This window comes from Cydia fagiglandana, chromosome 21 (genome assembly GCF_963556715.1).
Source record: "Cydia fagiglandana chromosome 21, ilCydFagi1.1, whole genome shotgun sequence".
Lineage (NCBI taxonomy): Eukaryota > Metazoa > Arthropoda > Insecta > Lepidoptera > Tortricidae > Cydia > Cydia fagiglandana.
Genome location: NC_085952.1, coordinates 2,971,646 through 3,083,043, shown reverse-complemented (window position 1 = coordinate 3,083,043; position 111,398 = coordinate 2,971,646). Strand labels below are relative to the sequence as shown.

General features: G+C 39.1%; 4 protein-coding genes across 5 annotated transcripts; 2 read left to right on the top strand and 2 right to left on the bottom strand.

Annotated features, from left to right (window-relative positions):
- The first annotated feature begins 6,931 nt into the window (after nucleotides 1–6,931).
- LOC134675011 (facilitated trehalose transporter Tret1) lies at nucleotides 6,932–68,979 on the top strand. The gene is made up of 11 exons (XM_063533160.1): nucleotides 6,932–6,996; nucleotides 33,523–33,672; nucleotides 56,489–56,650; nucleotides 58,098–58,300; nucleotides 60,702–60,888; nucleotides 61,747–61,868; nucleotides 63,153–63,329; nucleotides 64,020–64,112; nucleotides 64,614–64,840; nucleotides 65,368–65,520; nucleotides 68,041–68,979. The coding sequence occupies exons 2-11, from the start codon at nucleotides 33,564–33,566 to the stop codon at nucleotides 68,060–68,062; spliced, it is 1,455 nt and encodes a 484-aa protein (XP_063389230.1). The 5' UTR covers nucleotides 6,932–6,996; nucleotides 33,523–33,563; the 3' UTR covers nucleotides 68,063–68,979.
- Nucleotides 68,980–69,434: 455 nt separating this feature from the next.
- On the bottom strand, nucleotides 69,435–93,400 carry LOC134675098 (erythroid differentiation-related factor 1). Of its 2 annotated transcripts, XM_063533258.1 has the most exons (16): nucleotides 93,205–93,400; nucleotides 92,181–92,365; nucleotides 91,556–91,664; nucleotides 89,483–89,620; nucleotides 88,473–88,590; nucleotides 87,326–88,018; nucleotides 85,199–85,548; nucleotides 84,025–84,153; nucleotides 82,821–83,469; nucleotides 82,178–82,336; nucleotides 75,461–75,644; nucleotides 75,008–75,040; nucleotides 74,044–74,215; nucleotides 72,728–72,867; nucleotides 71,281–71,438; nucleotides 69,435–69,871 (listed from the first exon to the last, which is right to left on the bottom strand). In XM_063533258.1, exons 1-16 carry the CDS (start codon nucleotides 93,241–93,243, stop codon nucleotides 69,489–69,491), a joined length of 3,639 nt encoding a protein of 1,212 aa, XP_063389328.1. In that variant the 5' UTR covers nucleotides 93,244–93,400; the 3' UTR covers nucleotides 69,435–69,488. The 2 variants fall into 2 exon arrangements, with proteins under 2 accessions (XP_063389328.1, XP_063389327.1); XM_063533257.1 differs by lacking the exon at nucleotides 75,008–75,040 and having other exon boundaries at nucleotides 75,428–75,644.
- Nucleotides 93,401–94,383: 983 nt separating this feature from the next.
- LOC134675126 (uncharacterized) lies at nucleotides 94,384–100,795 on the top strand. Its single transcript, XM_063533285.1, has 2 exons — nucleotides 94,384–95,676; nucleotides 99,401–100,795. The coding sequence occupies exons 1-2, from the start codon at nucleotides 94,486–94,488 to the stop codon at nucleotides 100,619–100,621; spliced, it is 2,412 nt and encodes an 803-aa protein (XP_063389355.1). The 5' UTR covers nucleotides 94,384–94,485; the 3' UTR covers nucleotides 100,622–100,795.
- A 4,959-nt stretch (nucleotides 100,796–105,754) lies between these two features.
- On the bottom strand, nucleotides 105,755–110,777 carry LOC134675197 (retinol dehydrogenase 14). Its single transcript, XM_063533406.1, has 4 exons — nucleotides 110,667–110,777; nucleotides 108,886–109,000; nucleotides 108,164–108,342; nucleotides 105,755–107,298 (listed from the first exon to the last, which is right to left on the bottom strand). The coding sequence occupies exons 1-4, from the start codon at nucleotides 110,737–110,739 to the stop codon at nucleotides 106,553–106,555; spliced, it is 1,113 nt and encodes a 370-aa protein (XP_063389476.1). The 5' UTR covers nucleotides 110,740–110,777; the 3' UTR covers nucleotides 105,755–106,552.
- Nucleotides 110,778–111,398: the final 621 nt, after the last annotated feature.

Here is a 111,398-nt window from a genome sequence, read left to right as displayed (position 1 = left end):
CAGATATTTGTGTGCGATTTGGCCGCTCTGATATATCTGATGGCGACTGTATGTTGATGATTAGTTAAATTAAGAATCACATTATCACGTAGAATATTAGCACTATACTATGCAGACAGCAAAATCTTATTCATGAGTCAAAAATGAAACATTTCGAAATGTGCACTTATTGTTAGAATAGATTAGTTGTTATTTAAAATGTTTATGTAAGTTAGGGCATACGATCAAAAGATTATTTGTGACGTTCCACAGAAAAAGGTACCTTATGGCGGCCGGCGCTTACGTCGCATAGCGCCGCAATAATATTGGAGCGGTGTTAATAATAGCGTAAGCGCCAACCGCCTTAAGGTACCTTTACCTGTGGGACGTCACATTTATAGTCTTACCTAGTAGTATATGAATTTTCATCTATCATTTCACTAATCGTTGTACTACCAACCACATTTTGAGTAGACTAATGTAATATTGAAGGAAATATAAAAAGATACATTGCTTCGAGCGGGATTTGAAGTAGTGACTTTTAGAACACCGAAATAAATTCCCCGTCCGCTGCGAAACAATTTAAAAGATAAGAAGAAGAATGAGTGTAGATTCTAATTGTTGATTGTATTTACTTGTAACGCCACTAGCATTTCTACCAAAACCCTATTTCATAGTTGAGTTTATCATCTGACACTGGTAACTCAGTATTAATTTCTGTATCGATAAGAGACTCTAGTCCAGTCAGCATGAAATAGATATTAACATTGAGTGGAAAACATATTCCATAAACTTTGCCACCATAAAAAAAGTGTGTCGAGGGAAATGAATTCATATACCTCTTGAACGTGAGCTGCCGCTCCGTTGAGCGTTTGAAAAACAACACGTATTTGTTTGTGCCAATAAGGTGCTATGTTCACATAGCGTCAGTTTGAAACCAACCATATCGACAACCGACAATGTGGTACCTTTTGGTTGAAATCGTCACATATTTGGACACTTTGGCTGTCACTATCTTTTTGATGCTGAATAGGATAGTCATTATTTTTTCAGTTGTTTTTGTGGAAAAATAAAAATACCTACTGCTTTCTCAGTGGCAAATTACACTTAGGTCCACTTGCACCATCCCACTAACCCGGGGTTAAGCGGTTAAACCGTTAACCTAGTGTCATATTGTACTGGTAACCATGACAACTCCAGGTTTAACCGGTTAACCCCGGGTTAGTGGAATGGTGCAAGTGGGCCTTAGAGTTAGACCAAAAAAAGTCTGCAACGATTTTAATAGTCATAATTTGCACTTGCACTGCGTGTGCTGTCAAAATCGTTGCAGACTTATCTTGCTCTAATTCTACCTAGGTGAAATAGGGGACAAACCACCTTTTAGTATATATACGAGTATTTATGTCGGCGGCCGATCGTAAGATCAGGCATATCGCGAAATTCCTAAGCATATCGTGACACGTGAAACTCTTTGACTCGTTCCCTGAGTCGACGGAGCCCCGCTACGCAGGGCTCCTATTTCTGGGCAGTTTGCCCTTCGGGCATCTGAAGCAACCTAACGAACCTATCCTACCTATATATTGGTTTAATGTGACTATCCTCAAAACAATACACAGGAACATTACGATCTGCCTGATCTTACGATCGGCCGCCGACATTTAGACGTGTTGTGATACTCAGATTACGGATGAATGAGGGTAGTTAGAAGACTGTAAGATTTTATATTGTTGAGTAATTGCATGATTAGGCTTAGGTTAGGTCAGCACAATGAACAACGCCTAAAAGGTTATATTCCGATTAAGACTGCAACAGCAATACAGCTGAAGTGTTAGGCAACTTTTCATTACTGCAGAAAATCGCTGGCCCAATATTACAGGGTTCTATGTTACATTTTTAAGATAGTTGAAATTCGACTTAATGTCACTTTGATAATAATTAATTAATTATTTAAATTTCAGTTCGATAAAAGTGAAGCATATAATATTGGACCAGCGATATGTCAAAATCAATATGATGCTTGGAATATTGACACTTCTTGTAGCAATGCTGCACACTAAAATTGCCGCAGTGTAAAACCGGTACAGTTGAAATTGGAATGGAACCTTTACATTTTACGTATGAAACAAGATCAATTTTATTATATGACCCAATGTACTTATTTTAGTAATTTATGATGTGCCAAATGTGTTGAGCTTTAGTTAGTTTTATATAAGTGTGTGTATAATGTGTAAAATAATAATGTAATTAACTTGATGTTAATTTTGTTAATAATACGTAATAAATTGCAATTTTATATTCAAACATGTTTTATTTTACCACACTTTAACAATTTACACAAAAAACAGGTGAGAAATAATTTGATAAATTTAAAAACCGCTTTTCTGATCCTGTCAAATTAATAAATTCTTAAAATTTAAATTCTGCATCACAATTATCCGATGTACAGTCAACTGTAAAAATATGGGTGTACGAGTACAAATCATCTCAAAAATATGTCCTATAATCCATAACTGTGTCGCTTAACTTCAAACTCGGGTAAATCCATTGGACCCTCTCAGCAAATATCTACCCTATTACGTTTTCTTAATACCAAAATCGCATAATCTGACAGATGGATTTACCCGAGTTTGAAGTTAAGCGACTCAACTGTGAATGATGATGATGATGTGATGTGTGTGTGAAATATAGGACATATTTTTGAGTAAGTTGTCTACGCCCATATTTTTACAGTTGTACCTAACGCAGAACAAAATAACTGATGCTTAGAATTGCTGCATAAACGATGTCGCAGGACTTTCCCTATGGCTTGATCTCATCTCAATATCATCTACCCTCGTCGCCAGCTCCGAAATCTGCCTTTCTATGGTTTTAACGTCAGCTCTAAAACCCGTGACAGTTGCGTCCAGATCTGTCAAAAAGGAAATCTTATTACACAGTTCAGCGTATTTCTGCGTTATGTAGTCCCTCGCGTTCTGAGAATCGGTAAGCTCCTTCTGTATCTTCTGTATTATGTCGGCTTTTAGCTCGTCTAGTTTGGTTTCTATGTTAGATCCTAAGATTCGGGAGCCTTTGAAAGTTAGTTCATCTCTTGAATTTGGTGAATAGATTTTCACGTTGGATGTCATGGTTAGTTCTTGTTTTGCCACACACGAAATAATTTTAAACTTTCGAAACTTATGTGCATTGTTGAGTTGTGATGACTGATAAAAATAATTAAAATTTAGCAGTTTGTCATGACATAAAAAAAGTGAAATCAAGTCAGTGTGACGTGACGTTTGAAATAGTTTTTACAGTGAAGAAAAATTGTTAAGAGAACAAAAAGTTTTTATTATCAAATTTATACCAAATTAGGGAAAATAGGGGGCGCCACTACCACTATTCATCACAATCCGGGGGTCAACCGTGAAACAAAAAAAACCGGGCAAGTGCGAGTCGGACTCGCGCACGAAGGGTTCCGTACCATAATGAAAAAAAAAACGGAAAAAAATGCAAAAAAAAACGGTCACCCATCCAAGGACTGACCACGCCCGACGTTGCTTAACTTTGGTCAAAAATCACGTTTGTTGTATGAGAGCCCCATTTAAATCTTTATTTTATTCTGTTTTTAGTATTTTGTTGTTATAGCGGCAACAGAAATACATCATCTGTGAAAATTTCAACTGTCTAGCTATCACGGTTCGTGAGATACAGCCTGGTGACAGACAGACGGACGAACGGACGGACGGACGGACGGACGGACGGACGGACAGCGAAGTCTTAGTAATAGGGTCCCGTTTTACCTTTTGGGTACGGAACCCTAAAAATCGACCTTTCGCTATCTAACCTCTCTATCACTCTTGCATATTCGAGCGATGAAGAGGCAATTAACTAAATTTCTTTTCGCGTTTCCCGGTAGGCCCTTGATTGTTAACGTACCGCCTTGATGCATCAATGCTTTGAGTATTTAAATTTTCTGCTTGCCGGGAATGAATTCCTGGGAAACATCTAATTTGACTGGCCTAGATTTGATTAAAATTTGCACACAAGTCATACCGGTATGATATGGAAATTCGTGCAGTGTCTACTCTAGGTAATAGACCTATCGGAGCGCCCAAGGTACTCACAAATATCTGAACACGCCTCTATTGTCATGGCGTTAGAGTGCGTACCTACCTAGAGTGCTTTTTTGTACCTACATAGGTACAATCACCATCAGATATATCGGAGCGGTAAAGGTGTTCACAATATCTGAACAAGCACTCTAACGCCTTGACAATAGAGGCGTGCTCAGATATTTGTGAACACCTTGGCCGCTCCGATATATATGATGGCGACTGTACATCATTTTATGGTTTCATAAATATAAATTTTACTTTTTGTTTTCAAAAACATCATTCGATAGGTTTAAGGGCTATAATCGAATGATAAACACATTTTTAAGACAATGTTGGCACCGTACAGTGTCTTTTGCTATTAATAAAATACGCGTCAACGAAATCAGTAAATAATCTTTATAGTGCGAATCCGTAGAAAGTTGGTGTATCGCTATATCAGCAAGTTTACTGGTAAGATTAAAATAATAAGTTACGAAAGCCACTCAACTATGTTCCAAAACTAACTCAAAATTCATCAAATTAGATGGGTGCGCTGACATAAAGTCATATCAATACAATTTTGCGAGATTGCGTTTTTAGGTTATAACATATAAAACTATATGTAGATGACGCCTGTCACCCTACCTATCGATTTAAAAAAATACAGTGCATAATTGTTTTCCATCGTATTTTCTCGGAAGCGTTCGTATTTGTCATGCTACTTCAGTCAACCGTCCAAATCTTGCAAGCAGTAGATATTCCATGTGGTTTTTACGTGACTTTATTTTTGTGGTATTTTTTACGTTTGTTGGTTTTTAACTTGCTTGTGCAATAAAGAGATATACAGATGTAGAGTGCATGTTTTCCTTCGTATTTTCACGGAAACGTACGAACGTGTCTTGCAACGTCAGTCAGTACAAAAAGTACTGACGTTGACTGAAGTAGCATGACAAATACCAAACAAATACGAACGTTTCCGTGAAAATACGAAGGAAATCAATTATGCACTACATCTGTAAGTACAATTAAATACACACATACTTCGAGTCGACAAATACAGGGGATTGCTAAGTTTTATTAAAAAGGTGCGTACCTAAGTATTCATGAATAATTGGCGCCGGGTTATTCCCACTAGTTACCATCAAGTTCTTACCAGTGGTAACTACTGGGAATTCTTTTCTCACCTTTTACCACTAGGAATTTTTTTTCCCAGTAGTTACCACTGGTAAAAATGGGAATTTTTATTCCCAGTAGTTACCACCAACATATTGAGTTGGTGGTAAGTAGTGGGATTTTTTTCCCAGTAGTTACCAGTGGTAAAAGGTGGGGAAAAAATTCCCAGTAGTTACCACTGGTAAGAACTTGGTGGTAGCTAGTGGGAATAACCCTTGGTGCCTCATATTATTAAGTCGATTAGGTCTAGGCTAGATAAAGATCCCCAGTAGTGTAAGTGAAGTTTACAATTTTATCTATACTACTCATAAATAACTTTCTCAAGTATTCTCCAAAAGAGTAAGTAGTGTGTTTACGCACAGTTATAAGGAAATTGACAGATAGGTAGGTAGATAAATCATTATTCATTATGAATAGGTACCTAAAGTTCGTTCGTTTTAAGAATGCAGTGTACTTACGATACAAGTGCGAAAAATAGGAAATTCATAACGAGTGACGATAGGTAATTTGAAACACAACCGAAGGGAGTGTTTTAAATCGACACGAGTTGCGAATTATCTAAGTGGATAGATGGGCCACCACCAAATAATATTTACTCGTAAATGGAATATTGGGCGCTTTAGGATAAAGTAACCGGCAAGCGTCCGTAAGCTGGTTGGGTTAAGTAGTTAGTTTTGCTAGGCATTTTTCGCAAATAGACATCCATTGTGTCTGTTTTGCGTAAAACGAGGTAGCCCTACTCTAACCACCCAGCAGCTCCCCCACGAAACCTAGCAAGGTCTTCAGCTTGCTAACTCCTTCAGTGTGCACGGAACCCTCATGTATACTTCTACCTGTTTACAATCTAGAATATATTTGTTTCCTCTTCTTAAATGCCATGCACGCTCTGCACATGCAACCTGGTTGGGTGACGACATTCTACCTCGACTTAGAAAATAGAAAGACCACATACTAGCGTCTATTTAGCGCTATGGAAAATGGTGTCGATGTGCAGTTACGTCGAGCATCCATAGAGTTCGTCGACGCTCGGGCACAGAATAAATAATAGTACTCGGTACAGAAGACTCACTCTCTAACAAAACGCGTCTGTTACGATCAGCACAGATATGGCCGCTAGGTGGCGACAGCGCCACGCGCGGCTTATGGGGTCGAACGGATGTACTTTTAGCTACCTGTAGCAAAGCGACGAAATCGCGGAGTGAGCCACGCCTGGCTCGGATGACGCTGGTGTGGCTTTTCGGAGGCCGTGGTGGAACGTCATCGATCCTACGAACGGCAAAGATGGTGAAACGCCGGAGTGGGTTTAGTGGGTAGGGCCAAATTCTCCCCCTCTTGCCAGGAGAGGGGAGCGGCGAGTCCCACACACCGTGCGTAAACGCATTCCCACTCCGTCAGAAAAAATAGTGTCTCTTTTCCAATAGTGAAAGAACAGTGGTGGAATGGAGTATGGCTTGTGAAAAAAAATGATGATGATATCTTTATTATAATATCACATTACAAATCAATTTTAACTGGAAAATGTGTAACCACTCAAACGTTTCCACTCACCTAAGTTAACAAGAAACTTCAACTATCTGTACAAGTACATCCCTACTTTTTGACCGTCAATGGACTTTAATACCATAGATATAAGGCCTATGATTAGTCGGTGAACAACGGTACACCACTCAAGGGTGCACAGGGTAGATAAGGAGCTAGTTGAAATAATGTTAATTCTATGTTGAACGGTAGTCGAGCTATCGAGCTGTGAGCAGGTACATGGCTGACTAAGGTAGGACACTTTAGTTTCTTAATACCTGCGCTTAAAAATAATTGAAGGGATGTTTACAAAAACAACATAACTGACTACACTGGTTGACACCTGAAACGATTAACAATGTTCTTAAAAATGTGTCAACCGCTCTAAGCAGTTATGTTGTTTTTGTAAACATCCCTTCAATTGTGTAAGACTGAAGAGAAGGATTTTTGCCCTTTAATTTAAGACCAGTGTTGTTCTTGTCTACATGACAGCGTGATAAAACGGCGTCCGTCACTTTTTATCCCGCGGTGTTAAAAAGTAACAGTTTTTATCACGTAGATAAAACCATTCATAATACGCCTGAAAAAGTTGCTTAAGTGTTTGAAAATTAGTTTTGTGTGTGAAAATTAAGTAAAAAGTATTATTTAAACCCTAAACACAACATCTATCAAAACAGCGCCAGAAAATCTGCTTTTGAAAAAACCGCAACCAAATCAGTTTACCCCGTTTAAGAGCTATGTATTAGTTTTTCAGAGACTTTTTTCATTGTTATCCTGTTTTTAGTATTTGTTGTTATAGTGGCAACAGAAATACATCATCTGCGAAAACTATCACGGTTCATGAGATACAGCCTGGTGACAAACAGACGGACAGTGGAGTCAGAGAGTAATAGTTTTTTTTAACCTTTGGGTCGGAACCCTAAAAAATGCACTGACAACCCTAGAATCATTACAAAATCTATTACCGTAATAAAAATCACAACCTAAAAGACATGTATTATATTAATAACTAATTAATCTATAGCTAACTGCCGATTAGATTCTGTATTATATCTATAATACAGTGGAACCCCGCTAACTCGAACCTCGATGAGACGAAATCTCACGAAACACGAAATAAAATGCTATTCCTTTCCCTTCTACGCTCAAAACCTCCATGGCTCGAAATATTTAATCTCATTAAGACAAAATAAAGAAACGCTACCTATCCAGTATAAATTTAACCTCCATAACTCGAAAACTGAAATTTACCATATAAAATAGACGTATTATTATTATCACCTCTATATCTAGAAATTATTTATCAACAAACCTTTATAACTCAAAGAAAATAGTAAGACCATACTTTACGCGTATATGCCTTAATATGAATTTTTCATTAATTTATCTCTGTAACTCGAAACCTCTAAGACGAATAAAACCTATAGTCCACACCCTCTGTAAGACAAAAACTCGTTAACACGAACTTTTTGGCGTTTCCCTTCAGATTCGTGCTATCGAGGTTCCACTGTAATGCTACATATATACACATATATGTATAGATATAAACGTAGTGTGAGTTTATCGCTTATCCGCTATTCTGACTATATATCAGACCCACCGCCCACGCGTTTCTGTTTCTCTGTGAGTATTTTATGTTTATTTTATAAAATTAGGTATGTGTTTTAGGTTTAGATATATTAATTTCATAATTTTTTTTATTGTAATGTTAAATTGCAATACAAATAATTTTAAGCTTATATGAACTTTTATCATGATCGTCACCTATTTATATATACAAATTAAACTACTGTATTAAACAAAGAAAAATTATCATCGAAAATCAATAAGTAAATACATCCAATATTTTTTTACAATGTCAAATAATAGCACAATTATGTACATTAATTATGGAAAAACCGGTCAAGTGCGAGGCTGACTCGCGTTCCAAGGGTTCCGTACATTACCCAATTTTTAACAATGTATTTTTTGTGTGGAACCTGCATGAAATGTCTTAAAAAAACCGTAGGAGTCGGATCGAAAACTAAGTAAATAGGTAATGAAATATTTTATGTATATATTTCAAAATTGTAGACCCAGTAATTTCAGAGATAAAGGGGGGGGGGGGGGGCTATAAGGGTTCTGTGTATTCGTTTTGAGGTACGGAACCCTAGACATGTAAAATTGGATATTTATTTTTACCTAGTTATCTCGTATTAGCTGATTTATTAGATATTAGTTTGACACTTCAACTATCTTTTCATGTAACATATGTATTTTTTTATTGAATTACACATTTAAAATTATATATGTATATATATATATATATATATATATATATATATATAAATACCTACACATTAGTTAATCATGTTTTTTTCGTGACAGACTTACTTTTTCTTTAAACTTCAAGAAACTTTTACACTACACACTAACACAAACTACTAACTACAGTTGTTATAAATATATATAAATGTACGAAACTTTAAGATACTTACATAAACTTTAAATTAATAACATTGTCTTCTCGATTGACTCGATTCTACGTACGAGTATTAGTATTATTTGAACAGTAGGTACCTATATATTATTTTCCTGTTGTTCGTCGATTTAAATTGTGGAAAAAAATCACAAAAATAAAAATTAAGGAAAACATAAGCGTAAGCGGTGATGGCCGAGTGAATATGACGTCCGACTTTCAATCCGGAGGTCGCGGGTTCATATCTTGGCTCGTACCAATGAGTTTTTCGGAACTTATGTACGAAATATCATTTGATATTTACCACTAGCTTTTCGGACATAGTGAGGAAACCTGCATACATCTGCGAAGAAATTCAAAGGTGTATGCGAAGTCTCCAATCCGCATTGGGCTAGCGTAGGGACTATAGCCCAAGCCTTCCCGCACATGAAAAAGGCCTGTGCCCAGCAGTGGGACGTATATAGGCTGGAATTATAATATAAGGAACAAATAGAATATTATTATACAATTTACATAAAAATAAAATCAAAATACTACAAGTAAAATCAAATGAAATAATCTAAGATTCGCTGTAAACTATCTGTGTGCCCATTTTAAAGTTAAACCAGGAATTTCACCTAGGTACAGTTAGTCAAACTATTAGCTTAGCACCCTTGTATACTATATAAATGTCTAAAGAGGTATACAAAGCTAACAGTTTTGCGGATTGTACCTAATATTTGATACGACACTGAGTTGTTAAAAAGTTTAATAATGAGCGCCTTTAGCTCACTAAACTGTATTAATTTATTGATATTACTGTCTAGGATGAAAATGTACACTAGATTAAGTAATTACCTTATGTTAACAAAAATGTATGAACCCGATATACCGATTTTCAATGTCAATCAAACATAAAAATCTGTTATTAATACTGATTTTATTGATAATCAGATTGAATTTAACGCACCACCTAATGATAACATAGTGATAATTACAATCACTGCGTTTTTTTTGCCTAATCATAGCAAATTTTTGACACTTATTAATCACTGTGTTTTTTACGCGAAGTTATAGTCCGACATGATATTGTAGAATATTATTGAGGGCGCCACTTTCGACGCAACAGTCACATTTTTGACGTGAATTGCTTAAAAAAACATGGCAACAATTTAGTATGGAAATATTTTAGTTCTATTTTATTTTATTTCTACTATTTCATGTCGCACTATATACTCTCATTTTATAACGACATTGTGAAATAACATGAATTTTGACATGAATATTTAAGTAACATTATAATCTATATCCGGTTCTAGTTTTCATTATTTTATTTTATTTTCGGATAACACAGAAACATTCACACAAGAAAGAGTCATTGAACAAAACTTGTATAAATACAGGGGGCCGATTTTTGAATTTCGATCGCTCGATTTCGTCACTCGAAAATCGGTGGAAAACGGCGAAATGCCAATTTTTGAAATACGAGCGATCGAAATTTGGAATCTATTGGTATGGACCACTCGATTTCAATTCTATTATTAGAATTTAAATGTCTATTAGTGGAGATATTATTTAACGAAATACACAAAATCGAGTGGTCGAAATTCAAAAATCGACCCCCAGATGTGTCCTTGTATATATCTCACTAAGAACACATATTTAGTATATTCAGGTGTGCAATGCGATTTCTTTGCTAAATTTGTAAACAAAGCAAAAACCGTGCATTAAAAATACATCTTTAGTAGCTGAACTGTTGTATGATTAGGGAATTAAAATAAATAGAAAGATATTAGAACGGGTAGAAGTTTTAAATACAAAACTTCTAGAGTTATACCAAGAAAAGATTCCCTAATACTGACTAATAGCCCCCGTTTAGCCTATTCTGACATAATGGTAACTACGGAACCTTACGCTGAGCATGCCCCGACATGCTCTTGGTCAAGTATAAGCATTAACTACCTAATTCTATTTTATAATGACAAAATTATATCAACCTTTTAATTTAAGTATATGGGTAACTCTCGTCACACAACTGATTGAATGAAATAGTATATGAAATAAAATCCTCGACTAAAAAGATTGAATATTTTTACGGTTTACACTCACTTGTTACTACTTGTTGTTGTTGTTGTTGTTGTGTTGTTACTTGTTGTTGTTGTTGTTGTGGTGTGTTGTTGTTGTTGTGTGTTGTTGTTATGTGTTGTTTTTGTGTGTTGTTGTTGTTGTTGTTGTATGTCTCACAACAGTTTAAATTCAACTAAAAATATGTTTTTATGTACACCCTACATACATAGTTGTAAAAAAATTGATGAACTAGGCACGTGTAATGCAGAGACTATTCTTATGTTAATTATTTCGCAATTATTATTAACTGCTTTTGTATAAAATAAGATAAGGGGTTATCCATTAATTACGTCACACGAATTTCTAGGTTTTTTGACCCCTCCCCCCCTCCTTGTCACACTTGGTCACATTTGGCAAACCCCTCCCCCCTAGTGTGACGTCACATTTTTTCTACGAAATCGCCAAATCGAATTAAGTAAGTACCTAAGTTTTATTAATATTTTAAAATTACTAATATTTATATCGTTATTTTTGACGATATAAATATTAGTAATTTTATAACCCAAAACTGCTTAGGAAAGAAAATTAAACGAATAAAAACGATTATCGTTTTAAAATCTTGTTATTTAAATGTACAGCGAATAAAATAATTTAAATAAATTTTCGGTTACTGATGAAGTTAAAGTGACGTCACAAAGTTTGTGTCTCCCCCTACCCCATGTCACAATATGTCACATTTTCTTGACCCCCTCCCTCCCACTAAACGTGTGTTGTAATTAATGGATGACCCCTACTGAAAAACAACAAAAGACCATAAGTTATTATAGGAATTTTCTACAACTAATAGGTAAAGAAATGCGTAATTACACGTTTTGAATAGATAATATAATTAAATATGGACGGTTACTTACTATTTCAATGGCATATTCTTTGTTTCAGTATTTTTATTTATTGCCTAATTATGTAGGCAATGAGAAGTATTAATAAAAATGTCATCAACTCATATCTTTTGTTAAAAAAGGAGACCGATTCAGCTGTTAGTATTTGTTATGGTTTTGGTACGACTTTGACCATCGTCTTGATGATTGGCGCGCATCTCACCCACCTTTTTTTGTCACAAAGTGATTAGCAAAGTAAATTTTGGTTTTAATTAGTGAGTGGTGTTATAGTTTTGTATTGTACTTACTAATTCTTCAATTATGTATTGACTTAGATGGTTAATTTTAGTATCAATATTGAATCAATTAACTTATGACTAATCACTGCTTCTTATATAACTACGCTTAGGTCCACTTGCACCATCCCACTAACCGGGGTTAACCGGTTAAACCGTTAACACAGTGTCAAATTGTACTGGTAATCGTGGTAACTCAAGGTTTAACCGGTTAACCCGGGGTTAGTGGAATGGTGCAAGAGGCGCTTAGTTACGTAAATCTTTTTGCAATTCACTCATAATAAAGCTGATATTGTTACCCAGATGACTCATGAGTAACTATTAGTTTTCCATATCGACGTCCATGTCGCAATATCCATTATATATCGCAAACAAACATACAACAAGTATCGCATTCCTATTTGTTAGCAAATGTGTTTTTAATCTGTAATGAGTGTACGTATGTACATGTTATTATGTAAACAGTCAACGCTGCGTTATGCAAAAAGTTACATTATTTTCTTGAAGTACTTAATGGTGTTTATGTACTTAATGGTAAAGCCGTACAGTATATACATATATAGTACCTGCAATAATATGAATATGTGACACGCTCTTATGGCTCCACGAATAAGATCGTGTCAGATATTATTGCAGCCTTCGTTGTGTAACATATTATTGCAGGTGACTGTACCTACATATACCTAAATTAATACGTGGCAGTGTGTCCGGCCAAGTTCAAAGAGAAAGGAACTGGCAACGCAGCAAACGCGTGTAATATTACACAGGATTTGTCTTGGCTTATAGTTTTTACGTTTTTTACTAATACTAGCTGTATGTCACGTTATTTACTTTATATTTATTGTTTTTATTCATAAATATCTACGCGACTGACATATCTAATGACAGCTCTATCTAGATGTGGATTTTATTTAGACTAAGACCTGCTAGAACGTATTACGGTTGGGACTAAAACGTTCAAAATCCAAATTGTAACAAAATAATTAATAATTTTGAAAACGAGAGCTATTAAATTAATCAAATTAAATATTTATCAACATAAACTAAAATATTAAATTATAAACGTAAGTATTTTAAAAGTAAAACTCATTTATGCTACTTGGTCAGTCATCATCATAGGCCTTTCAGTCTATTGCAGACTATACAAACAGTGTCAGGCAGGGCGACAACGTTTTTCATGGCTGTATAAGCCAATACGGGAGCGGCAACCACGACCGCAAAACTGGCAGGTGTAGTGTGCCCGTAGCGAACACATGTCGGGCTGATGACTTGGTCAGTATAAATTAGTGAAATCCTTCAGTACCTACACTTGCACAATATATTTTTCGAGCAAGTGTGATGAAATAATGTATGCTAAATTGAAACCTGAAAACCGATTAAGTCCCGATTTTGTAAATAATAATGTGATATAATATAATACAACCAAACAAATACAAGTAACATAATAAACAAATAGTTTGTAATATGTAGGTAAACTGCATGAAAACATCTCCAATTATCACATTCATTTTATTTCATAGCTCTATTGATTACACATACAAATTCCATCATAACTTTAAAGCTTGATATGCCAATAATACTTACAACTAGAGATGCACCGGATATCCGGTTACTATCCGGTATTCGGCCTATTCGACCATTATCTTACTATCCGGCCGGATACCGGATAGTGACTTTCTGCGGCCGTGTACCGGATAGTGACCTATTATCCGGGCGGATACCGGATAGTAACATTGCTTGATTTCGGAGTAAACAAATTGGATTTAAGAAACAGACACGGTCAAAATCGTACTCGTTTATCATTTACAATTAAAACAATTTAATAAATCCACTGACATGCACGCGGACTTTCGAAACTAGAAATGAGTCCGCGCGAACGTTCACTTAGGAAACAGTACAAACCTGCAGAATGCGCACCTGAAAAACCGAAATGTAGGTATAGTTCCGCTGGCCGAATATTCGGCGGTCGGATACCGGATATCCGGGCGATGATCAGGCCGAATATCCGGTATGCGGTATCCGGCCAAACAACTATCCGTTGCATCTCTACTTACAACTTGGCTTCCTAACAATGTATAATGCAATAACATAAGAATTACTAATTATCTATTAATCATGCAACATCCAGCTCTTAATGTAAACACCATCATATCTATTTAACATAGGAAGAATCATATTAACCATAAAAAATTTACTTATAATAGTTATAACCTCCTTAGACTAAATGTACATTATAATGTACCTTCGAGCAACACCGGCTTCCGACACGTTGGAAGGGAGGGGCCCAAGCGATATCTCACCGTACAAATCTTTCTGCCATTTTTCGCGGGGGGAAGGTGCACACAGTCGCACTTCTCACACACTTACATACAAAATCCAATCAGAGGCCCTACCGCGAACCACGTTCGACGTGTTGCCTCTCTATGGCACTTGTAAATTCATACGTAAGTGTGACAGGGAGGCAACACGTCAAACGTGGTTCGCGGTAGGCCCTCTGTAATGACGACACAAATACATAGAAAATGACACACGTCAAAGACAAATCTTGCAAACCTCGTTCTCTTTTTGTGTACGGACGAGTGACTAGTGTCACAACACGCACACTAACACATTTTCGTTGAAGTATGTCATTGTATTCTGAGAGATGAGAAGTCGGATTTGTCGCTCGACCTATCCGCAATTTGTACTGAGCGAGCAAAATCGATAAATCCAACAAATACTTGAGACTAAAATATAATAATTGTATTTAAATGTAATTAAACGTATGATATGTAAAAAAAAAAATACATGTGGAATGTAACACTTTCTTTTTGTAAATTTGATGTCCCCGACCTCTTTTTATAGCAAAAAACCGAGCAAACAGGCATTTTTGTGCAGCAGTGTTCACGCGCGCGTCTGGACTCGGTCTAGTGAAAAATCCAAGTGCAACTAGTTTTATTACCCGCGGTAGATTAGATTGACGCGCTAATCTTGTACCTCGGCAGAGGGGAAATAGTGCGAATGCCGCCTCCCTTCCGTGTTGCTCGAAGTAATGTACATATTCGTGCAATCTAAATTGAACTTTTCATGAACCGAATAAAGTAGCATTTCTTTTGTTTCAATGCTTTTTAAAACAAACGAAATTCATCCAAAGTTTACGTAGGTATAGAATAGTGTTCAAAATAAAAATATGAAAACTTTATATGCTGGCTCTTACGAGGATAATACTGCGTAAGATAAGTAGGTACATTCTACATCGCTTTTGTGGTCCTAACGGTTATCATTTCAATTACTAATAATTATCATCAAAACTAAATATGTAATCATGGATTTGTGCTTGAGTAAAACTACTTAACTACTTACTTAAGAGCCAACAGGAGTGGTCATTTCTCCATACAAACGTATTCGACCGTTTCCTCCGTGGGTTTTGAAGCTAGATTAATATTGTCAATATCTGTGTGGGACCGTTTAGCTTTTTTTTGATATTTTTGTTTTTTAAGGCGATAAGGCCCATCAAAAATGGCCAAAATGGCCTAATTGACTATGCTGCAATGAGAGGCGTGGTATTCAAAACTGATATCAATGCCAAAAAGCAAAACGATCTGACACAGATAATTTCATAATCATTTAAATTTCCGAATTTGGTTACGATTGGTTAAATTTTGGAGGAGGGAACAGTCGAGTACGAAACCTCGATTTTTGAGATTTTTACGCAGGGTTTTTCGCCTTGTCCTTATCGCACTAGTTTTAGGAGCCGAGAGCGTATATTTACCTTAGCGAGACGGGTATATTTACCTAAAATATTTAAACCTCAGCTCCTGTTTCGTCTTAAATAATGAATAGAATCAGGCGTTACTTTGCGGATTTGGTATTAATTAATACCAAAATATTACTGTGCTAATCCGCGAAAAGATAACGATTAGCACTGATTGACTCGCACGTTATCTATTCGCGGATTAGTAAAGTAATATTTTGGTATTAATTAAACTAGTCAAGGCCAAAATAGCATAAAATGGAAACAACACACTCTTGTACAGTAGATATGTCATACCATCGATACTCTAAACAAGTGCCTATTCAGATATTCGAGTGAAATTCAGATAGTGCCACTCTCTACCAGAATGATAAATTGATTATGATATGTAAGTAATATTTTAACATATCTAATAATAATAAATAATAATAATAAATATTATAGGACATTTTTACACAGATTGACTAAGTCCCACAGTAAGCTCAAGAAGGCTTGTGTTGTGGGTACTCAGACAACGATATATATAATATACAAATACTTAAATACATAGAAAACACCCATGACTCAGGAACAAATATCTGTATCATCATACAAATAAATGCCCTTACTGGGATTCGAACCCAGGACCATCGGCTTCGCAGGCAGGGTCACTACCCACTAGGCCAGACCGGTCGTCAAAATAATATAATACTTACCTTTAAACAAGCAATTCTTGTTTATTCATATATATATTTCGGGGATCTTGGAAACGGCTCTAACGATTTCGATGAAATTTGCTATATGGGGGTTTTCGGGGGCTCTGGGAAAACGCGCATTTTTGATGTTTTCCGAGCAAAGCTTGGTCTCCCAAATATTTATATGTAGATATATTATTCTGGTTCTTGTAAGAATATTATTTACGTTAACAATACACATGTCTGTCTGTGACATCGTAGCTTTCAAACGGATGGACCGATTTCGATGAGGTTTTTTTACGTGAAAGCGAGTTTCTGAGGCGTTTCATCGCTATGTTCAATCAGCTCTTTTCCAAAATGATGTAACTTGTGGGGTATTTTTGGTTTTAAATGGTTTTTTCGGCATAATGCGTAGGAGGTTTTAAATTTTGTTAATTAGTAATAGTTATCGACGTTATAGTTTAGGTAACACGCTATATTGTTAATATTTTACATAGAAAGTAATTTTTTTACAACTAAAAAAACGATTATTTTCAAAGAATTAAATTATCATAGTGTTTATAAAACGTTGTTAATAATAACTAAACTATGATCGCTACCGATACTCCTGATGAAATTAAATAGCAAAAGTTTTTCACTCCATCATCTCACGCCATTGCCAACAGGAAAAGCGAAGGCGCTGCCATTATCTAAGTATACAATCGCGGAAGACTATTTCCAGCTTATGTTTTACTAAATTATCAATCATAAAATTACAAAAATGTTTTTCATTACTGTCCTTTTATGAGAATCAAAATTGATAATCATTCTTGTAACCTTGACACATTAAATAGTAAGCTGGTGATAGGTCTATTGATTGGTTTGTCCACTCGTGTTATCAGACATATCTGTATGTCAAATGAAGGTTGTTAATAAGGGACCCTACAGAGTATGTTGTTATTGTAAGTATGTAAATCATACACTACAAAGATAATGGCTCTCGACCACCATACTGAGTAGGTAATGTTGTTAGGTACGATATACATAAAATACATATGTAAACACAATCAAGTTCCCTGTGTACCTAGGAACCAGAAATTGAGTCCTCACGTGCAACGTGTTTTTTGTCAAAAGGTTCATAGCCCTAGCTCACACGTGTACGTTTTGGCAATACTTTAAGTTTATAATTATGGGGTCGTGCATCATTAGTGGTGCATGCACGTATCATATGTACCCTAAAATGCTACACATATGATGCATGCACAGGGAACGTGTTAACAACACATTTTAACACACTAAAAATTATACTTTTTTTTAGTTAATGCTCATTAATACTCCAAATAGCCTAAGGATTAATTACCGTGTGCGAATGCCAATTGCCAAGTTATTCTAGTTATTTAATAAATCCTTATTTTAATTGCGGTCACTGTAAATCAGGATATTAATAAATTAACTTAAGTAGTTATAATTATTAAATGGAACCTTGGTTTTACATTACATTTCAAAACTTTTTTGCAGTAAAATTGTGCGATGCGATATTAATTTATATATAAGTGCAGTAAGCTGCATAGAAGTTTTTTTTGGGGAGGGGGGGTTAGTTATCTCTGAAGCTTACTGTACATGACATATAATAAAAAATAATTATTACCTTCACTTGTTTCTAATCCAAAATTTGCGTTACCTGGTTCTACTTTCCTGTCATTAAGCTATCATTACTATATCACAATGAAATATTAATGCACCAACTATCTTGTCTATTGACTTCTGAGTGTTAAACAGTTCTATCGTTTTCCTTCCTCATGCAGGAAGAATATGATTAAGTACCTGTTTATTTTAAGGAAAACTGCCACAGGTTAACGTCCGTATAACATTTGCATGCCATGGTTGTGAATTGACAATCTTATCCCTACTAATATTGTGGCTAGACATTAATAAATTTGTTGCTATACAATTTTAAATTACAATCTCCTAACCATTGTTAAAATAAATAAATAAATAAATATTATAGGACATTCTTACACAGATTGACTAAGTCCCACAGTAAGCTCAAGAAGGCTTGTGTTGTGGGTACTCAGACAACGATATATATAATATACAAATACATAAATACATAGAAAACACCCATGACTCAGGAACAAATATCTGTATCATCATACAAATAAATGCCCTTACTGGGATTCGAACCCAGGACCATCGGCTTCGCAGGCAGGGTCACTACCCACTAGGCCAGACCGGTCGTCAAAAAACCTAATTTTATAATTATTATATAAATAAATACTTTCTAATACCTAGCATAATTTAGATTTAAGACTATTGCTGTATCTTACCAGGTTCCATGTAAAACTTACTATTACTATAGTTCGTTTTTTTTAGCATTAGAAAGAACTTCGCAGAAGTAAGCTTGTGGTTCCAAATCCGGCGCTTTTAGCGGTAATAAATTGAAGTAAATTATATGTATTGACCGTGCTACATTAGATAATTCAATAATTATTAAGAATTAAAGAGGCTGATAGAAACTGTACGCTTACTTCTGTGGAGTTCTTTCTAATGCTAAAAAAAACGAACCATATGTAACACCAATGTAACAACTGTGGTTGCAATAAATAAATAAATTATAAATTAAATTATAGACTGAACAATTTAAACAGGGGCCCATTTCTCGAACGGTATTAGACTAATAATATTAGTCAACGTACTGTCAAACTGTATCTATGGGTTACCATGGCAACACACTAATAAAATTTAGACTAATACCGTTCCAGAAATGGCGCAGCACGGTTCCGTTTTTATCGCCTGTCCTTGTTACATATACATATTCGTTAGAACGTGACAGACATGGGGACAAGCGATAAAAATGCGACCGACAGCCGTATTCGAACAATGAGATGCGTCAAATACTAGATATTGAAACGATATGGATTAGATATGTCAGTGTCAAACAAGTGTCAAAATTGACATTTCTTCAAACAAAAACGTCACTTTTGACACTTGTTTGACACTGACGTCTGACATATGTAATTATGTATTCCATATCGTTTCAATATCTAGTATTTGACGTACTTATCTCATTGTTCGAATACGGCTGCGAGCTACCGCCGCATAAGTAGGTTTAATTTCAGAGTAAGTGAGATAAATAGTAGATTGTTAAGTTACACCCTACTTTTAATTTCTAATACCAGAAAAGTAAAATGGCCTATTTCTTGGCTTTAAACCTCCTCTCAAGGGGTGAATCGAGGAAAACCGGGTACCTATAGGAAAACATACGCACCAATTTCGCATGTCAAGTCCGTAAATCAACACAATAGTTCTGGCTGAGCGCCATAGCGCCTTCCTTGCCGGAAGTATAGTTATTGAATGCTTAAAGATCTGTTAATCCGGGCAAAAGTGTTAATAAATCATTTTAGTTGTATTATGAGTAACACGAACCCAAAAAGCCGCTCCCGTACTCGAAATTACGCTCACATTTTAAAACGATATGCTTATTAGGTACATGATTTTTTTTTTACTCCCCTCCCTCTGGCTAGCAGAGATTTACGGGAGGAGCGAGTCCCACATACTACCCCCCAATGGGCCTCCCCAGCCCGGGGGTGAGATTCGCAAATGCATTTCCCCTGTGTCAAAAGAAAGTACATGAAACTTGGCCTAAACATTTATATAGCATTGTATCATTGCCACCTTGGTTAGGCCCCCTGGAATTCTTATTCTTCGTTAGTCTGAACGCTCGTTTACCAATAATAGCATGGTTAAAAACGCCTCTTTTCGCCGAAAGCATCACAGAAAATTATGGCATCTGTCTTCCTCCTAAGTCCCTGCGTACAATTTTTTGCACATATTCCAAAATTTATTTTGAACTTTTATCGTGTAACTAAAGGTGACAGTCCATTTCCAACGACAGCTGCATTACTGTTCATTTTACTATGGAAATTGACAATAACAGCGACGCGTTCAGTACTAGTAGTGCAGCTGCAGTCAGTAATGGAATGTTACCATTAGGGTTCCAATTTCAAAAACAAAACAATTGCTTCTGGGTCTCAGGAGGTTAAACTGCCACCAACATTAATATTTTATTTACAGAAACGTAATTCAGAAAAATACCTACACGTGACTAACTCTGTATAGATTTATCCCTGAAATTACTAGGTAATGAGACAGATTGCAATCAGATAATTTTCGTGCGCTAATGGAGGCTTCCGCGAAGGAAAACATTAGAAACGTGACTACAATGCGAAGATGCTTGTTTTTTTAGTTTAGATACATTTATATTCTATAGCATATAAATGTATCTGAACTAAAAACAAGCATTATCCATAATAATAGGTCGTAGTATCTTAGCTTTAGGTTGTAAATGACTTTTCCTGTTTCCTATCGTTAGGATTAAGCATTCAAATAGGTAACCAAAATGTTGAGGTATATATATACCGATTTGGTAAATCATTTTTTTTTCAGTAATTATATGTACGTATTTTTCAGATATATCATTTCACTAATAATATTAGACTAATACCGTTCGAGAAATAGGCCCCAGAGTTTAATTTCTGGGGGCCTCCGGCCTCCGTGAACGCCGAAGTTAGTAATTTGCGGGTCTTTCTCTGTCACTCTGAACAGATGAGATGGGCATTTGCAAATTTCGGTGTTCGCGGTAGGCCCTCTGCAACGCTTTATTAAGACGTCCGCGTCTTGTTTCGCATGACTGATGTTGAACTAATTTATCATTTAAATAGCAAAACAATAGGCCTGAACGCAGACAAAACATCCTCCAGACTTAGCATAGTCGCGCTACCCCCTCTGCCACGCATACGGTAATTTTACTCCATGTTCGAGTCGAAAGTGACTTTGTGTGACTTCCGTGTCTTTGAACGGACCAATCACGGCACGGGACTTCGCTCACCTCGTCCCGCGCACCCCCGCATTTTTGGCATCATCGGTTGCATGAAATAATTGCTCTAAACTCGGTCTAGAGGATTCCTAGTCTTTGGCCTGAATTACAATCATATTAACATAATAATAAAGAATGCCCGTACGTTGTTTTAACGTAAATAGATATTTACTTCAGCTGGTTTTAGCTTCGGTCTCATTTAGTTTAGTTTAGTTAAGAGTGTTAGATCAGGATCTCAATGAACAAGAACTACAAACGTAAAAACTATGTTGTGCTAAGATCCTTAATATTGTAAGGTGAGTACCTAATATTTTTACTTAAATTATTTTTGTATATTACTTATAAGTGGGTAATTAATATTGATATCCGATTCAAGCAAATAAAAAAAAATCTTAATCAAAATTGCGCATAGTGAATAGGGTCGATAGGAACCTGGGTAAATGTGCCTAGCACGCTGCTGGCGTTGCCTCTTTGAACAGCCAGCGAAGTATATTAGGGTTCCGTACCCAAAGGGTAAAACGGGACCCTATTACTAAGACTTCGCTGTCCGTCCGTCCGTCCGTCCGTCCGTCCGTCCGTCCGTCCGTCTGTCACCAGGCTGTATCTCACGAACCGTGATAGCTAGACAGTTGAAATTTTCACAGATTATGTATTTCTGTTGCCGCTATAACAACAAATACTAAAAACAGAATAAAATAAAGATTTAAATGGGGCTCCCATACAACAAACGTGATTTTTGACCAAAGTTATTTTTTTTTAATAAAAGTTACAAGACTATATGGTTGGATTTGGGGTTGAACAAAAGATATTAAAATTTTACATAAACGGTTTTTTTTCATCTCTCTAGCTCTAAAAATAAAGATTTTAGACCCGGGTCAAATTTTTATTTTTCATTTATTGATTTTTTTTTTGTCCAAATCGGTCCCAAAAAAGGTCTATGTATACGGAAATGCATTAATCGTTTAGTACTTTGTACTAACGGCAGCTCAAAACTGAAGTCCATTTTGCTTTATCTCTTACCGTTTTCGAGATATATCGTTCTGAAGGTACGAATTTACGAAAAAACTTTGCTATTAACTCCATCAGGCGCTGATGACTTTTTTGTATGGATATATTGAAATCCGACTCGCACTTGACCGTTTTACATAGATTAATTTTTTTTTTTGTAATTTCGGGTTAGTAAGTTCGGGTCATGATTTATATGGTAATCATCATCATCATCATCATCATCATCATCATCATCATTTTCGCTTTCAGTCGCCCACTGCTGAGTATAGGCCTCTCTTCGTGTACGCCACTTATATACATGCATTTATGTGTATGGTAATATTTAGTAAGTGACATGGCATAATGTATATTGACATAATCTGTCAAACTGTCAAATTTGTTTTTTTTTTGTCAAATTTAGTGTAAAGTATTATATTTTGTCATAGTTTAGTACTAAATGTCAATGTTGGGTAATTTTTTGTAGACTGCATTTCTCATCTTAAGGGCCGGCAACGCACTTGCAGCCCCAGTGATCGCTGTGCTTATGTATTTTTGGGCGAGTTTTTGGGTTTCGTATGGGAATATTTGGTACAAAGGGACATGTTACAGTGTCCCAGTGTATATTGACATGATCTGTCAAACTGTCAAATTTGACAGTTTTTATCAAATTTAGTGTAAGATCATATTTTGTCATGGTTAAGTACAAAATAAAATTACTTAAATATTATTATTGAATAGAATAGAATAGAATAGAATAGAATAGAATAGGTAATTATATGGTAATCATCATCATCATCATTTTCGCTTTCAGTCGCCCACTGCTGACCTATAGGCCTCTCTTCGTGTACGCCACTTATATACATGCATTTATGTGTATGGTAATATTTAGTACAAAGTGACATGGCATAATGTATATTGACATAATCTGTCAAACTGTCAAATTTGTTTTTTTTTGTCAAATTTAGTGTAGAGTATTATAATTTGTCATAGTTTAGTACTAAATGTCAATGTTGGGTAATTTTTTGTAGACTGCATTTCTCATCTTAAGGGCCGGCAACGCACTTGCAGCCCCAGTGATCGCTGTGCGTATGTATTTTAGGGCGAGTTTTTGGGTTTCGTATGGGAATATTTGGTACAAAGGGACATGTTACAGTGTCCCAGTGTATATTGACATGATCTGTCAAACTGTCAAATTTGACAGTTTTTGTCAAATTTAGTGTAAAATCATATTTTGTCATGGTTAAGTACAAAATAAAATTAATTAAATATTATTATTGAATAGAATAGAATAGGTAATTATATGGTAATCATCATCATCATCATTTTCGCTTTCAGTCGCCCACTGCTGACCTATAGGCCTCTCTTCGTGTACGCTACTTATATACATGCATTTATGTGTATGGTAATATTTAGTACAAAGTGACATGGCATAATGTATATTGACATAATCTGTCAAACTGTCAAATTTGTTCGTTTTTGTCAAATTTAGTGTAAAGTATTATATTTTGTCATAGTTTAGTACTAAATGTCAATGTTGGGTAATTTTTTGTAGACTGCATTTCTCATCTTAAGGGCCGGCAACGCACTTGCAGCCCCAGTGATCGCTGTGCTTATATATTTTTGGGCGACTTTTTGGGTTTCGTATGGGAATATTTGGTACAAAGTGACATGTTATAGTGTCCCAGTGTATATTGACATGATCTGTCAAACTGTCAAATTTGACAGTTTTTTTGTCAAATTTAGTGTAAGATCATATTTTGTCATGGTTAAGTACAAAATAAAATTACTTAAGTATTATTGTTGACAGATACTGTCAAATGGGATGTTGTTTGACAGAATCTGTAAGAATCTTGAAAGTTGAAAGTTTTTTAATAAATATGGATCTTGCTTACGCAGCGTCTTATGTAGGCGAACATCGCGCGATCCCGAAGCGAAACGGCGGGACGCGGCGCGAGGCGGCTCAATCAATCCTTTGATGCCCATAGAAGTGTCCTATGTAAGCGATCTCGTTGTGACCGCGGTGCGGCGCGATTTGATGAATGCTGATGGTCCTCGTTATTATGCTCAAGGCATTAGTCTTAAATAGTAGGTACTTAAGATAAGGTGTTGTATTAGGTCAGGAAATGAATGCTCAAAAAACGTTGTAGAGGGAAATGCTAGGAACACATTTTTTGACTCCGTAACTTTGTTTGGACTAGTTAGGAGGTGAACATATCAAAAGTCCCCGGCTGTAGCCCCGCTGCTGGGGGGTAGAGGGGGGTAAGAAGGTCGAATTTTTCGGTTTTTCATTGATATCTTGGAAACTTTGCGTCTTAGCGACATGACTACTAAGACAAACCGAAAGCTGATAAAATTAGTTACAAGTTTTATCCAGTCAAGTTTTTCGATATCATGAATAGTTTTTGAGATACCCGCTCTTGAAAGTTTATTTAGAGATTTTAATTTTATCTTGATATCTACGTCAGTGAAGCTGTTAGGCCACGTTTAGTATCATTTTCGTATAAATCGGGGGTGCTGAATTAATTTATGGTATCACATTGACACTATTCCGAAGTAAAACCAAAATTTAAAAAAAAAATATTTTTTTAAATCCCTCTTCACGCTTAAACTGCTGAACCAATTTAGTTGAAATTTGGTATAGAAATAGTTTCAGTCTCGACACAGAACATAGGATAGTTTTAATAACCAAAAGCATCTTCTGAGGGTGTGAAAAGTGGGGTGGAAGTTTGTATGGGGAGTCAATAACCGCTGAACCGGTTTAGATGAAATTTAGGACGGAATACATCTGTGATTTAGATGAAAATAATACCAAACATCACTTCAAACCTTACCTTGAGCAGTATTAACCTCAGGAATTCAGTTTCGTCGACGAAGTTGAATTCCCCCCATACTCCATTTCACAACTTTAAAGGATGATTATAGAGATAAAAATTATCTTATGTCCTGTCTTGGGACTCGAAATATCTGTATACCAAATTTCAATTAAATCGGTTGAGCGATTTAAGCGTGAAGAGGAATTAAAAACAAAAGGTATTTGTTTACAGTTTATATGTTTTTTCTTAGGAATGGTGTCAATGTGATACCAAAATTGAATTCAGCACCCCCGATTTACACGAAAATGATACCAAATACGGTCTAGCAGCGTCACTAATGTAGATATCAAGATAAAATTGAAAGCCCTAAATAAACTTTCAAGAGCGGATATCTCAAAAACTATTCAAGATATCGAAAAACTTGACTAAATAAAACTTGTAACAAATTTTATCAGCTTTTGGTTTGTCTTAGTAGTCATGTCGCTAAGACGCAAAGTTTCCAAGATATAAGTGAAAAACCGAAAAATGAGACCTTCTTTCCTCCCTCTACCCCCCAGCACCGGGGCTACGGCCGGGGACTTTTGATATGTTCACCTTCTAACTAGTCCAAACAAAGTTACGTAGTCAAAAATTGTGTTCCTAGCATTTCCCTCTATAACTTCTTATTGCTTGGCCTATATAGTAATCAAAGTGAATGAGGTTCAGTCGGCACGCGTTGATGTCTTTTTAAATTTTGTTTGTTTCATAGGAGTTTCTTTAGGAAATTTTGTTTTTAGGGTTCCGTACCCAAAGGGTAAAACGGGATCCTATTACTAAGACTCCGCTGTCCGTCCGTCCGTCCGTCCGTCCGTCCGTCACCAGGCTGTATCTCACGAACCGTGATAGCTAGACAGCTGATATTTTCACAGTTGACGTATTTCTGTTGCCGCTATAACAACAAATACTAAAAACATAATAAAATAAAGATTTAAGTGGGGCTCCCATACAACAAACGTCATTTTTGACCGAAGTTAAGCAACGTCGGGTGGGGTCAGTACTTGGATGGGTGACCGTTTTTTTAGATAATGGTACGGAACCCTTCGTGTGCGAGTCCGACTCGCACTTGGCCGGTTTTTTATTTATCTTTGAGTGGCTGATTCAATATTGCAATGTTTTACCGGCACTGTATGTCTTAGTAAATAAGAATTATATTGCAATAACAGTTACCATTGACCTATAGAGGGATAAGGACGTTTTTATTATCTGTTGTTTTTTTAATGTAAATAAGTTAATGCAAACATAACAAACGTAAACGCAAAAATATTTATCTTCTATTATCTGTTTACCTTAAAGGGTTTTGAACTTGGTTTCCTCTTGTATACCTATTATTGATTAAATCCTGACAGAAATAGTATTAAGCAATTTGCGAACTTCGATTTTCGCGGTTATAGCCCTGATACATCAACATGTCTTTACAATATATGTACTTACTTGTAGCGTCAATATAAATGATGATTTCTTACATATCTACCTACAAAGGTACTATTTTAGATGTGTGTGATATTCTCTTCATCCATCATTCGTTCCATTCGTCTCTTAAAATGCGAGACCTAACCTATAACCAAATAACAATGGATCTATTAACAAGAATAGGCCACAATGAGTGTAATGGTGGATCAGAGACTATTAAAAGTTCTATATAAGATGGGACATTGTATTTTAATTTTTATGAGATCATGTCTTTTTAGAGTTGGACCAAGAAAAGTCTGCAGCGATTTTGATAGCACACGCAGCAGTGTTGGGCAAAAAGTAATTGCATTACGAATTATGAATTCCAATTACAAAATGTAATTTGAATTATGAATTGAAATTACGGAAATGTAATATCTAATTGCATTAAAATATCTCTGCATTACAAAATGTAATTCGCAATGCAATCAGAAATTACATTTGTAATTTTAATTCGTAATGCATTATTTCATGCATTACAAATTACACTCACTTAGTAAAACATTTTCATTGTTTTATAGCATGCTATACCTGTTTGTGGGTTTGTGTTTTAATTTTGCAACTCAATTTTAAGGAAATTATCCTCCAAATTTTCAACTAATGTTTTTTTACATACTTGTGTAAGTTTTTTAGTACGTGTTTTAGTTTTAAAATAGACTGAATATTTTCCTTAACCATTCCACGTGAGTAAGTTTGATCCTGTTTGTGTAAGTAATAAATAGTTTACAACACGTAATTTCGTAGGTAATGCAATTATGAATTAATGTAATTGCAATTAAAAATTACCAGGTAATTCAAATTAAATTTAATTCAATTACGAGCGTAATGCATTACAAATAATTGCATTAAATGTAATTTAATGCGTAATGCAATTACAAATTGATTGCATTATGCCCAACTGACACACAGTCGGTTTTTTCGTTAAAAGTTAAAACACGTCTGATTTTACTTACAAATCACACGAGCCTTATTGGGCTTAGGTACTGTGGGACTGTGTCGATTAGTGTAAATTTTCCTGAAATATTATACAATTTTGCTATCGATTTTTTCCTGAATTAAGTAGTTAATCCCCTGCTTATCATAATGTTTATTATTTATTATACAAACATCTTATCTAGAATAAATATTCCATACCTATAAGATATCAGGTATCTATATCTGATTATATATTATCTGTTAAAAGAAATTCGTAATTGCATAACAAGAGCATAGCATAGGCGCCTATGCATCCTATTAGTATCTTTGGTAAATATGATCGATTGTGAAAAAAATCAGATTATGTATTTTATCGTTTTTATCTGATTTTGACATGTATTTTATTGTCTATTTTAACAATCGCTACATCAGTCAAAAGATAGCGCTAGTGTTTCTACTAATTGGATTAAACCAAAATGTTTTAATTCTTCCGAATTGATGTCAAACATTGAATAATTTTACGGTTTAGACTCACTTGTTTTTAGTTACTCGCGCGACATGTTACACGAGATGACGACATGTTACGAGAGATGTTATGCGAGTGACTAAAAAAAAACAAGTGAGTCTAAACCGTAAAATTATTCAATGTTAGTATGTCTCACAATAGTTTAAATTCGATTAATTGATGTCAAATTTAATACTTCTTCCATTTTCTAAAATCAGTTAAAAACATACCTTTTATATTATTGATTCTATTTGTAAACAAATCGTTGTTGTTTGAAACGTTGTGTAAAAAAAACACAAACTGGCAGGACATTTTCATCTGGGGTGTAATATGCCCGTGGCTGATTTTTAAAAATGATATCATATTATCAGATATACGTAATTACTTAACACGCCTATATCACGCAATTACTTTCTTTGAGTCTTTGGTACAGAATCAGATAAAACGTGATCGATTGTGTAGTAATTGTGATAAAAATGAAATTACATATGTATTTTATCTGATTTTGACACTTATCACTTCACTGTCTATTTCCTAATTCAACATATCACTCGTCAGATGGGGCTATTCTACGGGTGCATATTGTATGGAGTTTAGTTATTGATGAATTTGATAATGACTTTTATTTGTATAAAATAAATAGTTGACGATCATGATATAAATTCATATCTTCTCCTTCTTATGGTGCCGTCTCCTGCCGGAGGTGGGCTATCATTAGGGTTATTTTCAATTTTAACGCTGCAGCTCGAAACAGCGATCTGAGCGGCTACCGCAAAAACCGAAATTCGCAAATTGCGGGGATCTTTCTCTGTTACTCCAATGAAGGCGTAATTACAGTGACAGAGAAAAATCCCCGCAATTTGCGAACTTCGATTTTCGCGGTTATAGCCCTGGTCTGGTGCTCATCTTGAACCAGCACCTGAGGTTTCTGAGCCACGAGGTACGTCTTCTTTCACATTTTAGTTTTCCCTAGATTTTCCCCTGTATACTGGAGGTCGTATTTGTCATTTCGTAATACATGACCAAAGTACTGCTATATAGATTAGCTTAAAATAATTTATATTGTAATTTAATATTATGAAATAAGTAAATCTAAATCAATATCACCCCTGTAGGTAAAACACAAATTCTCAAAGTAGTTTATTCACTTGCACTGCGTGTGCTATCAAACTGCCGTATTCGAACTACAAGATATTCACAAGAGACGACACGTACTAGATCCATTCTAGATACGTTATAGTTTAGATATCAACTAGTTCTCTTTTGCAGCGCAATTCGGGCAACCTATGTCACTTTTACGTTAGATAGAGTAAGATATCTATTAGATGTGAATTGGATCTCTAAGTCATATCCTGTGGAAATCGTTCAAGAGTATCTCCAGAATCGCGCAAATGTCAAATTTGTCAGATTAGATCTTAAACATATCGCTATCGTATCTTGGTGATGTCTAATAGATGTCTATTTCAAAATCCGAATCGGGCCCAAAATCGTTACAGGCTTCTCTTGGTCTAACTCTAACTATTGAAACACACTTCCTGTTTTCGAGTAGATAGACTTTAAATTAATTGTTAAAGAAACTTATAAATATAATATATTCAATAAATAGCTGTGCCCGCGGCTCCGCCCGCGTGGAATTCAGTCTGTGTCAGTAAGCGGCTTTGGTAGGCGTACACTGTGGCACGTACCGTACGTCGGTCTATACCCGACTTGGAACGCGTACAGCGAGCCACGTAAGTACGTCGGATTACGCCCGACGCTTTGAGCATGAGGGCGCCGAAGGCCCCCGGCTTTGGTAGGCGTACAGCGTGGCACGTACGTCGGTCTACGTCCGACTCTTTTAGTATGAGGGCGCCGAAGGCGCCTCGCTTTGGGACGCGTACAGCGCGCCACGTACGTCAGGCTACGACCGCCGCTTTGATTATGAGGGCGCCGAAGGCGCCCGGCTTTGGAACGCGTACAGCGATCCACGTACGTCGGATTACGCCCGACGCTTTGAGTATGAGGGCGCCCCTGGCTTTGGAACACGTACACGTACTCAAAGCGTCGGGCGTAATCCGACGTACGTGGCTACGTCGGATTACGCCCGATGCTTTGAGTATGAGGGCGCCGAAGGCCCCCGGCTTTGATAAGCGTACAGCGTGACACGTACGTCGGGCTACGCCTGACACTTTTAGTATGAGAAGGTCGTAGTCGCTTGGCTTTGGTCCGCTTCCAGCGCGCCACATACATCGGGCCACGCCCGACTCATTTAGTTTGAGGGCACTTAAGGCGCCCGTCTTTGGAACTGGTACAGCGCGCCACGTGCGTCGAGTTACGCCCGATGCTTTGAGTATGAGGGCGCTGACGACGCCCGGATTTGGTAAGCGTACAGCGTGGCACGTACGTCGGTCTACGCCCGACTCTTTTAGTATGAAGGCGCCGAAGGCGCCCGGCTATGGAACGCATACAGTGCGCCACGTACGTCAGGCTACGCCCGCCGTTTTGAGTATGAGTGCATCGGGCTACGCCCGACTCTTTTAGTATGAGGGCTCCGAAGGCTCCCAGCTTTGAAACTGGTACAGCGCGCCACGTGCGTCGGGTCACGCCCGATGCTTTGAGTATGAGGGCGCCCGGATTAGGTAAGCGTATAGCGTGGCACGTACGTCGGTCTACGTCCGACTCTTTGAGTATGAGTGCATCGGGCTATGCTCTTAGTATGAGGGCGCGGCTTTGGAACGGGCACAACGCGCCGCGTGCTTCGGGTTACGCCCGATGCTTTGAGTATGAGGGCGCCGAAGACGCCCGGCTTTAGTAAGCGAACAGCGTGACACGTACGTCGGGCTACGCCTGACACTTTTAGTATGAGGGCGCCTAAGGCGCCCGGCTTTGGAACTGGTACAGCGCGCCACATGCGTCGGGTTACGCCCGATGCTTCGAGTATGAGAGCGCTGAAGGCGTAACGGCGGACGTAAGTACTCTTATGATGTATCGTACGTCTAAATCGGTTAAGGCATTCAGAAGTTAAGGCGGAATAAAGAAACTCACATAAATAAATATATACCTACATACACTCGTCTTTCTTTTGGGCAGTCGTGAAGTGTAAAAAGACGGCACTGTGCAATTAGGGGCAATTAATTTGTTTAATTTTGTTGTATTATTAAATCAACATAATTATTCAATTAAATTTGTTGATACCCGGTCTTCTAAACATAGAGTTAATTTGGCAAAATCCTTCCTCGGTGGCTTATTCGTGTCACTACGTATTAAATTCAGCGCCATCTGTTAGTTTTCCAGGGTACTCAATAGTGGTAGCACATATTTGAAAAAAGTTTGCCCCTCCTTCCTAAGTAGCGCCATAAGATTCAGGGGCAAACTTAAATCAAGCGGGTGTTGTGGCTACCCCCCCCCCTTTTAGGGGTTGAATTTTTATAGCCTATAACCTGGCCGGAGATTTTCTCGACAGATTAGTAGACATCAGAATCCGTTCAGCCGTTTTCACGTGATGCGCGTTCAAATAAACAGACAAACAGATAAACAGATAAACAGACAAACAGACAAAAATTCTAAAAACTGTTGGAACGTGTTCTGTTATCGATTCTAAGTATCCCCAGCCAACTTTTTTTCAAATATCTTCCATGTACAGACTTTCGACCCTCTACAGCTTTATTATATGTATAGATAGATAGATTAAACTCTACTTGACTGCATGTTATATTAATGATTTAGTATTAGTTTCATAGTTTTGACATTGTAATAAAGGTTGTTTTTTTAGCTTTAAGTTTGCATGCCATATTTGGCTAAACATGTGATACTAAATTAATTTACTTTTGACATCTGTACGCATTTACCATGTTTAAGCAAATTAATATTTCTATTTCTATTTCTATTTCTAGAGTCAAACCAAAAAATGTTTTCAGGGATTTTTAATGCACACGCAGTGCAGGTATTAGGTATTTCATTGAAACGTCAAAGTCCAATGAAATTATGACGTAGAAATAACACTGGCACTGTGTGTTCTGTCAATATCTTTGCAGACTTTTCTTGGTCGGACTCTATATGATATATATAATTTTACAAACACGGACGGAAATGAAGAAAGCGCTGGAATGATAAATATAATTATAATAAATTATAAATGACGATATGAGATACAATTTACATGATTTCTTGTAATGAATAATTTAATCTGGTAATAAATATTTATACCTACAAGATGCATGTTTATTATAAGCATTCTCCATAAATCGTGGATGCTATTCAAGACCTGTTTAATGCATTACAAAGTAAACTTAGGCAATTTCCAATGTTTAGATAGAAACCCGTAATTTCAGACTTAGATTTACATTTATTTATTGTATTTATTTCATAATTGCATTACATTATAAATTGTTATGTCAATTTACATCAATACAGTAATACGTAATATGAATGTGAAAATGCCCGATCATCAAATCATAATTTTGATGATCGGGCATTTTCAGTAAAAAGTGTACCTTCCATTTACTTTTTTTCGAACATCCATTAACTTTTGGGTTATATCTACTCAGAATCATGAGTACTATCCATTTAAAAAGAAAAAAAATGTGTCCCCAAAAGAATGTCAGTTTTGTCACACACATTTTGTATGGATCGTCATAAAACTGACACACAATTTGTATGAAAAACTGGGGACACTTTTTTTCTTTGTCTTATTCAATAGTACTCACAGTACACGTGATTCTGAGTCTAAATAACCAAAAAGGAAGGTTTTTCGAAAAAAAGTTAATGGTACCATTTTTTCTGAAAACCCCCGATCAACAAAAATAAATAAATAATAAACAATCAAACATCAATAACTAAAATAAAAATCAATCAATACAGTGCATTGAAAACATACAAGAAAAATAAAGTCAGCTATTAAAAAAAAGTTTATAAGTTATTAGCTGGGCTTACAAATTTCGTCTAAATCGGTTCAGCGGTGTAAGTATGAAAAGGTAACAGATAGGAAGACAGACTGACTTCCGTATTTATCATATTAGTAAGGATAACGTCTTCTAATTGCCTAAAACTTTTGACAGGAAGTTTCAGAACCTAGTTCTCGACTATCTTACCTTAAAAATGCAGGTAGTATACATTATTTAATTTGCATTTTATAATATAAACATTGTTACAGCTACGAACCGGGCTTGCACGTATTGTGACGTGCCGTGACGTATGGACGAGCGAACTTACTCATACGACCCGGTGCCCGGAGCGCCAGTAAGCCACCGACCAACCATGGAGAAGGGACAACTGTGGCGGCAGTACGTCATTGCCGGCGTCGGTACGTAAACTATTCGAAATTTGAATGTGAAGTGTTTTTTTTTTTGCCTGGCTACGAGGTTTTAGCCAAGTGTTGTGCTGGCTGGATGGAAAAGTGGAATGGTTTTCGTAAAATTTTTTTTTACAATATTTGGGATCTTTTAGTAAGTACAGAATTATTAGAGACGGGAGATCCTTATTTAAGTAAGCATAAATAAATTTAAAAAGTAAATGGGAAGTTTAAGAAATAATAATGCGTTTTTTTTAAGTGGAATGCTGGCTGGTATAGTTTGTGAGGTTGAAAAGTAAACAAGTAATTTTATGTTTTAGTGGGATTAGTGCGTATCTTTTAAAATCCAGTGTTATCTAGTCCAATATTGTTTTACAAAAAGGCAGTGCTAGTTTTATGAAAAAATAAACGTTTAAAAGTAGGTAGGTATCTGAATAGGTACTACTCGTAAACGATTAAAATGAATAACAACACATAATACGTGACTGTTCATACCGTACGTTTTTAACTGAAATTAAAACAAGTATGTGTAGTAGGAAATGATTTTTAAGGACCATAAAGATAAAGATTATAAATTCATCAACTGAGAATTTTACAATTCGCGCCTTTTTACACTGACAATAATAAATCCGTCTATACTCTGTAACGTAGAAGCGACAAATTAAAAATAAATAGGCGCGAAGGGTCATCGTCCCATAGAAAATTTGAATTTCGCGCCTTTTCTACTGACAAAGTTGTTTGACCGGCTATATAATTTGATGTCTCCAAATTTAACTATGACAAAAATTATACTCTTTTTAATACCACGATGGTGGCAAACAAGCATATCAACAGCCCGATGGTAAGCGATTACCGTAACCTATGAACGCCTGCAACTCCAGAGGGTCTATCCCTGCAGATGCCACTCGTTCAGATGCTCGCTTTCTGTCCATCTATCACTCTTACATGTTAGTGCGATAGAGAGTGAGATAGCGTTTCGTTGTCGCACCTAGCGCAAACTATTGGCATTTTGGCAGCTAGGGTTATTACACGCGCGTTGCCGACCCTAGTCATACTATAAACAATAAAGCTTCAAATACCATGAGAATAAACTGTTTTGACGTTCTGATATTCTAGGAACACGTTATTATGATATAAAATAAAAAAAATATAAGGGGACATCTTACACAGATCAACCTAGCCCCAAACTAAAGCTTGTGCTATGGGTGTTAGGCGACGATATACATACTTATATAGCTAAATACATATATACATAGAAAACACCCATGACTCGGAAACAAATATTTATGTTCATCACACAACTAAATGCTCTTACAGGGATTCGAACCCAGGACCATCAACTTTACAGGCAGTGTAGTGACTAGTGACCCTGGCTATATTTGGCTGTAACGAACCTGAATAATTCTATCTAAACTGTAACTAACTAACTAAGGTAGGTTAACTGGAAGAGATCCCTTAAAGGGATAAGTTCGCCTTTGTACTAATGACGAATGTTATTTTTCCTGTTTTGTTTTTATTTTTGTACAATAAAGTGTTTTACTACTACTACTAAATACAGATTTTCTTTGAAATTATAGGTAGATTGAAAGCGTGATTTTCCGTGAATAATTACAGAGTTCAATCACTTATCAGTGCAAGTTATCAATACGTTACAGCGGTATCAAGGGTTTATATAATGCGATTAAAGTCATAATATACACTTCTTTAATGCTCTACATCGCCGGTTTAATGATAATGTTAAATGAGTTTTACTTTCAAACTAAATTGATTAAATTATTTGAACTTTCTTCATTGTATAAATTGTTATACTTACACAATGAATCATATTTCCTCTTCTTCCTTGCGTTATCCCGGCATTTCGCCACGGCTCTTGGAAAGAAAGAAAGAAAATACATTTATTTACGTCAACCAACCAGTTAAATTACAAATTTTATATCGACACATAGACGTTAAATAGGACCCCCACTCAGCGTAATGCTACGACGGTAAGCCGCAGCGCTGATTTTCGGTGGGGACTGTAAAGGTTTACAACCTTTACAGTCTTGTTTAATCTGTGACTGTCACAATATTCAAATTTAGAATTTGAAGCCCGCTGTCAAATGGAACGCGGTGCGCATTCGGCATTCGATTAGAGGCAGCCATCTAGTATAGATATTTCACTGTAAATCTAGCTGAGAAAATATATCCAAGAAGAACTGATCTTTAGTTTTATCCATGCCCACAGCGTCCTCCCAATAGGTCGTCCTCTTTACATGACCTAACTAACTCATGGGAGCCTGGGGTCCGGTTGACAACTAATCCCATCATTAGAAATAGGGTAGCGCTAGTTTTTACTAAAGCGACTGCCATAAATATTCCCATTTATTTATTTAACATTTTAAATCAGGCAACAAGGCCCATAACAGGTACAAATACCTTACAGACTAACATATATAGTTCGTAGCTCCGTAACAGAGCCTAATCCTATTGTCTATTGTTAAGTAAAACCGCACGTGCTACTTACCTGCAAAAAAGGGTCATACTCATTCTATTTGGCACCTGAGCGCAGGCTAGTCCAACGATCAAAAAAACAAGTGTAGGTGCGGTCTCCGATAACGCGCCTTTGTTACGCATCTCGATGACACATTTTAGACTGGTTCTGTAGCGTTCGACTCGCCGGCACTCGGTAACGACAGTAACCAAAGTACGCAGGTTTTTATGCAGGTAGTGGTGGCACGTGGCACGAGCGGTTTTACTTAACAATAGACAATAGGATTAGCTCGGGCTCTGTTTGAAACCTACGAACTATACCTCTATATGAATTTTAATATTTATAAACTTAAAAAACTAAACACTATTTAGGCGACAAAACGGCTTGGCTCCGTTCAATCGACTGGTCTTGTGTAGTTTTCGACAGTTTGCCCTGGAACCCCCGAAACACGACAAATTTGAAATTTGAATTTTGGAGCCTTGCTAATGGCGTGCAGAGTTGAGTTGGTTCGACTCTAATCGTCTGACAGATACACATACCTATTGAAAGTTTATTGGTATAGATAGATACGGTTGGTTACGGCAAACAATGAGTAATTTATTTTTGTGGTTAATGAGCATGCGGGGTCAGCGATGTGAACTGTCAATGTACTTATAGTGCACTGTGCTAACTAAGTAATTAATTTACCTAATGAAGATAAAAAACACACAGAATATTTGCATTCTCGCGCGCGACTCCTACTATTAAGCGCGACTTTAACGGCTCGGCCACGACATCGAGCGACTTGCGACGGCGGCAGCGATAACCATAGGTTGGAGCGTGACACAACGATCGGACCTTTCGCTCCAACCTATGGTTATCGCTGCCGCCGTTGCAAGTCGCTCGATGTCGTGGCCGAGCCGTAAGTATGGACTCGCGCGCGAGAAAGCAACATAATTATGCTAGACCGCCAGGTATCCAAAAAAATCTACGTCTTTAAAAAAAAGCTACCATCAAATGTAAATATTACACTTTGAACAACATTAATGAGCAAAAATAAAACAAATATCTCGAGACAACTTCGCCATTATGAAGTTCAAATAGAAATCTTTAAAAAGTTGGTATGTAGTCTGTAGTTTATATTTCTTTGGAATTGGCATCTCTAATGACATATTGTGTTAGAACGATTGCATCGCCATTTTGTGAACATTTGCTGGTCGTTTATCCTCGTTATCCTACGACATTAAAAGCACATGAAAATGATAAAAAAGCTGTGATATAGTAACCACCCAACTAGCAAAAAAGTCTCAGATTGCGCACTTTATAAGAGTAGTGAGCTTATAGCGCTCTTATTTTTGTTTTGAACTTGTCATCGCTCTTATATTAGTCTTAGACAAGCTAATACGCACTTTAGTAAGTTTAGTCTTATTACCTAGTCTTATATATGTATATTAGAGCATTTTATAATACCATTATAAGCCTCTCGCTCTTACAATAACATTTACTAAGTCTCATTGAACTTGAGAGTACCTGGTCTTATATCCACATTCTCTAAGTTCATTTGATCTTATAATAGACTTTCTAAATGCTATTATAAGAATGTAAGACTAATATCAACATGGCATAATACTATTATGAGCCTCTCGCTCTTACAATAACATTTACTAAGTCTCATTGAACTTGAGAGTACTTGGTCTTATATCCACATTCTCTAAGTTCATTTGATCTTATATTAGACTTTCTAAATGCTATTATAAGAATGTAAGACTAATATCAACATAGCATAATACTATTATAAGCCTCTTGCTCTTACAACAACATTTACGAAGTCTCATTGAACTTGAGAGTACGTGGTCTTATATCCACATTCTCTAAGTTCATTTGAACTTATATTAGACTTTATAAATGCTATTATAAGAATGTAAGACTAATATCAACATAGCATAATACTATTATAAGCCTCTTGCTCTTACAACAACATTTACGAAGTCTCATTGAACTTGAGAGTACCTGGTCTTATATCCACATTCTCTTAGTTCATTTGATCTTATATTAGACTTTCTAAATGCTATTATAAGAATGTAAGACTAATATCAACATAGCATAATACTATTATAAGCCTCTTGCTCTTACAACAACATTTACGAAGTCTCATTGAACTTGAGAGTACCTGGTCTTATATCCTCATTCTCTTAGTTCATTTGATTTTATATTAGATTTCTAAATGCTATTGTAAAAATGTAAGACTAATATTAACATAGCATAAGAACACTGTAAGTACGTACTTTTCTGATCTTACTAAAGCTATAATAAGATCAACAGCAGCACTTTAGTAAGATATTAGAGTGATATAAGATCAAGACACTTATATCACAATAGAGAAGATCAATATCAGATGGTTTGATCTTAAATCGTTTTTGGGAACACTATTGTTAGTATTAGTAATTCAACATGGCCACATCATTTGTATTCAGAATGCTTAAAATACTCTAATAGTGCGCTTGAAAAATGCACCTACATCAATGGCTGACTATCAATACAAAATAAAGAAATAAAATAATTATAAAAATATTCAAATACCATATTTGAGTAGGCGCATAAAGTTTGAAGTGTAAAACAGGGTCTACTTTACAATAAATAATATTTTCCCATGTGAATACTTACCCTGAAACATAAACAGACGATGATAAACAGCACGTTATTATATTTAAACATAATTCATAAAAAGTATGATAAACACTTACACTAATATGTTTTTGTCACGTTGCAGTTAATTTCACCCGTATATTTATACTTCACAAATAGAATGTTTCAAACCAAAATAAGCTTATTTAGGCTTACAAGATTCTAACGTTCGACCAATATAAGCCTATGTAGGCTTACAAGATACTTACGTTCGACCAATATAAGCCTATGCAGTATGTAGGCTTACAAGATACTTACGTTCGACCAATATAAGCCTATGTAGTATGTAGGCTTACAAAATACTTACGTTCGACCAATATAAGCCTATGTAGGCTTACAAGATACTTACGTAAAAGCGATATTAGCCTAAAGCAGCTTAATATAGTTTTGAAAAAGATTACTGTGAATGCAAACAACATTCAATTAGACTGATATTAGAACGATATTAAAATAAATACGCTTATGCTTTGTGCCCAAACCCGGGCTTATACGATGATATAAAATCAATATAAGAGCGACAAAATTGTAGTCTAGAGACTGTTGTTAGCGTGATTTTGCTAGTTGGGCATGCTCCGCGATTTTTGCGCCATTTAGGGTCCTAGCTAAATTGGTTGTTCAATACTTACGCTATAGAATTTCGAATTTAGCAAGAACCCTGAATGGCATAACAATCCCGTGTTGTGACTGTACCTAGGTATATATATATACCTACCTAAACAAAAGCCCTATTAAATTTATTCTGGGACCAGGGGCTCTAGCCCACCAGGGGGCCTAGCAAAGTTGACAATAATCTTACATCGACAATCGCCAAACGAAACTAATGTAAATTTAATTTATAATAAACAGTTCAAATAAAAAACAAACTTAAATAGGTAGGTAGTTTCTCTACATTCCAGAATTGCAGAACTCTACAAGTATTTACTGTTTTTCTAACACTATTATAATTTATTAATTATAATTTGCATTAAAATTAGACGTCAGAATCACGTGATCAGAACATGTTACAATGATGTTTTTCTTTGACAGGTTATTACGTAGGCTTTAAACTTTTATTAAATGTATTTATTTAATCGCATGGCGATATGGTCACATCGGCAAAAATTGTATACACAGTATTATCGTAAAAATAATATTCGATTGATAAACTGAAAGGCAAAAGTTATCAACATTTTTATTTGAATTATTTGATAAGACATTGTGAATTGATGGTTTAATCAGAACCCCTAGTGTACATTTTATGAGAGCCAACAGGAGTGGTCATTTCTCCATACAAACGTATTCGACTGTTTCCTCCGTGGGCTTTAATGCTAAGGCAATGATTTTTTCAACACAGATTAATATTGTCAATATCTGTGTCGGACCGTTGCTTTTTTTGATATTTTTGTTTTTTAAGGCGCCCTTTCTAAAATGGCCAAAAAGGCCTCATTGACTATGCCGCAATGAGAGGCGTAGTATTCAAAACTGATATCAATTAGCCAAAAAACCAAAACGGTCCAACATAGATAATTTTATAATCATTTAGACTTCCAAATTTGGTTACGATTGGTTAAGTTTTGGAGGTGGAAACAGTCGAGTACGAAACCTAGATTTTTGAGGTTTTTACGCAGGATTTTTCGCCTTGTCCTTATCGCACTAGTTTTAGGAACCGCTTCCGTTAGCGTGACGGTATATTTACCTAAAATATTTAAAATTCAGCTCCTGTGAGCAGCTTCATCTTAAGTCTCATTTTGTATGGGATTTTGAACAGCGCGCCTAGCGGGACGTTTTGGAAACTCAAAATCCCGTACAAAATGGATGGATGGATTGGAAAATGACTGCAGAGTTGCATTTGAAATAAAAATACTCTCGAGCGCTTTAGTCAAATTTTTTTTTGCATCTGAGTGTATGTGCTTTTGCATCTGAGTGTTTTTGCATCTGGATGAAAAATAGACGAGTGTACAAGTAGGTAGAGATAGACCAAGAAAAGTCTGCAACGATTTTGATAGCCCACGCAGTGCAAGTGTTATTCATACGTCATAATTTCATAGAAGTTTAACTTTTAAAATAACACTTGCGCTGCGTGGGCTATCAAAATTGCTGCAGACTTTTCTTGGTGTAACTCTAGTAGGTATGTACATAATAAATTCGCAGTAAACACGCGTATTATCTGTAGCGTGACGTCATCAGTAATTACTCGATGATGATACTTGATTGTGATTTCAGCAAAAAACACTAATTACACGGTCAGATTACAATCAGTATGTGTCATAAATATGTATACATCCACTGAAATAAGGTGAAAACGCGTACCTATTTTGACCTTGACTGTATTAGAATTAAATGTGGCTATAAAATTGAATTAAAAGTAAAGAAATATAGTCTGTCAAGCCATTTCCGTCAGTATAAAAAAGCGAAAAATGAAAAAAAAAAATTGGCGCGATGGGTTATCGTCCCCTAGAAAATTAGAATTTTGCGCCTTTTTCTGCTGGCACATTTGCTTGGCAGACTATAACTACCAACACTACCACCAGCAGTCTTGACTATATTCTACTCCATTAGCTTAAAAAAAAGGAAAATAAACAATATCATGTCGTATGGTAGCTCAGCAAGCAAGCAAAAATTCCATACTAAATTGTTGCCATGTATAAGAATTTTAGATCAAAAATGTGACAGTTACGTAGGAAGTGCCCTCATTTAATTTCTACTATTTTATGTCGCACTGTAAGTAACTACGTAAATTGTTGATAGGACATATGACCATGTTACTTCATTAAAAATGCGCGATTAGGTACACGCACTGGACGTAAATTCAACTAAACTGGCGTATACTCTACGTAATTATTTTATTGAAGTTGCTTTAAAATAAAGTAGTTTATTCAATAACAAAACTTATACAAACTATTATTAAAATTAAGTATAAACTAAATAAATTGAAACTGAAACTAATAAAATAAATAAATAAAACTTACCCACCTACCTTAGGTCCCCCAGATCTGTCCCCTGCAGAAGGGTGCCCATAAGTCTGGCTACATTCCCACACTGAATAGCTATGCCTATTCTTTGGCCTAGGAATGAGCCAGCCCTAGGGTCACCCGTGGCTTCCAATAGTCTTTTTTTTAGGCCCTAAAATTAACATAGGTAGTGTTCTTGACTAGGCCCCCTGATCTTTAACGCACATTGAATCTCTATACTTGCTTTGCGGTACATTTCCTCCACATCATCACAGCAATAGGCAAGACGATTTTCCTCTCTCAACCCGTAATGTAAACATATATCTGATAATAACAAAGTAACACCTAATAAATTATGCAAATGGTCAGTATAATTAAATTACGAGCCTAATCATATAGCAGGAAACAAGACATTTCCGAATTGCTTTTCCTGTACGGAAAGTTTCCTTATAACTGCCGCCGTACCGTCTGTAAGATGTTATGGGTTCGTTGAACTCTTGATGCGACATTACATAAAGCCTAGACAAAACAAATCTTTGAATCAATAAAAACTTTTTACAAAAAAAATTAAACCGACTTCAAAAAGGATGAAATTCTTCCATTGCAAATCTTCCCTTGCAATATAGTCTAGTTTCCGTATGAATTTTTTCATGGTATTTGCCCTTGATTAAGCGTAAAAAATTAAATATAGACCAAATATTTTGCGTTAAAATATCCAAAATATGCCCCATCTTAAAATATCCAATAGGATGACACGCTAGACCCTGCCCGGGCCAGACCGGAGCTTCCAGCGCTTCGTTTTCTATGGAAAGCACCAGCTATGGAATGACGTGTCGATGCGACCGATTCATCCTTAAATGTAAGAAAATTGTCTTCTAACATATTTGTAATCAAATCTTGCTCTTCCTATTAAAGCGGAAAAAGACTTAGATCTTAGACAAAGCAAGACTAAAGGAAACCTAACTACTAATCACTTGTAACAAGTACGTGTTTCGACTACGCGCCATCTGATTTGGAATGCCAGGCCTAATAATGTCCTAGAATATTCTAGAGCAGGAAGGATGTGTTTTCCTGATGGCACTTTGTTTTCCTGGCCGGTAATAATCCTAGACTACTGTTTACTGATACTGAGTGTAGGTGCTTACATTTGTTTAGCATATAAATTATGTGTCGTTAAAAATAACAGTGTGCAGTTAAATAGGTGTTTGTTGTGTAATAAATTGTATAAAATTATGTTACTCGCTTAAAGGAATATTTGTAAGTAAGTAAAATATTCTTTATTGTATTTTACTTGTATGTATGTATTGTATTGTACTTTATTCACTATAATGGAAAAATAATAAAAATACATCAAATACAAGTTTTATACTAGGTGAGAAAAGGCGGTCTTGTCGCAAAAAGTAATCTGTGCTAGGCAGCCTTAGGGTAGCAGGAAATTTACAAGTATGTACGGGTAGTGCCGATATGTATTTAATTCGTTCAATGAACTGAAGATAAAAAAAAAAAACTTTATTTAATAATAAATTAGTTCTGTTGTCTCATGTAATACCTAAATTTAAGCGTTTTCTGAATAAATTTCTTCTATTCTATTCTATTTATACAATAAATACATAATTACATACAGCCATAATATAATTATAGTCATTAGTCACTACTACCTAGTTACTGTCTTACTGTACTTATAATAGGTACGTTAGATCAAAAAGGTAACGTTACAAAAGAATGTAGATGACTTTTCTTTCCATCCACAAGTTATAATTTAATTTTAAGACTACGCAGTGTTTAATTATTCCACTTAGTTAGGTAGGTACTTTTAACGTTCTAAATGTGTAGCTACCTAATTATTTATTTTAATCAACAAGATAGCTTATTATGATCTAATGTTGTGTACTTAACCACCGTCGATATCACTTTTAATTGCTTAATTAACTGGCTTAATATTACGAATTTATATATACCGTTCGCTCTAAAGTAAACCATATTTTATAAAGAATATAATTGAAAGTTGAAGTAAAATATACATGAGTTCTGCTCCTACAAACTTGTAAAAACAATAGCCATTTATATATAGGTGCCGTTACATACGAATTTATATATAGGTACCGTTCGTTCTAAAGTAAACCATATTTCATAAAGAATAACTATAATTGAAAGTTGAAGTAAAATATAAATGAGTTCTGCTCCTACAAACTTGTAAAAACAATAGCCATTTATGTATAGGTACCGTTACATACGAATTTATATATAGGTACCGTTCGTTCTAAAGTAAACCATATTTCATAAAGAATAACTATAATTGAAAGTTGAAGTAAAATATAAATGAGTTCTGCTCCTACAAACTTGTAAAAATAATAGCCAATAGCGTAGTACATGTATGTTAAAATGTTTACTCAAGTGTAAAGTATATAAGTAACCTCGACTTTGTACCTACTATGCATTTAGTGAATCATTGTAAAGACATTTTAATTTACATGAAAACAAAATAATTGAATGGATGTTTACAAAAACAACATAACTGACTACACTGGTTGATACCTGAAACGATTAACAATATTCTTAGAAACGTGTCAACCGCTCTAAGCAGTTATGTTGTTTTTGTAAACATCCCTTCAATTTTTTCATCACATATGTAATTACATACGTAAAATAAATACGTAGGTATCAGCATTTATATTTTTATTAGGTCTGTTTAGGGCCAGGACAAAATCTCTGGTCTAAATATTTTTTGACAAATTCATTATTAAACTCAGGCCGCGCAGCCAAGATGCCAATCGCTTACGCTCCGTAGCAATCGAAACGCAACTGTCACTGTCGCACTAATATGGAAGAGTGATAGAGAGACGTAAAGCTTTTCGTTGTCGAAGCGATAGCGATTGTAACCTTAGCTAGGCCAGCTGGTCTATAAATTAAATAGTTTTTATTTCGGACACGATACTACAACATAAATAAATTACAAAACACAGTAAAGGTACAACAGTTAAACAATTAAAATAGCTACAAATTCATTATTAAATAAATTAAATTATAAATTCCTTTTGATGATAAATTTTCATCAATTTTCAATAAATAATATTATTAAAAATTATAAAATTCAAAACATTCCAATAACATATCAACTAAGTCGATTACCTATCACTCACATGACGTATTTAATAATTGCAATAAATTTATCGCGTGATAAAGATTTGACCTCCAATAAAATGTGTATTAACTATCTGTACCTACTTACTCTATAGATAATGATAACCTAATGTATAGTTTTCTGTTGTAATCAAATGGGAATCGTATGTGGTCTGTCTGTAATCACTATGGGAAATATTAACTGTATGTGTTTTCTTTATTTTTTAACAACGGGTAAACCAACAAAACATAGTAAAACTTAAAGAGTAAGGGCCAGTTGCACCAACCACATTTGACGGACTGACCAACGTCAGCCGGCGCGCCCTTTTGCAGTACTTTACTATCAGTGTTACCAACTTGGCATAATTGATGCCAGATCTGGCATATTTTCACTTGCTTTAGCACCAAAATTTTCCATTTAGCATCTGGCATATTTTTAGCATAATTTAGCCTAACCCAAGTTTGCACCAACTTGGCAGCAACAATATGCGCCATCGCCTTATGTGGTTCATATTTTCATATTAATTTTGACTTTTGTGGACGGATGGACGTCGACGGACTATATAAAGTTGGTCAAGCAGATCTTGTCAGTAAAAAAAGGCGGCAAATTTGAAAAATTTATGTGTTTTAAGTATCTAATTTCAAGTTGACATTTTAGCATTTTTTTAGCATATTTCTAAAAACTTTGGCATAATTTTAGCATAATCTAGACATTAGTCTAGCATTTTTTCAAAATCCGAGTTGGCAACACTGTTTACTATGAAACTTTCCATACATAAAAATTTAGCGAACGATACGAACAGTTTGGTGCAACCGACCCTAAGAGTAGTATATACATATACTTTTTAACCTAAAGGTAAAAGAATTGGGCATCACCCATTCAGGTATCTTGACGCTGGTCTTCCGTGGAGACCTGTCCAAGCGTGTCAGTTACGTGCTGACGTGATCTAAACTGACATTGGTTAAACTAAATTGAGATCAGAACAGAAATCACTAATAAATATTACCTATTTCATTTTTTTTACCTATTTCATTAGTTTAACAATATTTCTATAGGTAGCTACGCCACTTATTTATATGCCCGCTATGGATGGTTGCTACCCCAACAGAATGCGTTATTGCCCCTAATATTTAAGCATTTATTAAGTATACATTTTTTACTGGTTAAAGTTAGTGTTAATATCAATATTATAATAACTGATTTGCAAGACCGAAGTGATCCCATAAGTGTTCCGTGAAAAATTGTCAATTTATGTTAAAGTCGTCACCAAATTGGTAAATTAAACAAACATAATTTTGAATATCTTATCAGTGTCCAACATCGGTATTTACGCTGTTTTTTGGCATAATCCAATATCACATTTATTTATTATATCTAATCGATTTCCCGTATCGTGTTTATGGTCGCCATATTTGATGATAAAGCGGAATAGATATTGGTTGTACAGATAATTTACCCCCTGTAGTGATAGACGAATCTAGCTGAGGGTATTCACCTTCTTTTTGTAATCCTATATACGATGGGTACATAAAGCTTTAAGTACCTATTTAATAACTGAAGATGTCATCGCTGTCATTTTCTTTACGAAACTGTCTGGATTGAATGCAGAAGATTTTGCAGAAATGAATTAGAGACTCACTAGATATGAAATAAATAAATAAATATTATAGGACATTCTTACACAGATTGACTAAGTCCCACAGTAAGCTCAAGAAGGCTTGTGTTGTGGGTACTCAGACTACGCTATATATAATATACAAATACTTAAACACATAGAAGACACCCATGATTCAGGAACAAATATCTGTATCATCATACAAATAAATGCCCTTACTGGGATTCGAACCCAGGACCATCGGCTTCGCAGGCAGGGTCACTACCCACTAGGCCAGACCGGTCGGCAAATCGTGAAGATATGTGACGTTCCACGCAAAAAAGTACCTTATGGCGGCTGGCGCTTACGTTACATAGCGCCGCAATAATATTGGAGCGGCGTTAATAATAGCGTAAGCGCCAACCGTCATAAGGTATCTTTACCCGTGGGACGTCACATATTTTTACTATATCGTATCTAGTTAATCTCTAATTCATTTCCCGAATCGCGCCGTTTGTTTTATAATACCTGGTGATACTTTGAATATTAAACTTATGAACATGAGTACCTAAGTACTCGTACCTACCAGCCGACCAAATGCGAAACATATACCAACTTTTTAGGGCAGGCATAGTCGACTAAACAGAGGTGGTTGAAACTATGTCATTGATGTCATTTTATCATTTACTCAAATAAAGTAAAAGTTAAATCTCATCGCCCGCAATATCTAACAATTAAATATTTGCAAAGACTTCACGAATATTTTTACAGGGATTATAACGTTATTACTATACTCATAATTTAATTAAATAAAGTTTTGTTAGCAGACATTGAGCAAATAAAGCATTATAATTGTTTTCTTAGTGTTTTCTTTATTTAAAATATATTAGTTTTAGATAAAATTACGTTTTGTCTACGAAATTACAAAGATCAAGTACACGTGCTTCTTTTTCGGTTACTATGTGGTAAGAAAAATGACCCGATTCGGACATCTATTAGATATCTTTTAGACATCACCAAGATACGATAACGATATGTTTAAGATCTAACCTGTCAAATTTGACATTTGCGCGATTCTGGAGATACTCTTGAACGATTTCCATAGGATATGACTTAGAGATCCAATTCACATCTATATAATAGATATCTTACTCTATCTAACGTAAAAGTGACATTGGTTGCCCAAATTGCGCTGCAAAAGAGAACTAGTTGATATCTAAACTATAACGTATCTAGAATGGATCTAGTACGTGTCGTCTCTTGTGAATATCTTGAAGTTCGAATACGGCAGTTAATCATTTGAAGTAAAATTGTGCAAAAATGGCCCAGGCCCAATAGTACCTATCTTAATAGACTGTGAAAAAGTTGATATCGATCAAAGTTAAATGTACGCAATTAATACAATAATAGTACCTATTCCTTAAAATTAGATACAAGTAGTATGTTTATGCCGCTCCGGGGCCATAATTTTTCCGCCAGAGGGCGCCACTTTGTATGCGCAAGGTAGTGACTATTTAGTTCCAAAAATCCACCTAACAAATAATATACTTGGCATTTACCGTATTTTAGTAATTTGGGCCCTGAATCTGGAAAATTTGTCGTTTTCATGTAGGAATGGTACGTTTTTGCCCCTGAAAAACCGGGTTAAATATGTCGATATGTCTGGCGGGTGAATCTGTCGCTGAATTCCGCCGAATACAATATAAATATGTCTGTAAATCAAGCCATACATTAACAGATTTGTCCGCCATCCACAAACTCGCAGCCGTATTCGAAAAATGAGGTACGTCAAATACTAGATATTGCAACGATATGGATTGGATGTCAGTGTCAAACAAGTGTCAAAATTGACGTTTCTTCAAACAAAAACGTCACTTTTGACACTTGTTTGACACTGACATATCCGATCCATATCGTTTCGATATAGTCTAGTATTTGACGTATCTCATTGTTCGAATACGGCTGTCGATCATGCTACCGCGGCACAAAAGTGCAGATATCTCTGACTTTGAACCGCGGGCGCAGGTGAAGTTCAATGCCACGCGGCGCGTGCGCCGCTTGCCAACGATTACACTCGCGTTTTGAGGTTCAGGTTCGACGTGTTGCCTCTCTGTCGCACTTGTTAATTCGTACGTAAGTGTGGCAGGGAGGCAACACGTCAAACGTTGCGGTAGCCCTCAGACGTACTCTCTGAAATTTAGATGGTGAACTCTAAATTTAATCTATACTCGTAATCCCAAATAATTCTAAATTTAAATTCCTTCATATCGCAATTTTTTTACAAAAACTCAATAATTAATTAGTATTTTTTTTAATGTAAATAGCGTGCCTATACTATCGCAATTGGAAACCGTATAGGTAGCTGTAAGATTTAATAAATAAATAAAAAATAAACAAAATGTTCATTCAGTGTAGATGAAGTCCAATGGCGATCTGCGCGTGCGCCGGAAGTCAGCGATTACACTCGCGATCAGTTTGTGGCCACGCAACGTGACAGCACGGAAACTATAGCATATAACACAATACATTACATGTGTGTTGGTTTTACAAACTTTTTTCGTCAAAAGTATAGTTGGTCAAGCTGATCTTGTCAGTAGAAAAAGATATCGTCGCATAGAAAATTTGAATTCAGCGAACATATATTATAAGTGTTTTTATGTAGTAAGTTAGTACTTACTACATAAAAGCTACTACTACTTACCTTAGGTAGGGGAGACCGAGGTGAGTTGTGACAGAGGAGAGTTGTGACATTGTCGATTTTTTGGAATCTAATAACTGTTAGCGAGCTCGCAACAGTGTGCGTTTGTTAGCTCGTAACTTGAACTAAGAAACGCGCGCTATTGCGACCTAGTTTTCAGTTAATAGATTCCAAAAAATCGACTATGTCACAACTCTCCTCTGTCAAAACTCACCTTTGTCTCCCCTACCTACTTACTACTAGTACTTACATCCTCTGTTAGTACATAGGATGAAAGTTCTTCTGGTAAGCTAACAAAAATATGGATCTCATGATCTGAAATAAACAAATTTAATTTTTATGTTTATATTTAATTATAAATAAATAAACAAGAATTGCTCGTTTAAAGGTATTAGATTTATATTGCGAAAAGCTGTATGTGAAGTCCCCAATCCGCATTGGGCTAGCGTGGGGACTATAGCCCAAGCCCTCTCGCGCATGAGAGGAGGCCTGTGCTCAGCAGTGGGACGTATATAGGCTGAAATGATGATGATGAGATTTATATTGTAGGTACAGTATGGCAGTATTAGCTTTAATTCTCCGAGTTACATGAAAACGATAAAACGCTTACAAACCTAATCTACAGATATCAACCACCCGCGCAGATAATAACATATTATGTTAATCTGCTGTTGTAAAACAGATGCGATAGTGAACACTCATAAAATAAAGATTACTGTATCCATTTTGTATGCGTACTGCATGAATTATATTTTTTTATAGGCTATTGTTGACTAGGGATCATATTGATACAAATTTTACAAAAAACTAACATGACTGACATAATTTAGAAATTTATTTTGATGTCACAAAGTAAGCTCGAATCGGCCCCTTTGCTTCAAGTGAGTTTAGGGTCAACCGCTGGTTTGTATGATGGTCTGGGTCTGTGGTTGCTACGGTTTGCGTAGCACTTTCATCAGATTTCGTAGAGCGTCTACAATTTTAACACATTAACTGCCAGCGACTCCCTAGCGGCTCGATTCTGAAAATGTATTAGATCTGTACTAGACCTCAACAAGTTACGATATGGATAATTTAATAAAGATATTTGTAAGATAGATATGTCAAATTTGACGTTTACGCGATTCTGGAGGTCCTCTTGAACGATTTCGACAAGTTAGATATCCAAGTCACATCTAGTCGATATCTAATGCAAATCTAGTTGATCTCTATATCGTTTCTAGATCTTGTGATTATCTCGTTTCCCGAATACGCGTGATTAACTGCCAGCGACTCCCTAGGGGAGTTCACTGTTCGTAGGCGCTTTTCGCTACATACGGTTTTTCCCGTGTTATCGGCTACGCTCGTAGCTCGGGCTGGTACTGAATGTGTTAAGAAAGTGATACTATTGTAAAGCATTTCTTGAGTTTATATTCTCATTGCTCCAACGCATTTAAAATGAAGTCTCAAATAGGTAGCTACTTTTTTTCTCTAAAATTGTTCGTTTCTTAGTAGATATATTATGTTATAAAAATACCATAATTTTTAACATATAAAACTGATCTCTATGTTTGTCTTCCCTAATAGGTAAGTTGAGTTACAGCTATAGTTCGTATTTTTAGCATTAGAAAGAAAGTAAGCGATCTTGACATGTCTTATTATTAAAAATCACCATAGAAAAATAAGTCACAGTAAATATGTTAGAATTATAAAACATAATATTCCATCATTTACATTCCTTTGCTTTCATAAGTAATATTAACACATTTTTAAGCGTTTTTAAAATATTTTTTAATAAAAAGACACGTCAAAATTATTTAGGTTCTTTCTAATGCTAAAAAAACGAACTACATATATATAAGTACCTACGTAAATTTAGAAACTTTTCATTGATTGTTTTTGCACGTGTGTCTAAATTTAACTATTTACATACACGTGATGATATTGCACGACGTATCACTAGTTAAAACTAGACAGTCAGGAAATACATGCGGCATATTCATGACTGCCAAATTTACTCAAATAACTATTATACTGTTGATACTGCTTAATACACTTTTAATTTCAATATTTACTCTATCGCTTTCTGTGTACGGATGTATTAAAATTAAACAAACGTACGTTTTATCTAAAATATAGTAATGTGATGACGTAATTAGTACTTAGGCAAATAGTTATAGTTTACTCGTTTTAGATTCTGATTCAACTAAATATCTATTTTTAGCAATCGTAGTAATTTTATTTTGACAGTGCTAAGTTTCGAGAGGATTTAGAGGAGGAAATGTTACTTTTAGGTTTCAAATTCTTTGAACTTAAATTCTTTAAAACTCTACCTATGTTACTTAATATCAGGTTTTTTTTAATGTCTATATAACTTAGTAATAATATGTATGTTTAATTCTAGAGATAGTTCTAAAAGTGTATAATGTCTGTAGGGTAGATGAAAACATTACATGATCGAATAATGTACAGTCAGTGACAGATCCAGGTGGTTTTGTATTTTTTTGGTTAATCAATAAATGTTATAACTACCCGAAAATGTTGGCACAAATTATTTGTTTACTTAGGTACAGAGCATGGTATAATAATATACTCCGCCTGGTAGGCTACGTTCACACGGCGACTATTCGATTCGATATTTTCTCGCATACGGTTTTATCGTATACGGGACGTCTGTTCACACGGCGCAAGATCCATTCGGTTTTTTTTCGTATACGGTATTCCCGTATACGTGACAGTCGCTCACACGGCGTCTATTCGATGCAATTTACCTGCCGCCACACCACCAGCCGTTGAGTGCACGCCGACATGGATCCCCGTATTTTATTTCTTTTATATGTTTATTTATTATTATTACCTGTTAAACAGACTCTGGCGCAGTGGTCGTCACGTGTTGAAGATCTTGTGGTCAAATAAAACTGATGTGTTCTGAATATCACGTTGTTTTATTTTAGTAATCGACAATATTAAATCATGTATAAACTTGTATAAATAAAATAGTAAAATAAAATAAAATTGGGCAGCTAGTGGGCGGAAGCCATATTTGCAAGAGATTTGCGCCCCCGTGCGCGTCTCGTATACGAGAAACCATTTGTCCGTGTGAACGACTCAACGTAAACGTAAGCGCCACTGAGTATCGCATTCGATAAAATCGTTTCGAGAATCTCGCGTTCCCGGTGGCAAGACCCTACGGTATACGGTAAAAAATATGTCTCGAATACGAGATTTTCTCGTATAGGCGCCGTGTGAACGATTTTCAGGTTGCCATACAAATTTTGCTGTCACTACGATATTCGATAAAATCTCGTGTACGGGAAAAATTACGCCGTGTGAACGTAGCCGTACTCTCTTCCCGTCTTTTCTAGGTCACCTGACTGACACAAGCCTACGTCATCATGCGACAGCGCTATATGATAATATGCGATAGCGCTATATATCGCGGCCATGTTATTGTGACGTAGGCTTGTGTCACTCTGGGAAGAGAAGACCATGTTTTATTAGAGTATGGTACAGAGTATAGTATTAATGAATATAATATGGACGTTGTATGTACATGTTTACAACTAACGTTAACCGGTTCTGGTTTAAATTATACACTTCCAAACATAATTGATAATGATAACGGCCGTACGTTCTGAATCGCAGTCGCGTTTACAACAATCGCAATTGCTATTGTGGTTATTTTTAGATAGACCATTCTGCTTCTGTATGACATGACGAGACAAATTTGCGACGGCTTGCAAAATAAAATGGTAAACTACAAATTTTAAGGACTCTATTTTTAAACACAAATTAACTTATGAACAAACACAAACTTAACGACACCAAATATAGATGGTCAAGCAAATCTTGTCAGTAGAAAAAGGCGCGAAATTCAAATTTTCCATGAGACGATATCCCTTCGCGCCTACATTTTTCAAATTTGCCGCCTTTTTCTACTGACAATATCTGCTTGACCCAAGGGCCCAACCTTTTCTGTTCTCTTTCACGACGCAGCAACTAGTATCATTTCTCTCACCTCGCTCTTTTAAAATGCCGTTTGTCAAAAAAGGACAACCATACTGTTGACAAGGCGGACTTCAAATCAAGTGTTGCCTTTCTTGATGCGCCCACCCTGTGTATGTGTGCGTAAAAGCGTATATGTGTGCTCTTTTAGGGATGTGAAAAGTCGATTTTAATCGATAAACGCTACACAGCGGAACGAAATAGCGATTAATTGAAGCTTCAATATCTTCGTTAAACATAAACATTATTGAAATGCTAATGGATAATGAATATATTATAATATAATAATATAATTCAATTATTGCGGAACACCTATTTTAGGAGGTATTTATGTATTTTAATTAAATATCTGAACTTTCCCTTGGTTCCCTGCTGGGGCGTGACTATAAAATTGTGATCTGATAACCACAATAAAGAATAAAAGCGTTTTTGGTCATTTTAGGTATCGTTAAGCCTTTGAAGTAAAATTAAAATTGCAAGAAATGTCGATAGTTTATCGATATGACTTTATCGACATGGCTACAGCAACGTGGGCCTCATTGTTAATCGTACACTAAACAAAAGTGGCAACAGTGACAGCTCGCTGAGACTACGTCTATATATATATTATGTCTATGGCTTGACCATCTATAAAAATGTATAAATATGTATGTAGGTATTTGTCTCTAAATATTAACGTTCAAGGAAAACATCGTGAGAAAACTGCACGTGAATCCCCAATCCGCAAAACGCTACTTAGTACTTACCTATTTTCGTGAAATTGCGTACCTTCCTCTTAAGTTATGCAAGTTTTTGTTCTCTTTGTATTCGATTTATACTGTTTATACCTATTACTGGCCAGTGTCACATGGGAAAGGTCAAATAAAAAAACATAAACCTAAATTAATAAAAAGTAGTTTTGTCAACACGTTATTATGAGTTCGGTTTTTTTTGTGTAGTATAGATGCATCTATATCGGCTGTTCGGTTCTGATCTGTGATAAACTTAACTTAAAGCTTTCTAAGGACCTACCATCAGGTCCTTAGAAAGCTGAGTACTTATCTACTTACTCGTATTTATATTTAATTGCGATGAATTGCGAGGTTTTTGTGACCACTTTATACCTACTTATATTATTATAAATGCAATAGTAACTCTATTTGTTGTCCGTCGGTCTGTTCTCCCCTTCACGCTTATACCGCTGAACAGATTTAAATTTGGTATAGAAATAGCTTGAGGCCCAGGGAAGGGCATAGGATAGTTTGATCAATCATCATCATACCATACAGACGAAATTGCAGGCAGACGGAGTAGGTCTATAGAATTACCCCCTTATTCATAAACGTTTACTAAAGTTGAGAAGCCGATAATAATCGTTTGTCCCTTTCCGACGTATTGGTATGATAGAAAGGGACAAACGATTATTATCGGCTTGTCAACTTTAGTAAACGTTTATGAATAAGGGGGTAAATGTTTATTATTCATATTCCTTGCTGACTGTACAGACAGACAGGATGATCCAACTAAACTATAATAGCGACAGGGCAATCATACAACCACGCGTCGTCTCAACCAGAGGTATATTCGAAGTTAAAGAATATCAACTAGATGATCATGCCCCGGGGTTTTGGGCGCGGGAATGAATTCGTCTAGGTATTTAATTATAACTTTGTTTCTTGTAATAGTTACAAAACTATGAATGGCTCAGTGAGCTGTAGACGATCGCAAAAAAAATTGTATTTTTATCAAAGAAGTATTTGATTAATTAACACAGCGAACTCACAATAGTCTTAAATGCCATGCGGTTAAGTCCTTTATGCCAAATTCCGCCATTTTGAACCTTTTCGAAATGAAACGACGAAAAATAATATAGGTATTTGACTACCGAAGCTTCTCGTAAAATTTCACGAGAATCGGTTGAGAAATGCGACCTGTAGAGGTAACATCCGGACATACGATAGCGTTTTCGCCCGAGCTGAAACGCAGACCTTCGCTTACGGGTCGTTCAAAAATAGGTAGTGAGCTCCAAATGTGCTTAGAAATGTAGAATAGTCTCTGTTTTTACAGTTTTTACCCATATTTTGTCTAGTGTAAAACATTTCCGCACCAAAAACCTCAGCGTATGTTGATGTTGCGAACATGAGACGAGACGACGGCAAGTTATTAGTCTTATCACACTATCATAAACAAATCAAGTTGCCATTTCTAAACTTAGAATAGTTCTTCGGGATCCATTGTAGGATCATTACCTCAACTTTTGATCGAGGAGATCACCTAACCCATTAGTCCGTCGCGGCAACATACTTAAAACAAAAACGCATCTCTACTATATAAGAATTATTATACGGTTCGAAATCGAATGACTAGAAAGGAATGTCAAATGGTTAAAGGGATAAAGGGTTAAAGGGAGGGGGGTCGCTGAGATAAAAATAAACTATATTAAGTTACTTTATTTTGTCGTATCGAAGAATTTAATTTCCTACCTATTTTGTACTTTGTCTTAGTGACAATATAGTATGAGGTATAAGAACTTTCATATTGATTATCACTGACAAGGTACGAAATGGGTCAGAAATTCTTTGACTACCGTACCAATAATTTTTCATTAGACCAGTACCGCCTGTGATAAACATAGAATTATCCTCTTAGCCGCTTACACGTCAAAACTTGCCAAGGCAAATGCAATTTTGACTTGTCAAAATAACGATTCAAGTTAGAATGGAACGGGAGACCTTTTTATAGGCCTCTGGGCTGCTAGAGGATATAGATACGCTTGTTTCTCACTGATCGCTTCGGGTCACCGACTTTCGTACTACGTTGTTTTAAACGTGTTATTTACCGCAGTTTTTGTAAACACGAGGGTTGGGTCTCGTTAGAAATGCCGGTTCCAACAGCGACTGGGAATGTCAACACATTTACTGTAGCTGTGGGCTTATTGACTATGACCATAGAGAAATAAGTCAGCATAGAGTGCTCACATACATACGTCAATTTTGTTACCTACACGCCTGTTATTTTCGCAGTCGACATCTAGCGTCAAGTAGCGGTATCAGTACTGCTACTACTGTATATATTCTAAATTGCTTATCTATATGTCGGCGGCCGATCGTAAGATCAGGCAGATCGTAATGTTCCTGTGTATTGTTTTGAGGATGGTAACATTAAACCAATATATAGGTAAGATAGGTTCGTTAGGTTGCTTCAGTAGCCCGAAGGGCAAACTGCCCAGAAATAGGAGCCCCGCGTATCAGGGAACGAGTCAAAGATTTTCACGTTTCACGATATGCCCAGGAATTTCACGATCTGCCTGATCTTATGATCGCCCGCCGACATATATATTCTAAATAGTTGACCAGCAAACTCTAACAGTCAAATATTTCTTTTACAGCAAACATAGCGATCGCCTCAACGGGTTACTCCATGGGATGGACGTCTCCCGTCAACATCAAGCTGAAAGATGCCAATCTGACGGACTCCCCCCTGCCCGCCCCCATTACCTCTAACGAAGAAGCATGGATCGGTTCCATCCTCACTCTTGGGGCTATACTAGGTGAGTAAGTCGGAATCTGACGGATTCTCCCCTGCCTGCCTATCACCACTGCTGCGTAAGATGGATTGCTTCTATCCTCACCCTTGGGGCTATACTAAGTGAGTAACTCGGAATCTGACGGATTCTCCCCGCTGCCCACCCCCATCACCTCTGACGAAGAAGCATGGATCGGTTCCATCCTCACCCTTGGGGCTATACTGGGTGAGTAACTCGGAATCTGACCGACATCCTATGAATCTGACGGACTCTCCCCTGTCGCGCCGACAAGTCTCCCGCATTCCTGACAAAGGAGCAAAAATGATGCCATGCCAAGGGAAAACCTAACGTAAACAACCCGAAGTAGGTAATTTAAATGAGCACGTGTTGTGAGGATGCACCGAAAATGTAAATCATATACCTAATGTCAGGTGTATCTCAAGGCTGTCCAGTTGTTTTGATATCTGCTACTATTATTGTTATCGAATATAGTTGCCTTTATTATTATTGTTTGGCAGGTGCTTTTAATTATTTAGATATATCTATATAATCTACACTCATGGACTTTAGAGGACCGCAGAAAAATGTTTATTTAGTTACTAATTTTGAAATTACTTTAGGTGCTGCAATCCAGTAAATAAACCTTTTTTTATGGTAAGCCATCATCGTAGCCTATTGACGTCTGCAACTCCAGAGGTGTTACATGCGCATTGCCGGCGACCCTTTAAAACATGTACACTTCTTTTTTTGAAAAACTCTCAGTTACTTTTCGCTGAAGGGAAACATCGTAAGGAAACCTAAATACGTCTTCAAAGAAATTCAATAGTACATTATTGTCGAGGCTCGGAAGTAGCTACTTGCAGGCTGAGACCTTGGGAGTCCGTTTAATTGAATCCGAAGCCAGCAAGTAGCCTTCCAGCCAAGTCATATATAGTGCTTTTCTCAAAAATGGTGCAAGAAATATAAATATCATATAAATATTTTACAAAAGCAACGTTCTCACGTATATATTTTCACAGAGAATTTTAATAAAAAAATAGAAGCATTCTGCATTCTGCCGAAAATACGCCAACCTATTTGAGACAGCTAAATAGTCGCGGTGCTAATCATCTGTTTGGCTGTTTAATGGGCCTGTGCCTTCATTTGATATTGCCATTTAAATTTTTAAAAAGTTTGGAACTCGGCAAATAATGGAATTTGTATGCAACATTGCAGTCCCAAAATCGAGACTGCAATGTTTTTAACTTTTTAATTTTTGACTGACCATAAACTCCGCTCTTCGCGACCTATTTTTTAGACGGCAAAGTCGACTTTGCCGTCAATTTTTGAGAAAAGGTGTATTACCATACTATGTGAAGTCCCTAACGCAAATAAGTCTAGCGTAGAGTCTTCTTGTGGGCGAAGACCTATGCCCACCAATGGGACATATTTATACAAGCACCTTATAATGAGATCATTCTATTTAAACCAGGTCCATTCATCGGAGGTCCCTTAGCAGCCCGCATCGGTCGCAAATGGAGTCTGATCGCCTCATCCATCCCTCTGTTCGCTGGCTGGATCCTTATAGCGGCCGCTACCGCTGTGGCGTTCCTCTACGCCGGGCGTTTCATGTGGGGCGTCGGTGTTGGCATGCTGTTCACCGTGTCTCCTATGTACTGCGCTGAGATCGCTACGGTACGTCTGATCATGTCATACGTCTCTCTCTTGATCGCTCCATCTCTCTCTCTTCCCTGGCTGGATCCTTATAGCGGGCGCTACCGCTGTGGCGTTCCTCTACGCCGGGCGTTTCATGTGGGGCGTCGCTGTTGGCATGCTGTTCACCGTGTCGCCCATGTACTGCGCTGAGATCGCTACGGTACGTCTGATCATGTCATACGTCTCTCTCTTGATCGCTCCATCTCTCTCTTCGCTGGCTGGGTCCTTATAGCGGCCGCTACCGCTGTGGCGTTCCTCTACGCCGGGCGTTTCATGTGGGGCGTCGGTGTTGGCATGCTGTTCACCGTGTCTCCCATGTACTGCGCTGAAATTGCCACGGTAATGTCATCCATCTCGCTCTTGATCGCTCCATCGTCTCTTCGGTGGCTGGGTGCATATAGCAGCAGGAGTAATCTCTGTGGCATACTTCTATGGTGGGCGTTTCATGTGGGGCGTCAGTGTTGGCATGCTTTTCACCGTGTCGCCTATGTATTGCGCCGCGAGATCGCTACGGTAAGAACTACAATATGTTAAACTGTACATTTCTAAATAATTGCTCTTCCACCAGTATCGTTCGTTTCTCTATTCGTTTAAAAACTAGTTTTTTTTAAAACTCCTGAGACATGCTCGGAAAACGGAAACATGGTCGCTCTAAATTTACTTGGCGCCTTTCCGTGGAGCATGATTGGGTGTATTGGGGATGGGGTTGGAGGAAGTCGCTCGGTAATGGCATTGCTGATCCGTTGGGCAAAATATTGGCCAGCCCTCTGGTCGCCGGAAGCCGTATTGACAATATTCAATTGACGTATCTTAAAGTCCGAATCGGGCCGTTAGATAAGTATCTAAGCTTCGCGCACCTTTATGTATGTATAGGTACCTACTCGAAACTATATGTTGCATAAATGAACATATTGTTTTGCATAGTAAACTTGTGGCCGGATAAAGATTATCAGGTCAATTTCAAACAATAACACTGTATCGAGCGACCCAAATAGATTACGAGTGTTTATATAGCTAATATCCCCCGGAACCAAGTGATGAAAACGCATTCATGTACCTATGTGTAATAAATAATGAATTTGAAACGAACGCTTAAAAAAACAGAATAACACTACCACTAAAATTGTCATTCCTTCGAAGTAATGTCATTATCTCATTATTCATGATAGTGTCTGGCCCATATATTTAGGTATAAATCAAATTAAATAAAATGATAAATACCTGTCGTATCGTATGAAAAAGGACACGAAAAGAATAATAAAATAAAAATGTTTTATTTCCAGTCTGATCACGCAAAATATAAATACACTACAATATAAAAATATATTACCTACATTAAAAGTGACTTTAAAAAAATATACCTACATATATATAGTTTTTTTTTATATTCCATTTTTTATTTTTTAAAACCTTAAACATAATGAATAACAAACTTAGAATAAAAAGTAACCTAAAATTAAAACTAGGTACCTATAGTTACATACCTCATCATTCGCTTGCCCTTATCCCATTCATTTGGGGTCGGCGCAGCATGTCTTTTTCTTCCATACCTCTCTCTCGCGCGTCATCTCATCATTCACTTGCGTTCGCTTCATATCATCTCTCACATAGTCCATCCACCCTTTTCTCGGTCTTCCTCTCCCAGTACTTCCCTCCACATTAATTAGTAATACCTTTCTCGTCACATGACTTTCATCCCTCCGCATCACATGCCCGTACCACGCTAGGCGATTCGCTCTTACTTTTTCTACTATGGGTGCAACTTTTAGGCTTCCTCTTATATACTCATTCCTATAGTTACATACCTACTTAAAAATAAAAATAAGATTGGCGCAAGGCAGAAATCATCACTTTTATTAGCCAGTGATGATTTCTACCCAGAGTTTTGCTATGGGGCAATCCAAGCTCTCAGCGAACGTGCTCATGGGGTCTAGCCAAGATGACAATCGTTTGCGCTACGACAACGAATGCTGTCTATCTCTCTATCCCACTAATATGGAAGAGTGAAGTAGGCTAAGCCCCCAGGAAGGTATTGGAACAGCGCTCTGTCCAGCAGAGACGCTACTCTCTTCCTTGGTGTGAAAGCAAGTGCGCGCCCTACGTGCCTCTGCGATCATACCTACTATAGGCCACGTGCATGAACTATAGGGGGCAGCATAGGAGCCGTCAGATTTTTGGCGCGAGGCGTAAATGTGTCATTGTAGCCCACAAGATGGCAGAACCTACTATGCACAAGGAAACGTACCGACGAGAACAACGGTAGATGGTAGCACTTGTTTTGTTTCTACATGTGCACATATGTTTCCGATTCAGGCCACAAGATGGCAGACCCCCCAATGCGCATGGTCCCTATAATAATAGTGTAATGTTTTTATTTCAGAATGACAGCAGAGGCGCGCTCGGCTCGTTCTTACAAGCGTTCATCACTGTCGGATTCCTGCTGGTGTATGCCATCGGCCCCTTCATCTCCTACAGCGCGGTAGCTTACGTCGGTGTAGCCTTCGTGGCCGCCTTCGATTTACTATTCTTCTTCATGCCTGAAACGCCTATCTACTATCTTTCGAAGAGTGAGTAACTGAAATACTATTGGGAACCTTCTGTTATATGTAATAAGGTGTCATCTCGTACAGCACCTTGGTCTATGTCGGTGTTGGTTCCGTCTTCGATGTACCTACTCTTCTTCTTTGTGCCGGAGACGGAGACGCCCATCTGTATTGTGAACACTTATAGAGCCTTCCGCCAATGTCAGGCGTGGCTCACTCCGCGATTTCGTCGCGTCAGTACAAGTACATGCGGCTCACACCAATTTTGGTGTCTGGCAGTAGTAGTTGCCGCGCACCTCTACGGAATGAACGCCTGCTCTCGCTTGCGCCATCTAAGGCCAAGCGCGCACCACGACTTTTTGTCGCGCGATAATTTAGTCGCAGAAATGTAACGTATGTGTTTATATGGCAGTGCGCGCATATGCGACAAAAAAATCGCAGCCCGGACCTCAGTCGGCATTTCGATCTCTAAGCGTCAACATGTTGGAACGTGCTTCTCCAATGGAGTCACAAGATGAGACGCTAGATGTTGACCATTTAATTATGGAAATAGAAAAGGAGATCATGCACCTTTGTGGTACATAAATACTCAAAGCTCGGAGTGATACAGGGATCGCATATTGAAGATACGTTTCACGACAAGTGACTGGTACAAAATCCATGTTGAGAATGAACAAATCGTCGACTTTTCATCGCAGTGCGCGCAGTGAATTTTCTGCGATATATTACAGCGCGATTCTAAAATCGTGTCGCAAAAATTAAAATCGTGGTGCTGGTCGCTTGGACTAACAGTCTTATCTGTCGTAATAGATGCGTTTTGTTAGAGACTGAACCTTCTGTACCTAGTAGGTACTATTATTTATTCTATGCCAATGTTTGCAGACGACCGAGAGTCTGCCGCCAACTGCCTGATGACAATCCGCGGCCAGTCCCGCTCCGGAGTGGAGGCGGAGCTCGACATCTTGGCCAGCGACGTAGCCGCGTCCATGGCCAAGACAGCTACGGTAGGTTTTGCAAAAATAGCACATCAAAAACAATTAAGATAGAGTATATAAGAGGACCCGGGTATGTCCTTAAACTACGTCCAAAACCACCGGTGGACGGGCAGCAGCGTCCCTCAAATTCGGTGTACTCGACTGCGATTGGCGATTATGGCATTCACCCCCCATCCGGCACGTATGGAGGTCCAAGGGGAAGGCCTATGTTCAGCAGTGGACGTCTTATGGCTGAGATGATGATATAAGAGGAAGTTTGAAACTAGCACCAGTAACGCAGAAGATGAGGAGTAGTAGGTTAGCGTGGTATGGACATGTAATGAGGAGGGATGAATGCCATATAGGCAAAATAATGTTAGAGATGAATGTTAATGGACGGAGAGCGAATGGTAGACCCAAAAAACGATGGATGGATTGTGTGAAAGAGGATATGAGAAAGAAAGGAGTGAATACAGCAGTCTAAGGCTCATAGACTGCGTTGCGAGACTTGCATCTTTTTACATGTGTAATGTTTTTTGTGGGACATCGTGTTCCCAAAATATCAATCTTCCTCGCTTTGCTCGTTGCTCTACAGTCAATCAAATGTAATCCAAAGCTGTAACAGGTACTTACGTATGAAATTCAATAGTTTTTTGTTCATAATTTATTTTGTGTGATTCGACATTTAGATTTATACATCTCTAAGGGCCATTTGCACCATTAACAAACCCGGGGTTAACCTGTAAAACCTGGAGTTACCCCATGGTACCAGCACAATCAGCACAATTTGACACTGGGTTAACGGTTTAACCGGTTAACCTCGGGTTAGTGGGATGGTGCAAGTGGCGCTAAGTACTAAATAACTTTATTGAATGGACCTTTGCAATTGTATTTTATAATTGCTGATGATTTATTTTTATTGCTTGTGTGCAAATTGCATGTTGACGTGTAAGAGTGTCCTTGTTTGAGTTACAAGGAATCAGCTGGCCTAGCCAAGGTTACAATCGCTATCGCTTCGGCAACGAAAACCTTTATGTCTCTCTATCACTCTTTCATATTAGCGCGACAGTGACAGTTGCTTTTTGATCGCTACGGAGCGTAAGCGATTGGCATCTTGGCTACGCGGCCTGTTAATCAGTGGCCTGGTAACCTTGGCTCTTAAGGGGCCCACTGATTAACAGTATCGGCCTGTCCGTTGTTCGGACCTGTCAAAATTTTGTTCTAACTGACAGACCGATACCGTCCGGCGGACTGTTAATCAGTGGGCCTCTTTAGGCCGGCAGTATTTTGAAGAATCGTTTTCTCTGCTTTCAGATCGCCGACGTGTTCCGTGGCAGCAACTTCAAGGCGTTCTACATCTCTTGCGCGCTGGTGTTCTTCCAGCAGTTCTCGGGTATCAACGCAGTTCTCTTCTACATGACCAACATCTTTGAGGCCGCTGGTTCTGGCCTGGACTCTTCCATTGCTACTATCATTATTGGAGCGGTGCAGGTCTGTATTAGTTTAGTAGTATCGTCATAAAATATGAGGTTAAAATAAATGGAAGGTGGACTAAAATGTTGTCGGATTGGTGGCCGCTTTCGGATGAAAGATGCGCCTGGGGGCCGATTTTTGAATTTTGGCCGCTCGGTTTCGTGTATTTCGTTGAATGATATCTCCAGTACCCGGCATTTAAATTCTACTAATTAATAGAATTGAAAACGAGTGGTCAAATCAAATACCACTCAATTTCCAATTTCTATCGCTCGTACTTCAAAAATTTTGCATTCCGCTGTTTTCCACCGATTTTCGAGTGACGAAATCGAATGCTCTAATTTCAAAAATCGGCGCTCTGGCCTAGCGTTCGTTGGCTCATTGGGTGGATTACGTTCGAAAAATCGCGGGATATTTCTGGCTGAGATTAGATTAGCCCAGAACCGGGATAAGTTGGTGTACAGTTTTGGGAAAAACTGTAAAATTCCGGAAATTTTCAGAAATTTTTCCCTTTTTTGTATTGGGACTGAAAATTACAATTTCCAAAATGAAAATTTTCTTCATTACCTGTCTAATAATTCCCTAGAACGTATCCAAATTTTTGCAAAATTTTCGCAACCATCACATCTGTATCTGTACCTATTCTCTGTCTATGTGTATTGTGTGTGTGTATTATTTGTATATGGACTTTGCTTGTTGTTTTTGCAGGTGGGCGCGTCGTGCGTGACGCCGTTCGTCGTGGACCGGCTGGGGCGACGCATGCTGCTCCTGTTCTCTGCCTGCGGTACCACCATTGGTTTGGTAAGTTTTTTTCAACTGAGGGTACCTAGTATTCCACCTGACCAATTTGTTTGTCCAATGTGTATTTTGTCTCACATTTTGCTTAACGAGAGAGTGAGACACAACGACATTGGACCAAGATATTGGACAGATGCAATACCACTATGAAAAATGGTACATCGAGTTCACAAACAGTGGTTGTACCTATAAAGTGCTACAGGCCAACGTTTCAAAAATATATTTACACTCCTTTAAGACACTGACAATGGTCGTGTAAATATATTTTTGGATTCTTCTTTTAATGCAATTTGGGAACTCGACTAAGCCATCGTTTTGTATAAAGTCTGGACTCTTGTCCAGACTTCCTCTGGTCTTCGTCCTTTGGTGTTTCAAACAATTTTTTTTAGTCAAATTGCAACTGTTTGGGTTACAATTATTTGAACCCTCCTTAGCGTTTTCTTGCATCCTATATGCGCTCTGGATCCGTTTGGCAACCTATAACCCCAATGTTTAAACTTCCAGGTCCTCCTCGGCATGTTCTTCCTCCTGGACGACCTGGACAGCCCCGTGGTCTCCAGCATCGGCTTCCTCCCCATCCTGTCACTGGTGGTGTTCATCGTGACGTACTGCGTGGGCCTGGGCCCGCTGCCGTGGGCGGTCATGAGCGAGCTCTTCCCCATCGAAGTGAAGGCGCAGGCCGCACCTATTGCTACTGCTTTCTGCTGGACGCTGTCCTTCTTGGTCACTAGGTAGGTAGCTTTGGGGGAAGCCATCTCAGAGGCATTCCAGAATAGTGTTGGATACCTATGCGACGCCTTTTTTAAACATTATATTGCGCTTCAAAGATGTGTTGAAGCATCATGTGAAGAGAGCTCATATAGAGCCAACGGCATCGGCATGGGAGAGTCTAGCCAGTGAACGTCCACGTTGGAGGCATATTGTGCAGGTGCGTCAGCTTGAGGCTAGGCGGCGCACAGAACTCGACGCTAAGCGCGACGAGCTAAAGGCCAGACCACCTGTGGCTATACTTTACAATTATGTGGGAGGGGTGCTGACCTGCAGTAAGTGTGGTCGCACATTCGCTGCATAAATTGGCTATGTCAGTCACCTGAGAGCGCACGAGCCACGCTCTAGAACGCAGTCGCAGTGGCCCGAAATCGGCTAGGAGGAAATGATAATCACATTATATTATATCACGATAAATTGCTAATTTTTTATCTATCCAACTAGATTTTTCTATAATTCAACATGTTTCATCATCCCTATTGGTGTGCAGGTACTTCGGGCCAATCTCGGAGGTACTTGGAATGTACGTAGCCTTCTGGATCTTCGGAGTCTGCTGCATCATCGCGTTCTTCTTCACGCTGTTCCTGGTGCCAGAGACCAAGGGCAAGAGCTTCGCGGAGATTCAGGAGATGCTTTCTGGAAAGTAAGTGATGATCACGTGACATCTACTGTCGGACATTGATCAGATCAGGCCTAGCCAACATGACAATCGCAAGAGATCCCATTAAGAGACAAGTTCGTCTTTATTTTTCGGAGTGTAATGGTATAATAAAGCATATGTATATGTGCCACACTGTGGAGTGGGCTTATGATTATTTTAAGTTTCCATTGGCGTATTTTTTATCAACGATTGATTTCTTGGTAACTCCAGAGACATTTTGGTAACGCTAAAGGCATTTTTGGTAACGCCAGAGACGTGATGTCGGTCTAAAAGCTGATTCGCCCACCTATTCAATTTAAGAATGTAATTTGTACCAGTCGGCTGGCTTGACAAAAGCTGCGCGTTCACATCTCCAGCATCTACTCAGGATGCCTCGTAGAGAAGCGAAAAACCTGTCAAGATTTATATGATTAGTGGTGGTTCGTTATATTTTATTTGCTTATTTCATTACGTGCATGGCAACATTAACTACATAGTATAAACTAGCTGCCTGCGTATTATGGATAATTTTATCCACGTGATAAAATAACCGTCACTTTTCACACTGCGAGATTGAAAGTAACGGATACAGTTTTATCACGCTGTCACGTAGACAAGAACGACCATCAATTTAACGACCATTAATAGTTTGCTCCTGAATAATCTGCGGTTTGCTGATGACACCACAATCATAGCCTCGACGGAAGCTGAACTCGCCGATATACTGGACCGGATTGATCGCATCAGCGCAGAATATGGTCTTCTGATCAATCGAAGTAAAACCAAACTGATGTTTGTCAACCGGAGCGGCCATCCACAGAGAACCAACGAGCTACGTGACCTTGATTCAGTACGCAAGTACTTAGGATCACAAATTAGCGATGACGGGGACTGTGATCAGGAGATAGTCAGGCGAGGTCAGATGGCAAAAGCAGCAGTGAAGCGACTTGAGAAGATCTGGAGGAACCGAGGAACTAACCGCAAAACAAAGATAAAGCTCATGCATACCCTAATCTTCTCAATCTTCCTGTATGCTTCCGAGACTTGGACACTGAAAGCCCGGGCACTTAGAAGGATAGACGCGTTCGAGATGTGGTGCTGGCGCAGAATGCTGAATATATCTTGGACTGAACGCCGCACAAACGAGTCTATCTTAAAGGAGCTCAATATCACCACAAGGCTATCCACCATCTGTACCCAAAGAGTCCTCAAATTCTTCGGCCACACAGTCAGACGCGGCACGGACACGCTAGAAAGGTGCATTATTACCGGGAGTGTCGACGGACGAAGGAGTAGAGGGCGTGCACCCAGTAGATGGTCAGATGTGGTACAAAATATTACCCAGACTTCGCTCCAGGCAACAATGCAGATGGCCGAAGATCGAGAGGCCTGGAGAGCAGTGGTAGGAAGAATAACCCATAGGAGTCACGTCCCTCAGACATGAGGTCACGACCACGAAGAAGAATAGTTTGCAATTAGCGGAATCGTAAATTAATTATATTTAAGCTCCTTTGAATCCTGCTTTTATTAGACGATTACCTGACTAGTGAATAGAATCAGTCACATACAGACAGACAGACAGACATCTAGACATCTAAACAGGTCTTTCCGTTGCCGGGCGTCAGACCGTCAACAACTCCTAAGGATGCCTCGTAGGGAGACGAAACACGTGTCGAGTATTATTCTTTTGGTGGTGGTTTGTTATATTTATTTGCGTATTTATTTTTGCGGTGGGAAGGTGGGAACATTAATTGCATGTAAAAAATACGCAAGTAAGTATAACGGGTTAGCACTGATTGACTAGCACGTTATCTTTTCGCGGATTAGCAAAGTAATATTTTGGTTTAAATTACCTGACTGACTGATTATTCGTCGTGCCAATACTTTACTGCCAAGTTTGAGAGCTTATCTGGTAATAAGTATAGTCATCATCATCATCTCAGCCATAAGACGTCCACTGCTGAACATAGGCCTCCCCCTTAGACCTGCATGATGGGGGGTGAATGCCATAATCGCCACGCTTGGCAGGCGGGTTGGCGATCGCAGTCGAGTACACCGAATTTGAGGGACGCTGCTGCCCGTCCACCGATGGTCTTGGACGTAGTTTAAGGACATACCCGGGTCCAGTATAGTACTTATAGCAAACTAATTTTCATGACTCACGTTATCATATACCATTTTCTTAGGGTAGCGAGTATCTTAGTTAATAAAGTAGGTATGTAGTTATAGAGCCAACTTGCCTTTGGGAGCTTTGCGAAATCTGTATTTATTTTATGCAAGTAGAGAGCAATAAATAAATCGTAATTGGGTGGAACAACCACGTACCTTCTTGTTGTCATCCTGCAGAGTTGTCCAGGGGACAACAGGGCTTCTACTACAAAGTTGCACGTTTGGTAAATAGGCATAAAATCAAGAATTTAAGAGTGGCCCACGGGAACGTAACTATGACAACGAGTGAGAAGAAAAAGTTGTTTCACCTAATTATTAGTCAATAATGTAATTAACATTTAAATATTTTTTCAGACCATCAAAAGGAAAGGCGTAACCTACCTTCAAGGGAACTACCCACCGATGAGTGGCAACACCAGAAAAAGCGCCAACTTACGGTACGATATTTGCGGTTAGCAAACTGACAAAACAACGCAAATATACTTCTAACCCTGTGACAAAACAACTAGTTCCTATTTCTTCTGCAGCAGAGTTAAGCTGGTAGCTCTCCTAGTGATTTACCATATAGGTATCTTTGCGAAGTATTCGACTTCGCCGTTTTAGTAAAAGCTACTTTGTTGTGTTTTACATAAAGTTTATATTTAATTGTTGTTACGAGAGTACGTATTATATTTTTTAGCAATATTATAATAGTCCTGATGACCTGGCATATTTTCACTTAAATTTAGTCAATAGCTAGTAACACTGCAATATGATTTTATTTTTTAAACTGAAAGAACCCTGTACGAATTTATACTTTTTTACTACGCGAATTATTTAATTTCGATTAAAATTATTGTGAATATATCGTATAGAATATAATATATTAAAGAATTTACTTTTAAGTGCCTGTACACGTGAGTACAAAAAATAGAGGTCAGACTAAGTATATGAATTGTGATATAAATACAGAATAATGGGTAAAAATCCTGTCAAAAACTTTATTTATATTTCAAAGACCCAGTGCCATTTCCCAGTGATTTTTTTGTAGGTAAGGTACCAATATTTTGAAGGGATTTTTACTCATGCGAGTAAAGTAAGTTATACTTAATTTATAAATTATAAATAATAATGTTAAAATTAAGTTTTTGTTTGACTAGCTCGATGGAGTCAGTTTTTATTTAGAATAATATTTTATATTAAACTACCTGAATTTGACATTGTTTATAATTGGATGTATATAATTATTTACTTCAATTTCGAGCTGTTGGTAATGATGTTATTTCGTTGACGAATAAAATTTTTATAATTTCATTTAGTCTTTTTAATTTCTCAAACCCCTGCTCCTGAAGAAATGCTTTATAATTAGATACTTGTGACGTTTTCAACCAAAAGCTACCACATTGTCGATTATATTTTTAAACTTTCGCGTTTTGAACACATATTAACTCACATTATAGACGGGTCTAACGCGAACGGGTCAGCCGCGACCACGACCAGTGAAACCTGTGTCGGAACGTCGGTAAATCAAGGTAATGAATAAAATTCGCGTTAGACCCGTCTATAATGTGAGTTAATACATTGTCGGTTGTCGATGGATTGAAGCTATGTGTTTCTATGCCTTCTTGTTTATTTATATGGGGGTTTTCGGGGGCGATAAACCGATCTGGCTAGGTTTCATCTCTGGGAAAACGCACATTTTTCCGAGCAAAACTCGGCCTCCCAGATATTGAAATAATTTATAAGAGATCATGAAATAAAACACAATATAATTTCACAAATTTCATTTATTTTAAAACCTAAATTTCTCATAACCTACCAAACTACTCAAATTCCTTACAAATACCATCCATAGCTTCCAAAACATCACATATACTCCCAGCATACATTCTGATATCATCATCCTTCTTGATTTTCAAGCTAGCCGAATACAATCTCTTATACATATCAGTCATTTTTTCATAATCTTTGTTAGACTTCGACCTACAATATTGTATGATGCTTTTAAGTATGTAGTGTAGTCTATTTTCGAAAAGTGAGAGTAAGCTATGTTCGTTTTTCATGGTTTTCTCGTCGTGGTCTTCTGATTTGGGGGTGTCCTTGAGGTCCTCAGGGTCTCGGTGTTTGAGGAGCTGCATGATGGAGTGGCTCTGACGGAGGAGCTCGATTGCCGTTTGGAGAGACTTCAGTTTGAGGTTGGGTGATACTGAAATAAATAAAAGTTTTTGGCAAAAATTTCATTTTGGTACAAATTTTTATCGCTGACTGTACTCCTCTTTCCACAGGCAACTGATGTTCATCGAGACAATTCTAAAAACCCCAACCACAATTAGGTTTCGATGTTTTATCACATAGTTCCTATGGCCACCTCCAGTCTCCATCATCAGATCAGCTCGATGACACCATAATATTGCATTGTCACCCGACTTACGTATATGTATGTATGCAAAATTTCAGCTCAATCGGAAACCGGGAAGTGGATCAAATTTAACTTGCAAAATTTGATTACACACAGACAGACAGACAACTGTCAGATGAAACTAAATAAAAGCTTGTAAAAATATGTTTGTATGGCCTATCTATAGAGGTAGTGTCATTTCCGCTTGATCTATTCAGGCCGCCTAGCCAAGGTTACAATCGCTATCGCTTCGACAAAGAAAAGCATTATGTATCTCTATCACTCTTCCCCATTGGTGTGACAGTGACAGTTGCGTTTCGATCGCTACGGAGCGTTAGCGATTGGCATCTTGGCTACGCGGCCAGTATATTCGCGTAACACAATCAAAACTAAACAGAAACCTAACTTAATAATTTATTTCTGCATTACTAAAAGACTGAGTACAGAAACAGGATCATTATGTAACTAAAGTTAATACAATCAGCAGCAGAAGTTGTTAAGCGGACGAGGTGTTCAAAATTACCTTGACACGCTCTTAATCTCTAAACAATAAAGTCGCGTCAATATCATTTTGAACACCTCGCCCGCTTAGCAACTTCTGCCGCTGACTGTAGCAGTTACTATGCTTCTATCTTTAGGTATACAAACAAATGTAAATAAACAAGTTGTACATTTTCGAGTAGTTAAAACATTTATAGGTTAACCGACCAATTACAAAACCGCCTGGATCAGTGACTGAACGGCCCGACTTTAACCTACATTATTTGATCGTGTAATGTTTTCATCTACCCTCAACTGGCATAACGAGCCATTTGAGGGTAGATTTTTTTTTACTTTTAATACCTAAAGATACAGAGTATAGTTGTGTTGGTAGATTTTGGGCACTTTAGCCTGTCCTTACCTTTCTCTCTACGATAGTTTGAATTTGATTTGGCTTATTTTACACTTTTTAGCTAAGTTACTATAAGCCATAGACTAGGAATCCTCTACACCGAGTTTAGAGCAATTATTTCATGCAACCGATGATGCCAAAAATGCGGGGGTGCGCGGGACGAGGTGAGCGAAGTCCCGTGCCGTGATTGGTCCGTTCAAAGACACGGACGTCACACAAAGACACTTTCGACTCGAACATGGAGTAAAATTACCGTATGCGTGGCAGAGGGGGTAGCGCGACTATGCTCAGTCTGGAGGATGTTTTGTCTGTGTTATAAGCTTACCTGCGGCGCTACATTCGCATAAAGCCACATGTTCCAGCCGAGCCGTTAGGAACATGCTGGCGTCTTCTAAAGCCGCAAACATGTGCGTACACGACATATAGTTACTGCGAGCAGAGTTGAGCAGGGCGCGACGCTTTGGGCCTTCTTCGGAAGTTATTCTGAAAAAAAAAATAGATACTTTAAACTCTCGCGTTTTGTACACATAATTAATCACACAAACGTGCTACACAACACAAACATATTGACATTTGTTGGGACGTCAGTCTTTCCGTGACCACAGCTGGTGCAACTCACTGAAACGTCGGAATTTAAGGTAAATATAATGAAATTATATCGCGGTAGATCCGTTTGTGTAATTAAATAAAATATAAGTACCTAAGTATTTTGCTACTCAGTTAGGGTATCGTCTTGGGTCGTCCCATTCGTTTTTCGTCAAGTTCTTAAATTAGTCCTATTCTGCTTTCGTCACTCATGCTACATTCGTCACAATCGTCGGTGGCTTTCAATGTAGAATGGGTGACGAAAACAGAATAGGACTAATTTAAGAACTTGACGAAAAACGAATGGGACGACCCAAGACGATACCTCAGTTAGGACTTTTACGAATTATACGAATTGTTAAAATGTATATAGATGTCGATTTCATAGCTAAACCAGACGGTTTTAGCCTGCCAAGGTAACTTTGATTTCATATAAACCATAGAGAAATAAGTAGGCATAGAGTGCTAACTCCATACATCAGTTTTCTTACCAAAAGCAGGGGTGCGAAACTCCTGACTTCGGTCAAACTCGGCTCCGCTCGGCTCAGCATTGCTCCGAGCAATTATTAGGGTTGGCACCACTTGACATCCTTTTGCTTGCACGACCACAGATAAGATAATCACTTGAGTTTTGACAACCCTAAATAGCCGAAAGGGATAGTGCCATATATTAGAAAGAGACAGCATGATTCGACCCTGAACCGCTGTCAAACTTCGTTTTTGTAGGAAGTTTCCTTTCTGTACGGTAGTACTATTAATTATTCTGTACCAAAAGCGACGTTCTCAAATGAGATCTCAAACGTAGAACCAAAAAGAATAGATAGTATAGAGGGGTCCTGTTATTGTCAATTTTGTAGTCACGGTACATTTACTGCCATCTACCGACACACGATTAAAACTTAAAATAAAATTGAAAATGTATAAAATAATCAAAATATGTTTACGGATAAATGATTCTTAATTTTTATTGTTCCATACTGACCCATGTTCTTTCACTGATATATGTTAAAATTGTTAATGCCAAACGGTGTCGTTAACGCCATCTAGCCGAGAATAGGCCAAAGGTAATGGCGCCATCTATTCGAGAATGACTTTTCCTTGGCCGTCCGAGGCACGTTTTTTTCTTAGACTTTATTTATCTTATACGGAGTTATATATATCTCTGGTAGAACGGAGCACATAGTTACCTGTACTGTGAATGGTACAGCGAGCCCAGACGATGGTGTATCATGGCGGCTCGGAATTGGTACAGGTATTGCCTCGGCCCTGGTGTTAATTGGCAGTATTTGAGCGCGTGGTTGAACGCCTCTGCGACTTCTGACACCTCCTGGAAATAAGTTTAGTGAGGACAAACGCACAAACGAAGATGGTTTACGTTCTAGCTTTCGTATGTCCGAGTTTAAAGTTTTAAATTGAAGGGATGTTTACAAAAACAACATAACTGACTACACTGGTTGACACAGGTGTCAACCAGTGTAGTTTCAGGAAACTATTAACAATGTTCTAAAAAAAGTGTCAACCGCTCTAGCAGTTAGGTATGTTTTGTAGACATCCCTTCAATTATCTCTCATCGTCACACATACGTCAGGCCTGCTACCAGTACGACTCTGACCTGCTAGCATGAGAAGCGCTCTCACGCGCGACTCCAAACATCTAGCGCGAAGAAACGCACTTGAAGTATGGACCTAAATATGGAAATAGGCGAGCGCTCATATTATTATATAGATTTGAACCTTAAAACCACCACGATACAGCCGCTTTTAAAACAACATTGTTGCTTTGGCACGCGCTCAACACGGGAGCTGACTGCTCGCACAAAAGAAACGATGGCTTGTATAACAGCTTAGGGTCTTAGTTGGCTCGCGAGCCAACCCGGTATCCATTGCGCGCGGCTGCCTCGCGAGCCAATGTTCGATAGTTTGCCGCGCAATATGGAGACACGCCTTAAGGCGTAAAAATCATTTGAGAAAATTCAAACTATAGCAGGTCTGGCGTACCTACAGATGGCAGAAGAGCTCCCATTGTACTAACTCTCTCACTCCAACTGACAGACAGACAGCTATCACACTAGTGGTATACTCACATTAGGCCTGCTTCCAGGGCAGTCCTGCATGAGCACGGCTCTGGTGTACAGATGGCAGGAGAGCTCCCATTGTACCAACTCTCTCACTCCAACTGACAGACAGACGGCTATCACACTAGTGGTATACTCAGTATACTCACATTAGGCCTGCTTCCAGGGCAGTCCTGCATGAGCACGGCTCTGGCGTACATATGGCAGGAGAGCTCCCATTGTACCAACTCTCTCACTCCAACTGACAGACAGACAGCTATCACACTAGTGGTATACTCAGTATACTCACATTAGGCCTGCTTCCAGGGCAGTCCTGCATGAGCACGGCTCTGGTGTACAGATGGCAGGAGAGCTCCCATTGTACCAACTCTCTCACTCCAACTGACAGACAGACAGCTATCACACTAGTGGTATACTCAGTATACTCACATTAGGCCTGCTTCCAGGGCAGTCCTGCATGAGCACGGCTCTGGTGTACAGATGGCAGGACAGCTCCCATTGTACCAACTCTCTCACTCCGCCGGTGTCGCCTCGCCCGACTAGCTTCAGAGCAGTGAGGTATAGTTCTTCGGCGGTGTTGTATAGTTTACGCTTCTTTTCACTGCGAAATAAAAATAAATAGTTACAATCATGAAAAAACTTTGCCTAAGAAGGAAGTGCATATATCAATTAATTAGCCAGAATTATTATACTGTATTATACGAGGACATTTAATTTACCATACAGTGAAATATCCCATTTACAATAGAAGTTAAAATACAAATGAGTATGTTAGCAGACGCCTGATCCAAACATTCTAGCGATCCAACAGTCTGTCTGTCTGTTACGTCTTCACGCTTATGCTGCTGAACAGAGCAGATTAGATGAAATTTGATATGGAGATAGTTTGAGTCCCGGGGAAGGACATTGGATAGTTTTTATCGTGGAAATCATCCGTTAAGGGGGTGAAAAGGCGGGATTTCCTATCGGAGTGAGATATATAAGTAATAATCCAAAGTCAAAGGGTAGGTGCGACGACGAGCGAAGCGAGGAGCGTGTTAGGTTAACCCCGAGAAATCAAAAACGAATGATGATAACATTCTACCATTACCATTCTAACATTCTAGCGATTCGACAGTCTGTCTGTTACCTCTTCACGCTTAAGCCGCTAAACCAATTTAGATGAAATTTGATATGGAGATGAGTCCCGGCGAAAGACATGATACTTTTTATCACGGAAATCATACCTTAACGGTGAAAAAGGTGGGATTTTCTGTCGGAGCGGGATATAGAAGTAATAATCCAAAGTCAAACGGTAGGTGCGACGACGAGCGAAGCGAGGAGCGTGTTAGGTTAACCCCGAGAAATCAAAAACAAATGATGATTAAATCGTAAGAAATAATTCAATACTCACTCAAAACTGCCCTGATCGCAATGTGCTTTGAACCTCAAATATCTTCCCTTATTACAATATAACAAAGCCAAGTTTGGTACATCATTAACTTCCTCAAAGATGGCAGACGCCTCATCCAAACATTCTAGCGATTCGACAGTATGTCTGTCTGTTACCTCTTTACTCTTAAACCGCTGAACCAAGAAATTTGGTATGGAGATAGTTTGAGTCCCGGGGAAAGACATATGATAGTTTTTATCACGGAAATCAACCCATAAAAGGTCGGATATATTTCATTGTAAATGACTCCTTGGTATTTCAATTCTAAATTGAGATATGGAAGTACTCAAGTCAAAAGATAGGTGCGACTACGAGCGAAGCGAGGAGCGTGTTAGGTTGACCACGACCAATCAGTAAATCAATAAGAATCAAAATACTTACTCAAAACTGCCCTGATCGCAATGAGCCTTAAACCTCAAGTATCTTCCCTTATTACAATACAGCAAAGCCAAGTTTGGTACATCATTAACTTCCTCAAAGATGGCGGACGCTTCGTCTAAACATTCTAGCGAGCGTTTGGATAAATTGTTGAACTGTTTGAGAAGGAGCTGGGCTTTTGGGTCCTGTGGGTCCTCTTCGTTATATTTGGCGTAGATTTCTGGAAATAAATTTGAGATTAATAAATGTAATGGGTTAATTTCGTAAATTATGTTGCAACATTTTTTTAAATGTCCTAAATTAAGAGATACTGGCACACTAAACATACCAAATTTCTATGAAATTGTGATGTTTAACATTTCGTTCGTTCACACTCAGCGCTACCAAACACGGTGCAGAGTTAGCTTAGACGGACTCTAAGTTTGTTATTGTTGGTCTAACCACCTACGTTATATATCTAACCTTCCTCTGATGTGACTAAGTTTAGAGCAAACTTTGAGAACTACTGGCCGAACATGATTTAAACAAACGAGCAAAGCGAGGTCGATTAATAACACGAGGCTGGCATTCCAAAATGTTCGGTAAAGTCAGACCAAGCTAGGAAAAGCAACGACTTTGCTAACCCAGACGGTGCAAGTGTTAAGTAAACGTCAACATTTCATAGAAGTTTGACGTTTAAAAATACACTACCGTACACTTGGCTTGGTCTGACTCTAATAATATGTTTGGGGTTGGCCGGTCGAAGCATTTAAATAAAAAAAAATAAAAATAAAAATTGTTTATTTCAGATTTTTTTTTTTTACAATCCATATTTGTGTTAGTCTACTTATATCTAAACTTAAAAAACTACATGTTAGTAAATATGTGTGAATACATAATTAAAGAATGCTATGCCCTACCCGTCACAATACTGACCCAATATTTTAATATAAAAATTTTACCTTCCAATAAAATTATTATTATGTTTCCTATCCACATCGGATATCTTCATTGAGAGAGTAACGCGATCGTTGACCAATGATGCCGCTAGCGTCTATGTAGTCGCTCCGCCCCACGCCGTGACGTAGTTCCGCTTCCACTTCCTGCGAACCGTTGCTCGCTTCCCGCCACTCGCCACCGCCATGTCATTGTTGAGGAGAAGTACCGTCGGCATAAAAGTAGCCCAGTAGCCTGCCAGGAAGGCATTACTCAGATATCCGATGTGGATAGGAAACATAATAATAATTTTATTGGAAGGTAAAATTTTTATATTATGTGTTCCGTACTCCACATCGGATATCTTCATTGAGACCTGTTTATTATCTCCTGGTGGCGAGTTAGCGGGCGCGCAAGCGATAGGGCTACACCTACTGTCATAGAACTCAGAGAACGAATAAATATGTATACACCATATTGCAACCCATGAAATCACAGTGACTCGTTATAATGTGAATTACAGGAAATTGAGAATTGAAATTGTAATCTCAGGTTCGAATCTGACGTTAAACTGGTTTAAGAGAATTCTCATTCGAAATCGCATCCGATCCGCAAAATCTCGGCGAGTCATGTTCCCAATTAACATAAGCGAAAATATCGCTAAGTGAATAGCTTTCCAGCCAATTTAGTTATTAAGTACATCGTGGATCAAAAGCAATCGTAGGCGAGGCCGGCTTGGATGAGACTGTGGCTGAAAGAAATAAGCGAAGTGTCCCCTAACATTTTGTGTAATTCTCGCAAGGTGACGTACCCAGACTACCTACTTATACTGGGTCTATACTTTATTCCGGAGCTTCTAAGAGTCCAGTCGGTAAGACACGTTATCTGGTTTAGAGCCGAATTTCGGACACAAAATAATAGCGTTAAAGTTATCTATATAATTGCCCGGGCTACAGTGTAGTAGAGTAAGGTCATTGACCCTGCGGCCTGATGCTAACAGCAAAAGTGCGGCAGCTATTCTATCGTACTTCTTCTAACGTACCTAACGTTGTAGGGCTATTTAAATTAGGGCAAGTAGATGTCTCGCGTCCCAAGCTGGTGCTTTGGGAGGCGCTGGTCTCGCTATTAATGGCGTTGGAAGAAGGCATAGTGTCCGATAGTGGTTCATACACAGCACTTGTGAGAGGCTTATGAACGAGTATCGTTCTGAAAGCTAACATGGATAATAGAAATAGACGTCTGAGATAGCTCGCTACTTCACTGGATAGAGGTACCTGGCAGTTGATCTTATTTTTGATGCACCATAAAGACCGTTTCTACATTGTGGCCGTATATGCAGCCTAGACAAGGGGACGATCTAGGGGCTCCCGTTACTGTTTTCTATACAAACACAGTACCGGAATCGGGAATATCCGGTTCTTCCATATTAGTGAGACAGTGACAGTTGCGTTTCGTTCGCTACGTAGCGTTAGACCTTGGCATGTTATATGCATGCGCCAGTCACGCCAGTAGCGGACGTCACTCCTGATCCCGCCAGCTCGGTGTTGGAGCGTCCTATCTGACAGGAGCTACGCCTCATTCTTAAGGTCGTTGACTCGTAAGGGAGGGCGGTCTGACGTTGTGTTCACTAGGACCGCCAGTAAATTGCAAGCTTACCACAGCTGCTTTAAGACTCCTTATCACGCCGTCGCAGTACACAGACTAGGCTGGGAGGTGGAGACATCCATGCCAAGTCTCACAGGCAGCTGTCAAAGGTCGTGGTAGCAGTTCAATGAGTCTGTTAAGAAATACCGTGGCACAGTGCGAGGGCTCTCGAAAGCGGAGGCCGGCCAACAAGGCGCCTGTCAGGTGAAGACAGTCTCGGCGGCTGCTGGGCGCAGCTGCCACTCGGGCGCGCAGTGACTTCTTGATAAACCGTTGCCCTCGGGGGTTGTACCGACCTGGCAAGTAGCAAGCAACCAGCGCGACCTGTAGACGATCTGCTGGCATCAGCAGTTTTTGCGACAGCCGTAGTAACGGAAGGGATGTAGTGTCGCCGTCGTTTTATGTATACTGTACCGGTGCGGTTGTATGTTTACACTTCTGTCGTCAGCGCTGCAGATGCGGCCCGTTAACGGTTACTCTTCGCTGAAAGGGCCTTACCTCGTACATTGTCTACCAATATTGGAGATTGTAACGGACTGCTTGCATAAGATGAGGAAGAAAGTGGTGCGAGGCTTTCGGCAGCTCCGTGTTGCTGGGGACTGCGAAGGCTTCACCTTCCTCCATGAACTAAAGTTTGCGAATTTGAGACTGAACAGAAGGCATTGAGTCTCATTTCTGCGAGAAACTCTGCAGCAAGGCAGGCCTGTATGTCGCGAAAAAGAAAACTTTCAATCGGTGTGTTGTGCCGCGTGTCCCACGTGATGTCTAGGAGCGTGATGGTCTAATTCGCTTTATCCGAAGAGACACCCTATATCGAGTTAGTATAGGGCATCGAGTTAGTAGCATGCTTTTAAGGAAATCGAACTGATGAAATCAAGTCTAAAATCGATTTTGGCGCTTTGCGTAACAAAACTGTTTCGATAAAGTCGAATACAGACAGATGGAAACTGCTGGAGTCCTCCTGGCCCCTTTCTCTTAGCACCGGAAACTCAAGCTTGTTCAGGCGCAGCGGGTTTATTTGTCCCATTTTGTTTATTATGGCTTTTCGCACGAGTTCGTCTTTGTAAGACGGAACTTAAGCTGGAGAGCGCGAGCAAGTAGAGATAATTATGTGAAGTCTGCAGACCTTTTCGATGCCTTTCACCTCGGTTTCGAGCGGTCGCACAGGGCCTTGTCGCTAGCTGTTCTCCGGTTGGACCACTCCATGGCCTCGAGAAGTCGTAGGAGCTTCGAAGCGACACAGCGAAGTCGATCAGCACCTTTATGAAGCCCGGGAACACGACGTATTTTCCTCTGAGTATCGACATATCTTACCGCTTTCAACTCCGGGCAGTCGAGCCGCGCTAGGACGGGGCTCTTTACGACCTTGTTTGCCGTCGCCGGAGGATTCTTTAACCGAAACCAAGAGCTTAGCGGTCTGTTCGTGCTGTACCATACCATACCTATACCTGCACCATAGCTATAGGCGCCTGCGTACCTCAATGGAACCATGTGGACAGGACAAAACTGATACTGTGGCGCCCAGCGAGCAAGGGACGACATCGTCGTAGTTGCAGCATCGGTGGACAGCATCGGCGTGATTGTGGCAACCGCCGCCGCTCGGGAGGCGCCGGTGCGTGAAGCTAGGGGCGCCATCGTGGCGGCCGGCTCGGGGGGGGGGGGGGGGCATCGGTGCCTGAGGCCGGGCGGCTCATGGCGGCCGCCACTGGTTCGGGAGGCGCCGGTGCGTGCGGCGAGAGGCGCCATCGTGGCGGCCAGCTCGGGAGGCACCGGTGCATGAGGCGGTCGCCGTCTGGCTGGCTGGTCTGGGAGGCACTGCTGTGAGGCGAGAGGCGCCATCGTGGCGGCCAGCTCGAGAGGCGCCAGTGCGCAGGTGGTGGTGCCATCGTGGCGGGCGGCATCATCGTGGCGGGCAGCGCCATTGTGGCAGCCGCCGCCGCCGCGTCGATGCGTAATGCGAGAGGCGCCATCGTGGCGGCCAGCTCGGGGGGCAGGCGGTGTCATCGAGCGGGCGGCGCCATCATGGCGGCCACCGTCGCCAGGCTCAGGTGCGAGAGGCGCCGTCGTGGCGGCCAGCTCGACAGGCGCCGGTGCGCGTGACGGACGTTACCGGCACGGGAGGCGCCGATGGCTAGGCTCGTAGTTGCACGCATCATCACGGCGACGCTGTTGCCCTCGGCGGTGCCATCGTGGTGGCCACCACCGGCGCGTAGGTCACCAGCGACGTCATGACGGCCGGCAACCAACGCGGCGATCGTCGCTGTACTCGTAGTCTTTCCACTGCTTACACGTAACTTACCTTCCTTCCGCTCGAGCAGTCGGGACGCAGAAGCGGTCCGCCTTCACCTTGGCGCGATCCACCCGCGATGCGCCCGCAGCTGCAGGAGCGGGCGTGTGACGCGCAGAGCCACGCGGATCTCTCGGAGTCCCGCTGGACTGGAAGCGTCCGCACCGCAACTGCAGCAATAGGAGCGGGCGTGTAACGTCTCGCGGAGTCCCGCGGACTGGAGGCGTCCGCACCGTGACTGCAGCAACAGGAGCGGGCGTGTGACGTCTCTCGGAGTCCCGCGGACTGGAGGCGTCCGCACAGCGACTGCAGCAGCAGGAGCGGGCGTGTGACGCCTCTCGGAGTCCCGCGGACTGGAGGCGTCCGCACCGCGACTGCAGCAACAGGAGCGGGCGTGTGACGTCTCTCGGAGTCCCGCGGACTGGAGGCGTCCGCACCGCGACTGCAGCAACAGGAGCGGGCGTGTGACGTCTCTCGGAGTCCCGCGGACTGGAGGCGTCCGCACCGCCACTGCAGCAACAGGAGCGGGCGTGTGACGTCTCTCGGAGTCCCGCGGACTGGAGGCGTCCGCACCGCGACTGCAGCAACAGGAGCGGGCGTGTGACGTCTCTCGGAGTCCCGCGGACTGGAGGCGTCCGCACCGCGACTGCAGTAACAGGAGCGGGCGTGTGACGTCTCGCCGAGTCCTGCGGACTGGAGGCGTCCCCCGTGGCCCGCAGCGTCGCGGTGTCTCGGAGTCACCTTGGACGACAGCAGAAGACGCGGCGCGCGCGGGCGGGGGCGGGCGCCGGGCCCGCGCCCCCGCGCCGGGGGTCGGGGCGCCCCGGTCGCGCCGCAACTAACAACACGAAGTACTCCCAGGCTACTGCCTGAGAACCCTCCGCGAGTGACGAAGTAACTTCTGAACGCCAATAAAATTAGAATATCTTAAACTGGCTCACCGGATGGTTCGAGACAATCCAAACCTCCTTATCAGCGAAGCGCGGCGCCCGAAAGCAGCGCGCGCAGGCCGTCCGCCGCCGCGCCGCCCGGGCGCCGCCCCCGCCGCCGCAGGCACGATGACCGCACGTTCCCTCTCCGATGCGGAGCGACTTGTTACCACTTGTTAACAAAAACCACTGACGCACTTCCTACTTCGATCTCGAAAATGCGAGTTAACGGTAACGATTTTAGCAGCATGGAATGTGAAAATTAATTTAGCAAGAAAAAAGTGGGTAGAATCGAAAAGCACCGTTCGATGACTTCGATCGCGAGACCGCCAAAAGACTAATAGTGGCGATCTCTGCCATATCTCACTATTTAATCGACCGAGCTTTGGATCGGAAATGTTAAAGCACCATGCTGCAAAAATATACGCAAAAAATATTTGCGGACCATCGGTCGAGACGGTCGACGAAACAATGACATGGCGGTGGCGAGTGGCGGGAAGCGAGCAACGGTTCGCAGGAAGTGGAAGCGGAACTACGTCACGGCGTGGGGCGGAGCGACTACATAGACGCTAGCGGCATCATTGGTCAACGATCGCGTTACTCTCTCAATGAAGATATCCGATGTGGAGTACGGAACACATAATATTGGACAGTCGAGGCGTCCAGCCACCATCCTCAGGATGTTGTTATTACTGTCTCTCACTCGTCGCAGCAAAGAGGCTACCCTCTTGCGTCTGATGGCATGGAAGCCATCCGTGTGCGCCTCGGCAAACATGCCTGACATTTAGCAGATGGCGCCAGCATAGCTTGCCCTGTCAATCCATAGAATTGTGTCAAATTTTTGTTTCTTTAATGGAATTTTATGCCCTGGATGCCAGCCCTTTAAGGCAAATCTCATAGAAAAAGGGGCAAGCTATGATGGCGCCATCTATGCAAACGTTTGACAGTTGCTAACCCCATTAACAAGAAGTAACTTACGTTGAGCATCATTCATGTATCTAACCGCTAACTCGTTGGTGACGGAAGCAAGTCGCCGTTGTAGCTCGGCCCGCTTGTCGCTCGTCGCTGCTAAAGCGAGGCGATAGTATGAGCAACACGCCAACATCGAAGACAGCTCGCTGTTTGGTAGCGATATGTCTGAAAAGGGAAAAAAATAAAAACTATTTGTAAAATAAAACTATGGAAACAGATTATATCGCGTATAATGAATTTATAATACGTCCCGACGTTTCGACAGCGTTCATGGTCAACGGGTAAGTGAGGGAAAAATATATATTTACCTCTAACAAAATTACAATGATACCTACATACAAAAATAATGAATCAAAAACTATAGTTTAAGGCTAGTTATACACGCAAAATAGATTCATAAGGCTAGTTATACACGCAAAATAGATTCATAAGGCTAATTATACATTACAACTATTTTCAACACACACTATACTATAGCCGGTCAAACAAGTTTGTCAGTAGGAAAAGGCGCGAAATTAAATTTTCTATGGGACGATTACCCTTCGCACCTACATTTTTTAAATTTGCAATATTTTCTACTGACGGAAATGGCTTGACAGACTATATTTATAACATTTCTAAGTTATGAATAGTACTTTTATCAACTTACCCAAATCAAATTCATTCGTCAAAACCCCCTCTACTTCCTCCACCAGATCATTCTCAATCTCCAGCTTAATCTGACTGTCAATGTCATGATCCGTTTCAAACTGTTTCTTAAACTGCTCCAGTCTATGCCAATTCTTACTCAACTGGAAGAAATTATCGCCAACCCTCCCTATAAGGCAACTAGAATCAACCACCTTACTTTTAATAATCATATTGGATAATAACTTTTGACATTTGCTAGCTAAATCTATGTATTTTAACGAAAAACCATATTGTTCGTGAGCGTAGCTATATTCAGCCAAAGTAGCATATGCTAGGCAGATTTTTTCGTATAGTAACGTTTTTAAATGTAATTTCCAAGCGAAATTGTCATCTCTGTTAGTTTCGCTGTAAGAAGGTAGTTTTTTCTGCTCTTTTCTGACTAAGATTGCGTTTTTATCTATATTACTGTTTGCTTCTATTAAATATTCGCTTTTAGAGTTCTTCTTTTCTCGTTTCCTTCGGCGACTTCGTGAGTTGTGTTCTTTGTCTGTTTTGTTGATTTGTTTGATCGGTTCGTAGTTCATGGATATAGGTTCGTAGGGGTTCGCCATTTTTGGATGCTGCTCTTCTATTAGTATTTGTTCTTTCAACCTTTCTCGTTCTTCCTCCTGTGGGGAGTAATAATAGTGCTTTAAATATGATAAAAGAGAATAGACTAATTATTTATTGATCATGTTTGCTCTACACACTAGATATGAGTATGTAAACTACATAATGAATGCCAAATAGAATTTTATTTGAAAAGCTAGTCGAAACCCTGTATATGAAATTATGTATAGAACACTTAAATCCTCGAAATCGACTACCATTGGCTTCGCGACCTTTACGTTTGTTGATATGACAAGGATATTCGAGTCCATAGTACAAGTAGGTACCTACATCTATTCCGTACCACTGAAAACCACGAAATCGGCTACCATGACAAGTTTCCCAAAAAGGTGCCTTGCTCTTAGCTTCTAAGATAGACATCATTTATTGGTAATAAGGTAGTACAGGTCACCATTTTTAAAATTATTTCGACACATCTTACGGTCAGTGAGCGTGACCATAGCGGCAGCAGGCTATACTGCGAGATTTATTCCTTTTGACTCTATTTCATTGGTGCTATGAAAACCTCGAAATCGACTACCATGACGATTTCCATAAAGAATATTTTATCTTACCTTGCACTTGTCTATGGTAACATTGTGCAGCGCTAGTAACCCTTTCAGTGCGTGTCTCAGAGCATGACCGCAGCGGTCTGGAGGCTCGACACCAAGGCCTTTGGCTTCGCTCCCTTTACGCTTATTGTCCTGTAATTAAACATTATTTACAAGAAAGTACCCGGGTATGTCCTTAAACTACGTCCAAGGCCACCGGTGGACGGGCAGCAGCGTCCCTCAAATTCGGTGTACTCGACTGCGATCGCCAACCCGCCTGCCAAGCGTGGCGATTATGGCATTCACATCCCATCATGCAGAGCACAATAAAACCACGGCCCCGAGGTTCCGGCGACCCCCGGTGCTCTGGCTAAGGTAGTTTTGGAGGTCCAAGGGGGAGGCCTATGTTCAGCAGTGGACGTCTTATGCCTGAGATGATGATGATGATGACAAGAAAGTACTTACAAAAGTATTTCTAAAGAAAACTATAACCACAATTTAGATTAAAAAAATAAGTTAAGCAGGCGCTTATCTTCTTTTCTTCTATGTACTAAGAGAGGGCTCTTAGTACATAGAAGACACTGTTTTCAATAAATATGTACCACACAAATATGTATGCTTCTTTTTCATAAAATTCTACTAATATTGTAAATGGGATGTTTCTTACTCATCTACGCAAAAATGACTGAACGAATTTCGAAAAAAATTGCCACACATATAGTTTATAACCTGGAGAAGGATATTGGATACTTTTTTATCCAGAAATTTATTCCCTAAGGAGGTGCAAAGGAACTTGCAACTTAGTACCTACAAAGATACTAAAGGTTCCATCACACACGCGCGTTTCCAGGCGGGGCGTGAGCGTTTTATATGTAAAAGCGGCGCGCTCCGCTCACACCCCGCCCGGAAAATGCGCCTGTGTGACTGAACCTTAAGGGGAAGGGAGTTTATCGACTTTTAAGCAGGAGAAGTCACCGGTAGTAGCTTAGGGCCCCCCTACATCTAGCGTCTTTCGAGCGTCGGCGTCTGTCGGCGTCTGGTCAGCGCTATAGATAATGACGTCGCTGCGCAGTTGCGTCGACGTTGTGTTGACGTTGCGTCGAGCGCGGCCATACAGTTGTAGACGCCGACGCTCGAAAGACGCCAGATGTGGGGGGGCCTTACGAAACTAACCTATTAGAAAAAATAGTCAACTCACCTCCTCTTTCTTCATCTTATCGCCAATATCTCTCAACGCCAACCCCCTCATCTGCAACGCCAACGATTTCTCCTCCTTCTCCCCATCTCCATCCCCACACTCACTTTTACCATCACTAACTTTACCATCACTGACTTTACCATCACTAACTTTACCATCACTGATTTTACCATCACTAACTTTATCATCACTTTCATTTTTATCACCACTGTCACCGTTGGCGCCACTGTTGTCTTCTATATCGTCGTTAAATACTTCTGTCTCATCTTTTACGCTCTCTGTGTCTCGCTCTGATGTGACTTCGGTTGGCTCGAAGTCGGGGTCTTCGCTTTCTGAGTCCGAGCTTTCATCTGAAACCATATAATTAGTAACCTAGATTAATTTTGGACTTGGCGGAGTTGAAACCTAACGAAATCACAGAAAAAAACCGGGCAAGTGCGAGTCGGACTCGCGCACGAAGGGTTCCATAATGCAAAAAAAGGCAAAAAAAAACGGTCACCCATCCAAGTACTGACCTCGCCCGACGTTGCTTAACTTCGGTCAAAAATCACGTTTGTTGTATGGGAGCCCCACTTAAATCTTTATTTTACTCTGTTTTTAGTATTTGTTGTTATAGCGGCAACAGAAATACATCTGTGAAAATTTCTAAATGTCTAGCTATCACGGTTCGTGAGACACAGCCTGATGACAGACGGACGGACGGACGGACGGACGGACAGCAGAGTCTTAGTAATAGGGTCTCGTTTTACCCTTTGAGTACGGAACCCTAATTAATAAAAAATCTTCGCATCTGGTGAGATGTGAACTCGCGACTACGGTTGGTACCTCTGAGGCTGGTGCCTACCCTGCTAAGCTACCAAGACTCATCTGTGGCAACTAGTTCCACCATAACTGATTTTTATATGAATTATACACATATTATGTATACAAAGCAGCAGAAATACTTCTAATACAATATCCTCGTTAAGAAATGGTTTATGTACCATCATCAGCATTTGATTTTCAACCTAAATGTAGGCACTTTAAGTCGATATTTAAACATTGATATATTTTTGCCCCCTTATTCATAAACGTTTACTAAAGCTAACAAGCCGATAATAATCGTTTGTCCCTTTCCGACTTATTGGTATGATGGAAAGGGACAAACGATTATTATCGGCTTGTCAACTTTAGTAAACGTTTATGAATAAGGGGGTTGATATTTAGAATAATAAGACGGCGGATTAATAATTATCAAATTGTATCATTGTTTAAATATAGATGTTATGATAATTATGCTAAGGTGCCTCAGATAATCAGATATACTTAAAAACCGGGCAAGTGCGAGTCGGACTCGCGCACGAAGGGTTCCGTACCATAAAGCAAAAAAAAAACGGAAAAAAATGCAAAAAGAAAACGGTCACCCATCCAAGTACTGACCCCGCCCGACGTTGCTTAACTTTGGTCAAAAATCACGTTTGCTGTATGGGAGCCCCACTTAAATCTTTATCTTATTCTGTTTTTAGTATTTGTTGTTATAGCGGAAACAGAAATACATCATCTGTGAAAATTTCAACTGTCTAGCTATCACGGTTCGTGAGATACAGCCTGGTGACAGACAGACGGACAGACGGACGGACGGACAGCGAAGTCTTAGTAATAGGGTCCCGTTTTACCCTTTGGGTACGGAACCCTAATATACTGTTAACCTCTTAAGGCCCAAGGTCCTACCTATAGTACTTCGGTTGGTTGGGATAAATGGAACAGAGTTGCATTTCTTTTGTTTCGTTAATTTTTCAAACAAATAAAATTAAACCCTATTGCCTGCACTATATGTTCAAATTTCATTGGCAAAGGGGTTTCGCATTTGTATGGCTGGGCCGTAGGAGTTTAAAATAAACTGTGATATCTCATTACAGTAGCAGGCGTGACTCACTCCGCGATTTCGTCGCTTTGCTACAGGTAGCTAAAAGTACACCCGTTCGACCCCAATTTTGGGGTCTGCCATAAGCCGCGCGTGACGCTGTCGCCACCTAGCGGCCATATCTGTGCTGATCGTGACAGACGCCTTTTGTTAGAGAGTGAGTCTTCTGTAGGTACCTAGTACTATTATTTATTCTGTGACAGTAGTAATAACACGTTACTAACCTTTAAAATCCGGACAAGCCGGATTGGTAGTCGCCGGCACATACAAATCCGCTAACATATAATGCGAAGACGCCACTATCTGCGGATATCTCTCCACCTTTAATAGATTTATCGCTTGCTCCAACAGCTGCCTAACATGTCTCGACCTGTTCGTCAGCCTCATATTCCTTGCCACCCTGTATAGGAGCATAGCTACAGGAGTCGTGAAAGGATTGTCCAAACTATCCGGACACAGCGAAGTCAAATCGTATAATTTAACAACATCGTCATGAGGACCTTTAAACAGCCAATACGTATGTCCAGCTTTCGTCGCATTATATTTCAAAAAAGAAAGTATATTCTGAGCGACGTTTCTTACGACTTTTGGTGAGAATTTCGAGTTCTCCATATTGGGTAGATCCTCAGTTTTCATCGGCTCATATTTCTGTACTATACCATCTAAGTGGTAACACATTAGGACTTCGGGAACGTTACACATGAGATTATCAAGCCAGTAGTCTATTCCTGTCAGGACATTGATAGGTTCCCTGGCGTCTCTTAGTCGGAGAGAGACGCAAGGTCTGTCCTTGTCTCCGAAGATGGGCAGGTCGCTGCCGATGAGCATTTGGATGTCCTCGAAGGTCCAGAGGACGTTCCTGTTGTAGAGGTGCTCGTTGGGAGGCTCCGATCTTTCTGACTCGGGTAAATAGGGACCTTGAAGAAAGGAAAAAATGTATTTGTATTTTGGAATTTTTCAGACGTCAAGTTCAGCTTAATGTGTTCGGACTCGGGACAAGAGGGCACAATTATTTGAAGCTGGGGGCTATGCAGCAACAGATGTTAGGGTTTTCCAGTCGATATTGGCGGAACCCCTATCTAAACATGCGAAGTTCGTGTACCATTTCTTTGATCAACACTAATGTAATGTAGTGATGTAATGTAGAGGCCCAACGGAGCCGACATGTCCCATAGATAAAGGCTCCTTCTAAATACGTAGATAAAAAAAAAAGCTGAGGCTGTCAATTAAACAGTTTTAAAAAATTGCTTCTCTTTAATTAGAGGTAGAAAATATAATGAGTGCAAAATGTCAGAATCTTCGAAATTCCCATAGAATATTGACAGTAGTTTATTTTATTTTATATAATTACTTATGTTTAGTTTAACTTACCGGGAGTAGGCCCCTGCGTAGGCCCCTTGGCCTCAGGCACACACACACTGTGTGACAGGAACTTGTGTGTGAGCTGCAACGCGTTGTGTGTCGGTGGAGGGGTTAGGCTCATCCGCTCCTAAAAGTACACAGTAAAAGTAGTACTAATTAATTAATTACTGCTAAGAGCGAGAATTGATCGATGTTCGGCCGTCTAAATCATAAATCCCCATAAACATTTTTTATTCATTTAGGGCTATGCTATAAGACATATCTACTTTAAGAACTGACAATTTGTTCATTACCTACGCCAAAAAAGTAGACTTATGACATGAAAACTTATGAGTTATCTATTATTTAGTAATATATCTAATATGCCTGACTGACGTGAGTAACAGTGCCAGACAAAGAACAACCTTAAGTTTATCAATTTAGAATTGAATTTTGACTGCCATTACGGACGCGATATCGCGTCCGTTGGACTCAAGTAGATATTTTACTTTTGACTTTTGTTACCCACCTTTTCCGACATGGTCTTCAGGATGTTCTCGTAGAAGAAGTCCTTGAGCCAGCCCCACTCCGACTTCATCAAGTAGTACACGTCGAAGTCGTCCAGGAGAAGCGTGTTCTCCACTCGGTGCACCATCATCATCATCATCAGCCTACTCTCGTCCACAGGTGGACATAGGCCTCTCGTATTGCACGCCATTGAGCACGATTTGCGGCAACTCTGATCCAGCTCTTGCCAGCCGCCTTGCGAAGGTCATCGCTCCATCTAGTCTGAGGGCGTCCTACGCTACGTTTGCCGATGCGCGGTCTCCACTCGAGAACTCGTCTACCCCAACGGTTATCGGCTAATATGGCCGGCCCACTGCCACTTCAGCTTGCTACTCTGGTGGGCTATGTCGACGACTTTAGTTCTCTGACGGATGACTTCATTTCGAATACGATCCCTCAGAGAGACTCCGAGCATAGCCCTTTCCACAGCTCGATGAGCGACTTTGAATTTATGGTTTGGTTTTGTTACCCACCTTTTCCGACATGGTCTTCAGGATGTTCTCGTAGAAGAAGTCCTTCAGCCAGCCCCACTCCGACTTCATCAGGTAGTCGTACACGTCGAAGTCGTCCAGGAGAAGCGTGTTCTCCACCCGGTGCACCATCATGCTTACCTACAATACAGATGATTTAATACATTACTTCACTTCACTTTTTAGGGTTCCGTACCTCTAAAGGAGAAAACGGAACCCTTATAGGATCACTCGGTGCGTCTGTCTGTCTGTCCGTCTATCACAGCCTATTTTCTCGGTATCTACTGGACCAATAAAGTTGAAATTTGGTACACATATGTAAATTAGTGACCCAAACATGGACATGTTTTTTTTATAATTTTAAAATACATAGGTTCGAAGTTATTTAAGAAAATAGCCAAAAAATGACCATTCCCCCTCCCCTTTATCTCTGAAACTATTGGGTCTAAAATTTTGAAAAAAATACACAAAATAGTTATTTACCCATAGATTACAGGAAAACCTATTAGAAATGTGCAGTCAAGCGTGAGTCGGACTTATGCACGGAACCCTGGAGGAATTGTTAATAAGATTGCTACAAGCTTTTATCACTGACTGTAGCAGATTCGGTAGTTAGATAGGATTTTTCTTTGGAAAATGTTCAAATTGGCGGGGATTAGCGCCAGTATGTTTTATGGCACTTAACACTATTGTGAATGAAGGGCAACCTTCCACTAGCACTAAAACGCAAACTCGTCGACATGTGTATTCTGCCTATCCTAACCTACGGTGCCCAAACTTGGTCATTAACAGAAGCCCAAAAGTCCCGACTCAAGATTTGCCAGCGAGCAATGGAGCGCAGTATACTAGGAGTCCGTAGAATCGATCGGGTAAGGAACACAGAGCTGCGCTCCGAAACTGGAATCGCAGATGTGGGTGTGAAGGCCGCCAAGCTCAAGTGGGATTGGGCGGGACATGGGCCAAAATAGCGACCGAATGGGCACCACAGATCACCCGAGGCAGAGGCAGACCAAAAATGAGATGGCGAAACGACCTGGACTCATTTTGTGGCGACTGGCGGGAGCATGCACAAAGCCGTGACGAGTGGCGAAAGACAGGGGAGGCCTTTGCCCAGCAGTGGGACACAATATAGGCTAAAAAAAAACACTATTGTGAGTTTGCTGTAAGTATCTTAATTTTTTTAAGCTTATCGCGAGGTCTATAACTCACAAAGCCACTAGTAATATTAAGGTTTGTGTACTACTTCCCCTCCCCGTAGGGGAAAATGACCAAAACCCTCCAGATAGAAAATACCTCACAACATTTACATTGCAACTTTTAATTTGAGAACAAGTAGAACAGATGAATATTTAATACAGTTATAGTTCGTTTTTTTTAGCATTAGAAAGAACTTCAAAGAAGGTAAGCGATCTTGGCATGTCTTTTAATTGAAAAACGCTTTTTAAAAATCAATAACTATTACTTATGAAAGCAGAAGAATATAAATGATCGTATTAGATTCATAATTGTTACATATTTGCCGTAACTTATTTTTAAAATGTGTTTTTCAATTAAAAGACACATCAAGATTGTTTACCTAATTTCTAATGCTAAAAAAAACGAAGTATAGAACAATGCCCTAGGTATAATATAAGAAAGAGGGGTCCAAAAAAGTTTAGAGTGTCGAAACAAGAATCGTCGGAGGTAAATGGATGCAAACAGCAAAAGAAAGAATCAAATGGAAAGCTATTGAGGAGGCCTACGTCAAAGGACGAGTAAATACTAACTTCAATAATAAAGGCTAATTACAAATTACTACTTAGGGCCCCCCCACATCTGGCGTCTTTCGAGCGTCGGCGTCTGTCGGCGTCGGTCCAGCGCTATGGAAAATGACGTCGCTGCGCAGTTGCGTCGACGCTGCGTCGACGTTGCGTCGACATCGGCCATAGAATTGTAGACGCCGACGCTCGAAAGACGCCAGATGTGGGGGGGCCCTTAGGGCATACTGAAAATTCCTGGACTGGCCACTTAGAAAAAATAAGTCGTCTCATATATCAGAATCCAGAATCTTTCAGTATGGCCCACATATCAACTTACAGTCCCGTTGGGCTGGTAGGGCAGCTTGAGCAGTTTCTTGATACACTCCGCACCGGAGATCACGTCCACAGCGCCGACGCAGTCGGGAAACATGTGCGCCATGCGAAAACTGCGAAATAAGACTTTGTTACTATGTACGACGTACGTATGGTATAAAATTGAATGTCTCGTGTACAGAGAACAATGATGGTAAAAGCCATTCGAAAACTGCGAAATGAGACTTTGTTTCTATGCCCATATAGCATACAACTGTATGTCAGGTCTATAGAGAATATTGGTGGGAAAAGCCATTCAAAAACTGCCAAGAGAATTTATAATCTACACCACTACATCACATTTAAATATAGTTTGCACATCAACCTGGCCTCGTCTGATAGTGGCGATGCCAGGACGATGTTGCGACCACCTATGTTGGTAGATTTAATAAATGTCATGTCACTCCTCAGCGCCTCATTACGGACACATTCCATCAACACATGGTGGACATCTTCTATTTTATCGCACTCTTGGCAATTTGGTGAAGCCACTAGTTTCATCAGGCGCTTGAATTTGTTTGATGGAATGTGCCCGGAACGAAGTCTGAGGAGTAATATTACCAATATAAATAAAATAAACATGGACTCACCTAGACAGGGGAGTACTCCCCGTCAATATCTGCTTCAGCCCATAGGAGTCTATAGCGGCCCCCCAGTTGGAGGGTGGCAGGTTCAAGTCCGTGTTGCACTGCAGTCTAGCGTAGCTGACTGGGCTCGGGAAAGCTGTGTATTTGACAACCGCTGTTGATTTGATGCCCGGTGAAGGGCTGCGGTCCTGTGATAACATAAATTCAAAGTCAAAAATCTCTACATGGCGGGAAGATGATAACTGGTGGAAAAAAATTTAAGAAATTGGATCCTTATGTATTTTATTTGAAGTTCAAATTTCTTCAATAGAATATCTCGAGGTATCAACTTCTTCCCACCGTATACGGAAATAAAGTAATGCTCTTACCACTTGAGTCCCATGGACGCGATATCGGATCAGCAATGACAGACAAAATTCAATCCTAAAGATGAAAACTCAAGGTTGTTTTTTCACTGGCAAATTTAGGTCATGGGGCTCATGGGATGAATGTAAAGGAAACTGCCACCATAAGAGCATTTAAACAGTCACTGTAATAATCTCAAATTGTGCCTCACACATGAACTGCGAAGTTGTTTGGGCTGCAGATTCAATAGACAGTAAAACATACATACAATCATTCAGGTTTGTAAGTTTTTCAACCATTTTTCAACAATACCAGGCGTGACTCACTCCGCGATTTCATCGCTTTGCTACAGGTAGCTAAAAGTACATCTGTTCCAGCCCAATTTTGGGGAAATCCATAAGCCGCGCGTGGCGCTCTCGCCACCTAGCGGCCATATCGTAACAGACGCGTTTTGTTAGAGAGTGAGTCTTCTGTACCTAGTACTATTATTTATTCTGTGACAATAGATAAAAGCATTCGTGGAATGTTCTAGGTTGATTTTTAAAACAAATGTTCGTAGTTTTTGACCATAGTTAAAGCGCAAGCTTAAATTAATACTAAGATCTGATCGTTTTTAGAAAGACTAATAGACACTAGCAGTACACAATAATTTAATAAGGCAATTTAAATGACCAGTATTTACCTTTGTGCGTTTATATTCATATTCATTTTCCTCTTCCATTTTCGGCTAGTAGAATAGCCGATACACAAATAGAATATCACACGATCTATTCAACTTTAGTCAAAGAAGAACAAATGATATTTAGTGGAATTTATGTGGGTTTTAAGGAATTTCACGCAAAATGTTTTTCTCGTTTTACGATGCTGCTTGTCAAATATCTCATCCTCGCTGTATTCCTCACTCACTTCTCACTTGACGACTAAGTTTGTCTCATACACAAAGTATTGATTAGAAAAGGATAGTGTGATAAGTTGTACTCAGAAAATGATGGAATCCCATGGTAACGCGTGGTAAGCGTGGTAAGGCCTCTGACAGCTGATATGACATGTCTATTCGTTTACAAAGTATGCTATCAGAATCAGAATCAGAATTGTTTATTGCACTCATATTAGTATACAGTTCTTAAAAACTACTAGTACAGTTCCACATGAACCCTGTAAGGGTATAGCAATATACTTAACACTAACTTATTCATATTCATATTCATATTTATTGCGATCATTACAGAGGAGATGGTATAAAACATTATGAAAAGTAGGTACATGATACCCCGTTAGGGCATTGCAATAATCTTAATTTACAAATGATACATTATTAAACTTAATAATTGCAAAACAAATTATAGTAAAAAAAAAAAAATATTATTATAAATAGGCAAAAATGAAATGTTTTATTATTCCGAAAGCATAATCATAATCATAATCATTTATTCGATGCAATCCATAAGTTCTTTATTTCATTTCAAATATTAAATTAATAAGCAAATATAAGCGAGTATTTAATGACAGAAATATATAAATAATCTATAGTATAGTATTGACAAAACGAAACCAACTTGGAATAAAAAATAAAAACCAACATGTTAAGTTTTAGAAGACCGTATCATATTTCGTCTTAACACATTTTGCTAAACATACCTTTCCCAATAATGCTATTAAATAAAGAAAAGTTACTCGATCTGTTCCAAATACTTTAACTTATCATTTTCGTTCTGTGACCAATATAAAAAGCAGAATACCATTATTTGGTATCAAATACATCTGCTCAAACGCACCCTTGTAACGGAAATTTTGACGTTTATTCAAAATCATATTGCATCTTGCTTGCTCCTTGCTCGCTTGAGTCGATTCACTCTCATTTCGATTAAAAAACGTAAATAACAATTTATAATTTTCGAAGTGCAGGGTATATATTACACTAGTTAACATGGATTAGATGTGATAGTGATCAGAAAGTGTCAACATGGCTGTATCCGCGCAGCGGGACCTTGTGAGCTCTATGAAAACAGAAACATTTCTGAATGTTTCCATTATCAGCAAGTTGTATCCTCTGCCGTCTGATTTGAAGCAATTATTCAATAAAGATGCTTTGGAGAAGCTCACACAGAATGTGTTTAATCCTCTTTCGTATTATTTAGTTTCTATTGTGGACCCAGGAAAAGCGTCAGCATTATCATGGCCTTTGTATGATACCAAGACTGAAAGAGCTTATAGAAATGAGCTTTCAAGCTTTATAGCAGATTACAGTAGCAAAGGCTTGCTTTCTCCAGTAATGTCATCGTATTTAGTAAATCCAGCGTGTTATAAAGTGACTCTGTTTATGTTTCAACTATCCCAATTGGCTGTACAGTGCACACTTAAGTCCATGATGAAAACAAACCAACAAAAAAAGCTATACGCTGAAATTACGGAAAAATACAAATCACAAAATCAGGAAGGTTTTGCGCAAGCTATTGAGAAAGAAAATGAAGTTGTGCTGCTGAAGTTATCAAATTATTTAGAGAAGAGGAAGAATTATGAGAGAATAGCGGAGTTATTTCGAAACGGGATCAGTTCAATGGAGGATAAATTGACTAAATTAAAACCTAAGGAGAAAGTTGCAAGTTTAGTGGACAGCTTTGTAAAAGATAACTCATTAGATGAGGAAACTAAAGCAAGTATATTAGAGATTAAGAATTTCCACAAATCTGCCCAATACTTCACCAAATGGCTTGAAGATATAGACTCTGCACTGGATAGATTGGAAACAGAATGGAACACAAAAATGACACCGATCGTAAACTCAGCGTCCAAAACAATGGCATTAAGTAAAGAGTTAATAGAAAGACAAACTGGAGAGGCGGATAAAAATTCTTTCATACTTGAATATAATCCGAATGCTGACGAAATCAGTACAAAAGTATTACAAGAGAAAGTGAACAGCCAGCAGAAATATATACTCAAAAATATAGTGAAAAATGACCGGCTAAGTTTCCCAAATTTAATCCGAGGGTACATAGTGGCAGTGAGTTACATTTTAAAGAACAGACAGGTTGGGGATGAGATAGTTCGGTTTAATAAGTACTTGGAGCGGAGTAATATGAGTTATTTGGAGATGGTCGAGGCGATGCGAGCTTTGACGGAAAGGTTGAGAAATGCCGAGGCTCGGTTGGAGGTAAGAATATTTTACGTAGCTTGTAACATGACTGTCTTAAAATTCTGTCAGGAAATAATTTCACCCAAAATTGCCTAAAATGTGTCTTATTTTAATGCCATATTGGACATCAAAAATTACTAGAGTCAAACTAAACTAAATCTGCATGGCATTTGTGACAATTTATAATGGCGCACTCAAATTTCTGTTCAAATTGGTACAAAGTTAGCTCAGATGGACTATTAGTCAATAATTATGTGTGTGTTCTATTATTTTTATTTATTTATAGCCTTATATTCTCCCTCAATTGCTCAAAGGTTAACTGGAAGAGATCCCTTAAACGGATAAGTTCGCCTTTGTACTAATGACGAATGTTATTTTTCCTGTTTTGTTTTGTTTTTTGTACAATAAAGTGTTTTACTACTTACTTACTATATCAAAAATATTTTTTTTTACTATATCTACAGTTCTCCTTAATCTACGATACGATAACCAATTAGGATTGTTCATTTTTTTTAGACCCCCATTTTTATTTTATTTTCGGAAAATATAGGTTAATTTAAGATACTAATTTGAATGATTTAGTAATTCGTGGCTCGGTTGAATATTTATAATTTATTGAAAATATGAGATACGACTTCTCGTAAATTACATGTCGTCGGCTGTTTGATAAAGCACAAGCAACAACAAGAATTAAAAAAATAGTTGTCATTGTCAATTAATTGTAATGTCACCTGTCGACAATGTCAGTGTCACGTGTTTCTATAAATAATAATATCGTCTGGAATGGCAAACTCGTTTATTTTGAATCATTAATTTCAAAATACCTACGCTATAAATTTGAGAAAGCTGATTCCAGAAATCTGCCTAAGTTATATCATATAACTTAGTTTTATTGGAGTATGTATCCATATAGCATCCAACTCCAACCATAACTTGGCTGAAATCAAGGGAGCAAAAATACAAATGTAAGTTACCTACATCATATATATTTTAACTGATTAGATTTGTAAGAAGATTGGATTCATAAAATCGTTACAAGCGTCCATTGCTAAAGGTAGCTTAGCACCCAGTGGGTGCTTTCTACCGGCTTGTCACCATTGTTTGGATATTGTACTACATACTTATATTACTATATTAGGAACATGCCAATTTTGCTAATTATATCCTATTATTTCAGGTCATCGTGATTCATATTTAGATACAGCTGTGAGATATGTAACTGCACTTGGGCCCAGAACAAAGTTGAGCATTTTGTATTGAAACGAACGTCATATTAATTATTAATCGTCGTAATACTTTACGACCGTAAATAATGCCTGGGAACAGAGTAAATAACAAACCATACACTTCTCTTCTGGATGGTCAACAAGAAGCCATCATTGTCAGATGCTCGTGCAGAACATGATAAACATACATTTAATGTAAAGTTACTATTTTTTTTGGAAACATATAACATATTTCCCAAATTAATAAAAAAGTAGGTAAACAAAAACATGTTTTATTATTCACAACTCTTTATTAAGTCTTGTCCACCATGATATCAGCAGCTTGAACTGCAACATGTACCTGGAAATTAGAAATTATATCTTTTTAAAGCAGTTTCAGGCTGAATTTTGAGTATGGCTATGTATTCTTGTATATTCCTTCTTTCTAGTAGGCACCATCTCTCATCCATTTAACGGTTTGCCTTTAGATACTCGCTACATTACCACAGAAAATAAATAGATACCACGACCCTACCAATAAAGTGAGCTTTTAAATACTTAATTGTAGTAAATTAATTTTATACTTACATCGACGTGATTCTCACAGCAATACTGTGTGTAACACGTGAAGTAGGTAGGTATTCCAAGTTTAATTCACGGCACCATCTTTCACGTCGTAGGTCTTCGTGGATTCGAACTATTATTTTTGTGAATCATTCCCACACGTAGGAACAAGGTTTTTGATATATTATCAAGCAATGAAATCTACTGTTTAGGTATTAATTATAAATCAAATTGTAACAAACAAGCGCAGCGGTTTAACTGAAAATTTTTGTTATGACAATCGATGACAATGATAACTTTGACAATACGTGAGTGACGGATTTATTTACTATGGTTCGATAACTTTTATTATGCAATGACTTTACATTCAGCCCAGGAGAAAGTCAAACTAAGGTCATAAGGATATTTGTTGAAATATCTTCAATCCCCAGTTATTATATCGCAGCAAATGTCGGAAACTGTTTAAAAACCTTATATCTCGAAATGGTTTTCGAAATAGAACATTTGAAAAAAAATGAACAATCCTAATTCTGTGTGCCTTCGGGCAAGATTGGGGATCTTCTCCATTCTTTCTTATTTTGAACTAATCTGGTCCATGTTTTATTATTATAAAATACCAATTAATTTTGTTGCCATTCCAAATCATACCTACCTTGTATACCTATACAATCAGCAGCAGAAGTTCATTCATTTCATCATTCTCTTGCCCTTGTCCCATTCACTTGGGGTCGGCGCAGCATGTCTTTCTCTTCCACACCTCTCTGTCGCCCGTCATTTCATCATTCACTTGCATTCGTTTCATATCATCTCTCACACAGTCCATCCACCTTTTCCTCGGTTTTCCTTTCCTCGTACTTCCCTCCACATTCATTCGTAATACCTTTCTCGTCACATGACTTTCATCCCTCCGCATCACATGCCCGTACCACGCTAGGCGATTTGCCCTTACTTTTTCTGTTATGGGTGCAACTTTCAGGCTTCCTCTTATATACTCATTCCTTATCCTATCCATTCTCGTCACGCCACACATCCATCTCAACATTCTCATCTCCGCTACATGCAATCTCTTTTCATCCGTCACCTTTAGGGCCCAACACTCTGATCCATACATGACGACAGGTCTTATGACTGATTTATAAATTTTACCCTTCAACCGAAGAGGCATTCGGGCGTCGCAAATGGTTCCCGTGACCTGTCGCCATTTCATCCATCCTGTGCTAATCCGGTTTTTCACGTCACGGTCAATATCGCCATCGCACTGTACGAGCGAACCGAGGTACTTAAAGTCGGAGCAGACCGATAGTGTAACGCCGTCGAGTTCTATGGCAGCAAAACTGGAGAGACCGCCAAAATCGCAGAACATGTGTTCCGTTTTAGATCTGCTGATTTTTAGGCCAACATTCTCCAATTTTTGCCGCCATTTCTCAAGTCTGCTCTGCACCTCAAGTTCGTTTTCACCAACAAGCACAATGTCATCGGCAAACAGCATACACCAGGGTGCCTCCTCCTGTATGTCTGACGACAGAGCGTCCATAACAAGCAGGAAGAGGTAAGGGCTTAAAGCCGATCCCTGGTGCAAGCCTACCGTGACACTGAACTTGTCGGTGGTGCCAGCAGCTGACCGGACGCGTGTACAGCATCGGTTGTACATTGACCGAATTAGCTCTACATACTTCCCAGGCACGCATTTCTCTTTCAGAGCCCACCGCAGAAGTTGCTAAGCGAGCTAAATTCTATTAACAAATAAAGTCGCGTCAAGGTAATTTTGAACACCTGTGCCCTGTTTATCAAAAGCTTGTAACCTGTAATACAAGTGGAAGTCCCTTTTGACAGCTTTTGTTAGAAAGGGACTTCCACTTGTATTACAAGTTACAAGCCTTTGATAAACAGGGCACTGGCCCGCTTAGCAACTTCTGCTTCTGACTGTACCTCAATAAAACAAATTTTACCAACAATATTTCCCTTTTTTACAGCCATCACCACTATCTTTCAACCAGTCAATATCAATAAAAGACATCAACGAAATACCACCACTACCTGATCTCTCAGATCTTTCAATGAAAAGGGACAACAACGCATACCTCGACATGTTCACTCCCCTCGGAGCAACCAAACATCACTTCAACTTAAGAAGAACTAACACGGCATCCTTTGTCAAACCGCAGAACAGATCCTTAATGTACCAAGCACCGAGAGACGATTTCCTGAAGAACTTCATATCAGGTCCTTACGAGCGTCAGAATTCTACTACGAGTGTGCATAATTTGTCAATCATCTCACAAGTACAAGCGAGAAGCAATGAGACTATCGCCGAATGTTCCGCAGGCTTTACGAAACAACAAATACAAAGATTACTGTCAACTCACAAGAAATCTAGCAGCACAAAAAAACACAAATTCAAACTAGATCGACCGAGCATGATCATCAAGAAAGGTGGCTTATTCAATGCTTCAAATACTTCAAAGGCTGGTTTTAATATCTCAAACACTTCGAGCGAAAATGGACTGTTCCGGTGCCATTCCTCGCCAAATCTGTTTGAGAATAAAGATAATAAATACGCTAAGAGGAGTAGAAAACTATCAATCATGCAGGAAGGCAGTCCTTCTCTTTTAGAAGTCTCTGGTATCATGGCATTGGAAGAAAAAAACACGACAAAGAAATTACAAATTATAGAGTCTCCGAATGTTCCTATACCAACTTTAATCATAACGCCAGCAAAAGCTAAAATCATAGACAATTTGAATGATAATATAAACAACATTGATAATAGCATAGAGTCTGGTATAGCGTCGATATGCTCAAAGAAATCCATAGATAATAACAATGATACTCCAAAAAGCAAGATTCCAGTGCCTATAAAACAACCAAGCTCTATAGAGAAGATTATTAATAGATTTAAAAAGGTGCGCGCAAATGTTATCGCACAAGAAGCTAAAGATGATGAAATAAAAACTATATTTGAAGAAAAAGAAAATTTTCACGCAGTAAACGTAGACGTGTTCGCAGCAAATAAGGTCTTATTACCAGACCTATTAAGTCCAAGTTGCAGTGTGCTATTGGTGAAAGGGAGTGACTTTTTGGAGGAGATTTGCGATGACATAGATAAGACTGAGGGCAGGAGGCCTAGAGAGAGTTTAGGGACGGCTTTAGGTGTCGATAACACGTTTTTAGACCAATTCGATCTAATAGACTGAGCTTATTTTGTTTTACACATTCAGTCAGCAGCAGAAATTGCTAAGCGGGTGAGGTGATTCAAAGAATTGAATAAAAATACCCTCAAATATACTTCAAAATAAAAGTCATTTATTTACATACAAGATATACTACTATATGATACTATTAGACGAAATTCGGCCGGTTTCCATCCTTACTTGGTAGATATTCCGCCAATTCACACTAAGCGCTTTGCTTCTACTTTCCTTATGCGCACTGCCAAGGAATGGAATTCCTTGCCGGCGTCTATATTTCCGTGCTCTTATAACCCGGCAACCTTCAAATCAAGAGTGAACAGGCACCTTCTGGGCGAGCTCGCTCCATCGTAGGCCACGTCTACGCCTCGGCTAGTCTGTGGCCATGAGTAAACCCATGCATAATAAAAAAAAAAAAAAAAATTAATAACTAGCTTAACTCTAAAATATGCCCCTAAAGCAGCGGTCAATCAGCGGCGCATGCGGCCCGCGAACCTCTCACTTGCGGCCCGCGAGTCTCCCTGGCTATTTTGTATGTAATATTGACAAATGATAATGTCTGATAAAGTCACAAATATTAACAAAGTGCGGCCCGCGTCCACTTCGTTAACTGCTATGTGGGTCTTGGTTGCTAAAAGGTTGCCGACAGCTGTCCTAAAGCATTGTACCAAGGATGCTGGCGGCATTTCCTCGCTGTTCCGTAATGTTGATACGTTGTGCGAGGTAGCCGCCTTCAAAATTATTATTTATTATAGGCGTTCAAAATTACCTTGACACACTCTTATTCTCTTAACAACTAAGTCGCGTCAAGCTTATTTGTAACACCTCGCCCGCTTAGCAACTTCTGCTGCTGATTGTAGCATGATTTTGTTAGATTCCAATAACTTCATTGTGTATCTGTATACATTTTTGCTGAAAAACATATACAACATTTAAGGGCCACATCTGGCGTCTTTTGAGCGTCGGCGTCAGTCGGCGTCGGTCCAGCGCTATGGAAAATGACGTCGCTGCGCAGTTGCGTCGACGTTGCGTCGACGTCGGCCATAGAATTGTAGACGCCGACGCTCGAAAGACGCCAGATGTGGGGGGGCCTAAGATTCATTAAGGTGAAATAAATGTTAAAATGCATATTAGAATAACAGTAGCATAGACTTCAAATTTTTTTTGCTGTTATTGGAATGTAACAAAATCACCTTGTATATAATAGTATAGGAACTGCTGTTGCTTTGTATGTTATTTGTTAATGAATTTCACAATTAATGTTCTACTTTAATTATGTAGCTAAGATAGGTTGATGATGATGATGATACACATGCCTTTAAGAAAATTTTATCATGAATTTTCCCAATTGATTTGAAATGTCAGCTTTTCTCTTTCTATAAATAAACACTTTGTAGCAATGATAAGGGGCTGTCCACAAATCACGTCGCACGAATTTTACGATTTTCAAATAGCCTGTTTCGCCTTTTTCATATTCTGCTTTCCTCATATTATATGGCACAATTCTCCCTAAAAATTTGACGTAAGTTGTAGATGACCCTTAATTCTACTGTCGATGTCAAATTTATTGTTAAAAGGAAACTATATACAGATGTAGTGTATAATTGTTTTCCATCGTATTTTCTCGGAAACGTTCGTATTTGTCATGCTCCTTCAATCAACCTCAGTACTTTTTGTATAGTCAGCCAAGAAAGTGGTCTGCCACTTTTCGACTCTGTCATCTGATTGATAGAGTCGAAAAGTGGTAGACCACTTTCTTGGCTGACCGTACCTACCGAGACTGTCTGAAATAGCAAGATAAGTTCGTACGTTTCCGTGAAAATACGATGAAAAATAAGTTTTTGGCAAACATTTCATTTTTGGTACAAGCTTTTATCGCTGACTGTACTTTTCTTACGACAGACAACAAATACTCATTGAGACAATTCTAAAAACTCCTAACACAATTAGGTTACGTTGTTTCATCACAGAGTTCCTATGGCCACCTCCTGTCTCCATCATCAGGTCAGCTCGATGGTACCATTGATATTGCATTGTCATCCTATTTATACATGCATGCAAAATTTCAGCTCAATCGGAAACCGGGAAGTGGATCAAATTTAACTTGCAAGATTTGATTACACACAGACAGACAACGGTCAGGTGAAACTAAATAAAAGCTTGTAATATTACGCACTGTATCTGTAATTAATTGAAAGCATATAATTCTAGGTATGTGGCCTTATACATATAGCCTTATTAATGCCTTATTAGCTTGATTAAGGCTGTTTATAGACTTATATAACACTTAGGGCCACTCGCACCATCCCACTATCCCGGGGTTAACCGGTTAAACCTGGAGTTGCCACGGTGTCCAGTACAATTTTACACTGGGTTAACGGTTTAACCGGTTAACCCCGGGTTAGTGGGATGGTGCAAGTGGCACTTATAGTTCTTATTATACATTTAGGTTCACTCTCCCATAACTTATTGGATAAAATACAGTATAGCATACTAATATGAAAATACATAATCATAGTGTAAGCAGTTGTTTAATTATGATAGCTATAGTTTGATTAATGAATCGTTGATCGATGTATGATAGACGTGGTTATCGATGTCATAACCAGTAATCACAGACAAAACAGCCTCCAGACTGAGCATAGTCGCGCTACCCCCTCTGCCACGCATACGGTAATTTTACTCCATGTTCGAGTCGAAAGTGTCTTTGTGTGACGTCCGTTTCTTTGAACGGACCAATCACGGCACGGGACTACGCTCACCTCGTCCCGCGCACCCCCGCGTTTTTGGCATCATCGGTTGCATGAAAAAATTGCTCTAAACTCTGTCTAGAGGATTCCTAGTCTATGCCAGTAATATATGATCACGCGCCATTTTGCGGAATTTACCTGGAACTATTTTTTTCATACTAAAGTGAACTGTCAGACTGTCACCCTATACATGAGAAAAATAGCGCCCTCTTGACAATGATCATATATATATTACTGGCCAGGTTTTACTTGACTGATTAGTCAAATCGGTTCCTCTTTTGTAAGTGGCAAAATGATTAGCCGTTATAGTATTTATATGGAAACAGAAATGAAGAAAGTGACGTTACGGTCACCTACCTACTCTTTATAGTCGGCCCCAATTTCACATCGGTGACAGGTGCGAGAATTGTAAAACATCACTGTTGCTGACGTCACAGGCATCCATGGGCTACGATTACCACTTACCATCGGGCGGGCCGTATTACTGTTTGCCACCATCATTATTATTTAAAAAACTTTATTATACTGAAAAAAAACATGTATTTCTCTTGCGAAGTTTTTGACAATCAAGATTTAGAAGAATTGTAGGTAATTCTTGACAGGTAATGAGTTATACGTCGGAATTTTGTGACAATTGTAGTGTTTCTTGTGACAATAAACTTGGCAAGAGAAATATATGTTTTTTTCCGATACAATAAGGTTTTTTTTAATATTACAATGATGGTGACAAACGGGAATACGGCCCGATGGTAAGCGGTAACCGTAGCCCATGGATGCCTGTGACGTCAGTAACAGTGATATTTTACAATTGTCGCACCTGTCACTGTGGTGAAATTGGGGCCTGGGGGCCGATCGGTCGAAAATGGCCATGGCTTACTAATTTTTAAAATAAGAGCGATACAAAATGGGAATCGAGTGGTCAATACCACTCAATGTTTTCAATTCTATTAGTAGAATTTAAATGTCTAGTATTGGAGATATTATTGACCGAAATACACGAAATCGAGCGGTCGAAAATCAAAAATCGGCCCCCTGTCCGATTTAAGAAATGAATGAAGAGCCAAAACATATTTTTCGGTGTGTGGAATATGTTGGTGCTTATAATCTAAAAAGGAATCTGGACCTATATACAGGGTGATCAATCTAAATGGGTCAGTATGGAGAAGTCAGAAACTATAAGAGATAGCGAAATCTGTTCTTAGGAACCATGGCTCCGATTTTAGATTTAATAATAATGGCATACAATTTTTTTTTAAATCTATCATACATAACCGGGATTCGAACATGGTCAATATTCTTCCGAAACGGCGGCGGACACGGGCAAAGACAAATTTCCAAGTAGGTTAAGCGAGCCTGAAGGGCGAGCTTCAGGCCGGGAGGCCGAAGGCCGACCCCGGTGGAGGGCCGAAGGCCCGAAGCCTCCACCCCGACGCCCAAAAAGCGACTCCCAATAGGAAAAGTGTTGGGTCGTGTTTAAGCTCCAACTTCCCCCTCTCGTGTGACGCTTCGGGCCTTCGGCCCTACGCAGAGCTCGGCCTTCGGCCTTCGCAAGCCTCGACGCTTCGCCGTGGGGCATTCGGCCTGCCGGCTTCGGTTATCAATACAGTTGACTTGGTAGAACGCTTGGAAGCACCGAATTCACGCAGTTCGGCCTTCGGCCTCGCGTTTTGGGAGTAGGGGTGGAGGCTCAGGGCATTCGGCCTTCCACCGGGGTCGGCCTTCGGCCTCCCGGCATGAAGTTCGCCCTTCGGGCTCGCTTAACCTACTTGAAAATTTTACTTTGCCCGTGTCCGCCGCCATTTTGAATTTTTCCAAAAATATTTTTTTGACATTGTAATCTTGGGCCCCCAGGCTCGCCGCATGCCGAATCTCAGTGCGCTCGGAACAAAATTAAAAAATTAAAAAAAAAAGTCGGCCATTTTGATTTTTTTTTATGTACTTTGTTTTGTCTCGGGGCCCTCTATGATATTTGGTCGAGCACCCCCCACCTATCACGCATCGTTTAAAAGTTTCCATACAAACAAACAACAAGAATATTGACCATGTTCGAATCCCGGTTATGTATGATAGATTTAAAAAAAAATTGTATGCCATTATTATTAAATCTAAAATCGGAGCCATGGTTCCTAAGAACAGATTTTGCTATCTCTCATAGTTTCTGACTTCTCCATACTGACCCATTTGGATTGATCAGTGATCACCCTGTATAGGCAATAATAATTAAATGGCAACTCAAGTTTTAGATTAGAAACTATTAACCGGGAAATCGAATTTCGCAAATTGCGGGCATTTTTCTTTGTCACTCTAATTACGCCTTCACCTTGGAGTAAAAGAGAAAGATCGCGGTAGCCCCTCTGTTAATTTTGACTGGGTGATAAGCAAACACTACTTTTATAAAAACGTTTAATGCAAAAATAAAACACCTTAATGTAAATGTAATATTCCAAAAATAAGTTAATATCTTATCATTACAAGCTTAGCATAATTGTACCTAATTTTACATGAAAATAGTGCTTATCAAATATTGAAAACTTAATGCTTAGAATATGAAACATATAATGGAATTTCTGTAGGTATATTATACTTTTTAAGTCAACAGGCTAATTTTACTCGTCGAAGAGTTATTATATAAATGTGACGTTCCACGGAAAAAGGTACCTTATGGCGGCTGACGCTTACGTCACACAGCGCCGCAATAATATTGGAGCGACGTTAATAATAGCGTAAGCGCCAACCGCCATAAGGTACCTTTACCCGTGGGACGAGTCAAATATTATATTACCTACACGTAAATCTATTTGAGCCTTCCACTCCTAGTTTGAACATCAAATAAAAGTAATACAAAAGATTAAATTCGAGCTTAAGCATCGCATATCGCATTTTAAAAGGTTTAATAACGACAGTAATGCGAGAAAACTGGCACTTTTGTTTATCTTTTGAAGGTAGACAGGGGTCTCAGGGTCGCCATGATACGACAAGCGAATTACGTTGGAGACCTACCTGATCAAATTACCTACATAATAAAACACAAATCAAAAGGCTTTGTCTGATGAATCACTTAATAAAAAAAAAACAAAAGTGCTTTGCTGTTGCTCATTCCAAGGAGATAAATCGATGTCAAAATCCCCAACGCTAGTTTCAAATGTAAAATATGTCTGCTGTTTCATTTTCATGCCATTTCAATATCTTATTGCGGTACTCCTGCTTCAATCCTCGGATCATTCTCCTCAAGTTTCACCATCTTCTCCGACACTTCCCAAAGCTTTCTCGCCCTTTGCGGATCAGAAACGGATTCCGACAACGCGCTCTCTGCACAATCAGAATAATACTTTCCAGTAACCTTCTCAAGCTGTTCATCTACAGCTAGCATAACTGATGTCTGACAACCCTGGAATGGAGTCTTGAAGAAGCATTTGTTGATAGCCCAAAGACCCCAGCTTAAAGGCGCGGGGACAGACCTCCAAATTCCGCTGTCAATCATGCCTGGATGAAGACAGTTGGCTGTAACTCCGGTACCTTCTAAACGCCTTGCCAGCTCTTTGGTGAAGAGGATATTTGCTTCCTTTGACGCGTAGTACAAATAGCCTGGTAAAGTTGATGTTGGGTTAGGGTTTTCAAGATTAAACGTAGCTAGGCGATAAAGGGAGGAAGCTACGACGATAATTCGTGATGGCGCGCTTTTCTTCAATAAATCAATGAGAAGATGTGTTAGCAAGAAAGGACCGTAATGATTCGTAGCCATTGTTAGTTCAATGTCATCCTGAGACTTGTTTCTCTTGAAGGTTTCAGCGTAGCCGGCATTGTGGATGAGCACGTCCAGTTTTTGAACGTTTTTGTTGATGTCTTCGGCGAAGGCGCGGATGGAAGAGAAGGAACTGAGGTCCAGCTTCTTCACCTCGACTTTGGTGTTCTTTGTGGCGTCGAGGATTTTCTCTGGAGAAAGAAAAGGGAAATGTTGAACATGGCTGCAGTAATATTTTCAAGAACGGTACATTAAGTTTGGCCACTTTATGTACCTAGTTGAAAAATCTGACTGTACATAGGTAGATACACTTAGTAACCCCCACAGGTAATATCAACCTACTTAGAAGTCAAATTCTTAATACCTATAGCATATCATCTTAAAACGCAGACCTAGAAATCCCAGACAAAAGAGTATGTCAGGGCAAAAATGCAGGTATCGGGTACAGTCGTCCACCAACCTAACTTTAATAATATGTGACAATTCGTAACCCTTTCCACGGATGGTCATTTGGTCAGTTCCGAGTCAAGAGTGTAACAATAAAAAAGAAGCACGTACCTAGTACTGGAGCTCACGTTTAACTTTCTCCACCGCCCCCACATTCCAGCAAGCCATGATGATCCTTAGCCGTTTCCCAGCTAATTCTGCTGGTTCGACCGGCCACGATGACTGTATATTGCCGTCCATCCTGGCCTTGCCGCAGGTGAATTGTAGTGTATCTCACCTTTAATCTTCTCCGCTGCCTCAACATTCCTACAAGCCATGATGACCGTAGCGCCCCGCTTGGTCAACTCTGGCCGTCTCCCGACCTATACCGCTCGTGCAACCCGTCACGATGACTGTCTTGCCGTCCATCCTGGCCTTACCGCAGAATAGTGTATCTCACCTTTAATCTTCTCCGCCGCCTCAACATTCCTACAAGCCATGATGACCGTAGCGCCCCGCTTGGCCAACTCTTTGGCCGTCTCCCGACCTATACCGCTCGTGCAGCCCGGCACGATCATTGTCTTGCCGTCCATCCTGGCTTTACCGCAGGTGAATTGTAGTGTATCTCACCTTTAATCTTCTCCGCCGCCTCAACATTCCTACAAGCCATGATGACCGTAGCGCCCCGCTTGGCCAACTCCTTGGCTGTCTCCCGGCCTATACCGCTGGTACAGCCGGTCACGATCACTGTCTTGCCGTCCATCCTGGCTTTACCACGGTAGCGGCCGCAGGTGTATTGCGCGTATAACCTGAAAAAAAGAGGCTAAAATATTTTACTGGTATTTAGAATTGGAGTATCCGGTTCGAAGGACCAGGTGTGTGTATACGCTCTAAAAGATGATTTAGCGTAATCATTCTGATATTGCGCCACCTGTCGCCACCACGAGCGAGTTTCGATATATAGTCTTGTATTGACTATTAGATGTCACTAGTAATAGTGTTGTGGCTTTGGTATGATAGAGGTACCTGATGCCGTGGCCCGGTTGCCAAAATGGGGAAACAAACCATACTAAATTGTTGCCATGTTTGCTTAAACATCATGTTTTAGTTCCATTTTATTTAATTTCTTAAATAAAAGTAAAATTCTTATTTTACGTCAAAATGTGACAGTTACGTAAAAAGTGGCGCCCTCATTAATTTCTACTATTTTATGTCGCACTGTAGGTAGAAATAGGTAATTATATCCAGATATATACTCAGTAATTATCACTTTTTGGTAAAAACTGCGACAGCGCGATTTATCAATCAACCCTCCATACCGGCAGCGCCATCTACTGTCATTAATAAGTTACCTGATTCCGAGGAGGACGGTGAAGACGCCGAGCACAGCGAGGATGAACAGTACGATCAGGAGCGGGAACACCCAGAAGAGATAGCTGGACCTCCAGGCTTCTGCCACGATCATGTCTGGAACAGGTGAGTTTATTGTTAGTAATTACTCGTATATTTAGTATACAGTGTGGAAAGATAAGTCGGGCCCTGGAGGGAAACTACCTTAAATCCTTAAGCTGGCTCATTTTACTTAAAGCAGGCGTGGCTCACTCCGCGATTTCGTCGCTTTGCTACAGGTAGCTAAAACTAACTAAGCTAATAATGAGTAATAACCTACAAATAAATGCCGGGATAACGCGAGGAAGAAGAAGAATGAGTTAATAACCGTGAAAGTTTAAATCAGTGTCATAATGAAGTAGTTAGGTAATTGAATGATTACGTACGTATATTAACAGTAACATTGATACACACAATGAGCATAATATATCTACTATAATTTGTTATAAAATCACACATAACTTTCACTCAATAGATATTATACCCAAGAAATAAAACAGATAATTAATCCATTGGCAAAACACAGACACTACACTAAATCGTCGAATGGAATAATAATTAGTTAATTACAAAATACGTTTCAACAGGTGACATTGTATTCTGAATTGAATATAAATTAGCTCTAAATGTCGTGTAAGTGACCTAGCTAATTGTACGAATTCAAACGCACTGTCATATCAAATGGGTAAATGGTTAAAGACCTTGAAATTAAGTACTTATATAATACCCTACCCTAAGATTATTTTAGTCTACGACACGACTATAACGCAAATTATTGTATGAGCCTAAATGTGACGACCGGTCTGGCCTAGTGGGTAATGACCCTGCCTATGAAGCCGATGGTCCGGGTTCGAATCCTGGTAAGGGCATTTATTTGTATGATGATACAGATATTTGTTCCTGAGTCATGGCTGTATTCTATGTATTTAAGTATTTATACATTATATATATCGTTGTCTGGGTACCCACAACACAAGCCTTCTTGAGCTTACCGTGGGGCTTAGTCAATTTGTGTAAAAATGTCGTCTAATATTTATTTATTTAAATAGGTATCATATGGGAACCCGCTTGAAATGGCAGATCAATCAACGGCAGAAGTTTTGTACAAGTGTTAAACAAAACTAAGTAAGTACAGTGTAAGTACATACATACTATCGTGGGTATTCAGAAGAGAGTGCATAGCTATCTAGCTCAGTATTTCCCAGACTATGGGTCGCGACTCACCGGTGGGTCGCGAGCGAATATTAAGTGGGCCCTGAACCACTAGGGAATTTGAGCGATCCCAATATATTTTATGCCCCCTTTTTAAGATGACCAAGAGGTGGGTCCCGAATTTGACAGTTTTTTTTAAGTGGGTCGAAGCCTAGTCTAGGAACCACTGATCAAGCGAGATGCTAATAATAGGCCGCGACAACGCACGGTACTTGGAGTTGCAGTCGTCCATAGGCTACAGTAACCACTCATCAACGGACGGGCTGGATTTGTTTACCACCGACGTGATATTCAAAATATTACCTTTAAGCCGACCACTGACTAGTCCGCCGGACGATATCGGCCGGTCAGTAATTGTTCGAAACTGTAAAATTTTTGTTCTGACAGGCCGATATCGTCAGGCGGCCTGTTAGATAGTCAGTGGTCGGCTTTACATTTATTACAAGCACCCCCATAAAGGTATCAATTCAACAGACGCATCAACTAAGCTTTGTTTACTAATTGTGTACTTAAGTGTTCATAGAATTCTTACTCAGAAAAACATATATGGAGAATTGTTTAAATCCAAATAAATATAAAAAAGGTTCCGCACAACCTCCACACATTGTCAGCACTTTCACTTATTTAAATGACTATTTAAAACGGGATAAACGTGATAATGAGTAGTAATACATCACGGAACTCGCTTCTTCAAGGGTAACCTAAAATACTGGTTTTGACGGATATATATCGCCCACACTGTTAATTGACAGTTCGTAAACCTTATTACAAAAGGCATAAGGTCCACCATAGGTACAGTAAAGGGCCAAAAAGAATGCACATCGGCAATCATCGCATTTCCGAATACAAACGAATGCTCATTTCCATGTACATCAATTATTAGGTTAGTCGTTTATCAGAATTTGAATTTAGAACTAAGTACTTTATTGTTGTTTTGTTTTGATTTCACGTGAAATATATAGAGCTGTAAAACACGATGTAACTATTATTGCTATATTCTTGTCAGGGAAAAATAATCTTCATAAATATATATTTTATATAAGATCGACAAAAAGTGTAATATTGTAATGACAAATCTCTGTTGAACCTAAATAATTACTTACATTAACATCCTCATGTTTTTTAAATTGGTTGGCTTCAGATAAAAAATATTTATAAACATTGTGGATAATTTCGCGTGACTGGTAGAGTAACGGCTTACCTTTTTTCCCTATAGATGCCATAGTACAAATTTAATTTTATAGGGGTTTTAGCAGCTCTATAT

Excerpts from the sequence above, each read along its gene's own strand:
- LOC134675011 (XM_063533160.1), top strand. The coding sequence starts at position 33,564 with ATGGACGAGCGAACTTACTCATACGACCCGGTGCCCGGAGCGCCAGTA. Across the intron at positions 60,889-61,746 it reads TATCTACTATCTTTCGAAGA|ACGACCGAGAGTCTGCCGCC; the intron begins GTGAGTAACTGA and ends CAATGTTTGCAG. Across the intron at positions 63,330-64,019 it reads TCATTATTGGAGCGGTGCAG|GTGGGCGCGTCGTGCGTGAC; the intron begins GTCTGTATTAGT and ends TTGTTTTTGCAG.
- LOC134675098 (XM_063533257.1), bottom strand. The coding sequence starts at position 93,243 with ATGGAAGAGGAAAATGAATATGAATATAAACGCACAAAG. Across the intron at positions 85,549-87,325 it reads GGCTTGTCCGGATTTTAAAG|ATGAAAGCTCGGACTCAGAA; the intron begins GTTAGTAACGTG and ends ATATGGTTTCAG. Across the intron at positions 74,216-75,427 it reads TGCGATCAGGGCAGTTTTGA|TGAAAAGAAGCGTAAACTAT; the intron begins GTAAGTATTTTG and ends TTTATTTCGCAG.
- LOC134675126 (XM_063533285.1), top strand. The coding sequence starts at position 94,486 with ATGGCTGTATCCGCGCAGCGGGACCTTGTGAGCTCTATGAAAACAGAA. Across the intron at positions 95,677-99,400 it reads ATGCCGAGGCTCGGTTGGAG|CCATCACCACTATCTTTCAA; the intron begins GTAAGAATATTT and ends CCTTTTTTACAG.
- LOC134675197 (XM_063533406.1), bottom strand. The coding sequence starts at position 110,739 with ATGTGTGGAGGTTGTGCGGAACCTTTTTTATATTTATTTGGATTTAAA. Across the intron at positions 109,001-110,666 it reads CTCCATATATGTTTTTCTGA|ACATGATCGTGGCAGAAGCC; the intron begins GTAAGAATTCTA and ends CACCTGTTCCAG. Across the intron at positions 107,299-108,163 it reads GGCGGCGGAGAAGATTAAAG|AGAAAATCCTCGACGCCACA; the intron begins GTGAGATACACT and ends TTCTTTCTCCAG.